This window comes from Salmo trutta, chromosome 4, assembly GCF_901001165.1.
Source record: "Salmo trutta chromosome 4, fSalTru1.1, whole genome shotgun sequence".
Lineage (NCBI taxonomy): Eukaryota > Metazoa > Chordata > Actinopteri > Salmoniformes > Salmonidae > Salmo > Salmo trutta.
The window spans coordinates 30,248,269-30,366,165 of record NC_042960.1 but is presented as its reverse complement, the minus strand read 5'-3'; the positions used below and the strand labels follow the sequence as shown (position 1 = coordinate 30,366,165).

The 117,897-nt window shown below is 43.3% G+C and overlaps 5 protein-coding genes across 9 annotated transcripts; 3 read left to right on the top strand and 2 right to left on the bottom strand.

Moving 5' to 3' along the window:
* The first annotated feature begins 1,501 nt into the window (after positions 1–1,501).
* On the top strand, positions 1,502–9,862 carry LOC115193012 (transmembrane protein 125). The gene is made up of 2 exons (XM_029752014.1): positions 1,502–1,976; positions 8,875–9,862. Exon 2 carries the CDS (start codon positions 9,182–9,184, stop codon positions 9,860–9,862), a length of 681 nt encoding a protein of 226 aa, XP_029607874.1. The 5' UTR covers positions 1,502–1,976; positions 8,875–9,181.
* A 2,769-nt stretch (positions 9,863–12,631) lies between these two features.
* Positions 12,632–45,898, bottom strand: LOC115192213 (AP-1 complex subunit mu-1). The gene is made up of 12 exons (XM_029750458.1): positions 45,691–45,898; positions 36,950–37,106; positions 36,090–36,157; positions 35,861–35,991; positions 27,655–27,802; positions 20,905–21,031; positions 18,426–18,568; positions 18,235–18,306; positions 17,636–17,794; positions 15,156–15,281; positions 14,925–15,000; positions 12,632–14,017 (listed from the first exon to the last, which is right to left on the bottom strand). Exons 1-12 carry the CDS (start codon positions 45,730–45,732, stop codon positions 13,995–13,997), a joined length of 1,272 nt encoding a protein of 423 aa, XP_029606318.1. The 5' UTR covers positions 45,733–45,898; the 3' UTR covers positions 12,632–13,994.
* A 222-nt stretch (positions 45,899–46,120) lies between these two features.
* LOC115192212 (leucine-rich repeat-containing protein 19) lies at positions 46,121–55,800 on the bottom strand. 3 transcript variants are annotated; one of them, XM_029750455.1, is made up of 5 exons: positions 55,641–55,800; positions 55,127–55,182; positions 49,417–49,541; positions 47,133–47,634; positions 46,121–47,004 (listed from the first exon to the last, which is right to left on the bottom strand). In XM_029750455.1, exons 3-5 carry the CDS (start codon positions 49,525–49,527, stop codon positions 46,595–46,597), a joined length of 1,023 nt encoding a protein of 340 aa, XP_029606315.1. In that variant the 5' UTR covers positions 49,528–49,541; positions 55,127–55,182; positions 55,641–55,800; the 3' UTR covers positions 46,121–46,594. The 3 variants fall into 3 exon arrangements, with proteins under 3 accessions (XP_029606315.1, XP_029606314.1, XP_029606316.1); XM_029750454.1 differs by lacking the exon at positions 55,127–55,182 and having other exon boundaries at positions 55,641–55,799; XM_029750456.1 differs by lacking the exon at positions 55,127–55,182 and having other exon boundaries at positions 55,665–55,799.
* An 18,679-nt stretch (positions 55,801–74,479) lies between these two features.
* On the top strand, positions 74,480–102,284 carry LOC115192211 (tyrosine-protein kinase receptor Tie-1). 3 transcript variants are annotated; one of them, XM_029750453.1, is made up of 24 exons: positions 74,480–74,737; positions 75,557–75,865; positions 75,968–76,078; positions 76,314–76,469; positions 76,818–76,949; positions 77,182–77,322; positions 81,996–82,124; positions 82,306–82,451; positions 82,667–82,811; positions 83,079–83,237; positions 83,450–83,587; positions 84,164–84,454; positions 84,743–85,033; positions 85,552–85,745; positions 87,325–87,535; positions 90,521–90,634; positions 91,506–91,696; positions 92,066–92,179; positions 93,874–93,944; positions 97,564–97,604; positions 97,988–98,084; positions 98,245–98,344; positions 98,423–98,493; positions 100,415–100,502. In XM_029750453.1, the coding sequence occupies exons 1-23, from the start codon at positions 74,695–74,697 to the stop codon at positions 98,477–98,479; spliced, it is 3,381 nt and encodes a 1,126-aa protein (XP_029606313.1). In that variant the 5' UTR covers positions 74,480–74,694; the 3' UTR covers positions 98,480–98,493; positions 100,415–100,502. The 3 variants fall into 3 exon arrangements, with proteins under 3 accessions (XP_029606313.1, XP_029606312.1, XP_029606311.1); XM_029750452.1 differs by lacking the exon at positions 98,423–98,493 and having other exon boundaries at positions 90,524–90,634; positions 100,415–102,284; XM_029750451.1 differs by lacking the exon at positions 98,423–98,493 and having other exon boundaries at positions 100,415–102,284.
* Positions 102,285–106,635: 4,351 nt separating this feature from the next.
* On the top strand, positions 106,636–111,680 carry LOC115192210 (thrombopoietin receptor). The gene is made up of 12 exons (XM_029750450.1): positions 106,636–106,891; positions 107,535–107,655; positions 107,806–107,984; positions 108,134–108,285; positions 108,561–108,726; positions 108,828–108,939; positions 109,066–109,226; positions 109,479–109,621; positions 109,804–109,963; positions 110,053–110,131; positions 110,244–110,331; positions 110,512–111,680. The coding sequence occupies exons 1-12, from the start codon at positions 106,774–106,776 to the stop codon at positions 111,022–111,024; spliced, it is 1,992 nt and encodes a 663-aa protein (XP_029606310.1). The 5' UTR covers positions 106,636–106,773; the 3' UTR covers positions 111,025–111,680.
* The last annotated feature ends 6,217 nt before the right edge of the window (positions 111,681–117,897 follow it).

Sequence of the window (117,897 nt, the reverse complement as noted above, 5' to 3'; positions counted from 1 at the left end):
AGACCTCCACATCATAATAAAATGTATTTAAAGAAAATGTTTACATATTTAAAGTGCCTTACATATTTAAAGTGCCTTTTAGCAGAAGTAATCATTAATGGCATTTAAAAAAATATATAATTAAGCAACTTGGAAATAAAAAGTAGAACAATTCCTATTTGAGTTTTTATATGTATTTTTTTTATGAGATGGGCCCATTGGAATTTCCAAAAGTGAATGGAGGCTTTTCTTGTTAGGGTGGATCAAATCAATAAGTAATTGTGTCAGACTGGAAATTAGGAATGTTTTATGACAAACTATTCATTAACAAGAACAATTGACATTGTTGGGTATTGTTCATCCAAAACAGATTAAATATTTTATAGGCTTGTCAGTAGCCTTTTTGTGTTTTGATTGATGCATGTGGTGTGCATATTTAACGGGTCTGCTCGGTGAAAGGGTGTTCCTGTTGACGTTAACATAAAAACCAACACATAACCACCCCTACAGATTCCCCTCCACCGCCAACCTTCCTTCCCTCCAAACCAACATATACCCACCACCACCACCCTACAGACCTCCCTCCAGCACCAAGCTATCCTCCCTCTAAACCAACACATAAGTACCCCTACAGATTCCCCTCCACCGCCAACCTACCTTCCCTCCAAACCAACATATACCCACCACCACCACCCTACAGACCTCCCTCCAGCACCAAGCTATCCTCCCTCTAAACCAACACATAACTACCCCTACAGACACCCCTCCACCGCCAACCTACCTTCCCTCCAAACGAAAACATTCCCACCATCACCCCCACTACAGACCCCCCTCCCCTGCCAAGCTACCCTCCCTCCAAACCAATACATAACCCTCACCACCCTCTCTCCAAACCAGTACATAACCTCCTCACCACCACCACTCACCCAACACACAGACCCATGCAGTATAAGACCTCCACATCATAATAAACTGAATATAAATAATAATTTGACATATTGAAAGTGCAGAAGTAATAATGAATTTAAAAAAAGTAGGCAGCTTGGAAATAAAAAGTACAATAATTAATATTTGAGTTTTTATATAATTGTATTTCTTTTTTTATGAGATGGGCCCATTGGAATATCCAAAAGTGAATGGAAGCTGTTCTTGTCAGGGTGGATCAAATCAATAAGTCATTGTGTCTGACTGGAGATGATTAATGTTTTATGACGAACGATTCATTAACAAGACCAATTGACATTGTTGTTTATTGTTCATCCAAAACAGTCTACACCATATTGATTCAATATTTTATAGGCTTGTCAGTATCCTATTTGGGTTTTGATTGATGCATGTGGTGTGCATATTTAACGGGTCTGCTCGGTGAAAGGGTGTTCCTTCTTATTACAACCATAATAATGGGATATGGCAAAAACGATATGCCTGTCATTCTCTGGCCCTGAAAAAGTATTGGGAAAATCCTATTTTGTCTGTTTGCTCCGTGCCATCTCAACCGTGCACACCCCCCCCCCTTCATGAGATGTGTTTATAATTCCAGGCTAGAGCGCGGGCTTTCCCCGTGGGACGTCGGCGAAAGGTCGCGCGCTGCACTGTAGCCCAAGTAGGATAACTGCATACGTGGAGTGTGTCTGAAAGTGTAGCCCGATCCGCTCTCGCCTCCCAACCGGCGTCGCTGCGGCGTCTTGTGACCAGACCTGCAATAGGGATAGTCCGCTCGACCTGAGCACTGTTCCGGGAGCGAGAGGCACACACTTCCATCACCCTCAGTGGCTCCACACCGCAGAAAGGTAGTCTAGTCAGAGTTGTGCGTTGATTATCGAGACGAGACTGTTTCAAACTGTTCCTGCACGCACCAGATTAGCCGCGGCATATGGTTGGGAATTGGAAATACCTCCCGGCGCCCGAGCGCAGATCTGTGTGTGGAGCGGTTCCGTTTCACGCCACTGAGAAACGGGGATTAAGAGCGACAGGGAACGTGTGAGCAGCACGGACAGGTAAATAACGTACTGAATATAAATGCCAGACAGACAGTGAATGAATTCGCACAGTCGTTTTGATCAAATCATGTCAAATTACCAAAAGCACACTGTAACTTTCTGTTATAATATTAATCGATCCACCTCTTTTTAGTTCCTTTCTGGGCTACTTAATTGAAGTAGGTAGTCAGACCACTGCATAGACTAGCCTATTTCCCATTTTTTAAATATCCAGTTAATTAATAGAGGTGAAGGAGTTCATCATATGACAGTGTCATATAGCTTTATGACAGCCTTAGGAAATGTGTTACTGTATGTTAATTGAAATGTCTACCATGTCACCATTCTCATGAGACAATCATCACAGAGTAGGCTACATTGGAGATTTAGCTCACTGCAGTTGCAACACATTGAATTCAAATAACCCGATGTATTTTCTGAAAGACTCCAAGCCTTTTTTTCCTGAAAGTTATCTCCCATGAAAATATATTGTTGCTCATAATTGAGGTATTCTTCACATTTTTTTAAGTGGGAAATTGGTCACTTGCTTGGTCCACCCCCTCATAAAGGTATTTCTACAACTTTCATCGTGGTTATTAGCTGTTTGACATAAGTTTTAATTATTAGTACATTAACAAATAGTGTGAGCAGACCAGTGACCTTACGATACATTTCTTTACAGTCATGAGTTTAAAAAAAACAACATTATCCTGTCCATTCTTCAGTCAACATATGATGCAAATAATTTAGTCTCGTCTGTTTTCAGCCACATTTATGCCATACTGGATTAGCTGAATAAATATGAACCTTTTATTGACCGACCGAATGGGTGGAACAGGACTGAATTGTCTAGTGTGTTTTGACTTAAGTGAACCAGGAAGTAGCCTATACTGTAACTTGTTTCTGTCAATATCACATCACACCCTAATCTTTGGACCGCAGTGTTAGTGTTGTCCAAACTCTGAACACTGTTATGATGTAGCTGTGTCATGGACCATGACTCCACTTTTATATAGGCTACCATACAAAAGCAAAGGTCAATGCATGCTTGTGTATGGCAGGGAGAAACCGAGAGAAGGAGAGAGAGAATAGTAATTGAACGCGTGATGTTTAAGGAGCGTGCGCGTCCATGTACAGTTGAAGTCGGAAGTTTACATACACCTTAGCCAAATACATTTAAACTCAGTTTTTCACAATTCCTGACATTTAATCCTAGTAAAACAATTCCCTGTCTTAGGTCAGTTAGGATCACCACTTTATTTTAAGAATGTGAAATGTCCGAATAATATTAGAGAGAATGATTTATTTCAGCTTTCATCACATTCCCAGTGGGTCAGAAGTTTACATACACTCAATTAGTATTTGCCTTTAAATTGTTTAACTTAGGTCAAACGTTTCAGGTAGCCTTCCACAAGCTTCCCACAATAAGTTGGGGGTATTTTGTCCCATTCCTCCTGACAGAGCTGGTGTAACTGAGTCAGGTTTGTAGGCCTCCTTGTACGCACACCCTTTTTCAGTTCTGCCCACAAATTTTCTATGGGACTGAGGTCAGGGCTTTGTGATGGCTACTCCAATACCTTGACTTTGTTGTCCTTAAGCCATTTTTCCACAACTTTGGAAGTATGCTTGGGGTCATTGTCCATTTGGAAGACCCATTTGCGACCAAGCTTTAACTTCCTGACTGATGTCTTGAGATGTTGCTTCAATATATCCACATCATTTTCCTACCTCATGATGCCATCTATTTTGTGAAGTGCACCAGTCCCTCCTGCAGCAAAGCACCCCCACAACATGATGCTGCCATCCCCGTGCTTCACGGTTGGGATGGTGTTCTTCAGCTTACAAGCGTCCCCCTTTTTCCTCCAAACATAGCAATGGTCATTATGGCCAAACAGTTCTGTTTTTGTTTCATCAGACCAGAGGACATTTCTCCAAAAAGTATGATCTTTGTCCCCATGTGCAGTTTGCAAACCGTAGTCTGGCTTTTTTTAATGGCGGGTTTGGAGCAGTGGCTTCTTCCTTGCTGAGCGGCCTTTCAGGTTATGTCAATATAGGACTTGTTTTACTGTGGATATAGATACTTTTGTACCCCATTCCTCCAGCATCTTCACAAGGTCCTTTGCTGTTGTTCTGGGATTGATTTGCACTTTAAGCACCAATGTACGTTCATTTCTAGGAGACAGAACGCGTCCCCTTCCTGAGCAGTATGACGGCTGCTTGGTCCCATGGTGTTTATACTTGCGTACTATTGTTTGTACAGATGAACGTGGTACCTTAAGGCGTTTGGAAATTGCTCCCGAGGATGAACCAGACTTGTGGAGGTCTACAATTTTATTTCTGAGGTCTTGGCTGATTTCTTTAGATTTTCCCATGATGTCAAGCAAAGAGTCACTGAGTTTGAAGGTAGGCCTTGAAATACATCCACATGTACACCTCCAATTGACTCAAATGATGTCAATTAGCCTATCAGAAGCTTCTAAAGCATGACATAATTTTCTAGAATTTTCCAAGCTGTTTAAAGGCACAGTCAACTTAGTGTATGTAAACTTCTGACCCACTGGAATTGTGATACAGTGAATTATAAGTGAAATAATCTGTCTGTAAACAATTGTTGGAAAGATTACTTGTGTAATGCACAAAGTAGATGTCCTAACTGACTTGCCAAAACTATAGTTTGTTAACAAGAAATGTGTGGAGTGGTTGAAAAACAAGTTTTAATGACTCCAACCTAAGTGTATGTAAACTTCCGACTTCAACTGTATGTGTGTGTGTCAGATGTACAGTACCAGTCAAACGTTTCTACTCGTTCCAGGGTTTTTCTTTATTTTTACTATTTTCTACATTGTAGAATAATAGGTAAGACATCAACACTATGAAATAACACACATGGAATCATGTATTAACCAGAAAAGGGTTAAACAAATCAAAATATATTTTGAGATTCTTTAAAGTAGCCACCCTTTGCCTTGATGACAGATTTGCACACTCTTGGCAATCTCCAGGTTCATGAGGCAATCACCTGGAATGCATTTCAATGAACAGGTGTGCCTTGTTAAAAGTTAATATGTGGCATTTCTTTCCTTCTTAATGCATTTGAGCCAATCAGTTGTAGTTTGAAGAATCTCAAATCTCAAATATATTTTGATTTGTTTAACACTTTTTTTTAGTTACTACATGATTCAATATGTGTTATTTCATAGTTTTGATGTCGTCACTATTATTCTACAATGTAGAAAATAGTAAAAATGAAGAAAAACCCTTGAATGAGCAGGTGTGTCCAAACTGACTGTTACTGTGTGTGTATGACACAGATTGTGGTCTGCCCTGTGCTGTGTTAGGTAGGTTGCAGCCTGGAACCCTGTGAGGATCAGGTTGTAGGTTAGTCTCCTGTTTCCCAGAGCAGGGAGATCTAAAGATGCTGAAGGCTGCCTCTAAACCCACAAAGCGACACTGAGATATATAAAAGGAAAAGGTGAAAAAAAAAAAAAAAAGTAAACCAGTTTCCTGTCAGCAGAGTGGAGCAAGGCAAGGGAGACAAGACGCGAGTGCATGTTAATTGGTGATTTGATTAGTGGTTTAATATTGCAGCTGTGCTCAGTACAGGCATACTGGGGCCATGGACTCAACGCAGGGAGTTTATCAGGGAGGCCGCTAGGACAAAGCAACGCAGAAAGAGAGAGGAAACAGTCTGCATCCTAGGATAGAAATGCTGTTCAGAACACTTTTCAGAATCGGGTAGGATTATGATGGGGCGTATGGTTACCGTGTGCTTGTATTCTGTCGTTGTTTCTCCATCCAGTTTTCAGAAGAGCTAGAGCCATGTGTCTGAGACCAGCAGGCTGGGAAATACCAGTGTTTTCCTCATGTTATATGTTTGTACGAGTCTCTTGACAGTCTCCAATTAAAATAGCATTAAAGCAAATATGGGATGGTGTGACTAAACCTAACTGAACCGAACCTGCCCTCCCAAACCTCGTTACATCTCTCTATATCTCCCTTCCTCTCTCATTGCTGACTGAAGGCATCCTGGGTCTGATGGTCTGATGTCTAAGGAGGACACAGTGACAAGGAGACCGAGACACAGGCAGTGAGTCAGCCCATTGTCCTCTCACTGTGCCTAGCCACAGAGAGGGTCCCCAGGCCCCTGACTGGAAAGTGACAGGAACAGAGACACGGCCTGAATAAAGAACCATTCACAACCTCTGTCTCTTTCTCTCACTCTCTCTCTCTCTCCTTCCCTCTCCTTCTCTTTGTGTACTTACTAACCTCGCCCCTCCCGCTCTCCTTCCCTCTGTGTACTTACTAACCTCTCCCCTCCCTCTCTCATCTCTCCCTCACTCCCTCCTTGTCTCTTTTTTCCCCTCTCTCCACCCACCACGCCACCTCTACCCAGAACATCCCAGCCTCATCCCCAGACGCCTGCCTGCCGCCAGCCCCTAGCAGCACCAGCCTCACAGCCTCCCAGCCCCCATGGCACTTGGCACTGATTCCCACCGCAAGGACAGATGGTGCCAACCCTGACCCCTCTCCTCGCCCGCGGGGGACCACACCGCCACAGAGAGACCACCCATTGACAGGAACAGGAAGAGGAGGGAGCTCTGTCGCCACGGCAACTCCTAGCCCCACATCCTCCCCAAGGGCCTCAGATAAACACATTCACACAGCAGGACCTCGGTGAGGTCCCTGTTTTGTTTGTCGCTGGCTAATTTGTGCCTTTGAGATTTCACCACCATCAGACTTTTTCTTTAGGCGTTCCATTCCATGCCTGTTTAGACTGTATGAGAATGTGCTAATGGACCAGGACCAGTGCAGGAGTATGACATTAGTTTGCTGAAAGCCAGTGAAACTTCATCCTGTCTGGTACTTCTCCTCTTTCCCTCCTGGCTGGCCTGGCCTCTCAGGCCTGGATGAATTATTAAACGGACTCTACAGCCAAGCTCAGGCTCAGTGCTGCTGGGAGCTCTATAGGCCTCTTTAAACCCTTGCTGATTGAAGGGATCGGAGTCACGGGTCATAGGTCAAACGACACTGCAAAGAGGAAAGAGGTAGAAGCAGTTTCTGCCGTTTAACTGCAGATCAAAGCAAAACCTCTGCAACTCTTTGGCTCCCTTGGCTCTCATCTCCTCCAGACAGAAGTCAAACAACCACAATTTTGTTTATTCTTTACTGGACATTATTATTATATTGAACCCATTAATACTTGATCTACAGACTGATGACCATATAATGGCCGACTCCTATAATAAAAAAAAAAACAGAACAGCACTTCAGCATAAAATTAGACACTAATGGCTTGGTGGGATGAATTCAGCAGGGCCAAATAACAGAGGAGGGAATACGGTGTCCCTAAAGCATAGCAGGTAATTGGAGAAAAGCACAGCTTCTCTGTCGAGCCGAACGACAGACTGACCTTCAGGCTGGAAACTCGGAACCAAAAAGGCATGAACTAACTGATTTCCAAGGCTTACGGTTATCTCTGGGATTTCATCATCATTATCACAGAGAACATTTTCATCACTGAAATATGCGGCTCTGCACAAAACCACCGTCGACGTTGTTGGGTGCAGACGTTTGGGAGAAGCCATCGTCTGCACCTGTCTGCTAGAAAATACGGAAGAGAGACTACAGTAGAGCACAGGGAGAGAAAACAGAGGAGCAGACGATAAACGTATTTATATTGAGGTCAGTGTAATCTGGGTGATATGATGGAGAGGTCAGCTGTGATAAGAGAGAAGGCAGAAAGGCTTGGAGGGAGGGAGGGAGGGAGAGAGAGAGAGAGGGAGAGGGAGGGTAGAATGTGTATAGGTGTGTGTGAGTGAGTGCATGCGAGAGAGAGAGATGTGTAGGTGTGTGAGGTGTAGGTGTGCGAGTATTGTTTTTGTCCAGCTCATATGCTACCTCAATTACTGCCTTCTATTCCTGTTCTGTCAGTGGCATCAGATCCAAACCTGCTGGGATTTAATTAGTGACTCAACAACACTCTCACACACTGTACACCTCTCTCCCACACACTGCACACCACGTTCTCACACAGTGCGCGCACACACACACACACACACACACACACACACACACACACTGTGTACACACATCCACCTCACAGTTATGAACTGAAACCACGTCGAACATTGGGAGTCCAATAAACACAATGCACTCTGTGTAATTAAGTATCCCTTCACTTCACACCTCGTGTGAACGCCTTGTCTCAGTGCGCTAGTCCCTGTGTGTTGGTGATGAGGACTCATCGCACCCCGCTGCCGTTCAGCTTCGACAGACAGGTAGTGTTTGTGTAAGCAGGCCTGCCGCTCTGCTCGGCTCGCGCTGCTGACTTTGATAGTAAACACGCTGACAGGCTTTTAAAAGACGAGTTGTCTGCGGCGTAACCTTGAGAGTCGCTGGGACTACAGGGACAGCTTATTGATAAAGGGATTAATACTTGAGCCCCTTTGTCGTTTGCGCCGCTATCTTAAAAACATCACCCCCCCGGGGGAATAAACAAGAGGTTGCTCACAACACGGAGGACGAGAGCCGGGTTACTACACATAGCTACAGGGTGCTGGCCTGCATGCACAGGAGGAGTGAACCGTAAAGATGACAGGCCATGGTATGAGAGAGAGAGAGATGCGAAATAGAAAGTGTGTGTGTGTTGTTTATTCGATTAGCCTCTGATAGTGGTCTCACCTGATTGCCTCTGTACAAATTTGCAGAGGGAGAATGAGGGGGTTTCGGGTTGCCATTTCAGCAGTATGGTTTCAGTCAGTCCAAACACCTCTCTCTGCAGACTACCTCTGTTTATATGGCAGGAGCTCTACTGTTTACAGCTGCTGTAAAGATGGCATATGCCGCAGTGTGTGTGTGCGTGTGTGCGTGCATGTCAGCAGGTGGCTCTTATCTTCCCTGTCTCTCCTCTCCCCAGGTATCTATCAGGATCCATCCTGGTCCCGTAGCTCTGAGGGTTCAGTGACGGGCTGTCCTCTCAGGCTGCAGTGGATTACACGAGGGACCCTGTGATCCACAAATAATACCTGTAATCCAGTGAGAAGGAACTGTGATCCGGAGAGAGGCCCAGTGATCGATCCACTAAGGGCTGCTGTGATTCACTGAGGACTGAGACTTTCAGAGAGAAGGAACTATGACCCAGCACTGAGCGTACCAGTGGTCCAGGTTGTGTCCTGCTGGTGTTCTGCTGTGGTGAGCGTGGCCGTCAGGCTGGGAGAATCAGGATGCCAGAGCTGGAGGACTTCCCCCCGATGCGGGGCGACCAGCCGGCTGGTCCTGACCCGGTCCAGATCCAGCGCAGCATACTGGACGAGCAGGTAGAGCTGTGGTGGTTCCGCGACCCGGCCAAGTCCCTGCTGTGTTACGCCGTCGCCGTCCTACTCATCCTGGGCTGCGGCCTGGGGGGCATACTCCTCCTCTCCACCACAACCAGCTTCTCTAGTGACTGGCGCATGGGAGCGGGCATGGCTCTGTGTCTCTTAGCCCTGGCCGTCCTCCTCAAGCAGCTCCTGAGCTCCGCCGTGCAGGACATGAACTGCGTCCGCAGCCGGAGGCGGATCGATATGCTGAAGAGCGGAGGGCTGTCGGATCTGTTAGTGGTTCTCATCACGGGGCTGTGTCTGGTGGTCTGTGGGGCCGTGCTGCTGAAGCTGGCACTAGGACACCACATGCCCAAGCCTGGCGTAGCCCTTAATGACATGTTCATCTCTGGGGTGGTGTTGTTAGCTGGAGGGGGGTCAGCGGTGGTGGGGGTGGGAGTGTACACGGGGGTGGTGTTCCTGTTGGAGAGGACGTGGCCGGGACAGAGGTTCAGGGATAGGGCCATGGGGGTGTTCACTATCTCTGGACGACACATGGACCAGGGTAGGAGGGAGACCACCTCTAGCTTGGCTAACCTCATCTGACCTGACCACCAGAGACATGGCATGGGACAGGTAGCCCAAAACAGCAGATGACCGCAACACTCATATGGCCCAGATCTTATCCATATGTGGGCACTGGGGAGGGTTGGAGCTTATTGGTCAGCTCTGGCTTGAGGTATGTGGGCTTGTAATTGCTGGGCCCCATTTGGTGTGAACGTGGGCCACATCCACCTTGCTGTCTGGGAGGGACCAATGGACATCACATGTGAAAATGGCATTTGAGCAAAGTGGCCGCCTTTGAGCAACTAAGTATCAATTCAATTTTGCAGGCCCATGAATTGCAATATGGGATAGAGAGCTGTGTCGACACAACACGTTCTATTTGAATGATTCAAGCATGGGCCATCCTTCAATAATTACTTTTATGAGATGGAACCCCAGCAGAGCACTACTCTATAATGTGAAATAAACAGAATGACAGTGACACAGACACTGGTCCCGGACACAGAACAAAGATTAAGATTCATAATGTGTCTAATGTAATAGCATCATCCACTACAAAAGCAGTTGGTGAAAAAGCTGCTGGAAGGAAGAATCATATCATAGATGAATGTAAACAGACTACTGTACTGTGGGAAGTGATTTCCTGATAAATGTCACATTTTGTCACCTTTTTATGTCACAGGTTTACAGCTGGGTTGGGTAGTCAAAGGCCTTGCAACTCTACAAAGAATCTGAGGAGAATGCCATTGTCGCCTGGTTGAATGGTACAATATGGTTTAATTGAACAAAGCATCTGTGTGTTTGCGTGTGTGTGTGTGTGTGTCTGGCCCTCACAACTCCTTATCAGGCAGTGCATGTGAGCTGCCTGTCGCTCAGAGACAATAGGGGTCACTGAGGCGGCCATAGTTGTTGTACCGACGGCCGCCCAGGCCAATGGACAATGGGCAGGCTGTGGATCGTAAGGGGTTGGCATCGCCCAGTACGGCTTTCCCTTACCACCCTCTAACACACACACACACACACACACACACACACACACACACACACACACGCGGCAGTGACTGTGGCTGTAATCCCTCATTGACAAGGGACTGTTCTCTGACCTGAAGTCTCTCTCTGTCTGTGCTGTGCAATGCTATGTAGGACATGCTGTTTAGGTGGTGGTACCAAGTAGGTTTGTGCATTCATGACAGAGAGTGTGAGAGACGACAGCCATGAAACAGTGATGGGAGAGGAAGCGAGAAAGAGAAAACAATATAGCGACACGAGAGAAACCAGACGAGAAAGAGAGACAGAGCTAAACCCTCAGGTGCAGTCCACCTTATAGGCCATAGGGGGCCCATACTCACAAACTTGTGCTTAAACTGGCGGTTTAGACCTTAGACATTTTAAACCTATCTGCTAGCTTTTCTCATAGGCAAACCTGGCTCAATTGACCATCTGGCTACCATGAGTCATTTGTATAGTGAACAAAAATATAAACGCAACATGTAAAGTGAAATAAAAATAAAAGATCCCCAAAATGTTCCATACGCACAGAAAGCTTATTTCTCTCAAAGTTTGTGCACAAATTTGTTTACATCCCTGTTAGTGACCATTTCTCCAGGTGAGGCATATCAAGAAGCTGTTTAATTAGCATGATAATTACACAGGTGCACCTGGTGCTGGGGACAATAAAAGGCCACTCTAAAATGTGCAGTTTTGTCACACAACACAACGCCACAGATGTCTCAAGTTGAGGGAGTGTGAAATTGGCATGCTGACTGTAGTAATGTCCACCAGAGAAGTTGCCAGAGAATTTAATGTTAATTTCTCTACCATAAGCCGCATCCAACGTCATTTTAGAGAATATGGCAGTACGTCCAACTGGCCTTACAACCGCAGACCACGTGTAACCACACCAGCCCAGGACCTCCACATCCAGCTTCTTCACTAGCGGGATCGTCTGAGAACAGCCACCCGGACAGCTGATGGGTTTGCACAACCGAAGAATTTCTGCACAAACTGTCAGAAAACGTCTCAGGGAAGCTCATCTGCATGCTCATTGTCCTCACCAGGGTCTTGACCTGACTGCAGTTCAGCATTGTAACCAACTTCAGTGGGCAAATGTTCACCTTCGATGGCCACTGGCACGCTGGAGAAGTGTGCTCTTCACGGGTGAATCCCGGTTTCAACTGTACTGGGCAGATGTCATACAGCGTATATGGCGTCGTGTGGGCGATTGGTTTGCTGTCAACATCTGGATACCATGTCTGTCTGTGTGTGCAGTTTGAAGGAAGTTGCTATTTAGCGTTTGCACAATTGCTAACGAGTTTTGGTTCAACGACAAAGTCTAGCTGTTCCTGTAAACTTCTGGTCATTGTGCTAAGCTAGTTAGCATTTTATCGCAAAACTACCTCTAACTTCATACTGGACGCAGATACATAAAAATGGTATCCACAACTTCATCTGACCCTGGGAAAGTAGATAATGGGCTTCATGACCAAAATCGCGAACTACCCCTTTAAGGACGCTTTTATGAAAAAGTGTTGGATCACGTCGAACTACGTCAACAATTTCAGTTGGCTGATACGGAATTTGTTACCGGACATAATCATGCTGTTCAGCTGGTCATACTTAGCATAGTGGCTAATTGTGCCAGGTTTGCCTATGAGAAAAGCTAATTCCGAGACATTTTAAACCAAAGGACTAAACCTCAGTTTAAGCAAAAGTTTGTGAGTATGGACCCAGGGGGTTCAGCTCGTCTATCCCCATCTTTCATTTGATAAAATACAAATCTCACTGATATAGATGAAAATAACTACAAGAGAAGGTACAAAGTCATTTATTTATGTATACATCCCATTGACTTACATATGGTTAATAAATAAGATATTGAGAGATTGAAAAACACATGTACTAATCATTAAAACTCCACTGGAGAGAATATCTGAAAGAAAATCGTCATATTTGTTCTGTTCCTCAAACAACTCTTTTACAAGGAAAGTGTAATATGGGATTTCATACAGTAGGCCTACGCACCGCAAACTCATGCACATAACAAATTGACTCTAGCGTCTAGTCTGGGCTGAACCTTTCAACTCTATTCCTCTGGCAGAGACCCAAGGCTGATATGAGGGGTTGGTGCCCAACAGACTACAGTAACTATACCAACCAACACCTGCTTTGGAAAAGTTGGGTGTTTTTTTTGATGGAGAAAAATAAATAAATATAAAAACACTACTTTTAACACATTTTGGCATACAATAGCCAGGCAAGGTCTTGTTCATACTGATCCACCTGTATTTCTGGAGGTTTATTTCTTTCTTTCGTGTATTTTCCACAAGTTATCTGTACCGCCAGATAGACAAAACTACTACCTTGTCAGTAAACCTAAAAGAAAAATAATTCCTTCAGTCTTTTCCATATAGTTGTAAACTGAGTGCAATACAAAGATGGCGACCGATGGCAATATTGTTTATTTTGTATTTTTTAGTAATCATTGATCTGACCAGCTCGGTGTTCATTTCATGAGACTGAATGCTGTTACAGAACTGACCCTAGATAACATCAACTGATAACCACACCCACCAGATACAAGTTTATATCAGTGCTGTACAAAAGCCACGTTTCAATGTTCACAGACTTTCAACCATGTCTCACACCCTGAATTCTTACGGTAAATAAAATACACTATGCCTTGAGAATAAACAAACTATACAATTTTTACAACAAGACCAATAGGAAAACCCTACATTCATTACTCTATAAACTGAGAAAACATGTCTCCAGATGCTGTAAAACTTTGACAAAGGTGACACATCAGTCGACTTCTGAAGGGAAACTATGGGAAGGTCTCAATTGCATACTCCTCGCGTCGTCTCTCCTCGTCTCCTTCTCAAAACCCATTGGAGGAGATGGTCAGAGGGGTGGGACCTCTGGCTTTCTCATCCAATGGGTTTTGAGAAGGAGACGAGAGAGGACGCGAGGGGTATGCAATTGAGATCGCCACAGAGTCTTTTGGGTACTCAATGTGTGCAGATCAGGGCATGATGGCTGCCTGGTCCTTTTGGAGAGTGGTGAAAATTGTTACCCTTTCCTTTGTCCTCTGCTGTCCCTCACTCCCAGGGAGCCAGAGCCAGAGAGAGGGGGGAGGGAGTGAAGATCCATTCGTCTGGCAGCAGGCTTGTCCTTAGTTTGTCCGAAGTTGGTAATCTGCCAAAAGAGGGAGATGTAACAGTAATACATTAACACTGTTCTACGCATCATCACTTTGCCCCTGTACTGTGGCGATCACATTAACGTTCAAATTAGCGCTGTTAGCATCTAAACCCACAAAACTGGGGCTCGGCGTGACTGTGGCTTCTGCCGAGTCCCCGACAACCGGATGATCAGGTTTTCAGGGGGAAATGAAAAGAGAGCCTTTGACATGACTTCCGCTTTTGGATGTGAACAAGGCGACACATCTTAACTCCTCCACATTTACTGGATTGGTTGAACAGTCAGAATAGAACCTCCCCTTACATTTAAAAAAGAAAACATTCTCGTCAAGACCAGTATGTAGGGGATCTAGTTTCATGCGTTTGCTACGTTAGGTTAGAGTGACAGTGATCACATTAGGGTCAGTGGAGCATTTATAAATGGCATTACAATAACCGCTTAGAACTCGCTTATGAATAAGTCAACACTGCCAGTGTAAGGTATCTGAGTGTGGTGCGCCTCTCTCTCTCTCTTTATCCCCCTCTCTATCTATCTCTTTATCCTTTCGCTCTCTTTCTCTCTACATCTCTCTTCATCTCTCTCTTTCTCTACATCTCTCTTCATCTCTCTCTTTCTCTACATCTCTCTCTTTCTCTCTACATCTCTCTCTTTCTCTCTACATCTCTCTCTCTATTTCTCTACCTCTGCTGATTACAGTGGAAAGGTGATAGTCACCTTGGCATGCAGAGCCAAGTGACACGGAGAACCTAATGGCACCAAGGCATAATTCAGATCCCCCATGCCCCAGCTTTATAAGGAGGGAGGTAATGGATATGAAAGCTGGGTTCACTACTGGGCCGTATTGTGCTGAGATAAGGAGTGTGTGTTTGTGTGTGTGTGTGTGTGTGTGTGTGTGTCTCACCTCCACTCTGTGTTATGTAGCGTACCCATGGTAACGCCTGATAGCCGCTCTTCTCAATGATCTTAAGATAGCGTACCTGAGGAGGAGCAAAGAACAGTTACAAAAACAACAGACACACACCACACATACTGGTGAGTCTGCTCCTTCCAACCTGTATGCATTATTCAATGAAACTCATTGGCTCTACGAGGGTTCACTGTTAACAGAGATAAATGGGTTCTGTTAACTTACCTGGATACCAGATACAGTGAAATAGGGGATCTCAAAGTTGACAGTGATGGGCCTCTTCCCCTCCAACTCATCACTCTCCACACTAGGCAGCCCAAAGTGAGCCCTCATCATGTACTCCTTGCCTCCCTACACAAAACACACACACACACACACACACACTTTCATTGGGAAATCAGTGGCATTTCTCTTCTGTAGGGTTCTTTGTAACATACCTGATCTTAACAAACCAAAACTAGCTAGACTACGCATTCCTATACTTGTAAAACTCTCCTCACACCTGCGCTGGTGCAGGATACATCAGCAGTTCACAGGACTGCCTTGTCCCATCAAGGTAAAGTAAACAACTACAGAGGTGACTTGAATGTCGTTGGTCCCACATTAAACCCATTCCCCTACCACACACACACACACACACACATCACTATAACACCACTACACAGTTATTAAAACTGTCCATGCGGCTCTGTTGTTTTTCAAAGCCAGGAAGGATGTGGGTTTACAGCAGCAGAGAGAGCTGACAGTCATGCTGAATGTAATGTTAATAGCCAGGCCATGGGTTTTGAGTGCAGTATCCTTATCAGTCTTTATCAATATGAAGTGTTAGGGCGTTTATATTTCCTCTAAAGCCGTTATCAGTCATTACTTGGCTAACCTCCCCTGGGTTCGTCTGGTGGCAGTGTAAAAACACGTTATCTATAAATGTGCTGCTTCCTGTGAGAATACTGTATGTACTGCCTGCCCAGAGAATGGTAGGACCAGACTCTATTTTTACTACTTAGTTACCGTTCAGTCGATAATTACACACAGGGTTGTTCCACCTCAAAAAGCTCACGAAAGAAAATAATGTTAGTGTTCCTGCAACATTATTTTGTTGAAATATAATTTGATCTCTGAGAAATGAAGTTAATTGATTGCATCCAAACTGGCCATTTTAATTTATAGGATTCATATAATATTTAATAGATATAGAGCCTAACAGTCGATTTGGACAAAACTTTTTTGACTAACAATGAGTTGGACATGAGGAATCCAAAGGAATGGTCAATAGCCCCCCACGGACACCCTACACCCTACGTCAGTCCCACCCCAACAACGAGTCGATAGTATCAGTTCGCTGTGTCTGACAGTAGTACGGAGCTGCGGCTCTGAGTATTGTTTCTTCATCCTATGTGATGTATTCCCAGTGAAATTTGTGACGTTTTTTTTTTTAAATCCTCTTTTCATTGAAGTTGTTAGGTTTATGTCCCATCCTAAATTCTGTTATTACCAGAATGTTAAAGGGACAGTTCACCCAATTTACAAAATGACATTGGTTTCCTTACACTTTAAGCAGTCTATTGACAAGGTATGAAAGCAACCCATGCTTTGGTTTTGTTGGCCACTGTTTCAAATGCTAACTTTTTAGCATTTGTGGCACAAATCCAATGCAAGTCAATGGTACCTATATCAGTAATTTCACGCTTCATGTTTAAATCATACTAAAGTATCTAAAAAAATAACTCAATGGTGTTACTTATAGATTATTTGGATATGAGGTGTGAAAATGCTAATATAGGTACCATTAACTTGCATTGGATTTGTGTCACGAATACATACTTAGCATTTGAAACAGTGGCCAGGTAAACATAACCAAAGCATGGGTTGCTGTTATACCTTGTCCATAGAGGAAACCAATATGACATTTTGTAATTTACGTGAACTATCCCTTTAACATTAATAGCAGGAACAGCACCATCTAGTGGTCAGAACCCGGTATTATCAGGATGTAGGATGGGACATAAACCTAACAACTTATTTCTATGAATGGGGGAGAAAAAATGAAATATTCCAAATTTCACTGAGAATACATTACATAGGATGAAGAAACAATACTCCGAGCCGCAGATCCATACAACTTGTCAGACTTGGTATCAGTTTTCTATCTACTTGTTGTTGGGTTGGGATTGGCGGGGGGGGGGGGTCCATGGGTGGCTTTTGACCTTTTCTTTGGATTCCTCATTTAATTTTTTAAAAGTTTGGTCCAATCGAATGTAAGGTAATATATTTATTGAATATTATATGAATCCAATAAATTAAAATGGCCACGTTGAGTGCAATCAATTCTTAATTTCTCAGAGATCAAATTATATTTCAACATAATAATGTCGCAGGAACGCTAATCTTATCTGTTTCTAACTAGAGAAACGATTTCAGAACAATCGGAGATGGTGGGTGTGATGGCTTCCTGAAAGGACATGGAATGACCCCATAGTATGGTAATGAAGAGTACAACTGTTGTATAGCCCTTGTATTACTCTTGTGTGCGGAAGGCTTGAACAAATAGCATCTAAAAACACATGGTGACTGTTACAATATCTATGACAATAGCAGAGAATGCACTAACAGGAATGCATCGATTGCCATCTGTAATAGGTCATTAGCATAGTAAATGTTTAGTTTATCCCATGACGCTAGCTGTGATGTACATGTAGGCTACTTACAGGGAAGGACTTGATGTTCCACTGCACCACGCTCTTCTCGGGAAGATACTTGCAGCTGCCTGTGCTCGTCTTGAATTTAGGCGAGTCGGCGTCGCTGGGCACGGGTACCATGATGGCTACGTTGTTGGCAGTGGAGCGGCTCTTAAACTGACTCTTGGCCTGCAGGGTGGAGGTGAAAAGGTAAGGGTCACGGGGTTACCGACAAGGACGTGCAGTGACGGAAAGAGGGGGATGGGGGGGGGGCAATTTATGGAGTATAACCCGCTTTTACAATACATTGATGATGACACAGTCATGAGGAAAGAAACACAGCCATGGACATGGAACGAAGGCTATTGTATGAAGAATTTCCTGTTCAATTATTAACTTGCTATGAGTTTAAGGGTGAGGAAACAGTCCCAACCCAAAGGTTTTCGCACATTGAAGAAAAAAATGGAAACATAACATGGATCTGCGTCTATGTACTTAAAGAGTCTGGGTCTATGTACTTAAGAGTCTAGGTCTGGGTCAATGTACTTAAGAGAGGTCAGTGTTGGAGCTATGGTGAAACACAGTAGATGTTGACAGTTTGACAGTGAATGATGGTGGACATCCTTTACCTTAACCTTGATCTCAACTCGGCTGTGGGAGAACTTCTCAATCACACTCTCGATCCATATAAGAGGCTTCACCTGTCACGGAAAGGAGAGGAGAGGAGAGGAGAGAGAGAGAGAGAGAGAGAGAGTCATCGGGTTAACATTGGGCAAGGGAGGTGTGCATGTGTGTGTGTGTGTGCGTGTGTGTCACTGACCGTGGTGTTGAGACGGTAGGACATGAGCTCACTCTCTCCGTCCGGGGGGATGAAGGAGATGGTTCGATCGTTCTCGAAGCGAGACAGACGGACACACTGATGGAACTGGACATCCTCCAGCTCTACCGTCTTACTCTTCTCTCCTGATACGACACACAGGCAAGGAGGGGGTTATTGTATGCTATGTCCTAATACAGTCAACTCCTGAGGAGTGCACATTGGATAAGGGCAAAATTTCAATAGCAGTCCATAGCAGTTCACTAGTCCCAGTTAAAATACTGTACATTCCAGACACCTTATTTGCCTCGGATACTAAATAATAAAAAAAGGCAAATCTCCTGTATGTTCCACTGTCATCCTTCCTGATCTGAAAACACACAGTGACACTGTACACACACACACACACACACCACTGTTTCTTCTTCATAAGTACTTTCTAAAGAGTTCCATCAATCAGCTCTTACAAGAGAAAGCTTCGGGAGACCACTCTCTTCAGTAGTGGGCTAGAAAACAATGTCATGGCAATGTGGATGTGTACTGTAGTGAGAAAGCCTAATGTTCTTGTTGTTTTCCCCAGAGTAAATGGTCCAGCAGAGCTGCTGTTAAAAGCTCTTATAATGAATCGGGGCCGCTGGGCTTTCTCTTAAATCCCCCCCGTGAACCTAAAAACAATAACCCTGTCCACAGCAACGACTGTATATGAACGGGCAGCCATCGATGGATGCACGTGACACCACTCATTCCTATGTGAAGACTCAACAGTGCACTGAAGCCAAATTAAGTCGGTTAAGAGGCGTCGTATGGATACAGAGCTAGAACACAGAGTCTAGTCTTTGGAGAAACCTATTAGACAGCTCAAATCCCAGCAGGTAAGCCCTTTGGAGCACCGGTCCACGACACAGGTATGATGTCCCATGTTGCATCATCACCGGGTAACTGTGGAAAGGTGAAAAAGGAGGCACAGTCCTTTATGTTTTGGCTCTAAGGGGGTTCACCTGAAAGGCTGTGCTATCTCCCTAACGAGGCAGCGTAACGCTCATGTATCCATATCAGATAGGAATCCTGCGTTTTGATTTGTTTTCACAATTTGAACTGTTTCAGCTCTCATATATCTCATGTCTCATCAATCTACTTCAAATCTCTCCCTGTGCGCATGTGTCTTGATTTCCCTGCAAGTTTCATCTGTATGATTTCCTCACACCCAGATTTGACTGTCCTCGCTCTCCCGTCTCTTCCACAAACTGTATGTAGTAACAGGCTCTGACCAGAAGAAGGTGATGTTAAACCCATGTCTGTTCACGCGTAGAAAGCCAGTCACAACAGTGAGTGTGACTTCACCTTGAAAAAAAATGCTTATTAGTAATCAAACACACAAGCATTTGTGGTTGAAAGTTACTTTAGGATTGCAGTGGGGTGTCTCTTGAAAGGGATCCATACGCATAACATGCACAGACACAGATCAGTAAACACACAAATAAGAAAGATATTAAAGTGTATGCCTCCTCCTCTGATTATGGTACAATAGGGTGAGTGCAGAAGCCCATTTTAAATTCACATGCTTATCTATTCATTATTTGTCGGAGTAGTTTTCCTTTTCTGTTCCAGACATCCAACTCCACTTCCAGTCCGTGGGCAGCATGCACATGTGAGGAGCCGTCCAGGGGGCATCTTTCATCTGCCAACAGCAGCAGTAGCCTCGGGGAGGGATTAGCAATGGGGCTAGACCAAGGAAGAGTAATCCACCAGACGCCCCACAACCAGGGCACATGAGGGGTGAGACCAGGGACTGGGGCGATGAAGGGGGGGGGGGGGGTGTTGGAGGTAGGGATGGGGAGCAGTGGAGTGGTGGGAGCAGGGATGGGGAGAGGAGGCAGGGGGAAAGGGGGTGAGTTGGGCAGGATTGGGAGCACACTGAGATTTTGAAGGGTGAGGATTTGACCATGGAGACCATCGCTCTCCAAGGCTGAAGAGTCAAATTATTTGGGTTTGGTATAATAGTCTTTACCTCTTGTTGTCCGTTTACATACTTGTAGGAGTGTGTTTGTACAGTTTGTGTACTTGTGTGAGTGTGTTGTGTGTGTGTGTGTGCACATTACACATTACCGAGCAGCCAACCTGTTTGCACCCATTTAATGTAAAAGTAAAATACTGTGAAATACAAACACCATATCCCCTCAATGAATTTCATTCATTCATCCATTCATTACGAATACAATAGTTGTAACTTTTTTTCTTTAGTATAATACAGCAAATATAAATGTATAGTATTGTAGTGCGTGTCATTAATTAAACAGTACTTGATTTGATACCATATTTATATTACAGTATGTGCACTGCAATAAGAAATACAGGAACTAACTTGCCTCTTCGCTGCCAGTAAATTACTGTCAAATTCATGGCAACACCTTAGTGTGTGTGTGTGTGTGTGTGTGTGTGTGTGTGTGTGTGTGTGTGTTATACTGCATGTGTTGTTACTCACTTCCTGTGATCTCGAAGAGCACTTTGTCATTGAGGCCCAGTCTGAGCTCTGGCATTCCAGACAGAACCACTTTGAGCTTGATGCTGCCCATGATCTCACTACGCAGGACACTGCCGGTCGCACTTACCTTGCACAGGGAGACAGACAGACAGACACGGTTATATTAAAGGGAAGCTGAAGTTAAAAAAAATACTTCTCTGGTTGAAAAAGGCCTACGTTGCATCGATATTAGTCAGAAACGTTGATTCAAGTGTACAAATGTACTACAAAGTGTAATAGCATAATTTTTCATAAAGTCAGTATTTTCCCAAAACAGAGATTTGTGAGATTTCTTAGATACAGTGGATATTTGAGGGTTGGGTTTTGATTCCAATCATGCCCACTAACACGGCATGGTAATGCCTAGGGTGAATTGTCATGCACGGAGAAACATCTGCGCTGATTGTGCTCTATCCAATCCTTTACATAAAAGATAACACATTGCCAATGTTATGTTGAAAGAACACTTGGCCCCTAAGCCCTTTATGGAGTGACCACTTGCTGATGTGGCCACTTGCTACTAGCTAGCTTCATTGACAAACACAGAGATGGAACTTTGGCAATGATAAACAGTGTGTAGTTTGTGCTTTACTTACAATAGTTTGACAGCTTGCTGATGAAGTTGTGGATGCAGCAGCAGCTGACTCGATACTGTCTACCTAGTTTCCATGCAAATATTTTAACTTGAGAAATACTGCACCAAACACCTTTGCCTGATGTAAAATTGTAAAAACGAATAATTCAGACTATTTTGAGGGCGAAATGTTGCTAACGTGACTCAAGAGGGACAAAAAACAATAACTCCCAGGGTACAATATAGCAAACGTAACACACCCCCAAGATGCAAATCTCACTTTTTCTTAATGAGAAGCAGAAAAATCCAGGCGGAATCGGTGAGTTCAGCCCCCCTTTAAATACTACAGCAGGACATTTACAGTTTAGATAGTCTTGTGTTACCACACTCGCAATGCGAAGTCTCCTTCATCACGAAGGAACCAAAGAAATCAGGAAACCCTGGATTTCAGTATAGATATGACAAAAGGAGTTTTAGAAAGGATGAGAGAGGTATGGAAAAGAATGAGGAGGTATGTTAGAGAATGACCTAGAGACTGAAGATGAAAAAGTGTATTGTCACAAAAAGGGAACTCTGGGGAAAGCCAGCTATCTAGTTAAATGGTAATGTGGCATGAGAGGCCCATCAGACTTGCTCTTCCTTACAATCAGTCAGTTATTAGCCAGTTATTAGTCTCTGTCTCTGACCCCTGGGATACATAAAATGGGCTCAAGGGGCTGGTTACGTGTCAGACCAAAGGGCCGTGGGTATCCTGGTATAACACCGTTACAACAATCCTCCGGTTTCTGTGGTAAGAAAGGAAATCTGAAATAATTTCCTCCCACTTACTTATAACAATACATGTTGGGGCTACCGAGTGGCACAGTGGTCTAAGGCAGTACTAGATGCATCACTACAGACCCTGGTTCGATCCCGGGCTGTATCACAACCGGCCATGATCGGGAGTCCCATAGGGCTGCGCAGAATTGGCCCAGTGTCGTCCGGGTTAGGGGAGACTTTGGCCGGGGAAGGCCGTCATTGTAAAATAAGAATTTGTTCTTAACTGACTGGCCTAGTTAAATAAAGCTTCTCTGACACAACACTGATTAATACTGTCAACCTGACCTGGTTTCTTAGTCTGCACACTGCAAATGATTATCAAATCTTTAAATATATACAGTTGAAGTCAGAAGTTTACATACACCTTAGCCAAATACTTTTAAAAACTCTGTTTTTCACAATTCCTGACATTTAATCCAAGTAAAAATTCCGTCTTAGGTCAGTTAGGATCACCACTGTATTTCAAGAATGTGAAATGTCAGAATAATAGTAGAGAGTATTATTTATTTCAGCTTTTATTCCCAGTGGGTCAGAAGTTTACATACACTCAATTAGTATTTGGTAGTATTGCCTTTAAATTGTTTAACTTGGGTCAAACATTTCAGGTAGCCTTCCACAAGCTTCCTAAAATAAGTTGTGTGAATTTTGGCCCATTCCTCCTGACAGAGCTGGTGTAACTGAGTCAGGTTTGTAGGCCTTCTTGCTCACATAAGCTTTTTCAGTTCTGCCCACAAATTTTCTATGGGATTGAGGTAAGAGCTTTGTGATGGCCACACCAATACCTTGACTTTGTTGTCCTTAAGCCATTTTGACACAACTTTGGAAGTATACTTTGTGTCATTGTCCATTTGGAAGACCCATTTGCGACCAAGCTTTAACTCTCTGACTGATATCTTGAGATGTTGCTTCAATATATCCACATAATTTTCCTACCTCATGATGCCATCTATTTTGTGAACAGCACATGTCCCTCCTGCAGCAAAGCACTCCCACAACATGATGCTGCCACCCCCATGCTTCACGGTTGGGATGGTGTTCTTCGGCTTGCAAGCATCCCCCTTTTTCTCCAAACATAACGATGGTCATTATGGCCAAACAGTTCTATTTTTGTTTCATCAGACCAGAGGACATTTCTCCAAAAAGTACGATCTTTGTCCCCATGTGCAGTTGCAAACCGTAGTCTGGCTTTTTTATGGCGGGTTTGGAGCAGTGGCTTCTTCCTTGCTGAGCGGCCTTTTCAGGTTATGTCGATGTAGGACTTGTTTTACTGTGGATATAGATACCTTTGTACCCCTTTCCTCCAGCATCTTCACAAGGTCCTTTGCTGTTGTACAGGGATTGATTTGCACTTTTTGCACCAAAGTACGTTCATCTCTAGGAGACAGAACGCGTCTCCTTCCTGAGCATTAGGACGGCTAAGTGGTCCCATGGTGTTTATACACTGCTCAAAAAAATAAAGGGAACACTTAAACAACACAATGTAACTCCAAGTCAATCACACTTCTGTGAAATCAAAATGTCCACTTAGGAAGCAACACTGATTGACAATACATTTCACATGCTGTTGTGCAAATGGAATAGACAACAGGTGGAAATTATAGGCAATTAGCAAGACACCCCCAATAAAGGAGTGGTTCTGCAGTTGGGGACCACAGACCACTTCTCAGTTCCTATGCTTCCTGGCTGATTTTTTGGTCACTTTTGAATGCTGGCAGTGCTTTCACTCTAGTGGTAGCATGAGACAGAGTCTACACCCCACACAAGTGGCTCAGGTAGTGCAGCTCATCCAGGATGGTACATCAATGCGAGCTGTGGCAAGAAGGTTTGCTGTGTCTATCAGCGTAGTGTCCAGAGCATGGAGGCGCTACCAGGAGACAGGCCAGTACATCAGGAGACGTGGAGGAGGCCGTAGGAGGGCAACAACCCAGCAGCAGGACCGCTACCTCCTCCTTTGTGCAAGGAGGAGCAGGAGAAGCACTGCCAGAGCCCTGCAAAATGACCTCCAGCAGGCCACAAATGTGCATGTGTCTGCTCAAACAGTCAGAAACAGACTCCATGAGGGTGGTATGAGGGCCCGACGTCCACAGGTGGGGGTTGTGCTTACAGCCCAACACCGTGCAGGACGTTTGGCATTTGCCAGAGAACACCAAGATTGGCAAATTCGCCACTGGCGCCCTGTGCTCTTCACAGATGAAAGCAGGTTCACACTGAGCACGTGACAGACGTGACAGAGTCTGGAGACGCCGTGGAGAACGTTCTGCTGCCTGCAACATCCTCCAGCAAGACCGGTTTGGCGGTGGGTCAATCATGGTGTGGGGTGACATTTCTTTGGGGGGCCGCACAGCCCTCCATGTGCACGACAGAGGTAGCCTGACTGCCATTAGGTACCGAGATGAGATCCTCAGACCCCTTGTGAGACCATATGCTGGTGCGATTGGCCCTGGGTTCCTCCTAATGCAAGACAATGCTAGACCTCATGTGGCTGGAGTGTGTCAGCAGTTCCTGCAAGAGGAAGGCATTGATGCTATGGACTGGCCCGCCCGTTCCCCAGACCTGAATCCAATTGAGCACATCTGGGACATCATGTCTCGCTCCATCCACTAACGCCACGTTGCACCACAGACTGTCCAGGAGTTGGCGGATGCTTTAGTCCAAGTCTGGGAGGAGATCCCTCAGGAGACCATCCGCCACCTCATCAGGAGCATGCCCAGGCGTTGTAGGGAGGTCATACAGGCACGTGGAGGCCACACACACTACTGAGCCTCATTTTGACTTGTTTTAAGGACATTACATCAAAGTTGGATCAGCCTGTAGTGTGGTTTTCCACTTTAATTTTGAGTGTGACTCCAAATCCAGACCTCCATGGGTTGATAAATTGGATTTCCATTGATTATTTTTGTGTGATTTTGTTGTCAGCACATTCAACTATGTAAAGAAAAAAGTATTTAATAAGATTATTTCTTTCATTCAGATCTAGGATGTGTTGTTTAAGTGTTCCCTTTATTTTTTTGAGCAGTATACTTGCATACTATACAGATGAACGTGGTACCTTCAGGTGTTTGGAAATTGCTCCCAAGGATGAACCAGACTTGTGGAGGTCTACAATTTTATTTCTGAGGTGTTGGCTGATTTCTTTTGATTTTCCCATGATGTCAAGCAAAGAGGCACTGCACTTGAAGGTAGGCCTTGAAATACATCCACAGGTACACCTCCAATTGACTCAAATTACGTCAATTAGCCTATAAGAAGCTTGTAAAGCCATGACATCATTTTCTGGAATTTTCCAAGCTGTTTAAAGGCACAATCAACTTAGTGTACGTAACCTTCTGACCCACTGTAATTGTGATACAGTGAGTTGTCAGTAAACAATTGTTGAAAAAATTACTTGTGTCATGCACAAAGTAGATGTCCTAACCGACTTGCTGTGGTTGAAAAACCACTTGAGTGGTTGAAAAACAAGTTTTAATGACTCCAACCTAAGTGTATGTAAACTTCCGACTTCAACTGTACATATATCAGACTATTACAAATCTAATTTGAACAAAAATGGATCTACCCTGGAAACCATGTTTGATGAATTTGTTACCATTCCACCAATTCCGCTCCAGTCATTACCATGAGCCCGTTCTCCCCAATTAAGATGCCACCAACCTCCTGTGCAGCACGCCTGGAGTTTTAAAAAAGGCACGTGAAAGACTTTGAGAGCATAAGGAAAAATATGCTGTGTGCAAAGCACAATGTAGGATATAAACAGGCACAACTTTAGACTGGGGCTGTATACAGCCAAAGCAAGGCTGAAATGGCTTCAGAACAAGAATGTGAAACTCCTTGAGTGGCCCAGGAAAAGCCCAGACTTGAATCCCATTGAAAACCTGTGGAAAGACTTGAAGATTGCTGTTCGCCACCTCTTCCCATCTAACTTAACAGAGCTTCAGAAAATCCGGAAGGAAAAATGTGAGAAAATCCCCAAATCCAGATGCGCAAAGCAGATACAGATATACCCAAGACCAGCAGCATGGTCCACCTGGCCGTGCTGCTGCTCCAGTTTCAACTGTTCTGCCTGCGGCTATGGAACCCTGACCTGTTCACTGGACATGCTACCTGTCCCAGACCTGCTATTTTCAACTCTCTAGAGACAGCAGGAGCGGTAGAGATACTCTCAATGATCGGCTATGAAAAGCCAACAGACATTTACTCTTGAGGTGCTGACTTGTTGCACCCTCGACAACTACTGTGATTATTATTATTTGACCATGCTGGTCATTTATGAACATTTGAAGATCTTGGCCATGTTCTGTTATAATCTCCACCCGGCACAGCCAGAAGAGGACTGGCCACCCCTCATAGCCTGGTTCCTCTCTAGGTTTCTTCCTAGGTTTTGGCCTTTCTAGGGAGTTTTTACTAGCTACCGTGCTTCTACAGCTGCATTGCTTGCTGTTTGGGGTTTTAGGCTGGGTTTCTGTATAGCACTTTGAGATATTAGCTGATGTAAGAAGGGCAATATAAATACATTTGATTTGATTTGACTCAAAGCTGTAATCGCCGACAAAGGTGCTTCTACAAAGTATTGACTTGGGTGTGAATACTTTTGTAAATGAGATTTCTGTATTTCATTTTCAATAAATGTGCAAACATTTCTAAAAACATGCTTTCACTTTGTCATTATGGGGTCTTGGGTTTCTAAAAATATATATTTAATCAATTTTGAATTCAGGCTGTAACAACAAAATATGTAATGAATCAAGGCGTATGAATACTTTCTGAAGGCACTGTAGTACAGTAGTAGATGTATATACAGTAAAGCATAGTAAAACTATATACAATAAAGCTGAGGTGTATTTTTGTCTCCGCTCAAACATGAGTAATAAAGGCCTTTTTATCAGGGGGTGCTGGCTACTTCCTGCGGGTGGCTATGGGAAAACCTGGGACTATTTTAGACTTCATAGTCCCTGTTCCCCTAGAGCAGTTTTTCCCAACCCTAGTCTTCGAGTACTGCCAAAAGTACACATTTTTATTGTAACCCTGGACAAATACACATGATTCAACTTGTCAACTGATAATCAAGTCCTCGATGAGTTGAATATGTCTTTGTCCAGGCCTACGTCAACAAATGTGTACTGTTGGGGGGAAACAGTGCCCTAGAGATACCACATTATTAAACAGATACAATAATCACAGACTGAAATCATAGTGCAGACCCTCACTAGCACGTTGTGGCTACTGTGTTCATGGTATACTAGGGACCTTTTGATACTACCCATGATTAATTACAATACTTGAGGTGTTTTTACTGACATCCGAGTGAAAAGCCTCCTCACCAGCAGGTTAACGGACTCAATGACGTCCATGAACACCTCGTTCTTCCTGTACTTGATGCCCTCTGACCTCCAGGACACTGCATTGGTGACGGTGGCGGGGGGGCGAGGGGCGCCCACATCCAGTTTGTGACCCTGCTGGGTGATGTACCTGCAGAGAGAGGGGAGAGTGGGGGAGGCGAGAGGACAGATACCGTGTAAGCTTATTCAGAGGGAAAAGAACGCTGTCGTCGCTACCTCACTTTCCAACTAAGGTTTCGAGAACAGAGGAGAAAGCAGAATATGAAAAATATTGAAGTAGAATCCAAGAACGTGAGGATCAGTACAAAGATGTTTGTTGTCTAGGTGATATCAATCTTTCTATATATATTCATGATTAATGAGCTTATGATAAAGATACCCCAGAATAGAAAGTTAATTTTATTAAACCTCACTGGATTAGATAGATTAATGAAAGGATTTGTCTTGGGTTGTGAGCAGGTTAGTCATGGGTGTAATTGGAACAAGGGGGTTTACATTGTGATTCTATTGTGATTGTAACCAAAAGACTAAAACGGCACTAAAGTAACGCTAAGGTTCAAATCATCCTGGAGTGCATTTTGTGTGCTCATTTAAAAAGGTGCAATCTGCAATAGTTAAAAACGATAAAGTTGACCTCAGACTGTCAGGCCTTGTACCCATAGCTCTGTGAGAGTGGTTACATGTCTCCAGCCTAGCTCCATCCCATTGTGTCTTTAAACACAGTAGACCTTGCATGTCTATTGTCTACTACCGGCTGTACTATCAATACCTTATGCTGCAGGATGATGTGATGAGACGGGGAGTGGGTAGGAGGGAGATGATATACACTACCTATGCAAACACATTACCGTTTATTCCGTAGGTGGAACACCTGCCCGCTGCCTCTACCTCTCACTGACAAACAACCAGGGTGACAGACAGCAACGCCATGTACTTCCTCAAATACACACACACACAGTCCTGCCGCCCGACCTGTAATCCCACCAGATATATCTCTCCTCTGCCTGCATGTCTCCCAGCTCTCCCTGTGGTAATGACAGACTGATCCAATCTCAACCATAGATCCTTCTGATGCCTGCAGACTTTCTTTCCTCCACTACCCTTCCCTGGGCTCCTCTGAGAATCCCCTTATCGCTCAGCTTGAAAGAGGCTTGTGTGGTTCAAAATGTGTCTGCACATTGCAAAGGCACTGAAAGCCTCCCCCCAAAATTGCCCAACAAATTACATTACACTGGTTTGAATTCACCACTTGACACAGGATATGGTGACCTCATATAGTGTTTTATGGTAATCCCACGGGAGATCATCTCATCTCAATACCTCATCTTGACTCAAGGAGAGTGGAAAGAGATGAAAGTCAAGTGGAGACAATTATTCTTTTTTATTTTAGTTCTACTTTATTTATTTAACCAGGTAGGCTAGTTGAGAACAATTTCTCATTTACAACTGCGACCTGGCCAAGATTAAGCAAAGCAGTTTGACACATACAACAACACAGAGTTACACATGGAATAAACAAACATACAGTCAATAATACAGTAGAAAAAAAGTATATACAGTGAGGGAAAAAAGTAGTTGATCCCCTGCTGATTTTGTACGTTTGCCCACTGACAAAGAAATGATCAGTCTATAATTGTAATGGTAGGTTTATTTGAACAGTGAGAGTCAGAATAACAACAAAAAAATCCAGAAAAACGCATGTCAAAAATGTTATAAAATGATTTGCATTTTAATGAGGGAAATAAGTATTTGAACCCTCTACAAAACCCTTGTTGACAATCACAGAGGTCAGACGTTTCTTGTAGTTGGCCACCAGGTTTGCACACATCTCAGGAGGGATTTTGTCCCACTCCTCTTTGCAGATCTTCTCCAAGTCATTAAGGTTTCGAGGCTGACGTTTGGCAACTCGAACCTTCAGCTCCCTCCACAGATTTTCTTGGGGATTAAGGTCTGGAGACTGGCTAGGCCACTCCAGGACCTTAATGTGCTTCTTCTTGAGCCACTCCTTTGTTGCCTTGGCCGTGTGTTTGGGGTCATTGTCATGCAGGAATACGCATCCACGACCCATTTTCAATGCCCTGGCTGAGGGAAGGAGGTTTTCACCCAAGATTTGACGGTACATGGCCCCGTCCATCGTCCCTTTGATGCGGTGAAGTTGTCCTGTCCCCTTAGCAGAAAAACACCCCCAAAGCATCATGTTTCCACCTCCATGTTTGACGGTGGGGATAGTGTTCTTGGGGTCATAGGCAGCACTCCTCCTCCTCCAAACACGGCGAGTTGAGTTGATGCCAAAGAGCTCCATTTTGGTCTCATCTGACCACAACACTTTCCCCCAGTTGTCCTTTGAATCATTCAGATGTTCATTGGCAAACTTCAGACGGGCATGTATATGTGCTTTCTTGAGCAGGGGGACCTTGCGGGCACTGCAGGATTTCAGTCCTTCACGGCGTAGTGTGTTGCCAATTGTTTTCTTGGTGACTATGGTCCCAGCTGCCTAGAGATCATTGACAATATCCTCCCGTGTAGCTCTGGGCTGATTCCTCACCGTTCTCATGATCATTGCAACTCCACGAGGTGAGATCTTGCATGGAGCCCCAGGCCGAGGGAGATTGACAGTTCTTTTGTGTTTCTTCCATTTGCAAATAATCGCACCAACTGTTGTCACCTTCTCACCAAGCTGCTTGGCGATGGTCTTGTAGCCCATTCCAGCCTTGTGTAGGTCTACAATCTTGTCCCTGACATCTTTGGAGAACTCTTTGGTCTTGGCCATGGTGGAGAGTTTGAAATCTGATTGATTTATTGCTTCTGTGGACAGGTGTCTTTTATACAGGTAACAAGGTGAAATTAGGTACACTCCCTTTAAGAGTGTGCTCCTAATCTCAGCTCGTTACCTGTATAAAAGACACCTGGGAGCCAGAAATCTTTCTGATTGAGAGGGGGTCAAATACTTTTTTCCCTCATTATAATGCAAATCAATTTATAACATTTTTGACATGCGTTTTTCTTGATTTTGTTTTTGTTATTCTGTCTCTCACTGTTCGAATAAACCTACCATTAAAATTATAGACTGATAATTTCTTTGTCAGTGGGCAAACGTACAAAATCAGCAGGGGATCAAATACCTTTTTCCCTCACTGTATACAGTGTGTGCAAATGAGGTAGGATAAGGGAGGTAAGGCAATAAATAGGCCATGCTGGCGAAGTATTTACAATATAGCAATTAAACACTGGAATGGTAGATGTGCAGAAGATGAATGTGCAAGTAGAGATACTGGGGTGCAAAGGAGCAAGATAAATAAATAAATAAATAAATAAATACAGTATAGGGATGAGGTAGTTGGATGGGCTGTTTACAGATGAGCTATGTACAGGTGCAGTGATCTGTGGGCTGCTCTCTGACAGCTGGTGCTTAAAGCTAGTGAGGGAGATATGAGTCTCCAGCTTCAGTAATTTTTGCAGATCGTTCCAGTCATTGGCAGCAGAAAACTGGAAGGAAAGGCGGCCAAAGGAAGAATTGGCTTTGGGGGTGACCAGTGAGATATACCTGCTGGAGCGCATGCTACTGGTGGGTGCTGCTATGGTGACCAGTGAGCTGAGATAAGGCGGGGCTTTACCTAGCAGAGACTTGTAGACGACCTGGAGCCAGTGGGTTTGGCGGCGAGTATGAAGCGAGGGCCAGCCAACGAGCGCGTACAGGTTGCAGCGGTGGGTAGTATATGGGGCTTTGGTGACAAAACGGATGGCACTATGATAGACTGCATCCAATTTGTTGAGTAGAGTGTTGGGGGCTATTTTGTAAATGACATTGCCAAAGTCGAGGATCGGTAGGATGGTCAGTTTTACTAGGGTATGTTTGGCAGCATGAGTGAAGGATGCTTGGTTGCGAAATAAGAAGCCGATTCTAGATTTAATTTTGGATTGGAGTTGCTTAATGTGAGTCTGGAAGGAGAGTTTACAGTCTAACCAGACACCTAGGTACTTGTAGTTGTCCACATATTCTAAGTCAGAACAGTCCAGAGTAGTGATGCTGGACGGGCGGGCGGGTGCAGGCAGTGATCGGTTGAATAGCATGCATTTAGTTTTACTTGCATTTAAGAGCAGTTGGAGGCCACGGAATGAGAGTTGTATGGCATTGAAGTTTGTCTGGAGGTTAGTTAACACAGTGTCCAAAGAAGGGCCAGAGGTATACGGAATGGTGCCGTCTGCATAGAGGTGGATCAGAGAATCACCAGCAGCAAGAGCGACATCATTGATGTATACAGAGAAGAGAGTCGGCCCGAGAATTGAACCCTGTGGCACCCCCATAGAGACTGCCAGAGGTCCGGACAACAGGCCCTCCGATTTGACACACTGAACTCTATCAGAGAAGTAGTTGGTGAACCAGGTGAGGCAATCATTTGAGAAACCAAGGCTGTTGAGTCTGCCGATAAGAATGTGGTGATTGACAGAGTCGAAAGCCTTGGCCAGGTCGATGAATACGGTTGCACATTAGTGCCTCTTATCGATGGCGGTTATGATATCGTTTAGGACCTTGAGCGTGGCCGAGGTGCACCCATGATCAGCACGAAAACCAGATTGCATAGTGGAGAAGGTACGTTGGGATTCGAAATGGTCGGTAATCTGTTTGTTAACTTGGCTTTCGAAGACCTTAGAAAGGCAGGGTAGGATAGGAGGGGGATGACCGCGGCAACTTTCCAAACTTTGGGAATCTCAGACGATACGAAAGAGAGTTTGAACAGGCTAGTAATAGGGGTTGCAACAATTTCTGCAGATAATTTTAGAAAGAGAGGGTCCAGATTGTCTAGCCCAGCTGATTTGTAGGGGTCCAGATTTTGCAGCTCTTTCAGAACATCAGCTATCTGGATTTGGGTGAAGGAGAAATGGGGAGGCTTGGGCAAGTTGCTGTGGGGGGTGGAGGGCTGTTGATCGGGGTAGGGGTAGCCAGGTGGAAAGCATGGCCAGCTGTAGAATAATGCTTATTGAAATTCTCAATTGTAGTGGATTTATCGGTGGTGACAGTGTTTCCTAGCCTCAGTGCAGTGGGCAGCTGGGAGGAGGTGCTCTTATTCTCCATGGACTTTACAGTGTCCCAGAACTTTTTTGAGTTTGTGCTACAGGATGAAAATTTCTGCTTGAAAAAGCTAGCCTTAGCTTTCCTAACTGCCTGTGTATATTGGTTCCTAACTTCCCTGAAAATGTGCATATCACGGGGGCAATTCGATCTAATGCAGAACGCCACAGGATGTTTTTGTGCTGGTCAAGGGCACTCAGGTCTGGAGAGAACCAAGGGCTATATCTGTTCCTGGTTCTACATTTTTTGAATGGGGCATGCTTATTTAAGATGGTGAGGAAGGCACTTTTAAAGAATAACCAGGCATCCTCTACTGATGGGATGAGGTCAATATCCTTCCAGGATACCCGGGCCAGGTCGATTAGAAAGGCCTGCTCGCTAAAGTGTTTTAGGGAGCGTTTGACAGTAATGAGGGGTGGTCGTTTGACCGCAGACCCATTACGGATGCAGGCAATGATTGCTGAGATCTTGGTTGAAAACAGTAGAGGTGTATTTGGAGGGCAAGTTGGTTAGGATGATATCTATGAGGGTGCCCGTGTTTACGGATTTGGCGTTGTACCTGGTGGGTTCATTGATAATTTGTGTGAGATTGAGGGCATCAAGCTTAGATTGCAAAACGGCCAATTGGGCTTGTTTGGTGTGTTGGTTTTGGTCCTGATTCTCCCCAGAAATGCTAATGATGTATACAACAAGAGCATTTGAGTTGGCGGTAAAATCGTCAGTCATACTACGAAACAACACACACAAACACACTCTTTCATATACACACACACAAGGGAAGACAATGGAGGGGAAGACAATGGAATGGTAGCCAGGCCAGGGCCCGGTTCTCAAAAGCATCTTAGGCTAAGTTTATCGTTAGATCCTTCGTTGCAAGGGCCGCGGCTTTTGTGGCTCGATGGGTAACGATGCTTCGTGGGGTGTCAGTTGTTGATGTGTGCAAGGGTCCCTGGTTCGAGCCCGGGTTGGGGCGAAGAGAGGGACGGAACCTACACTGTTACATAAGTGCAATCGCTAGATACCTAGTATTAGGTCATTAGGCTACACCTAGGCTACATTATATGAAAGCTCAAGCATTTCACTGTAGCCGAACCAATAACTTAAAAGGTCAACATATTACTGTAGGTATATGCAAATTTGTAGTCTAGGCCTTTATCATCCTATTTTTAGGGCACATTGATATTTTCTAAATAGCGAACGAGGGAATGAGCGACTTTGGCTTTATTCATTCTTGCTCACAGTTTACACAAACTGAATAAATGCTGAATTTAGCCTACATAATAAAACATTGCATACAAAATATCACGAAAAAAAATACTAGCCTTTATAGTCGGGAATAATTTCCGCAAGGGACAGCTCCTGCAACGGCACAGTTAAATTCCACTTTGTAATGAGTGCATCGTTAAACAGTCATAAGCCTAAATTCCATAGCTATCGGGAAATTGCGCCCAGGTGGGCTGTATTTTAGGGTAAGGGGGGGGGGGGGTTGTTGTGGAAGGGCCTGATTGGGGGGAGATGGAAAAAGAGGAGAAGAAGGGGAGGATGGAGGAGCGTCGGGATGAGGTGGAGGGGCTCCTTGGCGAACCGAGGAGCAGAGCTGAGCTCGTCTGTCTGGGTGTCGAGTGGAGCCAGCTGACAGTGGCATTGTGTATGTCTCAATGGGAGACAGGCTAGCGATTATCAGCCCTATTCAGGCCCACATTCACAGACAACACAGACAACACACTGATAAAGACCTCATCAAAGCTCAGGGCAAAAACACATCTTCATACGTCCACATCAGACAGTCACCATATTATCAAAGTAAACCATCTGTTTGAGCAATTATAAAAAGACACAATTATATTATATGATGTAACAAACAGGCTTTCAATTAAAGTGTAAGACTAATTACAAACAGGTAATTAAGGAGACAAAATAGGCAGATTGCCATGGTAGTCTGGACTTAATTAAGTGAACACTGCACCTTCTGCCAGAACATGGCACCATTCCCAGGGGCAAGTAACAGAACAGGAAAACAAAGTCCTGTTAACGAGCTAAACCCTCTGAACCCTATAGGCTACTGCATATTGTCTGGCACTAGCTTAGATGCTAGTCTTTTATGGCATCAAACGGCAAGCCATCTAGTAGAGAGATGAGTAGACAGAGGTGTTGACTGACTCGAACTGACTTTACTCTTTAGCAGAGAAGAAAACATGAAATATAAAGTGTTATTAACATGCTAAAGCAGGGTTTCCCAAACCTTTTTGGCCCACGACCCCATTTTGATATCTGAAAAATATTGCGACCCCACCCATGTGAAAAAATAATGTAATTAACAGCCAATGTTAACTTTTTTATTTGGGGCTATGTCAGTCAATTGAAAAACATTCAAACAGTATTTGTGATTTGAGAAGACAATTGTATACTTTTCATGTGGGGCAGTCAATTGCAAATTAGTAATGTCTCTTATCTCACCACCACTAATGAGGTGGGTGTGCTTGATGCATGTCTCGTCGGAGCTTCTCAAAATCAGGGGGCGTGGTCGACAGTGCGCACCTCATCTCTGCTGTCACATCCAATCTGGATCGTATTTGGTTTTAATACAGACGAGAGCACTGAATCCAGCTTGACACCGATATGAGCTGGCGAAGGGTTGCCTACCATGTGTTTTATGGTGATTTCGAACCAACTGGGAACTCTGAAAAATACTAAGTCAAATCATGACGTCAGTGATGAAAGTCAGAGCTCTAGAAAAAGGCCCGAGTTCCCGAGTTGGAATTCCGAGTGGGATGACCGTTCAAAACAATTTTTTCTAGTCGGAGCTCGTTTCTTTCCGAGTTCCCAGTTGTCTTGAACGTACTGAAGTTGGAGATTTCCGAGTTCCCAGTTATTTTGAACGCGTAATTAATGCTCAGAGGGAGACGGCAGGGTATTTCCTTTGAGCCAGGAACCAAGCCTCCTCTGTAGTGAACCGTAAATGTGTTGTCTGTAGCATTCGGTCTGTTGTCTGTAGCAATATGGTAGTCTGTTGGATGGTAGTCTGTTTTAGCATTGCCCCTGTGTTGCAGTCTAAAATGACAAGCCTTCCAGGCCAGACTGTAGTCTTGACTGACTGTAACTGAGTCCTCTACTCACTCTTGCAGGATCTTGCTGTCTGTGGTCTGGGGAAAGCCAAAGTCCATGACCTCGTCCATCAGCTCATACACGATCACAAAGTTGTCACGGATACTCTCCTCCTCCAGCTCCTTAAAGTACTCCTTAAACACCTACAGATTTACAGACAACTTAATACAAGATCAATACAATACCAGAATAGTAAGCACAGTGTATTATAGTAGGTATTGTCAGTGAAGCACACACTCACCTGTACTATTTTGTAGAGGAAGGAGTATACCAGAGCAGCATTGGCATTCTTCTTGGTCATTGCCACCACTGAAGGATGACTGTTAAGTATGTACTAAACTGTTGAACAGAAAAAGGTACTGTGCCACTGCTGTTTTAAATCTATCAAATGGAACATTTACAATCTGCAGTTGCTACATCTATTTTTGGACTTATATATTAATGATACATACATTGACTCTTGAAGAATATAACTTAGAAATGCCTCATGAGCATAGTTCAACTGCCTTTACTCCAATGTTTGTAAACACATTAAATGTAAACAAACACTAGTTAGCCTGAAAACATGGTTAAAACTATAATTTGATATCATGGGATGGTCAGCCCATGCATCCATAGACCTGTCTACGAATTTGAGTGGTTACATTTCTCCAGCCCCATCCCTCAGCTTTTTACCAAAACAGATCAACTTTTAAAAATGCACACCTGTTAATTGAAATGCATTCCAGGTGACTACCTCATGAAGCTGGTTGAGAGAATGCCAAGAGTGTGCAAAGCTGTCATCAAGGCAAAGGGTGGAAACTTTGAATAATTTAAAATATAATATATATTTATTTAACACTTTTTTGGTTACTACATGATTCCATATGTGTTATTTCATAGCTTTGATGTCTTCACTGTTATTCTACAATGTAGAAAATAGTAAAATAAAGAAAAACCCTTGAATAGGTAGGTGTGTCCAAACTTTTGACTTGTACTGTACACAGTGCGACATCATGAATCTGCATGCATGCAGTGAGGGTGTGAACTGTGAATTGTGTGATACGCCTCGTGAGCGAGACAGAAGCTGAGACAGACGGACTTCCTGTTTGGACAGGATACGGTAGAGGTTGCTGTGTTTGATCCACAGGAAGTGTGAGGAGCCGCTGGTCACCAGGGGCGACGTGTCTGCGTCCTCCTCCATCCTCATCATTATAGGCATGAAATGGTCGATCTCATTCATGTCCATGTTTCCCATGTAGTTACGACTTATCAACACCTACAAGGAAAACACATAACATAAAAATAGAGGGTGAAGATTTGTAACATTTCCATGTTGCTCTTGTAGTTACGACATATCAACACCTGGCCAATTAGATAACGTGACATAAAGGGCATTGTAACACATTGATGTACATTCATTTTCTATTCAATTCAGGTAATCTTCATTTAGATAGTATATTTCAATCAGCAGAAATTCGAAATGTTTTCTAAGGAGTCCATAGTGGAAGATATGCAACAAATTGAAAAAGATCCGAAATGGAGCATATGTCATTCCCTCGTTCTGACGGCTCAGCGGTGAGTTGTGTAAGATCATAAAATTGTCTGTGGAAATGGGCAGCAGCCTCTGCCAGGAAGACCACTGTTAAGAAACAGTAAATAACTCGTCTGTGATCACAACACCCAATCACAGCATTGTGCAATATACACTGGAGTGGCCCGAGGGAAGCATCACTTTCTCTCTCTCTCTCTTCTCTCTCTCTCTCTCTCTCACACACACAATGTCTTACTATACTTGTGAGCAGTGGCAGAGCCCCACCTGTTTTGAGCCCCACATTTTAAGCCCAAAGAATTATAAATAAAAAGTGCCTGTTTTGCATGTTATTTTGGCATTAACACGTGACCCATTTCAGTTTGTAAACATAGTAAGGCAGCTTCAAAATGCAGGTGTTTCAGCCTAGCTCAGTGCTTTCTGTGGTGGTAGGGCAGCAAGCGGAAAATACGGAGCGAAGGTGTTGGTAATGTTCTCTAGTTGCACCGTGATTGGCTCAGTGTTCTGTCACTCATGGGGACACTACGTCACCGCCAAGTCTACGGGTAAAGCAAAAAAAATGCAAGCCTCTTGGGTGCTGCCATAGAGTTACATTAGAAGTGCCCATCCAAGAAGGCTCAAGGTCATTGGCCACAGATAAAATTACGTCAAATCACGTTACATCTACAGTAGCTTTGATTGGACTGATCATGTCAACATCATACTTAAAAAATCTTAGCTAGCTGTCATCCTCATGAATCAAGTTGACAGTCTACTGGCAAATCCTTTTTAATCCTTGTCATTTAAATAGAAATAATGAAGAGAAATTAAATAAAACGTATCGGTGCTAATCGGCCATTGCACATAAACATTGGAAATCGCAAATTCAACAATGAGTGGTTTGGAAGGAATCAGTGGCTAACTGCAAGCATTGCAAAGCAATCACTAGCATTCTATTCAGTGGAGTGGCTGTGTGTGTGGTCCCAAGGGGATTAAGGGTCTCTTTCCAATAAAAAACTATAAACATTCAACATTGGCCATGCTGTCAATGAAGCATGATTTGTGCCGCGCTCAAAACTGTATACTCAGAACTGAGAAATCTGACTTCAGTGAGTTCAAGACAACTGGGAACTCGGGAAAAATTAGCTCAGACTGGGAAAATAATTTTTGAACGGTCATCCAACTCGGAATTGAAAATCCAGAAGTTGCGCCTCTTTCTAGAGCTACGACCTGAAGATCACTGACGTCATCATGATTCAACCTTGATTTTTCAGAGTTCCCAGTTGTCTTGAAAGCACCAAAAATCCAGAGAATGCCAGACTTTGATGACAAAATTTGCACACGAAGAACTGCCGCGCCAACTTCATGTTCAAGTGAGCACGACAAAGTGTGTCCAAAAATGTATTGTATGCTGCTGCATAAATTACGTAATATGCCAGAGAGATATGTATGCTGTAGCTAAGAAAAGTAATACTAAGTATATGTTGTGTAGTAAACTGTTAGAAGCTCATGTGCCTCACCCTAATAATTTGGTCTATTTTCCCCTCTTAATTTCGCCTATTGTTCTGACTTGGTGGTGCACATGTAGCCTATAACCTGTTTTTGAGAAATGTAATCAACAAATATTGTAAGAGCTTTCATTGTCTACTTATATGCCCCCTTTACTTATCCTACGGTTCTGACTTGGTGTACAGGGAAAACACTGTAAGAATGTCCCATGTTCTGAATTCTGTCGCTGTACATTTCAAAAGTGCTGAACAAATAGTTATATTGACTACATCCGTCCTAGCTCGCTCATTAATGTCTTAATCGAAATTACGGATTGCCTCTTGTCGTCCCTTTATGCCATAGCTTGTACATCTCAATTGTCTGTAGAAACCACAATTGTTTAAGCATATCATGTTTTTTAAAGGCAGTAAATGAGGCTGAATGAACTGTTTAGCTGCCAAACAAGGCTCCAGGTGTAGCAGTGGTAAGGTGAGTTGACTGCTGTTGGGACTCTGCTGTTGGGACAGCTTTATGTAGGCCCTAACAGTTTGTGGGCCCCATTTGTCACCATTATAGTGCAATTAATGTATTGTTGAGTGTTGTGTAGTGGCTTTGCTGGCATGCATCCCACAAATGTTTTTTTTGCCCCACCAAGATTTACATGGTAAAATTGCCACTGCTTGTGAGGACTTTTTGGGGACCAACAATTGATTCCCATTCAAAATCCTATTTTCCCTAACCCTATACCTAACCCTAACTCAAAACCTAACCCTAACCATTACCCTAACCTCTAACTTTAACTCTAAACCTAACTGCTAACCCTAAACCTAACCCTAAGCCTTAAATAGCCTTTTTACAAGAGAGGTCAGCAAAATGTCTTTGAATTTTAGTTGGTTTCCTATTCTTTTGAGGACTTCTGGTACTCACAAGTATAATAAAATGTGTACACACACACACACACACACACACACACACACACACACTCATTTCAACACAAATAACAAGATGAGTCAGCGTTGAGAGTCGCTGGGCCGGAGCCCTCACACTCTGAAATAAGTGTTGAAAGAGATCAAAGCCTATGCTTGAGGGATCTCACACACTGAAGACATGGCCTGCAACCCTCTGTACTAGAGGGGCCTCTGTGCCGGGGAGATCACACAGGGCAGAGACAACAAAAGAGGAGGAAATAACAAATAAGACAAAGGAAATACCAAAATGAAAAACTCATCACACAGTGAAAGGATACGGACAGGCGGAACCCCAGACAGACGGACAGACATTTCAAAGGTTGTTGCATATAAAAATCAGTCTGCCCTTGCAGAAAACACAAACGCTACCTGACTGTTAAGAACGTAGAGGAAAATGATAGATTTCAGTGTTCACAATTATTACCATTTTGAGAATAAATATGGCTTTGGAGGACGTGTTTGGCTTCTGCTTAAAATGTACATTAAACCGCCATTGAGGTTCAAGGAAATAAAAAGTTGAAATATCGTTCAAACCCATTGTCACCAACCCTTCATCATGGCCATTGCAAGTTCCTCATTCCTGTTTTAATCCCCAGCCACTGTCTGCAGTCATCCTGAGCTGACAAACCTCACTCCAGCCACCTTTTGTTTTTCATTAAAACCCTTTCTCTGTTGAACCATTACATTTGTATTCTGCTAGCCTAGACTCCAGACATTATACAGTGTTGGGGTCTGGTACCGTGAGACTAATATTCTGCTAACTCTAAAAAGGTGAACCTAAGGACACACACACACACACACACAGCAACTCCAATGGAGTTAGCCAGTGCATCTTGCTACAGTACTGCAAAGACCAGACACAGACAGATCTGACAGACTGCTGCAGTGATGTGGTAAGTGTTAAGAGATTGAATGAGAGACATGTCTGGGAATATGAAAGCAGGCTTATGGTTCAAGTTCAGTGACACTGTTGGCTGACAAACAGTCAAACACACCGGCTGACTATGAGGGCCTGATTTATTCACTCACTCACACACAGACACAGACACACACACCATATCCCCTTAAAAAAATGATGGGATGATTCAGCCAGGGGAAGTTTGTTTGGCAATGGGACACTGGTTATTGTCAATGAGGCATTGTTTACAATGTTTACAATCAATAGGAACTACCGTCTGTACGACATCTCAGTTAAGGTAAACAGACCAGAGATCCCTCAGGTTCCATCTCAAATGGCACCCTATTCCCTATGTAGTGCACTACTTTTGAACAGGGGTCAAAAGTAGTGCACTGCATAAGGAATAGGGTACCATTGGGAAACAAGCTCAGTGATTTGGAGGTAAACATCCATGAAAAATCTATGACGCTACCAGAGGGTCTAAAATGACTTTCCCCTCTGAGAATGACATGGTTTGACAATCAAACACACATCATGGCTACTATATTTCACCTTGAAAACAAATGTCAGGTTATATTTATGAACAAGTCCCATCACGTCAGGCTATCTATACATTGTGGTGTCTAGTTTCTCATACAGTGCATTCGGAAAGTATTTAGACCCCTTCCATTTTTCCACATTTTGTTACGTTACAGCATTATTCTAAAATAGATTAAATAAATGTTTTTCCTCATCAATCTACACACAATACCCCAAATTAAAAACAGAAATGTTTTGAGACTCGAAATTGAGCTTAAGTGCATCTTGTTTCCATTGATCATCCTTGAGATGTTTCTAGAACTTGATTGGAGTCCACCTGTGGTAAATTCAATTGTTGGACATGATTTGGAAAGGCACACCTGTCTACATAAGGTCCCACAGTTGACAGTGCATGTCAGAGCAAAAACCAAGCTATGAGGTCGAAGGAAGAGTCCGTAGAGCTCAGAGACAGGATTGTGTCGAGGCACAGATCTGGGGAAGGGTACCAAAACATTTCTGCAGCATTGAAGGTCCCCAAAAACACAGTGGCCTCCATCATTCTTAAATGGAAGAAGTTTGGAACCACCAAGACTCTTCCTAGAGCTGGCCGCTCGGCCAAACTGAGAAATCTGGGGAGAAGGGCCTTGGTCAAGGAGGTGACCAAGAACCCGATGGACACTCTGACAGAGCTTTAGAGTTTCTCTGTGGAGATGGGAGAACCTTCTAGAAGGAGAACCATATCTGCAGCACTCCACCAATCAGGCCTTTATGGTAGAGTTCCCAGATGGAAGCCACTCCTTAGTAAAAAGCATATGACAGCCCGCTTGGAGTTTGCCAAAAGCCATCTAAAGGACTCTCAGACAATGCGAAACAAGATTCTCTGGTCTGATGAAACCAACTCTTTGGCCTGAATGCCAAGCGTCCTGTGTGGAGGAAACCTTGCACCATCCCTACAGTGAAGCATGGTGGTGGCAGCATCATACTCTGGGGAGGTTTTTCAGCGGCAGGGACTGGGAGACTAGTCAGGATAGAGGGAAAGATGAAAGCAAAGTACAGAGAGATCCTTGATGAAAACCTACTCCAGAGTGCTCAGGACCTCAGACTGGGGCAAAAGTTTACCTTCCAACAGGACAACGACCCGAAGTACACAGCCAAGACAACACAGAAGTGGCTTCAGGTCACGTCTCTGAATGTACTTGAGTGGCCCAGCCAGAGCCCAGACTTGAACCCGATCGAACATCTCTGGAGAGACCCGAAATAGCTGTGCAGCGACGCTCCCCATCCAACCTCACAGAGCTTGATAGGATCTCCCCAAATACACGCGTGCCAAGCTTGTAGTGTCATACCCAAGAAGACTCAAGGCTGTAATCGCTGCCAAAGGTGCTTCAACAAAGTACTGAGTAAAGGGTCTAAATATGTATGTAAATGTGATATAAGTTTTACATTTGTAATAAATTTGCAACAATTTCTAAAAAACTGTTTTTGCTTTGTCATTAAGGGGTATTGTGTGTAGATTGATGAGGAAAAAAAGATTTATTATCCATTTTATAATAAGACTGTAAAGTAACAAAATGAGGAAAAGGTCAAGGGGTCTGAATACTTTCCGAATTCACTGTATATTACTTAAGACAGCAAACGTATGAGTGTAGTTTAAAAGTAGCCTAGTGTACACACATCCAGAATTGCATGTGCACAAAGTAAAGTAATGAAATAAAGAACAGATACCACACACTGATAAATGCTCCAGTTGTTTAATTTGCTCAGTAAAACAGCTTGGGATCATTCATCAGTGTGTTGGTGTAAACGTTTTATTTCAAATATATGATTGTAGTCAGTGTACAAAACAAAGCAGCCATTTATCAGCATAACAATATATTTCAAAGAAAGACACATTCAGCTGATCAACACAGCATAAAAAGCTACATTCATAACATCTCAAACTTCAAGAACAAGCACACAATGTGTTGATACAGTGACTGTATCCTGACACTCTAGTCTCGATCGATCGATCGATCGATCGATCGATCGATCGATCGATCGATAGATAGATAGATAGATACCCTCAGCCTCCAGTACAGCCCGTCTGGGTTGGTTTTAGCAGGGAGAAGGCCTGAGGGCAGAAAAGGCTTTAGCACTGATAGGGATCCAGGGATCCATCCCAGTAATACCCTCAGGCTCTCCTTCTCCACAACATTATTACCACAACCATACGAATAAGGGAAGTCAGGTTTGGCTTGATTAGCCTATAGTCTGCTGTCTGAATGTGCAGGTACCCCACCCCACCCCCCAGACTTTGTATGCAAACAACGCTCCATGAATGAGCCAATTAAACTAGGCTATTATTGCACCTTATCTTGTGTTCATAGAGTTGCCTAATAAGACGTTAAACGTGACATGCCAGCCCAACGGGGGCAGCCGACGCTAGTTTCTACTTAACAGTAAAGGCTGTTTGAGGGACATTTATGTGTTTTCTTTCAGAAATGCTTTCTTGAACATGTGAACTTTTATGTGCCTTAATTACAAACTTGTATGGGATCTGTAAATATTCATTTGTATTTTTATTTTATTATGAGCCTAGTTTAGCCAATGAGAAAGCACTTAGCTATATGTGACCCACCACCTGGATTCGGTCATATGTAGCAACATTTGACATTGGATAAAAGTAGAGACTCCGAGCTAGAAAATTGTATATCATACTGTGCAGTTGAGGAACAATGAGAAAGTTAATTTGATAAACTTGTAACCCCACGGTTGAGAAAATGGCCTGTGAATGGTTTGGTACACCTACTGGAGACCTTTCCTTTGTCTACACCCATTCGGCATTGTTCACACCCATCTCCTTAAGGATTCAGTGTAGTAAACAACCAAAGGTTTTCAAGACTAAAAGTGGTAAAAGTGGTAGCAAAAAGTAGTAGTAAAAATAAACTTCTAGTCCTTGGCCTATATCCTAATCTGATTTTGGTGCAGGACATGTTGTTCTTCACATTACCGTCTCTGGTAAACACACACCATATCACGTTTACTCGTCACATGCACAGGATACAGAAGGTGTAAACGGTACAGTGAAATGGTTACTTGCAGAGTGGAGTCTTTTGTTTAGACATGTTGCTAGCTAGCTAAACAATGAACCATAATCCCAACTCTTAATGCCACGTTCAAAACAACTGGGAACTCATATGGAAAGCTGTGAAAGCCTGTTTGCAGATGAAGAGAGAGGTCCCAATGAAGGTCCCAAGACTGAGACTAAGGGTATAACCTATATAATGGATTATACAGTATGTTAGCAAATGTTGTATACAAAAATGCAGTTAAAACATCACACACAATGTATATACCTTCTATAACTGGAGCAGGTCAACCCTGCTGCTGGGTGTGCAGGGTTCTGTTTCAGCCCAGCAATAACACACCTGATTCAAGTTGTCAAACCTACTGTAATGAGTTGATAATCAAGTGTGCTATTGCTTGGCTGGAACAGAAGTCTGCTCACCCCGTAAAGAGCAAGGGTCAGTGGAGCAAGGTTGGCCACCTCTGGTATAGATTGACTTTTGTTGTTCACCTGAAATTATGCTTTCGTAATAATAACCTACTTGTATTACTCAATTATCTATTGTTGTTTAGACTGTAAAGAACGAGTGTCAATGTTGATTAATCACAAATCACAATCCTGCAATAAATAGGGGACGGAGTGATAACATTATCACTTATGTGCTGGCTGTTTAAACTAAACTGCACATCTTTATCAGTACAATCCTATCCTGCCCTGAATGGAAGAGTTTAGTTCTTCTCCAACACCATCCATCCATGATGAGCCTGTCCTGCACACTGCTACTCCCTCGATTTTTAAAAAACAAGTTTCACCATCTGTGCTGTCCACGCCTATACTGTGAGTATCCTGTTCATGTCACCAGCCTCCACCGGCGTTGAACCATCATAACTATATTGAAATAATCTACCTAGCATTGATTAAGGTTAAAAATGTTATGGCCCCCCTAAACTGGGTCTGTGCCACCCCATTTAAAATGTTCTGGACATGCCACTGTCTACACTGCTGAGAATGTGTATAAGTGATTGAGAAATAACTTGTCAAGAAATTCGTTTTACTTAATGTAGGTGTAGGGTTCAGTGAGTACTGAAGTAGATTGCTATTTCTCTGCTGATAAAAATTCAACGGAAAATTGAGCCGATCACGAAGTTAAATGGCTATGTTGTGAATGTAATATGACATTTAAGTATTCAGAAATAAACGACATTTAGTTGTAAGTAATCAAAGATAATAAACAAGTGTGTAATTTTACTATAGCCTGCCCTACCGCTATCTTTCATATTCTTATCTGCGCTTATAGTTTTATGCATGGATTACTGCGCTACACTGGCAGGTGCAGCCTGTGCTCAGCGCTGTTGATCTCGATGCCTTAACTATAAACTTCTCCGCCACGTAAACTGTCAAATCTCAACTCACCTTGCCTTTAAGATCCAGAATGAATATAGCAGACGCCGACATCCTGATAAACTAATACCGGACAATATACTGATGTTTCACGTTCAATATCCCTTACAACATTATATTCAGTGAACGTCCTCTCTCGCTCTGTTGTCTAAACCACGCCACGGCTCTTTTTCCGGGTAGTATTTCGTCGTCAGACCTGTCGAGCAGCTTTCAACCCAACAGAGCAGGCAAAACCAACCCACACTGTGGACAGTCATTCTGTGCGCGAGTCGCTACATCAATGAATGGGTTTACATACCACGGTATCGATTATCTTCTGTTCTTCTTCTAAACTACTACCAGGAGTGTTTGTCTATTGTACTATATAAAACATTGTTATACCTTATTATAGATCGATGCATACCTGTGTTTCAAAATAATTTGATGGCTTTTTCTACAGAAGTGTGCAACTGAAGTTAAAAACGTTTATTTGGTCTACAAATGTAACAAAGTGGAATGCAAGCACACCCAAAAAACAAATTATGCCAGAACTCAAAAAAGCAAAATCAAAACAAATTGATTGATTATTTGATCCACTTTGTATAATCATTTTCAAACATATGTCTATTTCAAGTCCATACAAACAGTCAACCCTACTTGGAAATCCAATGAAAGACACACATCCACAGGTACCCTATTGCAAAGCTACATTGAGTTGGCTCTGCTCTGAGAGAGATTGCTATTGTCAGTTTTGTATTCATCTGTGACAGTTTTTTTCCGTCCCAAGATGATGGAGATAGACATGCATATATTTAATATCGGCATTGGCCCTAATCCAAATTGGCTACAGTGACCTCTCTCTCTCTCTTTCTGTCTCTCTCTGTATGTATGTCTGTCTTTCTCTCCCATCTCTCTCTCCCCTCCCATTCCACATCTTCTAGCCAATGGAAAATACCAGGTCATCATCCTCTTCCTGCAGTTCCAGTGCCCTCTTAGCCCTCTCCCTCTCGCTGGCTTGTATGTAGTTATCCTCTATGAAGCCATCATCATCATCCTCCTCATCCTCCATGTCCATCTCTCCCTGGGGGACAGCAGCAGGGTGGGTGCTCCGTGCCTGTCCCCCATGGTTGTGCATGGAGAAGCCTACCTCCAGGCTGTTGGGGTCACACTGGCTGGCTGTGTCCCCCTCGATCAGCCGGGTGTGACGGTAACTGGCCAGGTAGCGGCGGACCAGCTGGCATTTGGCCAGGACAGCGATGAGGAGAGAGAGGGAGATGGCCGTCACCAGTACTGCTACCAGGTACTGCCAGCTTTTGGAGAAACGGCTCTGACCACCATCCTCACTGCCTGTTGGGAGAGGGGAATAGCTTTTACTGCTCAAATCAGTAAGCGTGACAACAGATAATTGATACTAAGTACATAGAAATTAATTGATATAATGAAGCAGAAGTAAGTTATATCACTGAGATCCATACCATTAGTTGTAGTCATTGAGTTAGCTGGAGTTGGGCTGGGATGTTCAATGATCTCTGTTAACAGTTTCCTATGGAATGGTCTTCTGATTCCTGTCGACGAATCATCAGAGCCATGGTCAAGCTCTTGGTTCCCATGGAGATCCAGGAAGGATATAGTTTGAGCAGAAACAGACAGGTGGGCTTGCAGTATGTTGTGCCCCAGAAACAGCTTCCCTAACCTTGGTAAACCCTGCAGAGCTCCAGCCTCCATGGAAGTCAGTTGGCAACCACTGAGGTCTAGTATCTGCAGGAAGGGCAGGCTGCAGAAGTGGCCTTTCTCCAGCAGAGGGAGGTAGTTTCCTGAGAGATTTAGGTTAACCAGCTGATCCAACCTCTGTAGTTGTCTGAGGTGTTGAGGGTTAGTAAGGTTCAGGTGGTTATGAGAGAGGTCCAGTGTGGTTGCATTGTTCCATATCTCTGTTGGAATATGGGCCAGTTTCCTCCAACTGCAGTTAAATGATGCCTTGTGGAAGAGATGGACAAGATTTGTCAAGCCAACCCTTCCAATTTTGTGGTTGCCATTTTGTAAAAATCAAGAAGAGTTTTGAAAAGAATAAATCAACATTAGGATTTTCTCCCTAAAACCATTGTATGGGTGAATTGAAAGGGAATTATTAAAATGGTGATGTTAAAATTCATGAGGAAGGTCATTCCACCAATTCAGTACCTATTGAGAAGTGTAACTTGGTAAAAAAAAAGTTTGATTTCACCTAATTATAACATTCTGTCATAAAGAGCACATGTTCAATGTCATAAAACCAGTTTCCCATCTCAAGAGGTGAAATTTAAAAAAAGACTCTAGTAAGTGTCTACTAAGTGCCTTTGTAGGATGTCATCGTAAATAAGAATTTGTTCTTAACTGAATTGCCTAGTTAAATAAAGGTCAAATACATAACATAAAAAAAGAGCCAAATAAACAGGGTTCACCGTAACAGGGTTGACGACTTCTTCTTAAATCAGCCATAAATCCCCTTGTTAGAGGGGGAATGGAAGCTTCTTGTGTGCAACAGAGAGTAAAAAAAAGGTGTACAATTTGAATTTTTAAAAACATATCTAGCCTGTCTACCTATGGGTACCAGGGTTGACGTGTAATGCTTGATCCGCTCCGTTTTCCACCACAAAACACCAGAAAATGGCCAAAAAGAGTACAACCAGCTCACCTGCTTGTACTCTATGATTTGGCTATTATATTTATTTATTTTTATTTTACCGTTATTTTACCAGGTAAGTTGACTGAGAACACATTCTCATTTACAGCAACGACCTGGGGAATAGTTTCAGGGGAGAGGAGGGGGGATGAATGAGCCAATTGTAAACTGGGGATGATTAGGTGGCTGTGATGGTATGAGGGTCAGATTGGGAATTTACCCAGGACACCGGGGTTAACAGCCCTACTCTTACGATAAGTGCCATGGGATCTTTAATGACCTCAGAGAGTCAGGACACCCGTTTAATGTTTCTTTAGAAATAAATATTTAAAAAGGAATAGTTTCACCATATTAAAACAAGAGTTCAGTGCACATAACAAGGTTGACCATAAAATGAGGGACAGACGTAAATGAATCACTAATCACATGAAGTAAATCATCTTCAGACATGACTTTGTCAAAACAACAAAATAACTAAGGCTGTACAATGATAGTGAAATGTGGAGAAATGTTAGGATTAAGGGGGTTAAAATCTTCCTAGAGGGGACACGGGGTTGACGGAGGGACATGTCAAAATGCAGTATTTTTGCACTTTAGCAAGCCTTTATTCACATAAAATAAAACGGATTTATTGAATTGTCCATGTGGTCTATATGAAAGGCCACTTCATTTAATATAACAGGCTTTTAAAATTCAATATTGGTGCACAATGTCTAGTCAAAAAATCAAAGGCCCTCATTTTGTCAAATGACCCAGGAGTCTTTGCAACTGTCTAGTGCTAATAACTAAATATTGAATGTAATCACTTTAAAACAGAAAGATAAAAGAAAACCCTCTAACATTTAACGAATCAATTTGTGAAAAACAAATAGATTTGCTGAAAGAAGCACAATCTTGACATATAATTCTAATGTTGATATCCTATAACGAAGTAGACTTGACTCCCAGAGGTAACACTAGTTTACTGTATGATCAACAACAGGAAAAGTGTAGCACAAACAGGAAATTCTCCATCGTGTCATCCTCGTGTGACTGCTTAGAACTGAACAAAGGGAAGAACATGGGGAGAAGGACAAAGCTGTGCGTGTCTTTCTTACCGTGCCAGTATTGACAGTACACGGGCCAACAATGTGACCGTGAAGTGTGTTCCAACTAACTGTTCCCCAGAAACACAAAACCACACACAGACCGGGGCCCCAGGACCCCATGGTTCCCCTACTTCCTGTAGAAATGACAAATGGAGAAACACAATACATATTAATCAGACTGAAAAGTAAGTCATAACTAGAATTGGACTGCATTTGTGTAGCCATTATAACCTGACTTATAGGGTACATAGGGCCTATGACCTAACTGAAATATACCTGACCAGGAAAAACTACTGGCCCTAAAAAACACCAGAATTGGGTTGAAAAACATAAACCGTTTTTGACATGTTCAATCAAAGCTGCAACCAGTGACCTCTGTGCTCTTCTGTAAGTGAATATGTTAAATGTACATTTGTTTGCATGCGATGTTGATTCATGCTGTCATAAATGACTTATTGCACTCTGAAGATGTCTATTGGCATGTTCTCACAAAGACAACAGTCCGTCCAAACCAGTTTAGTGTTCCCACCAGTTTAGTGTTCCCACCAGTTTAGTGTTCCCACCAGTTTAGTGTTCCCACCAGTTTAGTGTTGTACATTTTCTATGAAGATGTGTGTACATACTTTCTATGCACTAAAAAGTTGATTTAAAGTGTTTAGTTATAGAATGAAGAGCTTTTCACACACAATAGCAATAGCTTTTGTTCTGCAGAGTGCTCTTATGTAGTTCTTAGAACCACTTGTATATTTCTCTCTCTTTTTTCACCCTTCCTTTTCTGTTTTCAGAGTCCTCTTGGCACCATGGTGATTTTTCACAGAGGGGCCAGGCTGGCTGGTCGGTCTGCCATTAGGCCTCTTCCCCTCTCCTTCTCCTGCTATTCAGCTCAGCATTGCTGGCTGTAAACACCCGAGTGGGGCTCTCTTTATCTCTTCCTGTCCTCACACAGCCAAGGCACAAAAACAACACTCCAGGCCTGGGAGCTATGGAAAGCCTAGGAGCCCACAAGGGGCTGTGTGTGTAATAGTAGGGTGTGTGTATGTTTGCGTGCGTACATCTAGCGTGTGTGCATGCTTGTCTGTGTCTGCATCTGCATTAGCGTTTGTGACTGCATGAGTGTGCACTGTATGTTTAAGAGTAGGCTTTGAGGGCCTCCTGGGTGGCGCACTGCATCGCAGTGCTAGCTGTCCCACCAGAGATTCTGGGTTCGAGCCCAGGCTCTGTCGCAGCCGGCCGCGACCGGGAGGTCCATGGGGCGACGCACAATTGGCCCAGCGTCATCCGGGTTAGGGAGGGTTTGGCCGGCAGGGATATCCTTGTCTCATTGCGCACTGGGCCGGGCGCAGTGCACGCTGACCAGGTCACCAGGTGTATGGTGTTTCCTCTGACACATTGGTGCGGCTGGCTTCCGGATTGGATGTGCATTGTGTCAAGAAGCAGTGCGGCTAGGTTGGGTTGTGTTTCGGAGGACACATGGCTCTCGACATTCGCCTCTCCCGAGTCCGTACGGGAGTTGCAGCGATGAGACAAGACTGTAAGTACTACCAATTGGATACCACGAACATTGGGGAGAAAAAAGGGGTAAAAAAACACACCTCCCTCTCCCTCACACACTCCCATCCCTCCCATCCCTGCAGCTCTTGCTGTTCTGTAATGGGTTGCCTAGGTACTGTCCTTCTCCTCCCTCTCCTCTCTGGGTATAGAAGTCACACACAAAGCCATCTGATCACCTGGTATGGCTACTCTGTGGTGCAGCTGAGCAAGTCATCCTTCCACCTTCCTCCACCTCCTCAGTCCTCATTCATGGTGCCAGATATATATTTGTGTTATTTGTTTTGCGTTTTGCATGGGAACTAAGCTATGCCATTGTTTGTCAAGAATGAAGGACATGGTTTGATCACACAGTGATTGGAAAAACAGCTGGCAAAGTTGTTTATGAGGAAGATGTTTTAGGCATGCAATGGGTACAGGGAGCCTGCTAGGCAGGCTAGGGTGGTATTCTTAAAAATAGTTATTCTTTACTTTGAATGAGTTTCACATCTACGACTGCAACTATGTTAATTCTACTGTTTGTCCTAAACAAAGAAAGTGTCAATGGGTACAATCGTTTCTAACATTTGCATAAAGGCCTACACACTCTGCAATGTCATCAATAGAGCCAAGCAAGTACTGCAAACAAAAACACCATGATACTGATATATTTCGCTTTAGAGGTTAGTCAGATAGCAGAGTAATACATTTGACGGACTAATACTCTTACCAGTGTTGTGTTCAAGATCACCTAAAGCGACACTGATTCAAGACCAAGACCAGAGGGGGACAAGGGGTCTGAGACCGAGTCAAGACCAAGGCCAGAAAAATGAAAGTCCAATTCAAGACCATGATTGTAATTTTGTCAAATCACCACCATAATAAGAGTTCAAAATGTCCAGTTTTTCTGTGTTCATATTTCAGACCAACATATGGATTCTTTAGACATTCAAAATAGTGAAAAAAAATGCATGCTGAGGGAAAATAGAGCCACTCTACAAATGATTGCTAACCCAAACACAGTGGGGAACAATGGGCCTTCTACTCCTTCAGAGAAGGGCTAAGGATTTATAAAATAATGATTATAATAATATAACTATAATGATAACTATATTACTATTTTCAATGACGTTCTAATTGAATTGCTTCAGTTTTTGTTGGAAAGGAAAGGGCTAACACTGAAGAGAAAAACAAGATCCAATCAGGATTTTTCTTTGCTGGTCTCTGGGGAGATAAATCTAGCTAGCTAAGTCAGCCATTTGCTAGGCCATCAAAACCTAGATAAAGGCATCTGCTATTCAACTGTATTAGGGAACATTTTTGGAGTGCCAGTGGAAACAACCAATCACATTTTGACTTAATGAGTGGGACCGTTTTTACTAAAACTTATGGAAACGTCTGCCTTCTTGAAAGTCAACAGGTAACTGTGCAATAGCTAGCAGTACTTTTCCCACGGTCTAGCTAGCTAGCTTATGTTGTCCGCTAGTTTGCAGTGGCTGCGGCAGGTGTTATCAAAGAGGATGTTGTTGCTAATTTGTTAGCTTCTCCCTTTCAAGAATAACTTTCATCAAGAAGTTAAGTTTCAAATGATCATCTGGTGAGTGGAACTGTGTTTTTTTTGTGGCAGCTCTCTTGCTGTTGTTAGCCATCTCTTTGAAAGTAACTCGTGTGTGAAACATTGTTGCATTTAAAGTGGAACTGACAGCATTTTATCAACATGACATCTTATTCAAATCTGTTCATACACACACCAAGGAAGAATTAAAACATTTTCTGACAAGCGACTACTTAGATACAGTATGGTCATTTTCATAAATTCTTAGTATGTTTGGGAATTATGTATAGAGTGGGAAAGTGGCTGTGCATTTGGACAATTAATAGACACTGCAGTAAATAAAACGGAATAAAAACATCTGTCTTGTCCAGGATCGGAGTCTACACAGACCGGTGCGCTATAGCCAATCGGAGCTACAGTGGACCTTCATACAAACAAGCCATTTGCCACACGGGCCTGCCATCATTCACTTTCAACTGGACTGTGTGTTTATAGGCATGACTTTAGATCATTAGAACGCATTCGCCAAAAGCCACAAAATACACCTGAATGGATTTCTGCAAATATGTATTGATCAAACAACCATGAACAGGTAAGCTCTCTCTCCCTCAGTTATGCACATCAACAAGATCAACAACTAATGCTAGCCAGTGCAAGATTTGCTCAAATCTAATGAAGAAACATTAGATAAACCCTCATACGTTTTCAGCTAGTTGGCTGTCAAAACAGCTCTGATAAATGATGGGGGAATTGTAGCATCCTTGTGTATAGCCACTGAAAAACAATATGAGGGGAAAAAGTCAGTCACTCACCCACTCCTCCAATGGCATGACATGACATCCTCCTAGCAGCTAGCTAGCTATCTAGCTAACGTTAGGCTCCGTGTTTTTAGCTTGCTACATAAATAGATACGCTAGCCTATTAGCCACATTATGACTGACTTGTGATCATTGCCCTTGCTGTTTTGATTGTATTGACATTCCCAGCGTTAGTTACATTTTGTCCTTTTCCCCTCCAGAATATTCAGTCATTGAAACTAAAACAGAGCATCCCGAATGGAGGCAGCAAACAATGTACCGGCCCAGCTGTGATTTACAACCTAAAGGCAATATATTTTTGACTACCAAGAAATGTATTAGTGACTTATAATAATCATGCATTGAATCTCATGCATCTTTTCTGCCAACAATGCCTTAGTGTACGTCATGGAACGTTGAGTAAAAAAAAAAAACTATTTTTAAAACCTCTTATAGAGTTGGTTTTGAAGCATAAACTGGGAATTTGATATTTTTTTACTGATATTATGATTGTCTGTTTCATATCTGTTAAAACGCTGTCAGTTCCACTTTAAACTTTAGGTCAGTGATTACTTTGTGTGCTAAACATGAAATGTTTTTTGCAATGGGAAGTAATAGTTGTACATTTCGAATGGGAAATACTAAATGGTTTTTGTTTACTTATGATTGGGACCTACTGGCTTATTATGTCAGAGTTTATAGACTGCTTGTCCTTTACCATCATGCTGTGTGTGACTGCTGTCTTTCCATTGGCCCTATGCAGCGGTGTAGTGGTGCCTGAAGAAGTGGGTATACTCTAATTTAGCTAAAAAGTTCCCCATGAAAAACCCTGTCTGAAAAATCCTGTTTTCCTGTTTTTTGTGTGAGTTTTTCTATGGATTTTTCAGTTTTTTCCCCCCATTTTTTTTTATATTGAAAAAAATACACATTTGATGGTCTAAGTTCACAACAATGCTTCAACCACGTTAAATTGATTGGGTGGGCCTGTAAGGGCCTGGCTCCCCAGTGGGTGGGCCTCTGTCCACCCAGGCCCATCCATGTCTATGCCCCTGATGCGAACAGCACATAATGACAATTGCAAATCACAAATAGCCAACTAACCAACACTTCGGACTAAACTTTTTCAATACCTGGTTTGCAAACCCATTGTTGCCTTTGTTTGTATTTGCTGGTAGATATCATACGTGGAAACGTCTTTCCTACCCTACCGGCTACCGATGTCAGTCTTCTGTGAGCTGCTCCATGCTAAAAACCAGTTGATAGGTGTTTTTTTTTTACTCATGTTGCCTGCACATGATATTCCGCTGAAACTAGGCTATGTGTGTGGCGCATATGAATACATCTCACGTTCCTTGCGATTGTGTAGGGTACTTTGTGCATGATTTCTCTATTGTACTAAAAGTCGTATACCTCCACTACACTACTTTGAAACGCGTCAGTATGTTTTAAGAACTGAAAAAATGAGAGTATACCCTCCACTACACCACTGGTCCTTTGTGTTTTACGAGAAGTGCACTCTTCTAACATGAGTGCGCTGGTATTACGGTTGCTGTCCTTTCAGAATCACGAACCTGTCACACACTGAAGGCGAATATGTTTGGCACTGCGCAAACATGTTTATAATAGATATAAAGGTTGTTAAGATATTAATGTTTCATATTTGGCCTGGCGAAGCGGTTTTATGCGCTGACTGAATGGAAGATGATAATTAGGAGTTTTTTTTACTCCGCTGGTCTCGGGAAGAAATTACGAATCCTCACTGTCCGAGGCCGAGTCAAGACCGAGACGCTCAATATGTAGTCTCGAGGCCGGGATCGAGTACTACAACACTGCCTCTTACCTTTAGCGCTCTACTTCTCCTTTGTAATGTAACTGGACCTCACCACAACATCCTGCCTGAATGAACAATGGTTTACATTATTATCAACACCCTGGCTGAAAAGTCAGCTGCTGTCAAAGGTTTAGCCTTATTTTGTGTGGGCATGACTGACTGGTAGAGCAGCATTGGCTTGCAATATGATATCTTACTCAGAAATGGACCCATACATCTATGTATTTATTTCTCTCTCATTAATCTACTTCCATTTTATTATATATCGCCATATCCATCAAAATATAATTAGTGATATACAGTATACTAGTTGAGATTGTTCAAAAGGATCTTTCCATTTGGTTATTATACTAGTACGTTGTCATAGTAATATATACCAAGATACTGTAATTAGTGTATGCACTAAAATATCAACAGGTGAACCAGGGAAGTCATATGATCTCAGTGTTGACAAATGTAAACAAGGTAACACAGCCCAAAAGGTAAAAGTGTTGAGAAAGTCCACTCATTAGAAGTGTCCTACCTGGTCAGCCTGGTCTATATGTACCTGAAACTCAGGTCCGCATATTACCCTCTTCCTTATAGCTCACATTGAAGCAGCATTGTCACTGAACGTTTGTTTTCACCTTTGCTATAAAATGGAGGCTGAAAGGGGTGCGTTCGCCTCAATCCTGTTGTGAAGGACAAGTTAATGAGTAACTTTGTAACTACATAGGTGCGCTCGCCTCCTACTTTCACTAGACCTGGCCTGTCAATATTGCCATGCAGTAAAGAAAGAAGGTGGTTGCTTTGAAATTACATGCTTTGTCCTGCATGTGCTTTTGTTGACACACAATAGCAGTCTGTACTACAGATAACACTTTCCAGTTATCTGAGTTCACAGCTGAGAACCCATGTTATTTACACATCAATACAAATTCATATTTACACATTACAGAGGCCTACTTATCAAAACACGGTCTATCCACAGTCAGGATATGATATAGCACAGACAATACTGTACATTTAAAACCAGTTATTAAATGTAACTAAATGTCATCAAAAATGTGATCTATGTAACCCCAAAATAAATGATTTATCACGAGAGGCCCATAAAAAATAACTAGTAATTCAGCATACTCCAAGAAAGGTTCAAATCTAAACTTTCTGCTAAAAAAGTTATAAATTCCTGAGGTGTAGTCCCTTTTGAGGACACAAGCTCAAGTGCACAGTACAAATATGAAAAATATTTTATATGTTGTATTTCCCATTCAACAAAACTGTATGGATAAGGCTTGAAATGCTTACATGCTTCTAAATATAGCATAATCAAAATATAAAACCACTAACTATAAGATTTCACCTTCCTTATAACTGTTAAATTCATATTTGTATGTTTAGTGTTAGAGAAAATGTGCATATTTTCTAAAGGTCTCTCTTGATCAAAATGTCTGCCTCCGTCGCTGTGGACGTCTCACAGAGCTCTAGCTTGGCTTCCTGAAATCATTAGGAACTCGCCTTTCATCTAATAATAATCTTGTCTGTCTATGACAAACAGCAAGTGTTTTTTTTCTTTAAAATCTATTCATTATTTTAGATTAATGGCTATATATCGATCTCTGAATGTGCTACCGTGATGAAACCGCTCTCTCCTGCTGCACTACAATGTAACGGCTGTAGGATTCAGCCAGGAGTCTGTGTCTGTGTGAACAAGGGCTATCGCTCAATGCAAGCCATTTCGATCTATGCTGTACACAGATCGATTTATAAGCTAAAATATCGGTCGGGACTAGAACCACACAGGTCCCCTTTACGACCCCTTTACATTTATTAATAAATCACAAATTGGATACCCCACAGACACACCTTGCTTTGATCTTATAAAACCACCTCATCTCCGAACGTTTTGAGGTGAGAGAGTGAAACCGAAAATGTATGTGTAAAGCGTTTTTGTGTTTAGTTAAGAGGTTTCAGCCTTGAGGGAGAGAGCAGGCCTTCTGCAGCCCTGGAAGGAAAAGAGGGGTGACCCTGAAAACAATAGGGCCACATCCCGGCCTGCTCCAAACCTGCAGCATGCACTCCATGTCTCAGACCCTCTGTGTGCTTCTAGCAAGTTTCTAAGAGGCCTCAGTTGGCCTTAGGGCAGACAGACGGGCAGGACAATAGGGTCATATTTATTGGGGGGGATTCAGATTTAGGAAATGTACGGCTTTCCTACACACAAAATGTACGCCATTCCTACACACGAAGGTCCTACGCACTTCTCAGTATTTGCTATTCAGACTTACCTTATTCAGTCCTGTAATGCACTCTGCAGATGTGCCTACCTTCAGGGGAGCGCACTTTGCGCGCGTCACCCAAATATCTTGGTTGTGAAATAGTTGCTATTGAGCTGACTATTGAGTTGAGAAATAATACCTACAGATAGCTGAGGCCCTCCTCTCTTCGAAAGGGACAAGTGGACGCACCTTCCAAAGCTGTGTTTATCCCGCAATTCTATTTTCAAATATTATACAATCAGAACCAATTTTGCTCTGTGTTTTAATTTTATATGTGAGTTTGCATGACCTCATCTCAGCCTATCAGAAAACCAGACTGGCCCATCTTGGTAGGGGGGCTGGTCGTTGCCCACTGATAAGTCAAACGTTGATTATAGATTAGTATAACAGAGAAATTGCGTAAATAACTTAACAGGCCCATGTACCTGCCAACCATGTCACCTTTTCGTTTTTGTATTTTTATGTAAAAAAAATTTTTTTTTTTGGTTTGTCAATTTTGATCAGCCCACCCAACTAAAAAATGATCGAGCTCATCTGGCATTTGCCAGATGGCCAATCCGCCCCGGCTACCTTGTGCGCTCTGAATAAATGTAATTCAACCAAATCCTCCCATTTGCTGGCCAACTGATTTTCTCATGGAGTTTTAATTCAATATGGGTTTCAGAACATTTATGTTAAGCCACCCCTTTAAATTCAGTGTATCTTTTAATTCAAATTTTGTGGACAGACTCACGAGAATATTTTTTATTTTATTTAACCTTTATTTTAAACAGTGAAGACATATTGAGACTTACAGTATGTCTCTTTTTCAAATGCGCCCTGGATAATACAACATAAATATTCACAACCGCTGTGTCTTTGTGAGACGCGGAGTAGGTGAATGGATGATCTCCGCATTTGTGGTTCCCACCATGAAGCATGGAGGAGGAGGTGTGATGGTGTGGGGGTGCTTTGCTGGTGACACTGTTGGTGATTTATTTACATTTCAAGGCACATTTAACCAGCATGGCTACCACAGCATTCTGCAGCGATACGCCATCCCCTGGTTTGCGCTAAGTGGGACTATAATTTGTTTTACAACAGGACAATAACCCAACACACCTCCAGGCTGTGTAAGGGCTATTTGACTAAGAAGGAGAGTGATGGAGTGCTGCATCAGATGACCTGGCCTCCACAATCACCTGACCTCAACCCAATTGAGATGGTTTGGGATGAGTTGGACCGCAGAGTGAAGGAAAAGCAGCCAACAAGTGCTCCGCATATGTGGGAACTCCTTCAAGACTGTTGGAAAAGCATTCCACTTGAAGCTGGTTGAGAGATTGCCAAGAGTGTATAAAGCTGTCATCAAGGCAAAAGGTGGCTACTTTGAAGAATCTAAAATGTGACCTGTTTCAGGAAACCATGTGTATGTCACGGGTCACTACTTCACAGGAGAGCCGTTTGAACGTAACCTTTTTTTTATTATCAAAATGCTTTTTTTGTTGTTGCAGAAATGCCTTCTCGAACATGTGATCTTTCGTGTGCCTTAATAACAAACTTGTATGCCATCTGTAAATACAAATAAAATTGTTAAATTATGAGCCTAGTTGGTTTATCCACAGAAAAAGCCAGCAACCTTTCCGCTAGCCATGATTGGCTGAGGTAATGAGTGGGCTGGACTTGCCGAGAGATGAATTTGGATTGGTCTGCCATATAGCATGCTACTGTCTATTTGAGCTAGTCAGTATGTCTAATGTAATCCTGTCTAACGAGGCTTTAAAAAAAAAAGTATCGCATAGTAAAACTGCATAAGCCTAATGTCAAGATAAAGTCTACTGTTAGCTTGCTAAAGTTAGCTGGCTGGCTCTCTAGCTAACATTACGTGTATGCTCTCCACTTTCTGGATGACCGAGTTTTGAAGTCAGTGGAATTCGAGTATGATAGCTAAGGAGATGGAGAAAACACCTGTCTGCGGATGACATCTTCAAATTAAGGGCAACCATGGTATCCGACAGGAGACATGTCCATCCATGATGTATACGGGTAAGACAGTCTAGCTAGCTACATTTTCAGATATTACACGTTTCTAATTTTGACAGAAAGTGGTTTCATTTCATGTTAAAGTGTACTTTTAACAAGCCAACGTTAGCTGGCTGGCTCGCTAGCTAACGTTACGTGTATGATCTTATTATTCGTATTTCATAGCCATTTGCTTGACTAGTTATAGCCTAATGTTAGCTGGTTAATATTGAACCTGGTTGGTTAGCTACCTACAGATTCATGCAGGGTAGTCACGTCATGAGTTGGGATTATGGTTCATTGTTTACCTAGCTAGCTACATGTCTTAACAAAAGACTCTCGTCTGAGTGTGCCAGAGCGCAGAATAACTGATGAATTTACGAACGCTCAACACCCGTTGAATATGGCTGTAAATGTCGGCAAAAAAGCATAATCAAATTGTTGCCAGCAGCACAGTTATAGTTACCAACACTCTGGATAACATGAAAAAAATCTAACCAGCTCTGCTAGTGCGAGTAAAATGGTCATAGTGAGGTGTTCTCTCATTATGTGTCTGGAAGTAGCTAGCAAGCTAGCCAATGTTAGCCAGTTAGCTTGGGTGCTTGACTGCCGTTGTGAGGTCAGAACTCTCTGAATTTATGAACGGACAATCTGACAGCACAGTTACAGTCACCAACAGTCTGGATAACACAACAGCCTGACAAGCTCTGCTAGGGCGAGTAATGTTCAGTGAGCTGTTCTCTCATTTGTCTCTGGAAGTAGCTAGCAAGTTAGCTTGGGTGCTTGACTGCAGTTGTTAATACAGAACGCTCAGATCAACCCTTAAAGAGATGGGTGGGGCTAAAGCTTAAGAGGGTGTGAACAATGGGTGTAGACAAAGAAGGGCTCTTCAGTAGTAGTACCAAAATATTCAAAGGCCATTTTCTCAAGTGAGTTTACAAGTTTATCAACTTTCAAAGCAAAATGACTTTCCCATTATTCCTCACTGTCGATAGCGCACTGGACTTCGGGCAAGAAGGTTGAGGGATCGAAACCTGCTCCCTGCTTGTTTCATTTGAAGTCGTGCACAATTATCAGCAGACCCGGGCCAGCTGTGCAATACCATCTCTTCCCAAGGAGCCACCATCGGTAGGCACAAGGAATTGCTTCATGGCCTTATGGAGGGGGTCCAAACATTGGCTGAACGCCATGACCGGGCGTTAGCTGGAGAAATTCTGTGGGTTGTCTGGGAGGCATTCCGTGGGTTGTCTGGGAGGCAGCCTATCACGGTGGTTACCCCACAGCCCCTCAGTAACTCAGCTGTTAGCAGTGCCGTCTCATCGGTCACTCCACCTTCTCGAGAGCCCTTCTTACCTCCCCCGGAACTCTTCAATGGAGAGCCGAGCACCTGTCAGGCATTTCTCTCTCAGCCCTCCTCCTTCCCCTCGGATGAGGTAGGCTCCAAGATAGCCTACCTCATCACACTGATGTCCGGGAGGGCTCTAACCTGGGCTACTGCTATATGGGAACAACAGCCGGCCAAATCAAAAATAATAGTTCTGATAGCAAAAACAAGGCTTAAAAAAAATAAAATTCACAATCAAATATTTTGTAATTGAGCGCAAAACTTTATGCTTTTTATTCCCCCCAAAATATTTTGAGAACAAAAAAAGTATTTGAAAACCAAACTCCAATTTCATTTCGCTATCAACCACCCTCCATTTTGGCATTTCTTTGAGTGTGTTAGGCTACAACCAATACTGTTCAGCCTTTCTTTCCGACACAAAGGAAGTCATAGCGGACACCTACAAAGAAGGACTGTGTGATGATGGCATCTCAGGTAAGCAGCACTGGGCGGTCTTCCGTCTAACTTTTACATAGCTAGTAGTTAGCTCCTATGATTCAGCGTGGGTTCATAACAAGGATGCCCCATGCGGGCTTTAGAGTGGTCAAAGGAAGTCTCAGAGCAATGGGCCATCGTGTACAATGGCGAAGAGTCTTTGCAGCGTGTATCATTGCCAGAATGATCCAGCTTTGTTGCATTGCTCGGCAAAAATACTCTGTTCCTGCACCCCTGGCTCTCGTCCACATTGATACAAATCATAAATTGATAAGGTACTAAGATGTATAATGTCTCCATTAAATCTAAGAAGTTATTTTAATTTTATTCTTTGTTATTCCTAGACAAATTTTCAATGATGTATGAAATTGGAGTTGTTCTTCATCAACTGGTAATACATAAATAATGAAGCAGGATAATACCAGTCTGGTGTTAAGCTTTCTGTGCTGTATTGACGTATCCTGAATGACATCTGCTGCTTTAGATTGAACGGTCGTATCTCAGTTATTGTTTTCATATCTACAAAAATAAGCTATTTTCTTTACTTTCAGAGTGCGAGCTGATCAAGGGGTCGAAAATGTAGATATTGCCAGATGTTCACTGTCCGAGGAACAGGCCGTGAAAGCTTTATTGCTGGCAAAAGTGTCCATAACCAGAGGTAATTAAACTGTTCTGTGTTCTTTTTCTCTTCCTCTCTGCCTGTCTTGTTGTACATGGAACCTGTCTCACATGCACAGTTTGGAGGAAGAAGGATACCTTGACCTGTCGAATTCTATCCACCTCTTCTGTGTGGGATATGTGTTCCTACCTCGTCTGCGGGCAGATCTGCAGCATTTCAGAGAGTTGGAATAATCCCCCTTAAATACGGAGGCGAACCTGACATCTCACCAGCTGTGGCACATCGGAAAGCTCCAAACACCTGTGCACATTTTAGTTTTTGCCTAAGCACTACACAGCTGATTCAAATGATCGTCATCATCAAGCTTCAAGTGGTATTTATGTCTAGTAATGACATTATCTTCTATTGTCTGTCCTCATGTGTATGTTTTTCAGCATAAAGTATTCTTTGGCCACTTAGTGTGGACACCAGGTGAGACCACACACACACAATAACAGTCTCTCTCCTTTACTTCAACCCTCTCTCACCCTTCTCCCTAATTCCTCTAGGTTATATCAGCTGTGTTGGTGAACCCCTCCCGCATCTGAACTGGCTGACATAGAGGGCACAGCATGATCATAGGTAAGGTCAGGTCAACAGGAAGTATTATTAAAGAGCTGGGACCCAAACAGAGGAAGATCTTCAAAAATAAGTGATTTATTTCATCGCTGTTTATGATTTTGTGAAGCCTGTGCTGGTTGAAAAACATGTTGATGTGGGGTGCCGTCCTCAGACAATCACATGGTATGCTTTCGCCATAAAGCCTTTTTGAAATCGGACAACGCAGTTAGATTAACAATAATTTAAGCTTTTAAATGATATAAGAATCATGTTCATGAATGTTTAATATTACGATTATTTATTTGAATTGCGTGCCCTCCAATTTCACCGGATGTTGTCGGCTTGTGTCCTGCTAGCGGGACGCCTATCCCTAAGAAGTTTTTAACTTGCTAAATCGCGATTTTTGTAAATTAACTTTATGACAAAAAAATATGCACAATCGTTTGTCTCTACATTAACTAACATATTCCTCTCAATTGTACATTTTTAGCTTGACTCGTTATGACATTATAACTACTTACATCTGCTTTCCCCGTAATGTTTTGTCAGCCATCTTTGATGAAGAAAGCCACCAGGGATGGGTGGCCCGCGTCAAATTCATCATTGGAACCACTCGATATGATTGGTCATATAAAAACCTTGGGACCCAAATGCATAATGAGTGCTCTAACTCCCCCTTGTGGTGGTCTGAAGCAATGAAGCCGTGATGCTGGGTACCTCTAAGTCCCGTGGTGTAAGCTCACAACTTTTAAAGGAGCCACGGTATGTGACTAGGCAGAGCTGGGCTGTCACCAGTGGAAAGGCAATACTGGATCAACACGAAGAGTTGTCTGTATTGCGGGACTCTTGGTCATTTTGTGTCCTCTTGTTCTTTAAAAGACCAGGCTCACCGGTAGGAGCGAGTACTCTGGTGGGCCATATGGAGAACTTTTCTGCTTCCCTTGCTCGCACCCCTTTTCATGCCATTCTGCTGTGAGGAAACCAGTCTAAATCTCTCCGGGGTCCTCATTGACTCTGGAGTTGATGAGAGCTTTTTGGATGCTACCCTGGCTTCCGAGCTGAACATCCCCACTCAGCCCCTCTCCATTCCCATGGATGTTAGAGCGCTGGACGGGCGCTCTATAGGCCGGGTCACTCATAATACCACTCCTATCAACCTACAGGTGTCAGGGAATCACAGCGAGACTATTTAATTTCTACTCATCAAGTCTCCTCAGATTCCCGTGGTTTTGGGATTCTCCTGGCTCCAGCAACACAATCCCCTAATCAACTGGTCAACGGTTTCATGGGCTGGAGTCCGTTCTGCCACGCCCATTGTCTGAAGTCAGTGCAACCTGCCCCGAGACGTCTCCCTGGGGGTTCGGAAGGTGCCCCGGACCTCTCCGCCATCCCTGCGGAGTACCAGGACCTCCGGGAGGTGTTCAGCAAGGCCCGGGCCACTTCGCCTCCGTCACACAGACCTTATGACTGCGGGATTGACCTTCTCCATAGCACCACGCCGCCCCGGGGACGTCTGTACTCTCTGTTGGGACCGGAGACCAAGGCTATGGAGACCTACATTGGGGACTCCCTAGCTGCAGGATTTATCTGTTCCTCTCCCGCTGGCGCAGGGTTCTTCTTCGTGGAGAAAAAGGACAAGATCCTGCGCCCATGCATTGACTACCAGGGACTCAATGGCATTACTGTTCAGAACCGCTACCCGCTACCACTCATTTCCTCGGCCTTCAAGCCACTCCAGGGGGCCACTGTTTTCCAAGCTGGATCTACGGAATGCCTACCACCTGTTGCAGATACGAGAGGGGGATGAGTGGAAGATGGCCAGCGGCCACTACGAGTATCTGGTCATGCCTTTTGGCCTCACCAACGCCCCTGCTGTGTTCCAGGCTCTGGTAAATGATGTTCTCCGTGACATGTTGAACCGGTTCGTCGTTGTCTACATTGATGACATCCTCGTCTTCTACTGCTCTCCCCAAGAAAATGTGCTCCATGTCCGGCAGGTTCTTCAATGCCTTCTGGAGAATCAGCTGTTTGTGGAGAAGTGCGAGGTCCATCGCTCCACCATCCCCTTTCTTGGTTACATCATCTCTGCTAGAAGTGTCCAGATGGACCCCGGGAAGGTGAGAGCGGTGGTGGATTGGCCTCAGCCTACGTCCAGGGTGCAGCTGTTTCCTGGGGGTTGTACATTTTTATTGCCGCTGACCGGGAGTTCCAGGACCTCAAACACTGCTTCACCACTGCTCCTATCTTGGTTCATCCTGACCCTTCAGTTCGGGGTGGAGGCCGATGCTTCAGATGTCGGAGTGGGGGCTGTCCTGTCCCAACGTTCTGCCCTGGACCTTAAGCTGCATCCCTGTGCCTTCTTCTCCCACCGCCTCAATGCCACGGAGAGGAACTTCGATGTGGGGAATCGAGCGCTTCTTGCGGTGAAGATGGCACTGGAGGAATGGAGGCACTGGCTAGAAGGTGCGGAACATCCGTTCATTGTGTGGACCGACCACAAAAACCTGGCAGATAACTGGATGTTTGTGCCTGACGCTGTCCGATCCGTGGTCCTGGAGTAGGCCCATTCCTCCAGGCTTGCCTGCCTTCCGGACTCCCGTCGGACCCTGGCCTTCGTGCGACAATGCTTTTGGTGGCCTACTATGGTTCCGGATGTCGCCGCGTTTGTCACCACCTGCACTGTCTGTGCTTAGAACAAGACTCCTCAGCAAGCTCCGGCTGGTTTTCTTCAACCACTGCCTGTCCCTCACTGTCCCTGGTCCCACATATCCCTGGATTTTGTCACAGGTCTCCGCCTGTCTGAGGGCAACACTGGCATCCTGACTGTGGTCGACCAGTTTTCCAAAGCTGCCCACTTCATTCCTCTCCCCAAACTACCCTCGGCCAAGGAGACGGCCCAGCTCATGGTGCAGCACGTCTTCCGGATCCATGGACTGCCCGTGGACATGGTCTCCGACCGGGGTCCTCAGTTCTCATCTCGGTTCTAGAAGGCGTTCTACACCCTCAATGGGTCTTCGGTCAGCCTGTCCTTTGGGTTCCACCCCCAGTCCAATGGCCAGTCGTAGCGAGCCAACCAGGATCTCGAGACTACTCTCGGCCCTCCTCCAGACCACCTCCAGGTATCGACAACAAGCGGATCACCATCAGACCCCGGCTCCCCGGTATCGTCTCGTACGGAAGACCCGGGATCTGCCCCTCCGTGTGGAATCCTGCAAACTCTCCCCCCGGTTTAGCAGCCCGTTTCCCATCTCTAAAATTATTAACCCCTCTGCTGTTCATCCTTTGTTGCCCCGTGCCCTTCGTATACATCCCACCTTTCATGTGTCCAGAGTTAAACCCATGTCTCACAGCCCTTTGTCTCCTGTTTCCAGGGTTATGGCCCAGAGGAGAGGTGCTTGGTCCCCACCATGGACATCCTGGACCCAGGCCTCATCGCGGATTTCCAACGCCGACACCAGTGCATCAGTGATCAATTAATTTGTTGTGGCAGAGAGAAGGAAGTAGAACCCTTCAGGATTTAGCCAGGTTATCATTTTAATCCAAAAGAGTGGTTACTTAATAATCAGATTTAGTCTTATTTGTCTTACACAATTATTCCTCAGTTGCTTAAAAGCTTGCCAGTCCGGGCCTAAGCCTGTGTTCCTGGCCTTGAACCAAGCGTCATCTCTTTTTTGAATGACTTCTGATAATTCCGGAGTGTACCAGGCATTCAATCTACCTTTAACCTTTCATTTTTTGAAGGGAGCATGATTATCAACAAAAATACTGACGACATCGGCAAAAAAGGTCCTCTTTGTGATGATGCAAACTTTGATTTTTGTATTCTCACATCACTAACACAAACAATTGGGGATCAATGAAAGTCATCTAAGTATATGCATACTCGTCTCCATTTCAGCACCAATTGATAGATTTAAAAATGATCTGATCTTGTAGATTATTTAAGTTTAGGAAATTATTTATAAATCATAAAAAAAACAGGTTTGAGGGCCTTTACGCACAAAAGACAGAAAACGGTAGTTTGAGTCATTCTGAAAATTGCCACAATCAGAGTCTTCAACCCATGTTAATGTTGGATGATTAATGTACATAGAATTATAGTAGGGAGAATAGTGTACAGTAGTAGGCTTTACCTTCATCTATTACCTGCACTAACCATGGAACTGTGTGATGACACGACCAAGTATTGCGCCATGCGATGGGTTCAAACTGTTACAGCTTGGTCTGCGCTCCACTCCATAACGATTTAATTTAGCCTACATGTCTTTTTTATATATTCTCTACTGTTACTAATGATCCTCAGCAACAACCACACGTTCGTGCCAGCGTTTACAGAGGAAGCAACACATTTTTTTATTTTTATGGAATGATAATGTAGGTTGTACCAACTGAAGGGAACTAACAGTAAATTGGCAGCTGAATATGTGTGGTTATTATGCCTACTGACGGTCGATACTGATAGTGGCTAATATTTAACATGATAGAAATAGGAAACAGAGAAAGTCAGGGTAACCTATAATTAAGAAATTGTAGCGTGGCCATCCCTTGAGGTTAAAAGGCAGTACAATTAAAAAATCTCCATAATGGCACAGCATTTCATATGTTGATATGTTGATATGCTACAGTTTGCTGCCATATGACTGGTTTTTCCATTTGTCTAAAATAGATGTCATTGAAATGTATATTTATATTTACAATTCCCTTATCCAAGTGGATTACTCATCTACTTGCTCTTATAAATAGCTCTTGTCAAGTTGTAAATTACAGTGCACGAATGGTGTTATTTCTATTGGAAAAAAGGAAGTGCAATATATGCTTTTCCCACTTGGAACTGGTAGGTTCGCCAGACCTTATTCATGGTTTCCTCACGTATAAAGGGGGTGGAATTATTAGGGAATTAAGTCAAGGTCAGAATATGCTGTATCGGTAGACACACCTCCGTCACACCTTCATTTATTCCATCTCCACCCCAAACGAATAGCGGGTGAATAGCATCCTATTCTCATGCTTAAATTCAAGGTCAGAATACGCATAGAGAAAAGTGCATAAAAAGATAATTATGTTCTATTTATGTGAGCTTAACTCGGGTCGTAATTCCCCCCCCCCCAGGCGCCAAACAAAAGATAACTGAATGAAACAGGGAGGGACTACCTGAACTTGTATAAAAATAATTGTTTTCTTTTTGTCTTCCATTGCAAAACTATTCTGCTACGATGTGCCCTAATTAATGTGACCTTGCAAACTGGCCACTCAGCAGTCAAGCAATCGTAGGTTTTCTCCAGGGGTTGAGTGCTGTTTGTCTCTTTTAAAGCAGGGTAAATAACAACACGTGTACATGTGTATAGTATATTACAATGGGGGGGTGGGGGAGATTAGACCTGAGATTAGATTAGACCTGCAGTTTAGATTCAATAGCAGAGCTGACCTTCCACTGCCTGTGCATCAACATTCATCACTATCAATACATCACACTGTTCTTAGATACCTCATCTTTAGCTTTTGGGAACTACATTGTCCCTTATCCCTGGGCTGAGGGCTGAGCAAGCAACCAGAAGACAGGCTTTCCTGTCTCTGCCCCTGCTCCAGGATGCCCATTCCTGGTTCTGTCTGACTGGGCTGCACACTGGGTGATTCCTGCCCTGCGCTCCAGCCACTTCCTGAACACATATCAGCACCTGCAGCGCAACGTCCTGTGCTCAAGAGCCTTCCACTGGCTAGAGCGTGAACTGACTAGCAGAGCTCATGGGTTTGTCTCTCTCACTGTCATTCTTCAGCTCTTTGTCACTCTCACATGCTCGCTAATTTCTTCTCACTCTTTTTTCCCTAAGTCAAACTTTTCTCTCTCATTTTTATCTTCTCCTTCCCTTTGTTTTGTGTCCTCGGGAACACATTCTGTTTCTTTTTCTCTTGTTTTATATTTCTACTGCTATATTTACTACTCCCCTCTCTATTTATTTTGCTTTCTCTCTCTTTTTCTCTCCCCCTCCCTTTTCTCTTTCAGCCAACGACTCTCCAAAGGGTTATTCAACTTCCTAATCTACTGTAATATTCCAGAGACATTCTGGCTGGATAAAGTATCACACCACTCCCCTTCCTTGTTAATCATAATATTCCGATGGGAAAGCTATTCTATTCCTGTAGGCCTAATTACAATTTCAGCCTATCAGGCTGAGAAAGCTCGAATATAAGTAGAAGTAAAAAAAAGGGCTGATTTGATCTTCATGCTCTTATTCTCTAAGTCAAACCATATAGTTTATTGTAGTCTCTTAAATTGGCTACTCATACAACACACATAGTAATACATGTTGTTGTGATTAGCACTTCCTTCGTTTTATCTGCTGATTTTCTATAATCACATCAGTGGAGTTTTGGGTGGTGTGTGTGTTCGGGAAAGTACATGCTTATGAGCGTGTATATGCAGACATTAGGTATGGCCATTGTCGATTCAGGTTTGTGCAGTAAGAACAATCTCCGTGCCATGCCCCTGTTCGGTGCTCTGTTGCCCCGGAGCTATGGGTTAACCCTGTTCCAGAATGGGACCCATGTCACCCAATCCTCCTCCTTCCCCACCCCCACTCCCACTCTCACCCTCATCCTAACCCCATCCTCCCCCTGCCCCACCCTCACCCCGGGGCAGCAGCTGGGAGGCTCGCTGGGCCTAATGAGTACCATGTTGTCTTTCCAGGACAGGACAAACTAAGGGAGGGAGGGTACAGCTGGAAACATGGCACCCTGTTCCAAGTACATGGAGCAATAAAGTGGGGCCAATTTCCACTCAACTGTCACAATACAGAGGACGCACAGAAAGTGTCTAGAATGGTTTGTAATGAGAGAAGCCAGTATAAAATCATTGCACTGTCTCAGTCCTTGTAGAGATCAGTGAACTGTAGAGATGTACTGTCTTATTGATTGATTGATAACTGATAAGTTGATGGCAATGGGTTGTGGAATTACATTAATGCCAATTACTTAATTGGAAAAATGTGTAATTATAAGTTCACAAAAACAAGCTGTCTAGTAAATCAAGCTGAAGAAAAACATAAATATGTATTGTGCTTCTACACATAAAAACAACAGTTTTACTGCAGCAGGAAAAACCTGGGATTGGGCATCGGATAGGTCATAGGATAGCTGTGTGTAGTGTTGAGCATGCTGTAAGATATACTCTATCTGCATGACTCAACACATTTGTTTGGCGATAAGAAGACTGTTGAGGAACAGAGGAAACGGGACGGATGGAGCAAAACCGAGCAGACATTCTTTCCATGGGCACTTCACTTGATTCATGAGGAGTGTGCAGTGTTTCCACTGAACGTAAACTGTTTTATCACTGCACATTGTTTTAGAGTCTTAGAGTGATACTGACATGATATGATCATGGTGTGTGTGTGTGTGTGTGTGGGTGTGTGTGTGTGGGTGTGCAGCTTGCAAAACCCTAGACTATCACATAGCCTTACCCCCAATCTATCTCCCTAATGCTGAGTGCCAAGCAGAGATGCACCTTACCATGTTTACAGTCTTCGGTATGACTCGGACGGGGATTGAACTCGCAAACCTTCCAATCTTCCAATATACTACATACTAGCTAGCTAAGCATTTAGGATAGTGGTTCACTCTACGTTATGCTTACCTTAAATCATCTTTCCACAAGACAGTGACACACGCCAACCTCACATCCCTCTGCTGACTGTCACTTCACTCAGTGTCACCCCATCTGACTAACCACAACACTGTCTTCATCTCCTCTGATGATGGAGGCGGCTGGGTGGATGCTGTTTATTATTACACAGAGCTGTGGCCGGATAACTTCTCCAGAGCAGGCGTGGGATTTGCTGAGTGGTTTATTCCACTGGCTGCCCGGAGGAGCGGGAAACATGACAAGGCAGGCGAGATGACAAGTGTCATCACCATGGTACACACACACACACACACACACACACACACACACACACACAGACAGAGAGAGAGCACTAGAAGTCTCCTTGACTTGTTGTTCAGCCATACTGATGACAGATAGACAGCGCTCTGACTATGAAAGTATACAAAACACAGAAGCCCCACGGCTTGAGTTTCCGAGCCCGGCCAAAGATTTCACTTCTTTATCTCTGGGTAACTCCCTACACGCTATATACACACTGAGAGAGGTTTAATGTAATCACTGGTTGCCCTGAAGCCCCCAGGGGTCTGGGTTAGGGTCCCAGGAGTCGATTTCCTTCCCAGACTGAGGAGAGGGGGCAAGGGAGGAAGGTGGTCTCAAGGGGCCAGAGAGGTGTACACTGCACCTCTACCCCAGCTCACAGGGGCGTGCGCGAGTGAGTCAGTGCATGTGGAATTCTGCCAGCTCTTCACACAATGGGTGGAAATGGGAATTTAATACAAACGTTCTCACAGTCTCAAGGACCTTACCCCCCCCCCCCCCTCCTCCTCACTTTCACCCCCACTCCCGACACCACTAAAACCACAACTAAATGTCCAAAAAGTACTAAAACATGGAGGGGAGTGTGCAGCTGTAAATTCAACTCTACGGTTTGAAATGTATTCACAGACCAGCTTTGTCCACTAGATTTTGAGGTTTGGTGTTTTCAATTCAGATAAACTTCAAGCAATAAGTCTGTTACAGTTACAGTGCAATATGCAAGATAATGGATGCTGCTGGCCAGCATATCCTACACTCTTGGGAAAAAAACTGCTATCTAAGAACATAAAAGGGTTTTTTCGGCTGTCCCAGTAGGAGAACCCTTTGAAGAACCCTTTTGAGTTCAAAAGAGTTCTACCTGGAACCAAAAAGGTTTCTCCTATGGGGACAGCACAAGAACCCTTTTTCTAAGAGTGTACTGCTCTTTACAATAACAGTAACAGAATACAATCATCATGTGATATGAGCCAATGTAAACTCCATAAACTTGATTGTTTGCTCTCCCACTGATGACCTTGTGCGAGGCAAGCGGAGACTGGGCGCTTTGCCTTTGTCTGGCTGTGCCATCTAAAGCAAACCGAAATAATCAGCAGCCATCGCTCTGACAACAAACACTACTGATAATTACCTCAGGACAACAAAGAGCTCGCTGGACAATGGACCATGTCTGAGGAGTGGAGGGCCTGGTTTCCACCCTTTATATCCCCCTAAAACACGCACGCAGGCAAGCACACATGTACATGCGCACCACACATACATGTAAATGTATGGGTGCACACACACACACACACGCAAGCACACACACACAAACACCCTGTCTCATGCTTCTTGAAGCCTCACTGCAGCCAGCAGTCAAAGTAACTATGTTGACACAGCATCCAGTCTTTTCCCCTGTGGGCTTCCTCTCAGAGTCCACTCTCCCTGAAACTACCAAGATGTCTGTTATTCTCCCTGCATGTCTGTCTGCCCACGTGTTCTACTCTCGCTCCAGCTATCTCTGAAAGCACACAATACTAACTTATGCACAAAGATTGCACAAATTTCCTCCAAAAAACATGTATGAAAATGACTTATTTATTTGTATTTTAATTTTCTTCTGGGAACTAGTGGTGCAACATTTTTCATTCTTTCTGGGAACAAGCAGTGTAAACTCAGTACTGATGCAAACAAAAGAAGTGTGGAATTCACGTGACCCTGAGAGAGTCTAGTAGTGTGACTGATTAGATGAGTCTCTGTCCTCATTGTCTTCATAGATAAGTCAGTCTTGTGAGCATCATTTTTGTGACCCTGTGTAGAGGAAATAGGAAGGACCTCTTAAGGTCTATTTACATTATCAGGGACATGGAGGTCTCTGTCATAGAACCGAAGAGCCAGCAAACCTGAACCAACACGGTATAGTCCTCTGTTTGGACTGTATCAAAATGAAAACATTCTGACCTGGAGACATAACAATAGTCTCCTGCTCTGGGCACCTCATCATAGTCTTTGCGTAGCAAAGTCTTTGTATTATCCTTTGTGTGATCACATACAATGGTACAGTGAAATGTTGTTTCCTCACCTATTTCAAGCGGCTTAATACAATGACATAAGACAAGCATAACAAGTGAATTGTAGATTATATCAGAAGAGGATTTATCTGAGCCCTCCAAACCATCAGAAATAATTATGCTCCATTTAAAACCAGTTAAATGTAACTAAATGCAATCGAAAATGTTATCTACATAAATCCCCAAAAGTAACTTTATCATGAGTGCCATAAACAATAACTAGTAATGCTGCATACTCCAAGAAAGGTTAAGATCTCACCTTTCTGGAAAAAATAGTTGTAAATTGCTGAAGTGTAGTCACTTTTGAGGATGCAAGCTCAAGTGCACAGTACAAATATTATAAAATATTTTGTGATGTAGTTCCTATTTCAACAAAACTGTATGAATAAGGCTTGACATTACTTATATTTAAAAAGCATATAAGTTAAACAAATTATAAAATGACTAACTACAAGATTTCACCTTCCTTATAACTGTAAAATACATATTTGTATGTTTAGTGTTAGAGAAAACGTGCATATTTTCTAAAGGTCTCTCTTAATCAAAACGTCTGCCTCCGTCGCTGTGGACGTCTCACAGAGCTCTAGCTTGGCTTCCTGAAATCATTAGGAACTCGCCTTTGATCTCATATTACTTTTGTCCAACAGAAAGTGTTTTTTGTATAAAATCTATGAATTGTTTTAGATTACTGGTTCTAAATCAATCTGAATGTGCTACAGTGACGAAGCTGCTCTCTCCTGCTGTGGTATGATGTAAGGATTCTAGGCATATGTGTTGTTAGTGGCTGTGATGTAGGGTTCAGCCAGGAGTTGATGGACAGTTGGAAGAGCGAATGAAATGGTAGGAGGGATTTCCCAGCTTCAAGTGGTGTCAGATTTCACATCCTGCTTCACACAGGCAAAATAGACATAATCCTGTATCCACGAGAATTAGGGCTACCGCTCAATGCAAGCCATTTCGATCTGTGGTGTCCACAGATTGCTCTATAAGCGAAAATGTCAGTTGGAATCGGTACCAGAACATCACAGGTCCCCAAAACGGGATTTTACATCTAAGAGGTTGTTAAAGAAAATCTTGAACTCTCTCATCGAACACAGGACATTTGAAACAATTAGAAGTTGGGTCAACTTCAATTGTCTGGGGCCATCGGGAAACATTAAAGAAAACTACATTTCAAAGCCTGCCCCTCCAGAAATGAGAAAAGTGTGTGGTACTTTAAGTTTCTCATAATGAGCGTTAAAAAGTGAGAGACGAGACCTGATCCATCTGATTGCAGCTGTAAGCATAGATACAACAAGCAGAATGTTCATAATCTTTTGGACCCTAACCGAAAGGTTGCTGGATCGAATCCCAAGCTGACAAGGTAAATATCTGTCGTTCTGCAAGGCAGTTAACCCACTGTTCCCCGTGCGGCAATGACGTGGATGTCGATTAAGGAAGCCCCCCCCCCCCGCACCTCTCTGATTTAGAGGGGTTGGGTTAAATGCGGAAGACACATTTCAGTTGAATGCATTCAGTTGTACAACAGACTAGGTATCCCCCTTTTCCCTTCCCTTTCATCAGACTGGTTGGAGCAGTGAAGGATAGGCCAAATGACCACAATCTGCAGGGATCACAACTAACTTACTTCAGGGAAAGAACACAGCTATTACATTACCCAGCTGTTGTTATTTCATAGATCTGACTCTGAAGTTTCAGAACATATCTGCAGGGGGAAAAAATGGTGCATACTATTAGCATGGCAAAATGATGTGTCAGCATTGTGCATGTAGAGTGATAGAATATGTCTGTTTTTGTTGGGCATCTTCAAAACAGTGTGCAAATACATAAAACAATGAAGACATTTTTTGCTAGATCATTTTTCAATTATTGACTTGGCTAACAATGCATTTGGTGGACAAATGGAAATTGATTGTGAAAATAACTTCAAATTCTACGACGAGTATAAAGTCTAATCTATAAAATGGTGCAACATTCTTCTCCAGATCCTGAAATCAAAACCAATCTTGGCTGGAGAGTAAAAGCGACCTCTTTCCCCTCGTGACGCTCTTCCTTCCTCTCCCACCCAGAGTAACCCCATTTTACGAACAACAGATTCAGAACACTCAGATTGGAGAGGAGAATGTGAAACGGTCTGGAACAGAAACAGGGACAGAATTATCGTTAAAAACAGTTACTGGAATGTATGGAAATGCGCAGAGACGCGCGGTTCTTTGGCGCACTGGGGACCATCGATGGAATGTAGAAGTGTCTACTTTTAATTAAATCATTGGATTAGACACAACTGATTTCGAGAATCGCCGCTGTGAGGATTACAATTATGATCTACATCTTATTTTTGTTGTGCCTCATCCATGTGTCAGGTAAAAGTCAAACTATCTTATTTGTATCCTAGAAATAATAGGTAAATCAATTATTATCTTCTAAAATTACAGTACATGGCTCAAGGTGCTTGTCCTTATTATATTAACAATGTCTACAGAGAGTGTAACCTACAGTAACCCCAGAAAGTCTAACTTTTGCAAGGCAAACCTAACTACGATTTCTGAACATCAAAATGAATTTGACACAACAAATGACGGGCTACAATAAAAGTCAAAGTGGAAAGCAGAAGGCAGCAGCCCCTTGAGAGAGCAGGAGCTCATACCAGTTTCCTGCCATTGTTCTGTAGATCAGGTCTAGAATGCCACAGAACAGGAATGTCATTGGATTTAATGTAGCAAAATGACCCACCATATGGTTTTGTTATTTAGCTCACAATGATTTAAGTTGGGGGACCTGATCCTAGGTCAGAATGTAACTGGAATGTGTCAAAAGGTTGTTGTGTTATGCCTGGCCTAAAGCCTTCAAATAAAAATCTGGACCTCAAGCCAGTTCCACTGCTTATTTTCATTATTTCCTTGAAATCAGGGACAGATTTAGACCTGGGACACCATGTGGGTGCAATTAATTATTAGGTAGAACAGAAAACCAGGAGTATTCTAGACCTGGTAGTCGTAGGGTAAGATTTAACTAACCTTGCCCTAAGGTCTAGTAATGTTTGTTTAGATTAGAGTAGATAAACTGATCTTACATCAGATTGTAATAAGCAATAGGTCATTACAGTAGCTGCCCTTTCTTGTTTCAACTCATAACAGTTCAGATGACTGTATCAAATGAGTGGCGCCATCTCGTCCCTACAGGTGCGGTGACAGACCTGACCGTCATCTCCAACGCTGAGGCCTCCACCCCTCAGCTCTTCTCCATCTCCTGCCTCACTGGGGAGCGGGATGCAGCAGAGCTAGACCTGGACATCAAGAAGGACAACAGCATCCTCATCCTCTCCTCACGGCCACGTTACCGAGTCAAAAGGCCCAAGACCAAGGAGGTGGTGGCGAACGAGTTCGTGGGTGTGATGGACCAAACAGGCATCTTCTACTGCCATGCGTCCCAGGGAACTGATCCTCTTATAAACCTGGGTAAAGTGACACTCATCAACAACTTTGCCAAAGGTAAGGAAGAGGCTCTAACTGAAAGAGAGTGTGTGTGTGTGTGTGAGAGAGAGAGACAGAGAGAGAGAGTTAACTTGTCTTCTTCTGTATTGTTCCTATCAGCCCTGTTTGTCCCGGCCCACCTCACGGTGACAGCAAACAGAGGAGATACAGTTCACCTGGCCATGCAGGTCCTGAGCTCCCAGAGAAGAGACGTCACCTGGAAATACAATGGTGAGTCACACAGGGATAGAGGGAGGCATGGATGGGTGGATGGATGAAGGGCAGGCATTTATGTGTGAGCAGGGAATAGATTCATCTAAATGAGACGATGGCAATATAGGCATTGTTTAATCATTCCCTTTTGTATTTTATAACAAGTATAAAGTAGCCCCACCGTGTGGATTATAACGTATTCACATTATTAAGAGCTTGTCCTACATGCTGACTCGCTGTGTCGTAAAACCAGGTAACTATTTCTACACGACCCACTGGGGTGATGTGTCCAACAGTACGGCTGTACTAACCCTGGAGGACGTGGCTAAAGCCAACGAGGGTATCTACAGCGCCAGCTTCGTGGGAGACAGTCCCATCAATGGAGCCTGGATGAGGCTGATTGTCAGAGGTACAGTAGGGCTGTTCTCATTACACACACTTCCCACAAGACATACACACTTGATATGTGTGGATGATGGTGTTGATACACTTTACTGATGGTATACTGTCTGTGCTGTTGTTTATCTATTTTCCATCTGGATATCAGCTTGACCAATACATTTTGTTATTTTTTTCCTCTGAAACATTTTTGATTGGTTGTATCTTTGAATGTACATTGTTAGTACTCGGTTAATAGTGTTATTAACATATTTATTAATACTGACCATTACAAGAGTATGTATGATGATTCACATATGGATGAGGTGCTTGTATTTGGGTGGGTTGGCCACTGACGCTCCTCTACTGTCTTGCACAGACTGTGGCAGTAAGAAGTGGGGTGCCGACTGTGACAAGGACTGTCCAGAGTGTCTCAATGGAGGGGTGTGTCACCACCGGGACGGGGACTGCATCTGCCCACCGGGGTTCATGGGGATGCGCTGCGAGACAGGTGGGTGTGTGTGTGTGTGTTTGTGTGTGTGTGTGGGGGGGGGGGGGGGGTGGCAATATGTTAAAGCATAAGATTATAGTTGTTGAAGCTGACACATACTACAAATTAGCAATAGTGTGTGTGCTTGCGTGCGTATAAGTGTTAGTAAAGGCAAGTATATTATATTGCCAAACTGTCTGAAGTAACTGTACCAGTCCTGTACTGTATCTATGTGTACTGCATTCCCTCCCAGCCTGTAGAGAGGGAATGTTTGGGCTTAATTGCCAGGAGTCATGCAGGCCAGAGATGGACTGTAGAGGGCTGAGGTTCTGCCTGGCTGACCCTTACGGATGCTCCTGTGCCAGTGGCTGGTCTGGGAACCACTGCAACAGACGTGAGTTCATTTGCTATGCAGTGCATTCAGAAAGGATTCAGAGCCATTGACTTTTTCCACATTTTGTTACGTTACAGCCTTATTCTAAAATGTATTGTTTGTTCCCCTCATCAATCTACGCACAATAGTCCATAATGACAAAGCAAAACAGGTTTTTAGACATTTTGCGAATGAAGCTCCTTTACCTGTGATTACAGCCTCCAGTCTTCTTGGGTATGACGCTACAAGCTTGGCACACCTGTGTTTGGGGAGTTTCTCCCATTATTCTCTGCAGATCCTCTCAAGCTCTATCAGGTTAGATGGGTCGCTGCACAGCTATTTTCAGGTCTCTCCAGAGATGTTAGATCGGGTTCAAGTCCGGGCTCTGGCTGGGCCACTCAAAGACATTCAGAGACTTGTCCCAAAACCTCTTCTGCGTTGTCTTCACTGTGTGCTTAGGGTCGTTGTCCTGTTGGAAGGTGAACCTTTGCCCTGAGCGCTCTGGAGCAGGTTTTCATCAAGGATCTTTCTGTACTTTGCTCCGTTCATCTTTCCCTCGATCCTGACTAGTCTCCCAGTCCCTGCCACTGAAAAACATCCCCACAGCATGATGCTGCCACCACCATGCTTCACCGTAGGGATGGTGCCAGGTTTCCTCCAGACGTGCGCTTGGCATTCAGGCCAAAGAGTTCAATCTTTGTTTCATCGGACCAATTAGTCTTGTTTCTCATGGTCTGAGAGTCCTTTAGGTGCCTTTTGGCAAACTCCAAGCGGGCTGTCATGTGCCTTTTACTAAGGAGTGGCTTTCGTCTGGCCACTCCACCCTAAAGGCCTGATTGGTGGAGTGCTGCAGAGATGGTTGTCCTTCTGGAAGGTTCTACCATCTCCACAGAGGAACTCTGGAACTCATTCAGAGTGACCATCGGGTTCTTGGTCACCTTCCTAACCAAGGCCCTTCTCGCTAGATTGCTCAGTTTGGCCGGGCGGCCAGCTCTAGGAAGAGTCTTGGTGGTTCCAAAATGGTTCCATTTCAGAATGATGGAGGCCACTGTGTTATTGGGAACCTTCAATGCTGCAGATATTTTTAGTACCCTTCCCCAGATCTGTGCCTCGACACACTCCTGTCTCGGAGCTCTACGGAAAATTCCTTCAACCTCATGGCTTGAATTTTGACATGCACTGTCATCTGTGGGACCTTATATAGACAGGTGTGTGCCTTTCCAAATCATGTCCAATCAATTGAATTTACCACAGATGGACTCTATCAATCAAGTTGTAGAAACATCTCAAGGATGATCAATAGAAACAGGATGCACCTGAGCTCAATTTCGAGTCTCATAGCAAAGGGTCTGAATACTTACAGTGGGGCAAAAAAGTATTTAGTCAGCCACCAATTGTGCAAGTTCTCCCACTTAAAAAGATGAGAGAGGCCTGTAATTTTCATCATAAGTACACTTCAACTATGACAGACAAAATGAGAAAAAAAATCCTGAAAATCACATTGTAGGATTTTTAATGAATTTATTTGCAAATTATGGTGGAAAATAAGTATTTGGTCAATAATAAAGTTTATCTCAATACTTTGTTATATACCCTTTGTTGGCAATGACACAGGTCAAACGTTTTCTGTAAGTCTTCACACACTGTTGCTGGTATTTTGGCCCATTCCTCCATGCAGATCTCCTCTAGAGCAGTGATGTTTTGGGGCTGTTGCTGGGCAACACGGACTTTCAACTCCCTCCAAAGATTTTCTATGGGGTTGAGATCTGGAGACTGGCTAGGCCACTCCAGGACCTTGAAATGCTTCTTACGAAGCCACTCCTTCGTTGCCCGGGCGGTGTGTTTGGGATCATTGTCATGCTGAAAGACCCACCCACGTTTCATCTTCAATGCCCTTGCTGATGGAAGGAGGTTTTCACTCAAAATCTCACAATACATGGCCCCATTCATTCTTTCCTTTACACGGATCAGTCGTCCTGGTCCCTTTGCAGAAAAACAGCCCCAAAGCATGATGTTTCCACCCCCATGCTTCACAGTAGGTATGGTGTTCTTTGGATGCAACTCAGCATTCTTTGTCCTCCAAACACGACGTGTTGAGTTTTTACCAAAAAGTTATATTTTGGTTTCATCTGACCATATGACATTCTCCCAATGTCATATGGTCAATTCGTCCCACCTACGTAACAGCCAGTTGAATCCTGTGGCGAGATATTCAAATACCTTTGAAATGCTATTACTTCAATTTCTCAAACATATGACTATTTTACAGCTATTTAAAGACAAGACTCTCGTTAATCTAACCACACTGTCCGATTTCAAAAAGGCTTTACAACGAAAGCAAAACATTAGATTATGTCAGCAGAGTACCCAGCCAGAAATAATCAGACACCCATTTTTCAAGCTAGCATATAATGTCACAAAAACCCAGAAGACAGCTAAATGCAGCACTAACCTTTGATGATCTTCATCAGATGACACACCTAGGACATTATGTTATACAATACATGCATGTTTTGTTCAATCAAGTTCATATTTATATCAAAAACCAGCTTTTTACATTAGCATGTGACGTTCAGAACTAGCATACCCCCCGCAAACTTCCGGCGAATTTGCTAACAATTTACTAAATTACTCACGATAAACGTTCACAAAAAGCATAACAATTATTTTAAGAATTATAGATACATTACTCCTCTATGCACTCGATATGTCTGATTTTAAAATAGCTTTTCGGTGAAAGCACATTTTGCAATATTCTAAGTAGATAGCCCGGCATCACAGGGCTAGCTATTTAGACACCCACCAAGTTTAGCCTTCACCAAAATCAGATTTACTATTAGAAAAGTTTGATTACCTTTCCTGTTCTTCGTCAGAATGCACTCCCAGGACCTCTACTTCAATAACAAATGTAGGTTTGGTCCAAAATAATCCATAGTTATGTTCCAACAGCGACGTTTTGTTCGTGCGTTCTAGACACTATCCCAATGGTAAATAACGGTCACGCGCACGGCGCATTTCGTGACAAAAAATTTCTAAATATTTCATTACCGTACTTCGAAGCATGTCAACCGCTGTTTCAAATCAATTTTAATGCCATTTTTCTCGTAAAAAAGCGATAATATTCCGACCGGGAATCTGCAATTAGGTAAACAGCCGAAAGAAAATACTGCACGGGGTCGAATCGGGCACGAGCCTAATTCCATTGTCCTCTGATAGACCACTTGTCAAAGGCGATAATGTGTTTCAGCCAGAGGCTGCCTCGTCATCGTTCAGGTTTTTCCCGGGCTCTGAGAGCCTATTGGAGCCGTAGGAAGTGTCACGTTACAGCTAAGATCCTGACTCTTCAATAAACAGAAGCATGAACAACAACACCTTGTCAGACAGGCCACTTCCTGCATGAAATCTTCTCAGGTTTTTGCCTGCCATAGGAGTTCTGTTATACTCACAGACACCATTCAAACAGTTTTAGAAACTTTAGGGTGTTTTCTATCCAAAGCCAATAATTATATGCATATTCTAGTTACTGGGCAGGAGTAGTAACCAGATTAAATCGGGTGCGTTTTTTATCCGGATGTGAAAATACTGCCCCCTATCCCAAAGAAGTTAAGCAGGGGGACACGTCTGGCACTGCAGGATTTGAGTCCCTGGCGGCGTAGTGTGTTACTGATGGTAGGCTTTGTTACTTTGGTCCCAGCTCTCTGCAGGTCATTCACTAGGTCCCCCCGTGTGCTTCTGGGATTTTTGCTCACCGTTCTTGTGATCATTTTGACCCCATGGGGTGAAATCTTGCGTGGAGCCCCAGATCGAGGGAGATTATCAGTGGTCTTGTATGTATTCCATTCCCTAATAATTGCTCCCACAGTTGATTTCTTCAAACCAAGCTGCTTACCTATTGCAGATTCAGTCTTCCCAGCCTGGTGCAGGTCTACAATTTTGTTTCTGGTGTCCTTTGACAGCTCTTTGGTCTTGGCCATAGTGGAGTTTGGAGTGTGACTGTTTGAGGTTGTGGACAGGTGTCTTTTATACTGATAACAAGTTCAAACAGGTGCCATTAATACAGGTAACGAGTGGAGGACAGAGGAGCCTCTTAAGCAAGAAGTTACAGGTCTGTGAGAGCCAGAAAACTTGCTTGTTTGTAGGTGACCAAATACTTATTTTCCACCACAATTTGCAAATAAATTCATTACAAATCCTACAATGTGATTTTCTGGATTTTTTTCCCTCATTTTGTCTGTCATAGTTGACGTGTACCTATGATGTACCTATGATTACAGGCCTCTCTCATCTTTTTAAGTGGGAGAACTTGCACAATTGGTGGCTGACTAAATACTTTTTTGCCCCACTGTATGTAAATAAGTATTCTGTTTTTTATTTTTAATACATTGACAAAAACTAATTTAAAAAAAAATATATTTTAGAAAAGGGCTGGAACGTAACAGAATGTGGAAAAAGTAAAGGGGTCTGAATACTTTCCTAATGAACTGTATGTAGGTTTATGGCATATCTTAGATTGCCCAATTAATATTGATTGTAATTGTACAACCAACCTATCAACATGATTGCATGTGTTGAAATAGATACATAGAGTACATAACATGCATAGCCATATCAGGTAGCAATTCCATCACGACAGACTTATCAGAATCCCAACAAGGATTTCCCATCCTAATGTCACCTCTCCCCCTCTTCCCCAGTCTGCCACAGGGACATGTACGGGGCAGACTGCAGGCTGCGCTGTAAGTGTAAGAACGGTGGAGTGTGTAACCACTTCAGTGGATGTCAGTGTCCCACTGGCTGGAGAGGACAGCACTGTGAGAAATCAGGTAGGTAGCATTACTTCCGCCTCCTTGTCCTTGCGCTCTTCCTCTTTTTCATCGCCATTGACACTACCAACATCAATATTAATCACATTATCACAAGTAGCAGTAGCATCTTCGCCATCAACATCATAATCATCACCTTATTTATCATCTTCCTCTTCATCATCTGTTTCTTTCCCATCAGACCGTGCCCCCCAGATCTTGAACATGGCCAGTAGTCTAGAGTGGAACCTTCACTCCAGCCCCAAGATCCTGTGTTCCGCCACAGGCAACCCCCTGCCCAGCCACACCAGCATTGAGCTGCGCAAACTGGACAGCACTGTGCTCAAGGTAGAGGCAATGGAAGGATGGGCGGTCATTTTACATTTGATTATTCAATTACTGGGAAACAAACTGTGATGGTGTAGTCAGTGAGATTTGGTGAAATTCAATGTTTTTGTAATAGTGAAAATATGTCAATATTTGTTATGATAATGTCAGTTGGCTCAACATTACTTCAGACTGTAAGCAGCCTTACCAAAATATTTTTGGACCTCTAATTTCAGGCGTCTCGTACCACCATGGATTCCAATAAGAGCACAGCGCAGTTTGATATTCCCCGTCTGTCCACTGAGCATGCTGGGTTATGGGAGTGTAGGGTTTCCACCAATGGGGGACAAGACTCAAGGAAGTTCAACCTCATTGTCAAAGGTGAGAAGAGAAAAGTATTTTACTGGTCTATATCAGTCAATGTGAGGTGCTTAACATTGAGGGCAGGTTTTCCAGACAAAGACGAAGCCTAGTCCTGGACTTGAACTTGCTTTTTAGTCCAGGACTAGGCTTGATTTGTGTCTGGGAAACCAGCCCTAAATATACACTGAGAAATGGTCTAGCGATATGGATTTAATGTTCTGGTTGAGACTCATCAGATCACCCATTACTCAAATTCTCACCCACTTTACTCCCCTCTCTCGCCAGAGCCACCGTTCCCCAGCACCCCTCCCAAGCTGCTGGAGAAGAGGAGTAAGCAGCTGGTGGTGTTGCCTGTGGAGTCCTACAGAGGAGACGGACCCATCGACTCCACCAAGCTCCTCTACAAGCCCATGGAGACAGGAGACTCCTGGTCCTCCATCATAGGTGCATACAGATGGCGTTTGATCTCATGTAAAGTCACGGGAGTTACAACTACTATCCTGGCAACATAATATATCATCCATTTCACAGGAAAAATGGCCTTGCCTCAAAACAATGCAAGACAATTTGCCAATTTGTCATTATCGATATTAGATCCCTACTCTATATGGCTAATCCTGTCTGATTCTCTATCTCTCTGTGTTCCTGTCTCTTAGTGTACAGTAGAGAGCCTATAACGCTGATGAATCTGAAGCCATCTACACGCTACCACGTCCGTGTCCAGCTGACCCGTCCTGGGGAGGGAGGGGAGGGGACTCTGGGGCCTGAGGCCATCATGGAGACTGACTGTCCAGGTGAGCAGCAACAGTACGCCGGGATTCGTTTTTGCGGTGTCGAAAAGCAATAGTCAGAGCAGAGGTTTGTGGTCCCGTGTGGCTCAGTTGGTAGAGCATGGTGTTTGCCACGCCAGGGTTGTGGGTTCGATTCCCACGGGGGACCAGTACGGGGGAAAAAAATGTATGAAATGTATGCATTCACTACCGTAAGTCGCTCTGGATAAGAGCGTCTGCTAAAATGTAAATGTAGTAAATTGGTGATGCTGCAGGTTGTGTGTGTGTGTGTGTGTGTGTGTGTGTGTGTGTGTGTGTGTGTGTGTGTGTGTGTGTGTGTGTGTGTGTGTGTGTGTGTGTGTGTGTGTGTGTGTGTGTGTGTGTGTGTGTGTGTGTGTGTGTGTGTGTGTGTCCAAGTGGACAGCTGAGTGCAGGTTCTAAATCTGAAAGAATGGTTCTTTAATTCTGTCTAGTGACCTAATCAGAATGTTCTTTGCCCATCTGTAAACGAGAGGCTGTGTCTCAGTAAATAGGAGAAGGAGAAAGTATCCCAGGCTGGAGGACCTTTCCATGACTGTGTGTTCTGTGTTGCTGCTGTAGAGCCCACTCTTCGACCAGAGATTGACTTCAGCTCGCTGGAGGGCCGCAACGCCACTGTGCGCTGGCTGTTGCATGGCAACGCGGACAGGGCCAGCGGGTTCTTAGTGCAGCTCTTCGGGCCCTCCCCCTCAGGAGAGATGCTGAGAGAGGAGACCACCCTGCTCAATGTGCTCTCCACCAAGTTCTACAACCTGCAGTACCACCAAGACTACACAGTGGTCGTCAGACTGCTCAACTGTGGCAGTCTGGGTCCCGCCTCTAAGCCGTACAACGTCCGCATAAACAGCCAGGGTAACAAACAAGAGCTCCTCCTATTGGCTTAGCAGTGAGTGTTGACGACTGTCATTGGTGGATGGTTGGTGGCTCCCCCTGCCCTCATATTGTGTCCGGGTTAAAGATGGGTGCATAAAATAAAGTACATTTAGGAATGGATGACTTACTAAGGAAATCCAGAAAGAAATTCAAGCACTTTAATGGTACAGTTTGGCAATAGCCATGTAGCCTAAGCTAACACCTTCTGACCAATACTAACCCCGCTGATGTCTCCTCTCTGTCCCTCTCCTCCCCTCTTTCCCCCAGGTCCCTCATCTCCTCGGAACGTCCAGGCCCTGCCCCTGTCTGTGTCTGCAGTGCAGGTGAAGTGGCAGCCCCCTGAGGACCCTAACGGGGGCATAGTGAAGTACATCATAGAGTACCAGCCGGTGGGTCAGGGCAGCCTGCACCCCTGGGTCGACACAGACGATGGCAACAAGACAGCTAAAGATGTGACAGCGCTCAACGGGAGTACTCTCTACCAGTTCAGAGTGAGGGCCTTCTCTAAAGTACCCGGGGAGTGGAGCAAGTTTGTCCATGCCAGGACCCAGGGAGATGGTGAGAGATGGTTTAAAAAAAAAACATGTATGGAGTAAAAGGTGTTAAACCTGTTAAAAAGGCTTCAAAGTACATGGATTTAAAGATTTCTACTTGAAAATCTAAGTTTTTTAGACCTTTTCAGAACTCAAAAGCGATCAAATGTCAAGGTTTGTTTGAATCCCGCATGATCTGTTGTTTAGATCAAGCAATACTGTAATCCCAAATGAATAACAAAGAAGGGTACCTCCATCTCATTTAATCACTTTAGATGCCAATCTTTCCCACTCATTTGGGATTGAGGTGTAAAACTGGATCTAAACAACAGATAGTATGGGACATGGACTCATTTTGACATTTGAACACATTTGAGGTCTGAAAATGTCCCAAAAATGTTGAGTGAAATTTTTGAGTGAACATAGATTTTTTTTTTGTGAACTATCACATTAAAATGTGAGGATACTTACATAATAAATAGGATATAGTCAATGTTCAACTGCATAAGAGTGTGCATCTCCTCATATCACCTCTCCCTCTAGGTCCCCAGGACTTCACTCCTACCACCCAGGGTGTGGGGGGGCGTCCAGGCAGTGAGGGCTACTATTTGTTGGTAGCTGTGGTGGGGTCTGTGACGGTCACCTGTGTCACCATCCTGCTGGCTCTGCTGGCTCTCTTCTGCATCCGCAAAACTCTGCTCAACCGCAGACGCACCTTCACTTACCAGTCTGGATCGGTGAGAGAGAGACAAAGAGAGAGAGAGAGAGAGAGAGAGAGGACTCACAAACACACAAATATGCCATAAAAACACACCTAAACTATAGTACCAGTCAAAAGTTTGGACACACCTACTCATTCCAGGTTTTTTCTATATTTTTACTATATTCTACATTGTAGAACAATAGTGAAGACATCAAAACTATTAAATAACACATATGGAATCATGTAGTAACCAAAAAAGTATTAAACAAATCAAAATATATTTTATATTTGAGATTCTTCAAAGTAGCCACCCTTTGCCTTGATGACAGCTTTGCACACTCTTGGCATTCTCTCAACCAGCTTCATGAGGTAGTCATCTGGAATGATTTTCAATTAACAGGTGTGCCTTGTTAAAAGTACATTTGTGGAATTTCTTTCCTTCTTAATGCGTTTGAGCCAGTCAGTTGTGTAGTGACAAGGTAGGGGTGGTATACAGAAGATACCCCTATTTGGTAAAAGACCAATTCAATATTATGGCAAGAACAGCTCAAATAAGCAAAGAGAAACAACAGTCCATCATTACTTTATGACATGAAGGTTAGTCAATCCAGAAAATGTCAAGAACTTTCTTCAAGTGCAGTCGCAAAAACCATCAAGTGCTATGATGAAACTGGCTCTCATGAGGGCCGCCACAGGAAAGGAAGACTTACCTCTGCTGCAGAGGATAAATTCATTTGAGATACCAGCCTCAGAAATTGCAGCCCAAATAAATGCCTCACAGAGTTCAAGTAACGGACACATCTTAATATCAACTGTTCAGAGGAAACTGCGTAAATCAGGCCTTCGTGGTCAAATTGCCGCAAAGAAACCACTACTAAAGGACACCAATAAGAAGAAGAGACTTGTTTCTGCCAAGAAACACAAGCAATGGACATTAGACCGGTGGAAACCCGTCCTTTGGTCTGATGAGTCCAAATTTGAGATTTTTGGATCCAACCGCCGTGTCTTTGTGAGGTGCAGAGTAGGTGAACGGATGATCTCCACATGTGTAGTTTCCACCTTGAAGCATGGAGGAGGAGGTGTGATGGTGAAGCATGGTGGAGGTGGTGTGATGGTGTGGGGGTGCTTTCCTGGTGACACTGTCTGTGATTTATTTAGAATTCAAGGCACACTTCACCAGCATGGCTACCACAGCATTCTGCAGGTATACGCCATCCCATCTGGTTTGCGCTTAGTGGGACTATCATTTGTTTTTAGACAGGACAATTACTCAACACACCTTCAGGCTGTGTGAGGGCTATTTGACCAAGAAGGACAGTGATGGAGTGCTGCATTGGTTGTCTTGACCTCCACAATCACCCGACCTCAACCCAATTGAGATGGTTTGGGATGAATTGGACCGCAGACTGAAGAAAAGCAGCCAAACTGTCCAAACTTTTGATTGGTACTGTATATTTCTTCACTAACAAGTTGGATAACCTGATTAGATAAATAAACATTCCACACTATCTCAAACTACACATATAGACATGTTATGAGAAACACACCTCAAATCTGATCATTTCTATGCTTTGATAAAAAAAATCCAACAAAGCTATCATTGCAACCCGTAGGGAGAGGAGACCATCCTCCAGTTTAACTCTGGGACCCTGACCCTGACAAGGAGGCCGAAGCCTACCTCTGAGCCCCTCACCTACCCCATCCTGGAGTGGGATGACATCAAGTTTGAAGATGTGATCGGAGAGGGCAACTTCGGCCAGGTCATCAAGGCCATGATCAAGAAGGACGGGGCCAAGATGAGCGCTGCTATCAAGATGCTAAAAGGTAGTAGGTACCACACACACATGTACCAACGCACGCACACAGGCAAGCACTCACACACAGTGACGGTCGGTGATGTTTAAGGAGGATGATATATTTTTTATGAGCATGGCCTTATTTCTATTACAGCATATTGGATGACTGTCATTCATATTCCATTCACCCAGCTCAATGTAACATCGATAGGTTTAGGCTATTACATGATACTCAAATTTTCCCTATACCCATCATGATGTTGCTACAACCTAGTCTATGATTGACAGTTTACAACGTAGGTGCACAGGTTGAGAGAGCATTTTGAGTAATCGAGGTAACAGACACTGACACATTCAATACCGGCTTGCACACTATTGCTTGCATCTAGCTGATCTAGGGTGTAATCATTAGTCCAACAGTTGCAAACAAGAGTTTCTAATGGACAAATTCAGGTATGTTTATCCCAATTTTGTTCCGTTTGCTTCCGTTTAAGAAACATTTTTCAACAGAATCGGCAGAATGAATTACACCCCTGATCACACGTAAACACAGTTCACTTTCATAGCAGCCACATACAAACAGTATGAACATTTTGCTCGTTGTACAATTCCTTCTCGCATCTACGCACTCTCCTCTCAACTTTTCCTTTCACTTGTGGACTTCAGTGCACAACACATCAGCTGTCTGTGACCAGGGGAAAAAACCTTTCCAAGCCAAACCTAATAACCGCTAACCGCTAAACACAGTCTACAACGTTGTCACCATATTAGCTAATGACATTAGCAACGCCATAGTCAACATAGCTATTAGAACTAATGTGTTAGTAAACCCGCTACAATCATGCAGTACAGTATACAGTCAGCATCAGTTTAGCAGTTACACTGGAGGGCCCCGGTAGCAATAAATAAATAAAACCAAAAGCTTACCATGACTTGGAAGAGTTCCAGTGTTGGATAGCCATAGCTAGCTAGCTAACATAGCATCCCTCTCTGTTTGAGCTGGGTGTTTGAGTAGGCTAAACTAGCTAGCTAAGTGAAAGTTAAAAAAAAAAATCTTTCTCTCTCTCTCTCTCTCTCTCTCTCTCTCGCTTCTCCTTCATTTTTAAAGAAATGAATTTGTTCAAACTGTTCAACTAATTGTTTTTCTCTCTCTTTGCGTCAACTACTGACCACATTTTATGCACTTCGGTGCTAGCTGTAGCTTATGCTTTCAGTACTAGATCCATTTTCTGATCCTTTGATTGGGTGGACAACATGTTAGTTCATGCTGCAAGAGCCCAGATAGGTTAGAGGACATCCTCTGGAAGTTGTCATAATTACTGTGTAAGTCTATGGAAGGGGGGGGGGGGGGGGGAACCATGAGCCTCCTAGGTTTTGTATTGAAGTCAATGTACACAGAGGAGGACGGAAGCTAGTTGTCCTCCGGCTACCCTATGGCCCTACCCTACAGAGTGCTGTTGAGGCTACTGTAGACCTTCATTGCAAAATAATGTGTTTTAATTAATTATTTTAATTATTATGTGAATATACAGTACCGTTCAAAAGTTTGGGGTCACTTAGAAATGTCCTTGTTTTTGAAAGAAAAGCAAAATTTTTGTCCATTAAAATAACATCAAATTGATCAGAAATACAGTGTAGACATTGTTAATGTTGTAAATGACTATTGTAGCTGGAAACGGCAGATTTTGTATGGAATATCTACATAGGCGTTCAGAAGCCCATTATCAGCAGCCATCACTCATGTGCTCCAATGGCACGTTGTGTTAGCTAATCTAAGTTTATCATTTGAAAAGGCTAATTGATCATTAGAAAACCGTTTGCAATTATGTTAGCACAGCTGAAAACGGTTGTTCTGATTAAAGATGCAATATAACTGGCCTTTAGACTAGTTGAGTATCTGGAGCATCAGCATTTGTGGGTTTGATTACAGGCTCAAAATAGCCAGAAACAAAGACTTCTTCTGAAACTCATCAGTCTATTCTTGTTCTGAGAAATGAAGGCTATTCCATGAGGTAAATTGCCAAGAAACTGAAGATCTCGTACAACGCTGTGTACTACTCCCTTCACAGAACAGCGCAAACTGGCTCTAACCAGAATATAAAGAGGAGTGGGAGGCCCCGGTGCACAACTGAGCAAGGAGACAAGTACATTAGAGTGTCTAGTTTGAGAAACAAACGCCTCACAAGTCCTCAACTGGCAGCTTCATTAAATAGTACCCGCAAAACACCAGTCTCAACGTCAACAGTGAAGAGGCGACTCCGGGATGCTGGCCTTCTAGGCAGAGTTGCAAAGAAAAAGCCATATCTCAGACTGGCCAATAAAAATTAAATATTAAGATTGGCAGAAGAACACAGACACTGGACAAAGGAACTTAATTTCTCAGAACAAGAATAGACGAGTTTCAGAAGAAAGTTCTTTGTTTCTGGCTATTTTGAGCCTGTAATCGAACCCACAAAAGCTGATGCTCCAGATACTCAACTAGTCTAAAGAAGGCCAGTTATATTGCTTCTTTAGACAAAAAATGTGCTTTTCTTTCAAAAACAAGGACATTTCTAAGTGACCCCAAACTTTTTAACGGTAGTGTATGTGAATATATTTAGTATAGTTTTATCTAAAAAGGATATTTTTTTTTATGTTTCACTATTTAAAAAAAAAATGAAATTCACTGAGGAGGATGGTTCTCCCCTTCCTCCTCTGGGGAGCCTCCGCTGACACACACTTACACTACCACACAAGCATGTACACACACGCACGCACACGCACACGCACACACACACACACACACACACACACACACACACACACACACACACACACACACACACACACACACATACACACACACACACACACACACATCACTAAATCATACTCACACACATAACAGTCAAAGAAACAAAACACACATTCTAACACATTCCTACACACACGTCTAAAGTCAGTGATATAATGTTACAAAGCTTCTTTCTCTGTACATGTTTGTAACTTGCTGTGTGTGCTGTTTTGTTTTAAGCAGAGTTTGCCTCGGAGAATGACCACCGGGACTTTGCAGGAGAGCTGGAAGTGTTGTGTAAACTGGGCCAACATCCCAACATCATCAACCTCATAGGAGCCTGTGAAAACAGGGGTGAGCACACCACCTACTGGCCATGCTGGGCAATGCTCTTAATTGATACTATACTAAAGTATGGACATTGTATCTCTTTAGGAAATATTTAAATAAATATGTCTGTATTCTTATATGATAGCTATAGTATGTTGATAGTGATTTTAATATTTCAATTTCAAACTCAGTTACACTACATTGTGTTAACGTATAGGCTTACTTTATATACATTTGGACCAAACTCTGAGCATGAAATTTCTATTTCCTAACCACTTCTGACAGTTTTGGGAAATAATTTAATTGCCTGTTTCTCTTTGTACAAAGATCTACGATTGCTAACATATTGTGGGGAGGAAGTTTAGAGTGGAAAGTACATTACCGGAGATTTAAAAAAAAAAGACATCCTATTAAACCACCGTGTTTCACAATCCTAATGGTTCTCAAGTAGCCTCGACTTAGCATGGGTGATTCTCTCTCTCTCTATACAATTATGATGATTACAGCACAGAACTCGAATTCTATTTCTATGGATTACAGTATGATACTCTGTTAATGCCTTCCTGCCTTGAGCATGATATTCTTATGGAGTCACAGATGGAACTGTTAGCGGGCAGAGGTGTGTCTGTGATGGCCAATACAGCACGGCTTGGAACACTGCTCGTCCAATCAGCATCCAGGATCCAAACAACCAGTTTTATAATGATGATTACAGCACAGGACTAAAATTCTATTTCTATGGATTACAGGATGATACTCCATTAATGCCTTTCTACCTCTCCATGGCAAACTTTTATGCAAACGGTATCTCGCTAAACAACCTTCTCCATTAAGTGTACCAGTAAATCATAAATGTTCTTTACTTTCCCCTAACTGCCTCTCTCTACATGTGTAGGGTACCTGTACATTGCTATTGAGTACGCCCCATACGGAAACCTGCTTGACTTCTTGCGTAAGAGCCGAGTCCTAGAGACAGACCCTGCCTTCGCCAAGGAGCACGGCACAGCCTCCACCCTCACCTCACAACAACTGCTGCAGTTCGCTGTCGACGTGGCTACTGGCATGCACTACCTTAGCGACAAACAGGTAGAGTATACACACAGGCATAGCCGTGGGAAGTAGTGGTGCTGAGGGTGCTGCAGCCCCTGAAAAATCGGAATTTAAAAAATGTATTGGGAAAAAAAAGTAGTGTACTTGGCCTTTACTAGTCCTGTATTAGCGAACCAGTAAAAAAAAGTATATTACCAAACTTGGATATAAACAACATAGATTTTTTTTTACAGCAATGCTATTCAAAACACAAATGATGATTGATAAATATGACAGGGAATCTACAGGAACCTACATCAATGTAGATTTCCTCTCAGCATAAATTCATATGATATTCCCAGATGTGAGCTTCATGTTTTCACCCTCTTCCCCCCCCCCTCTCTCTTCTCCTCTCTCCCTCTCTAGTTCATCCACAGAGACCTGGCAGCGAGGAACGTTTTAGTGGGAGACAACCTAGTGGCCAAGATAGCAGACTTCGGTCTGTCCCGAGGGGAGGAGGTCTACGTCAAAAAGACCATGGTGGGAGCTCAGTCACATACAGCACAGTGCATTAAGGAACAATAGCTAGGATTCTAGTCTGTATCATCATTGGTCAGCCAACATCAAATAGAACATTCTGAAGAGAATGTGAAAATGTTGCATGGTGTCTCACACAATAGCACTACATACACTCCCCTCTGTATGCATTTGGACAGAGAAGCTACATTTTTATATTTGGCTATTTACTCCAGCATTTTGGACTTGAGATTAAATGTTTAATATGAGCCGACAGTACAGAACATCACTTTTTATTTGAGGGTATTTTCATGCATATCTGTTTTACCATTTAGAAATTAAATCACTTTATGTATCTAGTCCCCCCTTTTGAAGAAGTCCTAAGTATTTGGACAAATTCACTTAGTGTATTCAAGTAGTCAAAAGTTTAGTATTTGGTCCTATATTCCTAGCACACAATGACTACATCAAGCTTGTGACTCTACAAACTAGTTGGATGCATTTCCAGTTTGTTTTGGTTGGGTTATGTTTTGCCTAAAAATAACTGAATGGTGAATGATGACTGGAGTAAGTGAGTGGATGGTGTAATGGTCTGGGCGTAGTGGGTGCGGAGTCAGGCGCAGGAGGCAGAAAAGTTCAATGTAGCGCTTTAGTTACGCACAAAAGTAATTCGCCCGAAATGCTGGGCGCACCAGAATACAAACGCCCAATAATAATAATATCCACCACACAGAACACAGTGGAAGGAAGAATTAAGCCCGCACAAAGAGCAGGCGGGCTTACGGGCTAAAATAGCCCAACTAACAAGCCTAATACAAAACAGGTGAAACTAATTAGACCAAACAAACAGAAAAGGAAAAGGGATCGGTGGCAGCTAGTAGGCCGGTGACGACGACCGCCGAGCGCCACCCGAACAGGGAGAGGAGCCACCCTCGGTAGGAGTTGTGACAGACAGACAGATAGAGATAGATAGAACACTTCTAAATTTATCCTGATAATGCCATGATTAAGAAACAGAATGAATGAATCATGAATAATGATGAGTGAGAAGATTACAGAGGCTACAACAAAACATTGATTATTGATATATTGGGGGGGATCCTTGTGCCTCTAACTTTCTCACTTGTCATTTCTCACAATTCAGCCATGGTTATCCATAGCATCCACATGAATCTAGAAATGTTCAGAAACATCTTCTATTCTTACTTACAAATAAAATGGACTCCAAAATGGCACGTTATTCACCATTTTGTTTCTATTTCATCAAATATAATCTGAAAGACAACCAAAACAAACTGCAAATGTATCCAATGAGTTTGTGGAGTCACAAGCTTGATGAAGTCATTGAGTGCAAAGAACATGGGACCAAATACTAAACCTTTTGAAAACATTTGCTGGAGTATAGAGCCAAATGTAAAAATTTTGCTTTACTGTCCAAATATTGTACATATGGAGGGGAGAGTATGTCAGAAATGGGAAATAAGACTGACGTAAAAGTATCAACTGAAGAGGGCAGAGGAGTGTTTGACATGGCAACAAGTTACCTTACAAGACCAATGTTCCCTTACAACTAGTAATGAGAAGAGAGAAGCACAGGACTTGACCCTTATAATTCTGTACCAGACATACTCCATACTGTCGGTTAAAACCAAATTTTACAACTCAATTATACCACGCTTTCTAATGGGATGTCTTGGCTTTTTCTCTTTGTGTTGCAGGGGAGGTTGCCAGTGCGTTGGATGGCAATAGAGTCCCTAAACTACAGTGTGTACACCACCAAGAGTGACGTGTGAGTATCTGACTGGGAAACGTATATTCAACTACACTGAACAAAAATATAAACGCAACATGTAAAGTGTTGGTCCCATGTTTCATGAGCTGAAATAAAAGATCCCAGAAATGTTCCATACGCACAAAAAAACGTATTTCTCTCAAATGTTGTGCACAACATTTGATTACATCCCTGTTAGTCAGCATTTCTCCCTTGTCAAGATAATCCATCCACCTGACAAGTGTGGCATATAAAGAAGCTTATTCAACAGCATGGTCAATTCACAGGTGCATCTTGTCTTGGGAACAACAAAAGGCCACTCTAAAATGTGCAGTTTTGTCACACAACGCAATGCCACAGATGTGTCAAGTTTTTAGGGAGTGTGCAATTGGTATGCTGACAGCAGGTATGTCCACCAGAGGTATTGCCAGAGAATTTAATGTTCGTTTCTCTACCATAAGCCGCCTACAACGTTTTAGAAAATTTAGCAGTACATCCAACCAACCTCACAACCACAAACCTTGTGTTTACCACACCAGCCTAGGACCTCCACATCCAGCTTCTTCACCTGCGGGATTATCTGAGATCAGCCACCCGGACAAACTGTCAAAAACCGTCTCAGGGAAGCTCATCTGCGTGCTCCTCATTCTCACCGGGGTCTTGACCTGACTGCAGTTCGGCTTCGTAACCAACTTCAGTGGGCAAAGGCTCACATTAGATAGCCACTGGCACGCTGGAGAAGTATGCTCTTCACGGATGAATCCAGGTTTCAGTTGTACCGTTTTAGATGGCAGACAGCGTGTGTGGCGCCATGTGTGTGAGCGGTTTGCTCATGTCAAGATTGTGAACAGAGTGCCCCATGTTGGCAGTGGGGTTAAGGTATGGGCAGGCATAAGCTACGGACAATGATCACAATTGCATACATTTCACCCATTGAGCATGTTTGGGTTGCTCTAGATCGACGTGTACGACAGCGTGTTCCGATTCCAGCCAATATCCAGAAACTTTGCACAGCCATTAAAGAGGAGTGGGACAACATTCCACAGGCCATAATCAACTGATCAACTCTATGTGAGGTGGTGTGAGGTGGTCACACCAGATACTGACTGGCTTTCTGGTCCATGCCCCTACCTTTTTTTTAAAGGTATCTGTGACCAACAGATGCATATCTGTATTCCCAGTCATGAGAAATCCATAGATGAATTTATTTCAATTGATTGATTTCCTTATATGAACAGTAACTCAGTAAAATCTTTGACATTTTTGCATGTTGCATTTATATTTTTTTCCAGTATAGAACAAATCTTTAATTTATCTTAGACACTTATGCCATGTCTTACACAGCTTCCAGTAAGGGCTAGAAGATAATACAATGCCAGCAGTCACATAATTTTGCTCTCTCTCTCTACCCGGCTGTCCAAAACAACAAATCATGTTCCCCTCCTTCCTCCTCCCCCCCAGTCGATGGTGAACTGCTAACATAATGCAGAGGAACTGATAACAGAACCCAGGAAGCCTAGAGGCATGGCCAGCCCACTCATTAGACAGGATTAGGATTAGGCTTTTTAGGTGAGCGCTGATGCCACCCTGTGATAAGCAGTGCCCACTTTGTCAAAGGCAGGGGCACAAAATCTTTTGCTTGTCCATTCCCTGCGCTCCTCCTCCAGGGTGCTGTTGGAGAGACACATTGCTGCTGCGCTCCACCAAATGTTCTGTCAAAGAACAAATCCTCTAACAGATATCGTGTAGCAGATATAGGATGTGATAGGAAGAGTATGTGGCCTTTTCTGTAGCCTACAGGCTGGAGATAAAATGTATGACAGTGTAATGAGACGGACACTTTTGACATTATGCAGGTTTCTCCGATCAAATAGCCTAACCTAAAATGGCGCCCAATCAACAAAAAAATGTGCTGTCGTGTTAACAAACAACATATCCTAAAAACAGGACTGGTCAAAGTAAAATGAACAACATGGAATGGACAGATACAACTGTTGTCAATGAGTTTCACCCCATTGTCATGATTAGTGGTTTCAAGTTTGTATCTGTACATTTTGGACAAGCTGATCATAGCAAAAAATAAAATAGGCCTACTTCTGCATTTCCTTCTATGTAAACACATTGTAAATAGGCTCACGATAACTCCTGATGAAGTTGGGTAGCTGATATTCAGAGCTTAAATAACCCCATTGATTAGTCACAGGAATAATGACTAATAAAGCCAATGCAACAGCTTGTTTTACAAATGGTGGGCCTACCACATGGATGGGCGTTCATAAAATTCCATAGTGGGCGATATGGTAGGCTACACCACAGTAAGCCCGAGTCGATGTCTTTTTTTGGTGTTTTACAAATGTTTGGCCTACCACATAGATGGGCATTCATAAAATGTTATTTCAGGCAACACTGTAAGCACGGACCAACACTGACGCTTTTTGGATGTCTTTTTTTTGGTGCAGTCCTGACCGGCCTTGATTTCGACATCCATGGTCATTGGTTTTTGGTCTGGTCCGTACCAAATCTGACACAAATCATAGACGTTTATGTTTGGTTCAGATTCTGTCTGGTCTGGACCAGCCTTGATTTGGCCCAAACATAGATGTCTATAAATTACGTATTTTCAACTTTCATTCAGAATCAAAAAGGAACCTGATTTCAATGTCCGGAAAATACAAATTTTCAACATCTGGAAAATACGTATTTTCTACTTTCATTCAGAACTTAAAATGAGCCTAACTTCATTGTCTGGAAAAGACGTCTTTTAGACATCTTTGACTTAATTTTGCTGACTGGGACTATTTTAGTTTAGCAGGGGCACATTTTTTGGTCTTGCCTAGGGCGGCACAATGGCAAGGACCGGCCCTGCCAAGAGGAACATAGAGCCAGTGGACAGCCACACTACCACACAGAGCCTGTCAAACACAGACTATTTATACCCGGTTCAGAATTGACTGGAAGGCCCTAGGACAGCTACAGGAAGTGGAACGAACGAGGCTGGTTAGGTTAGCAAAGAGGAGAGACGTTTCTGTAGTAAACAAGTTAACAAGCTAGCTACAGCACTAAGTGTGTGTGTTTGTGTGTGTTTAGCCTTGTGTTGATGAGAGCAAAGGCACTAATTTTGTGACACACCACAGAATATAAACAAAGATAACCAGACCGCTAGAGAGAGAGAGAGAGAGAGAGCAAGCGATAGAGAGAGAGCAGGAGAGATTGTTTACTTCAAGCTGAGTCAATGGGTTCCTCATTGTATTTGTACAGAATGACTGACAGTTAACTGATTAACTCGCAGTGAGTTGGCTACATCTTGTTAGTTGACAATCACATAGTCAGATGGTGGCTCTGTACAGATAGTGAAGAGTACTTGTTGTTTCTCTCTTTGCTTTTACAGTTGTGAGGCTGCTATAAAGTCATCTGATTTTACTGTAATAAGACACTAGGATGCATTTACATGTCGTGCTATTACAAAATGATTCGGTATCAGTCAGTTGCATTCACAAGCTAATGTAAAAATATGTAATTAACAAATATAAATAATTGAATTACAAGGCCACTAACTGTTCAATATCACTTAGATCTTCCTCATTCTCTTCCTATATTTTCCCTCTTTCTCTTTCCTCTCCCTCTTTCTTTTTCTCAGGTGGTCTTTCGGTGTACTTCTATGGGAGATAGTGAGTTTAGGTAAGTTGACGTGTAGTGATGCTGTGTGAATGTTATACACATTATTAAATGAGGAATAGTAATAGCCCATAGTCCTAGCAATGTGGGTTGTCACAGTGAGAAAATACATATCCAGTTCCCCCACAGCTTTCACACCATACGCCAGAGAGAGAGGGGGGGAAGGTTCCCCGGCCGAGAGTTAACAGAGTAGGCATGCACAGAGAGTCAGCAGAACACCCCCCTCTCATCTGGCTTGCCCGCCTGATAATGATGATGATGATGATGACAATCATGACAATGACAGAGAATGACTAAGACAAAGATGAGTCAATCAACTCCTTTCTCTGTGTCATTGTAGCACCGTAAAAGTGACCCGTTCCCCCTGTCCTCTCTTTGTGTATCAGGGGGTACTCCCTACTGTGGGATGACCTGTGCTGAGCTCTATGAGAAACTCCCTCAGAGCTACAGGATGGAGCAGCCCAGGAACTGTGACGACGAAGTGTAAGTGATGACCTGTGCTTGGAACTGTGTGTTTGTGTGTGCATACACGTGCATGTGTGTGTGTGTCTGTGTGAGAGAGAGAGGGAGGGAGGGGGTGTGTGTATATGTGTATACTGTATGCGTGCACCGTTATAGCTGGTTCATTTGTTTTTTTTTTTAGGTATGAGTTAATGAGGCAGTGCTGGAGAGACCGGCCGCATGAGAGACCTCCTTTCTCTCAGATCTCTGTACAGCTCAACAGGATGCAGGAGGCCAGGAAGGTAAGGAGACATTCACCTACAGTTTCACTTAGGACTCATCTTTTCAATAAGATAGCAATTCCCTGATCTATCCCATAGGGCACAGAGGTAACCTGGTTCCAGACCTGTTTGCGTTGTCTTTCAGGAGTTGGCTGAGAGGGTCCTAATTTGTAAGTCGCTCTGGATAAGAGCGTCTGCTAAATGACTTAAATGTAAATGTAGATAGAATTTCTCTTCAAATTGCATTCCTCACCCTAGTTCTCTAAATCATTCTACAGTCGTGGCCAAAAGTTTTGAGAATGACACAAATATACATTTTCAAAGTCTGCTGCCTCAATTTGTATGATGGCAATTTGCATATACTCCAAAATGTTATGAAGAGTGATCAGATGAATTGCAATTAATTGCAAAATCCCTCTTTGCCATGCAAATGAACTGAATCCCCATAAAAACATTTCCACTGCATTTCAGCCCTGCCACAAAAGGACCATCTGACATGTCAGTGATTCTCTCGCTAACACAGGTGTGAGTGTTGACGAGGACAAGGCTGGAGATCACTCTGTTATGCTGATTGAGTTCGGATAACAGACTGCAAGCTTCAAAAGGAGGGTGATGCTTGGAATCATTGTTCTTCCTCTGTCAACCATGGTTACCTGCAAGGAAACACGTGCCGTCATCATTGCTTTGCACAAAAAGGGCTTCACGGGCAAGGATATTGCTGCCAGTAAGATTGCACCTAAATCAACCATTTATCGGATCATCAAGAACTTCAAGGAGAGCGGTTAAATTGTTGTGAAGAAGGCTTCAGGGCGCCCAAGAAAGTCCAGCAAGCGCCAGGACCGTCTCCTAAAGTTGATTCAGCTGTGGGATCGGGGCACCACCAGTACAGAGCTTGCTCAGGAATGGCAGCAGGCAGGTGTGAGTGCATCTGCATGCACAGTGAGGCGAAAAGGAGGATGGCCTGGTGTCAAGAAGGTCAGCAAAGAAACCACTTCTCTCCAGGAAAAACATCAGGTACAGGGATTGGACTGCTGAGGACTGGGGTAAAGTCATTTTCTCTGATGAATCCCCTTTCCGATTGTTTGGGGCATCCGGAAAAAAGCTTGTCTGAAGAAGACAAGGTGAGCGCTACCATCAGTCCTGTGTCATGCCAACAGTAAAGCATCCTGAGACCATTCATGCGTGGGGTTGCTTCTCAGCCAAGTGAGTGGGCACACTCACAATTTTGCCTAAGAACACAGCCATGAATAAAGAATGGTACCAACACATCCTCCGAGAGCAACTTCTCCCAACCATCCAGGAACAGTTTGGTGACGAGCAATACCTTTTCCAGCATGATGGAGCACCTTGCCATAAGGCAAAAGTGATAACTAATTGCCTCGGGGAACAGAACTTCGATATTTTGGGTCCATGGCCAAGAAACTCCCCAGACCTTAATCCCATTGAGAACTTGTGGTCAATCCTCAAGAGGCGGGTGGACAAACAAAAACCCACAAATTCTGACAAACTCCAAGCATTGATTATGCAAGAATGGGCTGCCATCAGTCAGGATGTGGCCCAGAAGTTAATTGACAGCATGCCAGGGCGGATTGCAGAGGTCTTGAAAAAGAAGGGTCAACACTGCAAATATTGACTCTTTGCATCAACTTCATGTAATTGTCAATAAAAGCCTTTGACACTTATGAAATGCTTGTAATTATACTTCAGTATTCCATAGTAACATCTGACAAAAATATCTAAAGACACTGAAGCAGCAGACTTTGAAAATTAATATTTGTGTCATTCTCCAAACTTTTGGCCACGACTGTACACAATTAGAAAAAAAGGTGCTATCTAAAACCTTAAAGGGTTATTTGGCTGTCCCCATAGGAGAACCCTTTGAAGAACTAGTTTTGGTTCGAGGTAAAAACCCTTTTGGTTCGAGGTAGAACCCTTTTCGGTTCCATGTACTGTAGAGCCCTTTCCACAGAGGGTTCTACCTAGAACCAAAATGGGTTCTCCTATGGGGACAATTGAAGAACCCTTTTGGAACACTTTCTTCTACGAGTGTACTATCTAACTACCATCATTTCTCTTAACCTTCCTCCCCAGGCCTATGTGAACATGGCGCTCTTCGAGAACTTCACCTACGCCGGGATAGACGCCACGGCCGAGGAGGCCTGACTACCAGCCCCCAAAGCCCCCAGCAGGTCACGTAGCCCACGGGAGAGGCCCCGAGGCTCAGCCCTGCGTTACTGCCGCCCCCCTGCTGCTGCCCAACGTGGGGACCGATGGAGTAGCAGACGATCCACCTGGACCACAAGGGTATAGAGGGAGGACTGTGAAAGGACACTGTGGAGGTCTTATGGGGGCTGGGAAGGGAGATGAGGAACTGGACACTGCAGTCCTTTCTGAAGGAAAGTATAGAAGAATAAGGGGCTGCATGACGTGCTTAACAACCCTGCCAGGTGGGTTGGCGGGTGGGGCTGAGGGTTGCCTTTGGGCGTGTTTGGGAGATGTGACACTAGACGTGGGACACGTTGCGGTCCTTGTTTGAAGGACAGGATGGACAAGGAAGATGCTCCATGACATGATACTACACTGCCGGAGTCACATGCTATTACACTGCCAGAGTCTGTTGGGTGCTCAACGAACTTTCAGCCCTTCATCCAAACGGAGAGAGGACTTTTTTTTGTGGACATATGCTCACACGTGTAGTTAGCTGTCCATTCTGAGATGGATTGAGATGGATCCGACTGGGGGGGGGGAAAACAATGTAGCACTTGTCTATTCACTTATTTCTTGTTTTGTTGTAGGGGAGAGTGGGGTAAGTTGAGCAATTTTTTACATTCATCATCACTCCATTAAGGGAAATATAGTATCTTTCCATCAACGATATCTACATATATTTCAGGATGTTGTGTATCCCTGGAAATAATAAATCTGCATGTAAACATTAGTTTTGAAAACATAGCGTGACCAAATAAAGTGGTCTCTTGGTGCCACTTACCTCTGTACTGAATGAACTATTACCACTACATGTTTTAAATCATCGTAAGCATATTTTAACACAGGCTTAACACCTAACAAACACTTTATTCTCGTTTTTGACACTTTTAATATAGGCCCTGTCGTTACCTCATATCCCAGTGATAATGTCATGCATTATGCCTGCAAAGAAAACACTTGAATTTGCTCAACTTGCCATTGGCTCAACTTAACCCAAGGCAAACATTTTGACTATATTAGCCCACACAACTACAAGGATGCACTTTCATGCTAGGTTTAGGCCCTCATATTGAAGCTCCCGTAGGGCGGTGCACAATTGGCCCAGTGTCGTCGGGGTTAGGGTTTGGCCGGGGTAGGTCGTCATTGTAAATAAGAATTTGTTCTTAACTGGCTTACCTAGTTAAATAAAAAAAAAATGTAATCTAGAAACCCCAACTGATGCATTGAACAATCCTAAAATTATCTACTTTGGTTTAGATAAAAGCATCATGAAATCTCTAACACAATAAATGTATTTGACTTGGTGAAAATCAGTTTTTTGGACCTAACTTGCTTATCATTTTTTCCCATGTGGTTTCTTCCTTCACAGACTCCATGAAATGATGACCTCTTCCTAAATATTTGGTCAAATTATTAATTTTGTGTATTGTTTCCTAGAAACAAGGGTGGCTCAGCTTACCCCTTTGGCTCAACTTACCCCACTCTCCCCTATGCCGTTTGCTTTACATAAGAATGTACCTACTGTACTGTATTTGTTCCTTAACGTGTCCTTATAGAATATATCATCTTCTTGTAAAAGTATAGTATAAATCTTATATACAGACAATTTGTTTACCTTTGTGACATACTGTATGCTACCTGTATCCCTTTGGATGGTGTATCTACTGTAACTACTCTGTGAGAAAAGGTTTTTGTTTTCAGTTTTCTTAAATAAAACCTCTCAGTGGTGACTGACTGGACTGAAGCACATAAATAACTTGAGCTTTGAATCTAAAGTAGTACATTTTACTCTTTCTTTTTTTTCTGTTGGATCTAACCTAGCATCGCCGGGAACCCGGTTTTGTGACAACGACGTGATTTTGGAGGTATGGCAATGCGAGACTAGATCTAACCCGTCAACAATGCCCCTATTGCCACTGTTTCTCAGAGTCCTGGAGTAAGGTAGAATAAAGTGTTGTTTTTACTCATGGTGGAGAGTGGGGGCACACTATTGGCTTGCTATTGTCCCTCTGAATGTCAGCGTGTTTGGTGTCAGGGTTAAACCGCAGCCCAGGCTCTGACCGGGGAGGCCTGAGGTTGACAGGGCCCTGGCCTCTTCTCTGGTGCACAGAGCTGATCTTTTAGGACAAACACACACCGACACCAACACACACACACACACACACACACACAGGGCCTGGCCTCTTCCCTGCTGCAGGGAGCTGATCTGTCATTGGATTTCCTCCTGCTGACAGGCAAAGCACTGAGGACTGACACGCAGGGCCCCGCTGAGTTGAGCTTCCTGACAGCAGAACACATACACACATACCGTAGACAGTCACACACACACAGGCTCACAGGCACACACAGACGAATATATACACACACATACATGCACACACACGTTTGTCTTACCAAACAATTGATTCCCATTCAAACCTCACCTTAACCCTGAACCTAACTCCTAACCCTAACGGTGAATGTGCTTAAAGATGGCGACTCCCATGTACTTACCACAAATTCCTAGTTTGCTAAGTTCGCCATATTCTACATCGCTCTCTATTTGCACAGTATACATTATCCAAATTATAGCTCCAAGATGGAGTCAGTAAACAAAAAATAGGAAAAAGTAGATTGTGCTGATTTACTGGCACATTGAACCAGAGCATTGTAGTTTAACAACTCTGTGTGTAGTGCTAAAACGATGACATCATATCTGAATTCTTCCATCTTTATGTACCTTTGCCATTCTAACCCTAACTGTAACCCTAAAATAGCCTTTTTCCTTGTTTTACTGTCCTTAGGACTTCTGTCCCCACAAGGATAGTCAAACCAAAAACACTATAACATAAACTGGACCTAAGAGACACAGTGCACACAGGAGAAACGCACAGCTGTATCCTGCTATCTACACAGATGCCCCCCCTTAAGATTTCAGCCCTTCTACTAGGAAATAGGAACTGAATAAGGATGCAACTTCTATAGAAGCACCTCTGTTTATCATCCCTGTCTGTGGTCCTCTTTGAGGCAATGCTCCAGCTGGTCCTATGGACCTAGCTGTCTCCGGTCAACTGACCAATAGATTAGTTGGAAGAGATAGTTGCTGAATTGTGGTCATAATGTGTTGACACAGTGCCTTCAGAACGTATTCACACCCCTTTACTTTTTCCACATTTTGTTGTCTTACAGCCTAAACTTGAAATGGATTACATACAGATTTTGTGTCACTGGCCTACACACAATACCCCATCATTTCAAAGTGGAATTATGTTTTTAGAAATGTTTACAAATGAATAAAAAATGAAAAGCTCAAATGTCTTGAGTCAGTAAGTATTCAACCCGTCTGTTATGGCAAGCCTAGATAAGTTCAGGAGTAGAAATGTGCTTAAGAAGTCACATACTATGTTGCATGGACTCACTTTGTGTGCAATAATAGTGTTTAACATGATTTTGGAATGACTTCCTCATCTTTTTACATTTACATTTTTACATTTTAGTCATTTAGCAGACGCTCTTATCCAGAGCGACTTACAGTAGTGAATGCATACATTTCATACATTTTTTTCCCCATACTGGTCCCCCGTGGGAATCGAATCCACAACCCTGGCGTTGTAAACACCATGCTCTACCAACTGAGCCACACGGGACCCCACACATACAAGTATCTGTAAGGTCCCTCAGTTAAGCAGTGAATTTCAAACACAAGCTGTGTTCGAATACCCATACTAACATACTGTATACTACATACAGAATGAGAATATACTACATACTATATACTATTAGTTAATTTTAGTATAGTGTTAACGAACGGTATCCTTTCAGTTGAGGGTACTAGCGCTATGTCTGTCTACCAGAAGTTGATGCTGTTGCTATGCAACCTCTTGCTAGCATGACAAATTACTAGCTAGACATTTTACAACTTTGGGTATGTTTCGTAAATTCAGTCTGAAGTGCCAGAGTGCGCTTGAATGCTCTCTCTCGGAGCATTCAGAGCGCACACTGGACGCTTTGGCCGAGGAGTAGGACCTCACAACGGCTGTCAAGCACCCAAGCTAACTGGCTAACGTTGGCTAACAAGATAACACCTCACACTGACCATTTTACTCGCCCTAGCATAGCTGGTTAGGCTGTTTTCATGTTATCAAGAGCGTTGGTGACTGTAAATGAGCTGTTGGCAACCATTTAATTATGCTTTTTTGCCGATGTTTACTGACACAGGCCATATTCAACAGGTGTTGAGAGTGCATAAATTCATCAGTTATTCTGCACTCTGGCGCACTCAGACGAAAGTGCTCTGAAACCGGAGTAGATAGCCAGAGTGAATTTACAAACGCACCCGAATGTTAGCATATAGTTAATATACTGGCAAGTTCGATGTATTAGTAGCCAACAAATTGTCAGCCAGCATGACATGTAGCGTAACTTATTTGAAAAGTCATTACTTTATTACATTGCTCAACATTTTCTTAAAATTTGTCATAATTAGTTAGCAATGAAATTGTATCCACTCTCGTCGAACTTCGGCTGTATATTTTCCACCATTTTCTTCAAATCTGAAAATGTTATGAAGCCACGCCCATTTTTGGAAGAATTGCATTATGGGCCTAACTGTCCACTATACTTTCTATTTAGGCGAATGTAGTACGACATCCGGGAACTTTTGGCATACTAACTATATACATACTAGGACCAACAAGCATACTACATACTCAATTTACTTCACAAATCGTAGGGTTAGTGCGGTTAATATGAGTATTCGAACACAGGTTCAGATTCAACCACAAAGACCAGGGAGGTTTTCCAAATCTTCGCAAAGAAGGGCAGCTATTGGTAGATAAACAAAAAAAAGACATTGAAAATCCCTTTGAGAATTGTGAAATTGTTAATTACACATTGGATGGTGTATCAGTACACCCAGTCACTAAAAAGATACAGACCTCCTTCCTAACTCAGTTCCTGCTCAGGGATTTCACCATGAAGCCAATGGTGACATTAAAATAGTCACAGAGTTTAATGGCTGTGATAGGAGAAAACTGAGGATGGCTCAACGACACTGTAGATACTCCACAATACTAACCTAAATGACCGAGTTAAAAGAAGGAAGCCTGTACAGAATAAAAATAGTAAAAAAAAAAACATGCATCCTGTTTGCAACAAGGCACTAAAGTAATAATGAAAAAAATGTGGCCAACCAATTCACTTTTTGGCCTGAATACAAAGTTTTATGTTTGGGGCAAATCCAAAACAACACATTACTAAGTAACACTTTCCATGTTTTCAAGCGTATTGTTGGCTGCATCATGTTATCGGTATGCTTGTAATCATTAAGGACTGGGGAGTTTTTCAGGATAAAAAAGAAACGGAATGGAGCTAAGCACAGGCAAAATCCAAGAGGTAAACCTTTCCACCAGACAGCGGAGTTGCTTAACAAGTAGTCAGTGAATGTTCCTGAGTGGCCAAGTTAACATTTGATTTAAATCTACTTAAAAATCTTTTGCAAGACCTGAAATTGGTTGTCTAGCAATGATCAACAACTAATTTGACAGAGCTTGAAACATTTTGAAAATAATAATGTGTGGAAAGCTCTTAGAGACATACAGGGAAAGATTTACAGCTGTAATCGGTGCCAAAGGTGCTTCTACAAAGTATTTACTCAGGGGTGTGAATACTTATGTGAATTAGATATTTCTGTATTTAATTTTCAATCTATTTGCACACACTTATAAAAACATATTTTCACTTCGTCATTATGGTGTATTGTGTGTAGATGGGTGAGAAGAAAATAATTTTACCCATTTTGAATTCATGCTGTAACACAACAAAATGTGAATAAGTCAAGGGGTATGAATACTTTCTGAAGGCACTCTATGTGTCATATAACTGACTTTTTCTGCAGACTCTGAATAAAGGATGACATGTTCAAAGATTTCCATTTGATCTTAGATTTTTGGTGAGAGAGTTTCGAGTAGCCATAATGGCTTGTAGTGTAAGAGAGATATGTATTGAGTGTGTGAAAATATCAACTAAGTTTACAATGTGTGTCAGAGGCCAACCTCTCTTTTACCCCCATCTGTGTGCCTGACTGGCTCAATCCACACAACACACACTTCCTGTAGCATGAGGACCTGTCAGATAGGGCCTCCCCTCATTACTACCCCCCAGACCACAATGCTATGTTGACACACAACACACTGACACTCTCAGACATAGAGGTTAATAGATAGTGATGGGGTAGGTTAGACATACCTGTGGATGTATATGTCATGGATCTCAATCTCACCCGGAGGATACTCTGCGTCTGGCTCTGGACCATAGCATGCTGGGTGGATGTTCTGGGGCAGGGGACCAGGGCTGGGGCTGTCCCTCATCTGTCAAAGAAAGGTATGACATTGGAGCACCTGTTTTATCTTAAACAACAAATCAATAACAACAGTAAACTGTCCACCAGTATGTACAATATCTGAAATAGTGTCGCTGTCAGCGCTACACAAATCAAGGCAATAATGTTGATCCTCTCACAGCTGAATTTCTCCCTTGTTCTCTGCTGAGGATTTATGCCAATTTTTCTGTTAAGCACTGATATGACATGTTCACAAACAAGTGCATCCGTAGACTAAAGGAAAATACCACTCAAAAACGATATTTTGGTATTTGTTTCATTAGTCCACTGTTGATAAAGTACCAAAACGTTTTGCATGTCAGCAATCAAGTTTTCAAAATATAGAACTTTCAAAATACAGAAAGTGCCACAGTATACCACAGAAAACGCATCATCCTGTGACACTTTCTGTATTTTGAAAGTTGTATATCTTGAAAACTTGATTGCTGACATGCAAAACGTTTTCAACAGTGGACTAATGAAACAAATGCCAAATGATCGTTTTTTGAGTAGTATTTTCCTTTAACGACCTGGGATTCTATGTTAAAGTGTTATACTAAGTGTTATACATTATATGCATCATTTCTATGACACAGTATATTTCATGAATCCCATCCTATCGGTATGTACTACACTCCATAACAGATGTTCTACTGTTGGCGGATGATGCAGATCCAAAGTGTTTTACCAGGACACAGTACGACTTCACCTGTTTCTGGGAGGTGCCAGACAACAAGTCTTATGACTTCTTCTATAGTAACGATGAGTATGTTCAGTATATTCTGGTCATTTACAAGACAACAATATTTCCAGCAAGAAATGAAATACACTAACGTGTATTACAGTTGAAGTGGACCTGACATACACTCCATTCTGCCAGTCACTGATGCCAGTCATATTCTCTCTGTCTGTTCAGTCGGGAGGAGAAGAGGTGTAATCTGATCCTCCAGAGGACAGAGGAGGAGGGGCAAGTCCTCCATGTCTGCTCCTTCCCTCCCTCTGATGTCTTCCTGTTCACCTTCACGCACATCAGAGTGATGGAGAGCAGCTCCAACTACACACTATACACACGCACTGTCAGCGTCGAGGACCAGGGTGAGAGAGAGAGAGAGAGAGAGAGAGAGAGAGAGAGAGAGAATGCACATTTTTGTCATTTGAAATCTAAAGTTCTTACTTTCCAGTAATGGGATATCCTCTCTGCTTCATTCTTTCTTCTCTCTTCTTTCTCCTCCGCCTCTCCTCAGTTCTCCTGGACCCCCCTGTGAATGTATCCCTTCACCCGACAGGGCAGACTGGGCAGTTCCAGGTGGCGTGGCACACACCCAGAGAGTGGGAGAACAACATGCAGTATGGGATACGTTACTCCTCCCAGAGCCTGAGGGAGAGAACGGAACTGGTAGGCCTACTGAAACTCGAAAACATCACCAATTGAACCCGTGAAACACGAAATCAACACCAATTCAACCAGTCAGATTAGCTGCAAGGGGAAAAAGACAGATGAACGGTTGGTAAAAAAAAAAAAATCTATCATGACTGGGACATTCACTATTAGTTTGTCTACTCAACTTGATGGTTGGCTACAGGGCATCCATTTGTGTCAGAAAGTCATCATCACCCAAACCCCATGCTGGTGTAGAACTCCTATGATTTCTGTACCCTCCCTGTCCCCAGATAAAGCCAGTGAGGTCCCAAATCCACAGCCTGGTCTCTCTGACGCCAGGGGAGGTGGTCAGCGTCCAGCTGAGGGTCAAACCCAACGGCTACAGCGAGAAAGAGACCAGCGGTCATTGGAGCGACTGGTCGGTCCCCAAAACTGCCATGGTTCCCCAGAGTGCAGGTCTGTGGTAGTATTTCTGTAAATGTGGTATAGAGAAACTGAATATGGTCACTTTCCATTACTGAGTTAGGTGATGGAGTTTTACTATAATTTTTCCCCAGCTGATATCTCATTGTTGTGCCACACTTCTGACCTGCAAAACATCAGCTGCCAATGGAATGGGCAGGCCTACAGAGATGATAACTACACCTTATACTACAAGCTGGGACCCAGGTATTACCAAATTCATTTCTCCAATGATCTTCATGCAAAACCCTCCTCAAAGTAATCTAAATGTAGTTTTACAGCCAAAACATGATCATTGGCTATTTAACCTCTCTTGTTGTGTATTCTCTGCAGTGAAAGTGAGGGCTGGAGAGAGTGTATGCAGAATGAGAACATCTCCTACCATTGCCGTTTCCATGGAGCAGAGTCCAGTGAGATACGGGTCAAACTCAGCGCTGGTCCTGCTACTCCCAGGCGGACCTTCTACACTGAGCCTTTCAGACTCAACAACAGCAGTGAGTCACACTGATAAAATACCAACTGGCAGCTGAGAAATCCTCCCTACCGTCTACCGGTATACTGCATTTCCAATGAGTAAAAAATGGAAAGTGGTCGAGTCTAGCATGCATCTTACTGTATTGCTGACAATGAAGGAAGATACTGATAGTCATCTGTAACAGACAGTACACTCTGTATTGCTGGACATACACTAATCATCTCTGCAAAACTCCTGTTGTCTCTCTCTCCTCTCCCTATGTTGCGGTCAGTTCAAACAGCCCCTCCTGGGAGGCTGAGGGGACAATGGGAGAAGGGCAGGCTGTGTCTGAAATGGGACACGCCCCTATTGGCCCTGTCTGTCCACCTGATGTACCAGCACCGCTACCAACCTCGAGAGGAGTCTGTCTGGAAGGTACAGAATTATCTAAATGATCTTCTGTTTACTTCATTCTGTTGTGTGGTATAACCCTGCCTCTGTCCTTATCGCATGTAAACAGAGAACTACATGTTTTGTCATGAGTTGGTATTTTGCAGTACACACACCAATCACCCACCAATAACTGGGTGCAATTGTGTGTTGTCCTCTCTCTCCAGCTGGTGATCCTGCAGGGCCCAGAGACCAGTACCTGTCTGGACATTCAGACTGGAGTTCAGTACTACATCCAGGTCAGAGCCAGACCCAACGGGTCAGTCTACGCTGGCTACTGGAGCGACTGGTCACCCCGACTCACTGTGGACACGCCCTCAGACATAGGTACAGTAAAACAATCACTTATTATGTTTAACTTCTGGAGATATCCTCCTTCTCAAACTCTTCTAGAATTATTTAATGTAACTCAACAGGTGCCCTCATCTCCTGCATCCCTCTCATGATGCTCGTTGTATCAGTCGTCTTTATCTCCATGCTCTCCAGGTACCTCAGGTAAAATGCATTTTTAATTTTGTTTCATAATAAAATCTGTTTTACCATGAATGTATTCTTACCACCCTATTCATGGACATGTGTACTGAAAAATGTTATCTTCTTCCACCAGTAAGCTCAAACAGTATCTGTGGCCACCAGTCCCAAACCTTGACAAAGTACTCCACGGCTTCCTGACAGATATCAACGGACAGACTTGGGTAAAAAAACGTAATTCATTACAGTACACCGTGGATTAACGGACCTAGGTCAATTGAAAGGGTCAAGTTTTAACAATGGAAATGTGTTCAATATGCAACACGTTTAGTTTATCGTTGTGCGCACGCATTGGAAACCATTGGATCTGAGTATGTCTGTACGCTCCCGTGTAACCTCCATAGGACCCTCCCTTCAACATCAAGCAGTGTTCAGAGGAGACCCCAGCCTGTGTCGTGGAGATCATGTCTGAGAGCGAGGCTCCAGGCAGAGGGATGCTTCCCAGGGAGTGCCCCTTACTAATCTCCCCAGAACAAGGCACTTCAGGCGGGGAGGAGGAGAGCCTGCCTACCCTGGTCCTGGAGGTCAGTCCGGACTACGTGACCCTGACCACGGATGATGTCATCCCCCGTCTCCGAGGGAACGAGTACGTGTACGATGGGGAGGTGTGGGCGGAGTCTCTGAGCCTGGGGGTGGGGGGAGAGGAGGTGCTCCAGGTGAGGTGTCACTGCTCCTTTACTAGGTCCTCCAGCTTCCCATCATCGTCCAGTACCACGGACATCCTCAACCACTCCTACCTACTGCTGGCCGAGCAGCCCATAGAGAGACTGGACTATCCAGGGCAGCAGGGCGCCCCCCAGGGCAGCAGGGTCTATGTCAACCTGGAGGGCACAAGCTCAGCAAACACAAATGCCTGATTGGCACTCTTTCACAGCACAACACAACAAGGGCACACAAATTCATGAAAAAGACATGGGAAAAATAGATGAAACCAAGTACAAAAGGGGAAGGCTTTAAATATCAAATGTGATATTCTCAAAACAAGGATGTATTTAGGATATTCAACTTTGCACAATGCTGGATGAAATATCTTAACGTGTCTAGGAAAATGTAAGACACAGCTCAAGTGTGCTTGTGGATATAAAAGGGACTTCGGAATGGACAGTTACAAAACATCAACACAATATCCATTACATCACTAATAAAACAGGTCATTGAATATGTTATTCATTTGTAGCATGTACAGTACATTGTAAAAAGGTGTGACTATTATAATAGATTTCGTTTGGGATTTGTGGGATAACATGCCAGGTGTACCCAAATCTGGATGAACCAAGAGGGACTTTGATATTTTCCTTGGACATACTATAATTATATCTATTTTGCTTGTCTTATGCCTGGCTATACAGTATATGTCTATCATTATCTTTTCACCCTACAAACTATGCTTTCTTCATTCTAGCCATGTCTGGAAAGCCATACCTGTGCAAGTAATGTGTTCAAGTAATGTACTCATGAGAACATGAAGAATGGAAAAGTAAACCTACAAGTATTGTTAAATATCTTGATGACATTTGTATATTCAAACAAAAATACAGAAAATCATAAAAGCAACAAGAGCAACACTAAAATGTTTGAATAGGGATAAATTAGGAAAGTCAAATGGCTAACTCTGATGAGGAACTCTAGTTCCCCCATCAACACAATGAGTTAAAGCCAGATCTAAATATCCTTCCAAAAGTTTGTAACAAGGGTAATTTTCAGCAAACACACACAAAACCAATTAAGTCATGATCCCGTGTGCTTGGATTAGAACAGAATTCCATAATAAAATCCGATGCCGTTTCCCTTTCAAATGCTTCCAAAAACGAATGGTGCTGACAACAATGACAACATTGAAAAGCATTCGTAAAATAATGATTAAAAACAGAGGATCCTTGTCCTAAAAAAAAACTCTGCCTCTCAGAAGACAGCATCAAACCAAACTGTGAGCCTCTAAAAGAGCCACCATATCACCTTGTATATGATCAGATTCATGGACACAGCCGTGAGTGTCTGTGGGATTCATGATCCCAGTCCTGAGTAGTACAGTAGTATTGGCTGTGGTCAAGGGCAGGCATGGGACTATGTGGTGCAACGGTTGACATGGAGAGTTTCAGTGTGAGAGAGGGATCTTGGTTCTCACAAAACAGTACATCGATCAATTGACCGGACAGAGATAGTCATGATAGAGCCCGTTTCCTTTTCCTATCTGGCTCAGGAACTGAGATACTTACAGTTTAATGCTTGACTGCAACTGAAAGCTGGTGATACTGCAGCTGTCATGAACTGAGAAAAAAAATCGTTATGTTAGGACCAACCTTGTCAGAAAACACAGGGTGGACCCCTGCCTGGACCCCTGGTGGTCTCTCTGTCGGCCTTGAGTGCTTAGAGCACGTCGTCCTGGCTGATGTCGAGTCTGACCCGCTGTAATACGTCAGGATGGCTGGCCTCCAGCAGCAGCAGACAACGCCCTCAGGTGCTGACACACGGCTAGACCCTCAGACACACTGATGGGCTGCAGGCCCTCCACACGACACAACACCTGGTGCTGCATTAACACCTAGGGGGAGGGTGGGGGACAGTGGACTGTAAATAAGGGAATTTCGGGAAAAATTCACAATGCAGGTAAAAGAGGGAACAGATGTGTGTTGAGCAAGAGCTGTAGTAAGTCGATGTTGACCTCAGTAGGGTCTATACCTGTTGGAAGGTGGCCGCCTCCAGTCCCAGCCGACTGAACTCAGTGATGACCGCCCTCGGGAAGAGCTGCTCCTACACCAATGCACACCTAACAAACAAAGATTTCACATAGATCGACAGCTCTCGGGGCCAATGGGACAACCAATTGACAGCTCTGTGGGCCAATGGGGTTTATCTTACCTGATGGCTTTGATGTAAGAGGAAGAGAACTTCTCATCCAGGGCCTCCTTCACATGATGCCCACCAATCCTGTGGAGGACGGGAGAGGGACAGCAGTCAGAGACAGACACACCACTCAATTATAGGTACTGCCAAATAGAACACTTCACAGTATCACTGGCAGACCTTTCCAATCCATGGTTCCAATCGATGACATTAACTGATCAATTAAGGGGCAGGAAGAACAAAAACCCAGAAGAACTGGAATGCAAGGACCTGAGTTGTGCACCCCTTGGGATGGATAATAAAACAACAAAAAGGCCTACCTTTCTGGAGATGAGCTGCAGAGCATCCTCCTCAAAGGCCTTGAACTTGTTCAGTCTGGACGTGATGATCTGCTGCAGCTGTACGGCTGGAAAGACATCCTGGACACACAAACACAGAGAGAGAGACACACACACACACACAGTTTTAAATACCGTAAGATGCAGTTAAACACACTCAAACACTTTCATCCACACTGCACACACCATTAGAGTTGCAAGAATGCAAAATGATATTTCAGAAGCAATACAGAAACAGAATATATAAAGTTGAATACCTGTCAGAAGCTCATTAGGAAGCTCCTTAATAAGTAGAAATGCAATGAAAGTAGAGGTGATTGAGAGCCTGGACACACCAGTAGAACAGCACCCTCATTTGGTGGTGGACCTCTTTCTACTTCCTGGTCCACAGCAAGTCCAGCTAAGGAGTGGAACACAGGGTCAGTCATAGAAATGGAATGACTGGAGCAAGCATCCCCATTCAAGTCAATGATGTGTAATTCTATAGCAATGGGTCCAAGAAATATGTAGAGTAAAAATAATGACACAAGTATGGAATGGGCACAATCCTCTGTCTTGATATCTATCATCGGCATGTACCACTTGGGATCAACGATGGTTACAACCAAAATAAAAAGACATTCTCCTATCCTTACAGAGTCGAGACAGTCTCAGCCAATTTCACAGTGGTCTCCTTCTTGGGGGCGGGGTTACTGAAACTCTTTTCCAATAGGGCTGCAGTGTGGTCAGCGGTCGCCTTCTGGTCAGTTTCTGGAGGAGGAGACCCGATCAGGACTTACACTGATACACTATACATATAAAAAGAATGTGGACACCTCTTCAAATTAGTGGATTTCAAATTAGTGGATTTGGCTATTTCAGCCACACCCGTTGCTGACAGGTGTATAAATTCCAGCACACAGCCATGCAATCTCCATAGGAAAACATTTGAAGTAGAATGGCATTACTAAAGAGCAGTGACTTTTAACGTGGCACCGTCATAGGATGGCACCTTCCCATCAAGTCAGTTCATCAAATTTCTGCCCTGCTAGAACTGCCACGGTCAACTGTAAGTGCTGTTATTGTGAAGTGGAAATGTCTAGGAGCAATGACGGCTCAGCCGCGAAGTGGTAGGCCACACAATCTCTCAGAACGGGACCGCCGAGTGCTGAAGCGTATAAAAATTGTCTGTCCTCGGTTGCAACACTCACTACCGAGTTCCAAACTGCCTCTGGAAGCAAAGTCAGCACAAAAATTGTTCGTCAAGAGTTTCATGAAATGGGTTTCCATGGCCGAGGGATGAATCTCAGTTAGGCAGAAGCCAGAAGAACGCTACCTGCCTGAATGCATAGTGCCAACTGTGAAGTTTGGTGGAGGAGGAATAATAGTCTGGGGTTGTTTTTCGAGGTTCGGGATGGGCCCCTTAAATCCAGTGAAGGGAAATCTTAACGCTACAGCATATAATGACATTCTAGACGATTCTGTGCTTCCACCTTTGTGGCAACAGTTTGGGGATGCCCTTTCCTGTTTTAGCATGATTATGCCCCATTCACAAATCGAGGTCCATACAGAAATGGTTCGTCGAGATCGGTGTGGAAGAACTTGACTGGCCTGCACAGAGCCCTGACCTCAACCCCATCGAACAACTTTGGGATGAATTGGAACGCCGACTGCGTACCAGGCCTAATCGCCCAACCTCACTAATGCTCTTGTGGCTGAATGGAAGCAAGTCCCCGCAGCAATATTCCAACATATAGTGGAATGTCTCCCAGAAGAACGGAATCTGTTATAGCAGCAAAGGGAGGACCAAATCCATATTAATGCCCATGATTTTGGAATGAGATATTTGACGAGCAGGTGTCCACATATTTTTTATCATGTAGTGTAGTTCCTCACGGAATTACGTTTCAGTGGACACGCCGCTCTGCTGGGGTACGGATGCTCTGCTGGGGTACGGATCTGCCATTGGCGCCCATTCAAATTTGCCCCAAGGTTGCCTTGTTAAATCTTGTTCATTCTCTTAAATTAAACACCATGACTGGTTTCTCATTAGCTGGGAATGTTGCTTGAAATGTTTGATACAACATACTTTGGTGATGTTGTGATTTTGTAATAGACTGTCATAGACCCAATTCAAAAAGTAAACATTGGCCATTGATTATATAACTTTTTTTACATGGTGGGGTTGCAAAACATTTTTGAAATCAAAACGGGGCCGCAGACATGCAGATAGTTCATTAGCCCAGGTACATCTCTGTTGATTTTCCGTGCTGTAACATGGAAATATGTGGGAACCCTCAAGGCGTCCGCAGACATAGGTTCGTTTTGCTCCTAGCAGAACTTGGTTAGGCGAAGTGAACGTCTGTGGTTGCATACTCCCTTAAAATACCTTTGTTTGAAAAACTAGAGAAAAGCGGCAATATTATGGTTTGTCCCTCTTGAGACACCGTAGCAACAAGTACACTTCCTCAAAATTGTCAGAATTAATCAAAGATAACTCAAGACTTCTGTTATTAATTTTTACGTTTTTGCAAAATGTACATGAAAACCAGTCTTCTGTCGTTGAATGACAACAAACACTTCATTGAATAATCCATACTGCTGACCAATCACCAATGAAGGGCGTAGACTTCGGCTACTGAACTGTGACAAGCCTCAAGAGAAAATGTGTGCTGAACAACAACAAAAATATATATCTTATTAAACTTTCAAATTGTACAAACATATATGGAAGTTGAATTATACATTCAAAATACATATCTATCAAATAACATACCCAAGCGAACAGGTTTAAGAAAAGGAAATAGAAGAAAAAAATATATATATATCTATAGCTAGCATGCTAACGTTATTTAGCCAGCTAATGTTATCTGTTGTTGCTACACCTTATTCAAAAGATTAGCCAGCTGGCTACAGTTGGTTCTGGAGCTGGATTTGTCATAAGCATTTAGGGAAATGTTCACCAGATGGATAAGGGAAACCAGTATCTTTGATTTTGCCATCTATTGTTATATCCAAAGTCCTGGCATATTTCATAAATTGCGGCTCCGAAAAAAAAAAAAAAAGTATATGGGTAGCCTAACTATTGAACGATTTGGACTAGTGTCGCATTGTTCTACATTGTAATGGACACGGTGCAACCTTTGGTTGGCTGCTGGCAGGCTATTCAGCTGTGCTATAGCAGTGATAAGTCAGCCTGTGCTCATGTCATGGTTCTCACAGCTAGGGGAAGTCAAATCATAGGCTACAATGACTTTGCTCATGATGCACTCCGCAAATGATATGTAAAACCACACAGTTTATAATATAGGATAAACACTTGTGATTTCTAGCTGCACCAATCAAAAGCAGTGAAGCGTGGTCAAAACCATTAATCTTGGGGTGGTGGGGGGAGCGGGGTTCCAAAATGCAATCATGTTACATGCAAGTTTACCATTTATAAAATGGTCATATACACTCAGTGTACAAAACATTAAGAACACCTTCCTAATATTGAGTTGCGCACCTGGACAGTCTATGACATGGAAAGAAAAGGTGTTCTTAAAAAAATGTTTTCTACACTTAGTGTATATAAACTCAGCAAAAAAAGAAACGTCCTCTCACTGTCAACTGCGTTTATTTTCAGCAAACTTAAATATTTGTATGACCATAACAAGATTCAACAACTGAGACATAAACTGAACAAGTTCCACAGACAAAACCGTGACTCGTCAGTGAAGAGCAGTTTTTGCCAGTCTGTCTGGTCCAGTGACGGTGGGTTTGTGTCCATAGGCGACGTTGTTGCCGGTGATGTCTGGTGAGGATCTGCCTTACAACAGGCCTACAAGCCCCAGTCCAGCCTCTCTCAGCCTATCGCGGACAGCCTGAGCACTGATGGAGGGATTGTGCGTTCCTGGTGTAACTTGGGCCGTTGTTGTTGCCATCCTGTACCTGTCCTGCAGGTGTGATGTTTAGATGTACCGATCCTGTGCAGGTGTTGTTACACGTGGTCTACCACTGCGAGGACGATCAGCTGTCCGTCCTGTCTCCCTGTAGCGCTGTCTTAGGCATTTCACAGTACGGACATTGCAATTTATTGCCCTGGCCACATCTGCAGTCCTCATGCCTCCTTGCAGCATGCCTAAGTCACATTCACGCAGATGAGCTGGGTCCCTGGGCATCTTTCTTTTGGTGTTTTTCAGAGTCAGTAGAAAGGCCTCTTCAGTGTCCTAAGTTTTCATAACTGTGACCTTAATTGCCTACCGCCTGTAAGCTGCTAGTGTCTTAACGACCGTTCCACAGGTGCATGTTCATTAATTGTTTATACTTCATTGAACAAGCATGGGAAACAGTGTTTAAACCCATTACAATGAAGATATGTGAAGATATTTGGATTTTTACGAATTATCTTTGAAAGACAGTGTCCTGAAAAAGGGACGTTTCTTTTTTTTTTGCTGAGTTTATATAATTTGTCGCTGATATGAAAGATAGCGTCAGGGCTTTTAACAAACTTCCCCGGCCAGAAAATACTATCGTCAATATGCGCTAACTAGCTAGCTGCCATCCTCACAAAGAGACTCATATCTGAGT

What these genes read in the sequence shown, in the direction of transcription:
- LOC115193012 (XM_029752014.1), top strand. Translation starts at nt 9,182, where the DNA reads ATGCCAGAGCTGGAGGACTTCCCCCCGATGCGGGGCGACCAGCCGGCT.
- LOC115192211 (XM_029750451.1), top strand. Translation starts at nt 74,695, where the DNA reads ATGATCTACATCTTATTTTTGTTGTGCCTCATCCATGTGTCAG. An exon ending in TGGGAACCACTGCAACAGAC is followed by an intron (nt 77,323 to 81,995) that starts GTGAGTTCATTT and finishes CCTCTTCCCCAG; the next exon opens with TCTGCCACAGGGACATGTAC. An exon ending in ACAGCACTGTGAGAAATCAG is followed by an intron (nt 82,125 to 82,305) that starts GTAGGTAGCATT and finishes CTTTCCCATCAG; the next exon opens with ACCGTGCCCCCCAGATCTTG.
- LOC115192212 (XM_029750455.1), bottom strand. Translation starts at nt 49,527, where the DNA reads ATGGGGTCCTGGGGCCCCGGTCTGTGTGTGGTTTTGTGTTTCTGGGGA. An exon ending in GTACTGTCAATACTGGCACG is followed by an intron (nt 47,635 to 49,416) that starts GTAAGAAAGACA and finishes CTCTTCCACAAG; the next exon opens with GCATCATTTAACTGCAGTTG. An exon ending in CTCAATGACTACAACTAATG is followed by an intron (nt 47,005 to 47,132) that starts GTATGGATCTCA and finishes CTCTCCCAACAG; the next exon opens with GCAGTGAGGATGGTGGTCAG.
- LOC115192210 (XM_029750450.1), top strand. Translation starts at nt 106,774, where the DNA reads ATGGATCTCAATCTCACCCGGAGGATACTCTGCGTCTGGCTCTGGACC. An exon ending in CCCTCATCTGTCAAAGAAAG is followed by an intron (nt 106,892 to 107,534) that starts GTATGACATTGG and finishes ACTCCATAACAG; the next exon opens with ATGTTCTACTGTTGGCGGAT. An exon ending in CATGGTTCCCCAGAGTGCAG is followed by an intron (nt 108,727 to 108,827) that starts GTCTGTGGTAGT and finishes ATTTTTCCCCAG; the next exon opens with CTGATATCTCATTGTTGTGC.
- LOC115192213 (XM_029750458.1), bottom strand. Translation starts at nt 45,732, where the DNA reads ATGTCGGCGTCTGCTATATTCATTCTGGATCTTAAAGGCAAG. An exon ending in TCACTGTATCTGGTATCCAG is followed by an intron (nt 15,001 to 15,155) that starts GTAAGTTAACAG and finishes GCTCCTCCTCAG; the next exon opens with GTACGCTATCTTAAGATCAT. An exon ending in CTACATAACACAGAGTGGAG is followed by an intron (nt 14,018 to 14,924) that starts GTGAGACACACA and finishes CTCTTTTGGCAG; the next exon opens with ATTACCAACTTCGGACAAAC.